The 144,179-nt window shown below is 37.5% G+C and overlaps 2 protein-coding genes across 3 annotated transcripts; both read right to left on the reverse strand.

Annotated features, from left to right (window-relative positions):
- Nucleotides 1–7,023: 7,023 nt before the first annotated feature.
- Nucleotides 7,024–116,446, reverse strand: NTN4 (netrin 4). Of its 2 annotated transcripts, none has more exons than XM_068561158.1 (10): nucleotides 116,041–116,446; nucleotides 112,675–113,204; nucleotides 77,501–77,779; nucleotides 49,977–50,103; nucleotides 47,804–47,992; nucleotides 24,100–24,313; nucleotides 23,623–23,735; nucleotides 16,715–16,783; nucleotides 13,740–13,910; nucleotides 7,024–8,437 (listed from the first exon to the last, which is right to left on the reverse strand). In XM_068561158.1, the coding sequence occupies exons 1-10, from the start codon at nucleotides 116,093–116,095 to the stop codon at nucleotides 8,301–8,303; spliced, it is 1,884 nt and encodes a 627-aa protein (XP_068417259.1). In that variant the 5' UTR covers nucleotides 116,096–116,446; the 3' UTR covers nucleotides 7,024–8,300. The 2 variants fall into 2 exon arrangements, with proteins under 2 accessions (XP_068417259.1, XP_068417257.1); XM_068561156.1 differs by having other exon boundaries at nucleotides 23,623–23,738.
- Nucleotides 74,039–77,165, reverse strand: LOC137775147 (small ribosomal subunit protein RACK1-like). The gene is made up of 3 exons (XM_068560808.1): nucleotides 77,162–77,165; nucleotides 76,864–76,951; nucleotides 74,039–74,915 (listed from the first exon to the last, which is right to left on the reverse strand). Exons 1-3 carry the CDS (start codon nucleotides 77,163–77,165, stop codon nucleotides 74,039–74,041), a joined length of 969 nt encoding a protein of 322 aa, XP_068416909.1.
- Nucleotides 116,447–144,179: the final 27,733 nt, after the last annotated feature.

Consider the following 144,179-nt stretch of genomic DNA (forward strand, 5'->3'; position numbering starts at 1 on the left):
CTCCATAATGGGTGGTGGGAGGAAGAATTCTGCTGCTTCCCCCCAGGCATTTAGTGTAACTCAGAAACGCCTGCTTTGTGTTCATTAGCCAATTTTAACAGGTTTCCACTCTGAAGAATTTAGTCATTTACTGCTTTCAGTTCATCTGGGGGAAAACAGTGTTCAGTGCAATCAAGAGGATAGGGTCCATTGCATTGAATTTTCCCTTTAGGGATGAAAAAAGAATATTTCTCTTAAATCATTTAGGGCATTGAGTGCTCCATAAATAATTCCTACAGTGTGGATATAGAGCAGGGATTATTATATCTATCTTCTGAATGGCCTCCCCTACTAAAATATAAGCTCTATGAGAGTAGGAATTTTATTTTGTTCACCACTTATCCCCAAGACCCAGAACAATGCCCACTGCATAGGAGGGTCATAAGAAATATCTGTCTTCAAAATGTTGTTCTGAGGACTAAATGAGATGAGGATCGTGATGGTGTTTGGCACTCTGAAAATGCTGGTTCTACCCCTACCTTCCATAAATCATGTTGTTTTGGTAAGAATTTACATAATGGACGACCTACTCAATGGGAGAGTAAGCTAGGCTAGCGTCTATTTACTGCCGTAAAAATAGATTTTAAAGAACTCTTCAGGTTGCAGGGTACTTATTGTTCTGTTTTTATACAGGTGTTATTTTTATTTTCTACTTAAAAAATGAAAACACATTTCATAAAGATATTGAGTCAGAGTCCTGAAAAAGCAGCCGTGGCCTATATGAGACTTTAAAACATCACTTCTCAAATATCTTTTACCTAATCCAAGTAGGATAACATTTGGGGGCAAGTGAAAACTTAGAGGAATCTTTCTTAAAGTTAGCCTTCTTTCCTGAGACATTTGGTGAGACTTGTAAAATTCTGGAGGATGCAAATTAAGTATACTTGTAAATACTGCATTAAAAACAATGTATTCACTGTGTTTTTGCTTCGAACTGCTTAGTGCAACATTTATCAAAGGCAGAGAACACGCTGATAAAAATATCCAGTTGTGTATTCTCAATTGTTATAAAAAGCTCTCAAGGCTGCTGAAGGTCACTGCTGGGCAAGTGTCCCTGTGTAAGAGGTTGGAGCGTGTATTTGTGTATAATGAGTATTACTGAGGTTAAGGAATTCTATTCGCTGTGATGCAAGTTGTGTACATTTCCTTGGTTTTTCTCCCCGTACGTATCAAGGAAAATGTTATCCTAGATTTTACTTCTCATTTACAGGAATGGGAAAGCAAAATGTGAAGTCTGTGTGGATTAGTATTTTATTTGTGGCTTGAATCCTTATTTCTGAGAGAGGGTAAGTTAGATGGTCCCCAGTGCTTTCCTTTCCCAATGTCGCTGCTTTTTACATTTCTCCTTACTTCTTAAGCTTCTGAGTGGGGTACAATTGAGTGTGTGAGTAGGACTGGCATTGCCTAAAGGGTAATTAGGAAGCTGCCTAAGCGTCCTGATTTATGAGGCATTGAAAGGCACAGCTGACCAAAAATATCTCCTCCACTGGCCTGCCATCAGTGCCTGAAATTCCCATGATAAGAATCACCCATTAAAAGTTTTCTGCAGACACGCATGGTTTATTTGAGTTAATAAAACATTGTGTTTGGGAAAAAGGAAAGTGGGAAAATAGGAAAGTATCTCATTAGAATGACTTATTTTATCTTATCAATCTACCAATCTCTTGGTCAAGAGTAGCATCTTGACAAGTAAGTATACTGTTTAAGGCTGGAGGGAATGTTGGGAGTTCAGAGTTTTGTGTAGCATCTTCGTGTAGACTCTGAGCAGTATGAAGCCAATAGGCACTTGGGAGGGGATTGCCCAAAATGGACCAAGGAGCTAAGATATCAAAGACAAATTTAGGCATTTCGTAATTCCGTTTCAGGCCAGGTTAAGAAGTAGGGTATATAATAGTTGGAGGAATCTCCTTTCAATTCCCTTTTTCCACCATTTTAGTTCTTGGGTAACCATAACAGGACTAATGATTCGGTTATTCATAAAATAATATGTGTGATGAAGGCCAAGTAGATTTATGACCAGAGGGAGATACATTTGTAGAAGCAGAACTAATGATAATTCTGACTTTGTTGAGACTATTCTGTAAAAGTGCCTAGAGCAGTGTTTCTCAAGTCTTTTTTATAGACCACCTGTATCTGAGTCACCACTGGTGCTTATTAAATTGTCCCTCCCGGGTCCCCACCCAGACCTTCTGAAACAGATGTTGTGAGATAGGGGCCTGGGACTCTGCACTTTAACAAACATGTCTGTTGATTTTTATGGACATTATTTGAGAATCATTGGTTTGGAGGCTTCAGTAGATCATAGGGGTTAAAAGTATGGGCTCTAAAGCTAGGTAAATCAGGGTTCAGATCTCAGCTTCGCTGCTTACTTGTTGGTGACCTTGGACAAGTAACCCTCTGGCCCTCAGTTTCTGTCTAATAACAGTACCAACTTCACAAGATTGTTAAGTGAGGTCTGAGGAGAAAAGTTGTATAAAATTTAGCACAGCATCTGGCACTTAATAAGGGCAAAAGTGATAATCATTATTAAGATGAGTCTTAGGCAATGCTTACTGGTATTAAATATTTTGATGACTATGTACCTTGTAAAAGGTAAATTTAAAATTCTATTTCAATATATGGTAAAACCAATTGGTTTCCTAATTTCCTAATTACTATCACCTGAGGTTTCTCTGTTGCTTTATCTTTTTTAGCTTTTCTGACTCCTCAAACATAGCTGATAGCAAAAGAGTTGGATGGAAAAATTTTGTAATAAATATTTGCAATGATCTCATATAAATCATGATATCTATGTGAAGTATCTATGAACATACTTCAGTCAACCAGTGGAAGAATTGGTTGACTGAGTATGTTCTACTTTAAAATATTTTGCATATTCTTACTAGAACAGATCACCTGGCTCCTGTTCCAGCTGTTGCTTTCCTTTATTCTCTTATACCTTTACCCCTTCTTTCTTGCCTCTTGCTCTCTCTCCTTGGTTGACAAGTGCCTACATTCTCTATTTTTTTCCGTTTCCTTGTGTCTTTCTGGTGTAATTCCTTCTCATTTATCTTGCAAGCAGAATTGCTCTACACAGCAAAATTTAGAGCTGAGAGAACTGATTGAAATGCTGTTGAATTGTATAGTAGCTTATTCAAGGACATTACTGATAAATGCAAAAGTGGACCTTATGCCTAAATAGATCTCAGAAAATCAGATCAAGAGGAAAAGAGCAAAGATAAAAATGGACTCTTATTATTTCATCTTAGTATAAATTATGGTAAACAGTTTTACTCTAATGGCAATGTAATAATGAGAAAGATAGTAGAAAATTATGTAATCGCAAGGTGGAACAATGGGATACATTATAATCTGGAGTATAGAGAAGGAAAACTGGGAGAAATGCTGACCTTCAGTGTTCTTCCCTCAACTATGATCTAAAAGAAACAGCCATGTGGAGTCTAAAATATGACACAAATGAACTTATCTATGAAACAGAAACAGACTCACAGACACAGAGAACAGACTTGTGGTTGCCAAGGAGGAGGGGGGGCGGGGGAGGGACGGATTGGGAGTATGGGACTAGCAGATGCAAACTATTATACATGGAATGGATAAACAACAAGGTCTTATTGTATAGCACAGGGAACTATATTCAATATCCTCTAATAAACCGTAGGGGAAAAGAATATGAAAAAGAATGTATATATATGTATAACTGAGTCACTTCGCTGTACATCAGAAACTAACACAACATTGTAAATCAACTATACTTCAATAAATAAATAAATAATAAATAAATAAATGAAATGGCCAATGGAGAAAATGGTGCAGTTGGCATCATCTCACATGAATTCCTTTCTGAATGCTAGGATCCCCTTTTAGTGGTTGAAATATGGACTCTGGGAATTAGAATGCTTGGGTTCAAACCCAGGTGTCACAATTATTAGCTGAGTGTCCTTGGACAATTTAGTCTCTCTGTGCCTCAGTTTCCTTATCTGGGAAATGGAGGTAATAATAGCATGTCCTTTACGTGTGCTTAGGGGATCAAATAAGAGTAACACATGTAAAACATTTAGAAAAGTGCCTTCTTAATTATTGATTGCTACTGATATATTATCTTTCTTATTTTTTATTCACCAAGTTGGAAATCCTTGATGGTACCCTGGCTGAGGAGGGGGTGTCCAGGGAGTCTCTGGGTGGACCATGTTGTTCACACTGTGAAAATTTGCTGACAGTGGTTATTTTTCTTTCTGGGAAGCAAGTTTCCCTGCCTGGCTGCCCATTCCCCTCTATTCAGATAAGTGCACTATGATTTGATCATCCCCAGTAAATCTTGGAGAGCTTTGGATTTCTAAGTTGACTCATTATTAATGATCACACTTTGGAACACAGCCACCCACCTGTGACTACATAGTAAGAAACTAGAGATGTGTTCAGCATTTACTAAAACTCTCTCTTAACAGAACATGCTTCTCAATTCTGGAACTATCTATTTGGCCCAGTGCATATTTCTTTCTCTCTCACTAGTATTCTGCTTTTTTGGGTCATTCACCCTGTGTGAGTTGACTAATAATAAAGCTGAGAATTTGTCATTTAAAATATTGCAGGTCTCAAACACAGTCAGTAATGCTCAAAAAGTAGAGAAATGTTTAAATACCTTTGGCGCAAGTGTAGGAAAGCAGGAACAAGGGCATCATTTTTCAAAAAGTATTCTCAGACAAATCATTCTCTGAGAGACTTTTTAAAAAAATCCATCATGCAAGGCACACACCCTTTTGCTTCTATTCCATTTTTATCATACCAATCTCCCTTGCAAACTTGAGGTTGTTCATAAATATTTTCCTTCCAAACTGTGGGAAATAAATCGTGAGTAATTTGGCTCTTTGATAAAGTTAGGTTAGGGGACTGCTTCTCATTGAAACAATGAACACAAAGGCAATTCAGTCCTGGGGCCTCTGACAAAACTCTCAACAGCCAAGGCGGTGTTCGCGCTCCTTGTTCTCAGGCATTCCAGAGGAGTGGCAAAGGGACAGCCAGCACAAGGAATTTTCAAGGGTTTTTTTCCCACCCTTCAGAGTTGATAAGTCTCTAATCATTTAGAAAGGGACTTGTTCTGCAAGAACCCAAAGTATCCCAAAGAACTATGTTTACCCGTTACAGGCCTTGCTCTCTGTTTGATACAGCCAGATGCACACTGCTTTTTGGACTCGCCATCATATCCCTACAGATTTGACCTCACTATTAAAAGATTATCCTGTGATTGAGAATTTCCATTGCATCAAATACCAAATATTGGTAACATTCCTCTATGGGGAAAGTGATGTAATAAGAAGGCATAGACTGGGTTGACCTCAGACAAATTATACACATAGGTATGTGGAGATTATGCAACTAATCTGCTGGCTAATAAAGCCCAACAATACAGAGAATAAAGCTCTGGGGGCAGAGACTTTCCCACTAGCTCGTGAAGGAAGTATTCATGTTCATCTGAAGCCATAGATGGAAGTTTTATGTGATTCTGTTGCCTTGGTACTGTGATGGTTATTTTGAAAGATGCCAAGGGTGAGAAGGTATACAGAAGTGTGGCAGAATGATGGAATGATGGAATGGGAGTGGGGTCACGGGGCGGCTTGCTCACATTTCATTTTGTTGTTTACTTTTACAAAGAGGAACATGAGGTTTCTTCTATTTTTCTTTTTCTTTCCTTTTTTTTTTCACTTTGGAAGCCAATAATGCTCATAGGAAATTAAAACTGCAGTGAAAGGGCTGCAAATGATTTGAGAATCAAAACATTAAAAAATGATTATAACAGTGACCTGTGTTTTGGAATGTTGCCAAAAAAGGTGTTGAAAGAGCACCTAGTGAAGATTCTAATCAAAAAGACTGGAAAACCATACAGGGCCCCAGCAATTTGGTAAACTAGCTAAATTAAACTTTCAGTTATGATTTTGCTTGACCATACTTTAAAAACAGTTGATTAAATTTTAAGTGTTTAAAAAATAAATTACAAAAGCAGTACGTGACCAATGAAAGAAAGTCAAGCAATGCAGACATATGCAAAATAAAAGGTGAGAATTCTCTTTCCCCTGCAGGGGTAAATACTACTATAATCTATCTCTCAGAACTTTTGAGATGCTATATATATTATAAATGTGTTTTGGGGGTGGGAGCTAATACTATAAGTATTGTTCTGTCATTTTCTTTCACTGAATAATATATTGTGGGCATCTTTCTACTCTTTTAAAAAATAGATATTATTTATATTCTTCTTTTTAATGTGTAATAGCTATTTTATATAAAGTGAAATGGAAAAGAAGGCAACCTGGCAATTTTGAAACTTAAGGAAATCCTATATCTGACATATTCAAAATATTTTTCTTGGTATGATGTACTTACCACCATGTTTTATAAGTTGCTTGTAAATGATGTCTAGTAGATAGCATTCCATCTATCAGGATAAGATAGGAATAGGTAAGAAACTAAGAGATATGCTACAGGTTATAAAAGCAGACTTCATAAGAGTATGTATAGTATAATTCCAATTCTATAAGAGGTATGTATATGCATAGAAAGTAGTCTAGCAGCATCTACACTAAACTGCTAACAGCTATTATCACGATTGTTGGAATATAGGCATTTTTTTTTTCTCATTATGGTCTTCTGTATTTTCAACAGTGAACTTTTATTACTTTTTAAATTAGTTAAAAAGTAAATGTAATATAAAAAAATGCAATGCATCTGATGAAAAAGTTCACGTCCAACAGCTACAGAAAGTAAACCCATCTGAATTAGCTTCCACTCCATCCCCAAACCCCAGAATATAAGAGTAGAAATACCAGGTCCTTATTTGATTTTCTTAATTTAAGGAATTATATTTGAGTTCCCTCATTAAGAGAAGGTAATCTTTAGCATCAGTGAAAGAGTTGATCAGGAAATGAGGCAAAAATCAGGAGATCATATTCCTTTATTACATATATGAAATACAAAAAATTAACAGAGCAATATATATATATTTTTTGCAAGTCCACAGGACCTCAGGAAAAATATGTTCTGTATGTGAAGTTAATCTTATGGCACTGTGGTTCACGTTTTATATATTCAAGTACAGAAGAAACGATATGTATAGTGGTTATGCATGAGTACAGAAGAGAAATAATAATGAAAAACTGTAATTTGGTGAACTATCACATACATTGAGTCAAAAAATGAGTGAATAGAATGACCATATACTGTTAATAAAGACAAGGAGGAAACTGTTTCCATATTCAGGTTTAAATACTAAACACAAAAATAAAACAAATTGTGTCTACAATAATTTGTGAAGTGTATACAAGTGCATTGCAAATAAATGGGCTTTTTAAAATTTAAAGTCCATTTCCTCTTTATCGAAGCATTTTCTACACTTATGACTCCTTTCTCTTATTTTAGAGTCTCTTCTTGTTCAGTTTTTTTAAAAGTTTCAAAAAAAAAAAAAAAAAAAAAAAAGTTTCATCATGGCCGGTATCTGTGGAATCTAACCTCTATCCCAAAGCTGAGACTTCATGCAAACATATTCTCCTTTCAGGTTGCATCTTCACATAGTTACTCTCAAGTGTTCAAGTTTAAAGAGTACAACTTCCATTATGTGGTCACTTTTTTTCCACGCGTAGTGATAGTGCTTCTGTTTCAGCAGGTTTTCTTACATGCCCTTTTCTTTTTTTTTTTTTTTTTCTGTCAATGGCAGTCTCCAAACTTTCACAACACAAGTGGTAGGTAGTAAAGTGCTTTATACAATGAAATACTATATACATGTGGAGAGGTTCCATTTAACACCCCACAGACCAAAGTTCACACACATCACGCAAGAGAAGGCTCTTTTAAAGAAACACCTTTTCTGATACTAGGGTTGGGGATTCCTTAAAATCTCATTAATTACTTCAAGTAGCACAAATGTAAGTAACATATCTGAAGATGGGAGGAGTCCTTGTTAGGTGCATTGCCCTTAATGGATTACTGCTAAATATCTTACTGCTATTAAAATATTCTTAATAGTTATGAATTTCAGAATCAGTCCCATAGAAAATAGGTATCGGTATTGGATTTTTCATTCCACTTTATGAAACAAACTGTATTTAAACATGGGCCCAAAAGAGATGGGGTAGACAAGGGCCATGCATTGGAACATTTCTATGTATTTTGGCACTAAAAAAAAATTCCCGTTTCATCTTTGAGGTCTCCTTTCCATTATGTTTGTGTTTTGTACATAGAGAATTGCCATTATGTGCTATACACCTTTTCTGCTACTTGCACTCTCTTTTCAAAATATCCATGACTTTTCTTCCAAGAGACGGTTTCCAGTGCTGGACAAAACTTTTCATATTCACGACTAGTTTGCCTGTTCTTACATCCTCATGTCCTGCTACAAGGTACTCCAAACCTGAAAGAGAACAAAATTAGGGACTATGTAGTATCATAGTTTATTGAAGGGAGAGATGTGACTTTAGCAGTTTCATATATACATGGTTCACGGTTTTATAAATTCATAGTTGAAATAGGGAGTCATAGGCAATAATAGCTGACACTTAGTAAATATTTATTATGCGCTAAGTGCTTTAAATGTATTATCTCATTTAATCTTGAAAATAACCCTATGAAGTAGGTATTACCTTTCTTCTTTCCTTGTTTTACAAATGAGGAAACGAGGCTTGGCAAGATTGAGAAACAGTGTTTCCCAGTAAGCAGTGCACCCTGACTCAAGCTCAGGCCTGTCTGATTGTTGAACTTTTACTCTTTCCCTCTATGGTGAAGAAGTGAGGATTCTGTGGGTACTTAACATGCTGCTACAGTTCAATATTTCTTGGAGACTCACTATGTATGGTAGTGTATATTAAGGAGGATTTTATAAAAGTGAAACAATCATTTGGGAAAACGTATTGGAAGAGAGCTATGGATTATACAAAATAACACATGTCTCCTATATAAAGTCGATGTGTTTTTGGAATATAGAATGTTTGTTTGTCATACTTAAAAAAAAGATGCGACTTGACTAGTGCTGACTTTATAATTCAAAATTCTTTTCAGGCTTCAAGTAAAAATTTTGGCTAACAAACATAAAAATCCAAAAGGACAATCTCATTATCTATACATTAATAAAAAGAAATGTGATAATCTCCCTCAGTACATGTCTGTAGTAATATCAATATTAGTATTTTGAAACAATTTTCTTTAAAATTATAGGGTAGAGCAAATAAGTAATTACATTTATAAAATAAAACTTTCCCATATAAGATAAAGAGACATATACTTTAAAACTCAAGTTAAGGGAAAACATGAGATGTTAAAATTCAATTGAAAATATCAATTTAAACTCATGGTTTAATATATACAGTCTTGTTCATGCACTAAAATGGCTTTAAAAATGTCATTCCAGTGGTAATGAACACCTGTAACAAACATAATGTCTCTAATAACAGGTCTCACTAAAGACAAAACAAAACTAAACAAGGCTTCTTGAAGAAATGCTTTTTTTAGGTCCAGGGCAGGAAGATACAAGGTAAGCATGGGATTTCTTATTGTGCTAAAAAAAGCAAGGAAGCTTTCAAAGGTTAATGGGAATCATTTAAAAAGGATACAGGAACCAGCAAGGGAGGGTTATAACTCGCCAAAGTTGTGATAATTTGAGCACCAAGAATGTAATAATTGTGTGTGTGTTAACATACTGAATCAACAAAAATCCATAATTCCAAAGTGATACTCAAAAAAGAGAAATCCAGAGAAAAATTAACTTGTCATCTTGAGACAGTTGTTAAAACCATTCCTTACTTTGGAAATTGGAAATTAAAGGAAAGAATTTAGCATTTATCCTGCTTTTATAATAGGAACTATATTTCATGGTAACCTAATAGCCCAGCTTGGGAGAGAAAGTCCTCTTACAGAATAATGTTAATTGATAAATGAAGGGAATTAGGTGAAATTAGAAAAACATCATTTCTCAAATTCTAATGAAATTATTCATTGAGGAAGGGATTGCCAATTGGTGATAAAATCATTAAATTGAATAGTTAATGGGGAACTGGATGTTTGCTTAGTGACTAAGTAACTCATACTCATTGTTTTCTAGTCTCAAAAGGGAACCCAATGGAGAGATCAGACTGTAATCACTCCAACCCCAGAGTCAAGTTTAGCAACCCTGACGGTGGGTCATCCAGGTACTATATATCTTGTGATGTGATTTAACATGAAGCACACAACAATATCTATGATGAATTCTAGACAAAATGTTTATCTTGAGTCTATCAAGCTTTTCTTTATGATTACAAGAAATATAGGAAGTAGAGAGACAAGCTAAATGACACCACAAAGAACCAACCAGACAAATATAGAAGGCAGGATAATCTACAGGACACCTGGCCTGGTTTCTTCAACAATAATAATTTCTTCAGTACTAAAAAGAAACTCTGCATGAGTAAAAGATACTTGAGGGACTTAAAAACTAGATGCAATGTGTGATTCTGGATTGAATACTGGCAAGGACAAACCACGTCTAAAGAACATTTCGGGATCAATTGGGAAATTGGAATATGATCTGAGTATTAGAGTATATGAAAATTAAAACTGAAGGTAAAGATAATAACTGAATAAAGTAGGTTGCAGAATGAAGCATATACTTATGATTTCATTTTTGTTAAAATATATACATATATATATGTAAGATGGATTATAAGGTATTTAAATTCTTTAAAGGGTAACCTTAGCTTCTTCATGAAAAAGAATCCCAATATTTAATTAACAGACTAGTTAAAACATAATCGTCTTGATATTGTTTGTATCATCTCTAAAATAATAAAATCCTCATTTAAAAATACGATAAACAATTTTTAGGAAACTTTCAGTGTTAAGTCTAGTATTTTATTTTATTTTTAAAATTATTATTATTATTATTTTTTATAAGGAAGTTTTTAAAATTATTATTTATTTATTTATTTATGGCTGTGTTGGGTCTTCGTTTCTGTGCGAGGGCTCTCTCCAGTCGCGGCAAGCGGGGGCCACTCTTCGTCGCGGTGCGCGGGCCTCTCACTGTCGCGGCCTCTCTTGTTGCGGGGCACAGGCTCCAGACGCGCAGGCTCAGTAGTCGTGGCTCACGGGCCCAGCTGCTCCGCGGCACGTGGGACCTTCCCAGACCAGGGCTCGAACCCGTGTCCCCTGCATTGGCAGGCAGATTCCCAACCACTGTGCCAGCAGGGAAGCCCTAAGTCTAGTATTTTAAATGAATTTACTTTGAAACTATAAATAGAACAAATATTATAGGAGTTTGCCATTACTTTGAAGTATAAATATCAATTAAACTAATAAAAATGATGCTGAATAAATCCATAAATTATGGAGCAGCATCATGCCAAAAGTTAGCATGGAAAACAATGTTACCTGTTGTATTACTTATTAGCATTTACATTTTATTTTCCTATCTCTATGCTTTTGACATTTACCTTGCCATAAGTTTTTATTTATTTATTTATTTTTATTGTTTGGCTGCGTTGGGTCATTGTTGCTGCACGTGGGCTTTCTCTAGTTGCGGTGAGCGGGGGCTACTCTTCATCGCGGTGCGCGGGCTCCTCATGTGGTGGCTTCTCTTTGTTGCGGAGCACAGGCTCTAGGCACACGGGCTGCAGTAGTTGTGCCACGCAGGCTCAGTAGTTGTGGCTCACGGGCTCTAGAGCACAGGCTCAGTAGTTGTGGCACATGGGCTTAGTTGCTCTGCGGTATGTGGGATCTTCCTGGCCTAGGGCTCAGACCTGTGTCCCCTGCATTGGCAGGCGGATTCTTAACCACTGCGCCACCAGGGAAGTCCCAACCTTGCTATAAGTTTGAGGGCGCCAAGTTTACTTTGTAACCATAGAGAAAGAAAATATAATACTTTACTGCTAGTCTTGGTATTCTAAAATATATGATTGATGAATGAGTAAATGTATGTATGTATGAATGGAGGAATGAATGAATTTGCAGGGATGCCAATTAGATTACTCCTTTTCAAAAGTAGCAAAGGAAATGTTGGCGTGTAAAGTTTCACAGTTTTCTTATCAGTTTTCTTTGGCCTTAGCTATTGAACTTGTAAAATGGAAAAACAAAGTGAAATGAAAGAGTGTCTGGTTTTGCTTTGGCAGGTTCTAGTCTTTTCATCAAAGTGAATAAACATGTTTTCAAGAATTCTTTGAATAATTGTGCTTATGTTTTCAATTGTGATGAACTCAGTTGATTCTTTTACTCTATTTGGCAGAAATCTGATTAGGAAGTATAGTTCACTTCCTGGAGGGTGGCTCAGATTGTCAAAGCTTTTGTTTATAATGTCTTACTAAAAAACTGAGTGGATTTCTTTCTTTCTTTCTTTTTTTTTTTTTTTTTTTTTTTTGCCAAGATAGTAGAAAGTGCTTATAGAAAGAGCCCCGGGAAACAGAACTTAAATTGATGACTCCTAGTCTCCGGTATTCAAAATCCAAGATTCTGATTAATTCATTTGTTCTTTGTAAACATATTTATTTTAAAATGTCTTTAAATTTTTCCTTACTAAAATTTAGATTAATTTAAATGAAATATGAAGAGGTATAAAAGGGTGTGAGAGATTAGTCAATAGTCAAAAGTCGAGAGTTTTATATCACTGTGTAGATCGTTTAGGTTGCGGGGAGTATTTTATTGATAGTTTTTCCTCTCTCTTTCTCTTTCTCTCACTCAGTTATCTATTTCTCTCAAATTTATTAACCAAAGACCATAAATGACTTCTTAACATAACTGTGGTTTCCTGGACTTAAATTTGAAAAGAATTAGATCCAGAACACAAATTACACACGTGTTTCAGCAGTGCCATTAAGACACAGCTGGCAACTTCGTAAACAGGGAAATACAGAAGATTAAAAAATATATTATTTGTTTTACTAGAACTTACTCTGTGGGTACTTTGTTACTATTATTTGGGTACTAATGGTAGGCCCTGGAGATAGTATGGTCAAAAATCTAAATCCCATCCTCAAATTTAATGAGGGAGACAGAAATAAGCAGCTTATGACACAGTATGAGGAGTGTACTTGTAGAGTGAACAGGTATGAATCCCATGCTTACTTGCTTGCCTCTATGTCTGCCACAATGTTTTAACGTGCAAATTTCCCTCCACTGCAAGTTCCTCTAAGATTCTGTAGTTTTGTTGTTGTTTGTTTATTTTTGCTGTTTCTAATTGGAAACCAAAATGATCATTTAATGAAAAAGAAGATGATGAGAACTTGAGAGTTGTTTTCTATCCAGGAGAAACAGATGCTTCTCATGCAACAGTAAAAATGAATTCGATATTATTTGCACAGATGGAATTTTGCATTTGAACTCCCTTTTGGGAGCAAGCTCTAACCAGGGCATCATAATAGGACCTAGCTTTCCAATACAGTATTATTGGCAGATAAATTCATGAAAGTGCTTTCCTTGCTACTGACACCTGGAACCAATCTGAGACTTCTCTTTCAGGACAGAAAATATTATATTGCTGGATTTTAAAATATTTTACTTTTATAGAGCATGTGAAAGAGAAAAAATTTTTGATGTCAGTTCAAAGAATTCCATTTGGATTTTCCCTAGATCAGACGGTGAAAAGGAGAGATACTCTTGCTGAGTTTATTTAGGTTGTGGTTCAGAGAATGTAGGACAAGCAGCAAATCAGCAGAAACACGGTAGGTAACAAGCTGGAAGAGACTAATGCTCACCAGGGTTGAGGATTGGACAAGTGCAGCCTCTGTTAGTCCATGATTCTGGATATAATGTTCGTTTTCCTCGTAAAATTTTCAATTTGGTGGATTTTAAGACTTTTTTAATCTTCACATTGACCTCAGCATGAGATCCTTTATCATGAGCTGATAAAATCTTTATTTTTAGCACTGTAACAACACAATTCCAAAAGTCAAAATGCATAGAATTTCATACTATCCTTTGAACTTTGAACAACTTAAATATGCATTTCAGAGTATAATGGAAAAGTGAACCAATGATGATAATGTGGAAATTTGCTTTAAAAATCATTAGGGATTAAGAGGTACAAACTACTATGTATAAAATAGCTAAGCTACAAGAATATATTGTATTGTACAACACAGGGAGTATAGCCAATATTTTATAATAACTGTAAATGGAATATAACCTTTAAAAATTGTGAATCGTTAGTTGTACACCTGAAACATATACTATTGTACATTAACTGTATACACCTCAATAAAAAGAAAGAAAATCATTGGGCTCATTGATTTTGCACTGACTTCATCTCATTTATCTATATTAACTATCCTCTTCTTTCTTAACATTTTTCAACTGCTACTTCTGTCCATATCACTATGCTAAGAGAATATCAGCCATTTGCCTACTGCAAATAAATCTTAAACACATTCAGCTATCAAATCTAAATAGAAAAAAGATGCACAGGAAGTAGAATTGTTATCCTGGTTTTTATTTAGATTCTGACTATATTATACTCTTATAGCTAGCTTTGTGTAATGTTATGACAAAAAGCAAAATGTTACTGCCAGGACATATTTTATGTATTCTAAAGAGATTAAATAATATTATTGATTACTTAATTTTCTTCCCTGGTGTAAAATGCAAGCTGACTGGGATTAGGAAGCTGTCCTACGTGATGGCAGAGCTCCAGTTTTCGATATGACTCCTGATTCTATTATGTTCTTCCATCTATGAAATGGATGTGGATAGGGATCAAGTAATGGGATAAATTGGGGTGGGGAAAAACATAGACCTAAGGAACACTGAATGCAATGTTCTGTATTTTTAGGAGAGTTCTTACTGGCTCATCTATATCTTGGAAGATGATGGAAGATTGTGTGTAATAAAAGAACCCTATCTTGGCTGGTACCATATCCTGAGAATATGGCTGTCAGACGGCCATGTTTTCTTTATAGATTCACCAAATTCACCAAATTATAGATTCACCAAATTTTAGACGTCTAAGGGCTCTTAAGAGCTCATCTAGTCTTGTTTTATGTATGAGGAAGCAAGTTTTAAGTAATTAAGTAAACTGCTCAAATGTGTATGACTGATTGATTAGAGGTAGACTTTGGACTAGAACCCTGGTAAGATAAATGCATGAAGGGTACATATTGTAGTAGCCCCTCGCACATGGCCAATGCTCAATAAATGTTCACTATTATTTTTCTACTAGACTGGAAGCTCAAAGAGAGCAGGAACCTTATCGACTCACTGTTATAACTCAATAAATATTTGCTAAAAGAATAAACAAAATGAATCGAGTATTTTTTCTATTAAGTCAGAGAATGGGGAGGGGGAGACCATTTTTCCCCAAGTCTTTAGTTATATTGCACTTAATAAGACCAAGATACTTTATGACATCATTAAAAGCATTCAAGTTCTCTTAAGCAGAAAATAATACAGTTGTATTAAAAGATACCAATGTGGTTATTTGTAAATTCAGTCATAGAGCTACTGAATCTATGTGACAATGAAAACCAGTTGATATTTCTATTGAACTGAATGACTTTGGACTAAATTGTCATGTTTTTTTGCTTTTAATAGTAAATACCTTTCCCTCTAAACTGACTTTTCTTTACTGGGCACTATGCATTTCAAAAGTTTGCTTCTATTATTTAACTAAGTTGGCAGGTGAAAGGAGGGAAATATGCACATAATTTTAGATAAGATCTTTGAGGTTTTTAACATTTATGTTTTTATCTTTTATGAGATTAAATACAATGTTATCAAGAACCTAAACGTTTTGTTTCAGAAATCATGACTTAAAACTTTCTCTTCATTGTAATGCATAAATAATAAATAATGCTGTATACATTATGGAATAATAAAAAGATTCAGACACTAGTCAATGATATGTTGGCAAGATAAGGCATCTTTAATACACTTAATAATAAACATAAAGCCATTTAGAATTTGAAGATAGTAACAGTTTTTACTTAGGGCAATGGCATTTTCCTTTGTCCATACACTGTATTTTCCTGGCATTTGAAAGGTAGAGGAGTCTAGAGTATACAGAGAGGGCAGGGAAGAGACTCAGGCAGAGAGCTCGTCTCAAGGCCTCCCCACTATATTTCCCCTTCCTCCTCCCTAACACTGACTGGGCATCTAGTATGTGCAAGGTAATGTGCTGTGTGCTTTTCAAAAATCTCATTTCATGGGGAAGGTGGCGTCATCCCTATTTTACAGATGAGGAAGTCTGGAGACGTTAAGTTACCCACCCAATAAACCACAAATAAAACCCATGTAGGTCTGAGCCCAAAGCCTGAGCTTTTAATCACTGTGAAATATACTGCTTTAAACTGATTTCTGCCTAGTAGTACTACAGGATAAACTGGCTGAGAAATCATTTAAGTGGCTAGAGGCTTCCCTTTTAGATTACTAATACAAGAAGCATTTATAAGAAAGGATTACGTGTCATGATTTTTTTCTTTTTCTCGTTTGCCTCTTTTCCACATAGCAGGATAACCCTCCTTTTGCTCTAAAAGCCTCCTGCACTCACCATTACATTCAACACCATCTCTATTAGGAAAATCTAGGTCAAGGCCAGACTACTATGTTTACTATTATTATATAAGACTAGTGCTTTGATTTACTGTGAATGTCATAAACCAGGCCGCCCATTTCCTTAAAAACTCTTCGTACTTAGTTTGAATAGATCCTTAGAAGCATTCAAGCACTTCAAACTCACCGTATGAATATTTCATTCCACAGAATGCCTTGGAGTTTCTTAACACCTGTTCCTTACACTCACATTTACCTACAGAAAGTAAATGAAAATGGTGTTAGTTATTTAGAAAAAAAGTAAAAAAAAACAAAACAAAAAACAATCGCAAGTAAATCCAAGTGGCATAACTCTTTAAGGCTTGAGTGATTCATACAATATAATCCATAAGAAACCATGAAAAGTCACTCAAAAGAAATAGAGTCATTTTTTGAATTAGTTATCATCCAATAAAGTATTGACCTAAGAGAAATATAGAAATGTAGAAACAATGATATATTTTAATACTTGTAATTGATGTTATGCTAAATATAGTCTGGATTAATATTCCATGCTAATGGAACGGAACAACTGAATGGTTAACCTATAGGAAAGACAACTGTTTTCTTACAATTAATGTTCACCACAGTAAAAATGAAATCAAATCAAATCATTGAGAAATCCTTTGAAGGTAATGCTATCCACTTTTTAAAATATTTATTAAGCACCTATCATGTGCAGGACATGATGCTACATACTTCAGAGTATATAGAGATGAGCAAGATACAATTCTTGCCTTAAGGCTTATAATTCAGTAAGGTGAATAAAGTAAGTGTGTAAACAGTAATAAGTGTTCTAGGTCAGGTACAGTATGCTTGGATGGGAAGGCCACATGTTTGGGAAGATGGAAAAAGGCTTCGTGGCTGAAGAACGATTTAAAGTGGACTTTGAAGAATAACTAGGTTATTTTCTCCCAACAGTTAAAATTGTGTATTACAATTATTATGTATGAAAGATTTGCCAGAAGAAATCTTCGGAAGACTTTCAAAATGCCTTTGTACATAGTCTATAATAGCATTCTTATACTTATTTATGTACCTGTTCCCTCTCTAGACTGTGATCCTTGAGGACGATGGTTATGTCTTATTATTCATCTTTATATTCTTAAAGCCCAGAATGGATAGGATTTTCATTCTTTTTTTTTTTTTTTGGCCATGCCGCTCAGCTTGTGGGATTTTAGTTCCCCGGCCAGGGATCAAACGCGGGCCCTCGGCAGTGAGAGCAGAGTCCTAACCACTGGACCACCAGGAAATTCCCCAGGATTTTCATTCTTACTGATTTAACAATTAGATATAATTCTACCTCTTCCCTAACCCCTCCCCTCCTACCCTCACACATTGCATTTTATAGGCACTGAGTGGCATAACAGCAGGTAACATTTGCTGGGGAGCACTTACTACATGCCAGACACTATTTTAAGTCTTTTACATTTATTTACTCATCTAAGATTCTAACAAATAGAAATTTGACAGGAATACAGAGATAAAAGGATGAGCAAAGAAATGTAAGAGAGAAAGGGGAGAGAGTGTTCATGGAAGAACCAGTTGTTCTGTTTATCCTGGGTACAGATTGAGTTGAGAATAATAGAAGGTATCATGGAGGACCTTGATTGATATGCAGTTAGGGCCTGAATTTAATTTGTTAGATAAAGGGGAATTTTCAAAGCTATCAGCTTAAAGAAGTTACATGAATTTAAAAATATCTATATGAAAAGTAATCTGGCATTACCGTATCAAAACTATTGGAATGGAGAAAAAATGAAGACAGGGACCAGTTAGAAACTAGTGAAATTGGTAACACACAACAGTAACTAAATTGAGTACCAACTATAAGCCATAAAGTTTATAAGGAATTTTATCCATATGATCTTATTTAATATTTACAATAAGGTTATGAGAGAGGTACTATTAACAAATGAAAAAAGAAAGGCTCAGAGAGGTTAATTAGCTTGTTCAAGGCAGCGTATAGCTAACAAGTAGAAAAGCCAGATTTTAAGCCTGGGTTGGGGAGAATCTGAAGCCCCCGATCTTTCCATTGTACTGTCTTTCTAAGGCAGATGGGATGTGGGTCTGAGAGGTGGCCATGGGTGTAGATAGGAAGAAATATCAAGGGATGCTGCAGAGTTAGGATCTACAGGTGTACAAATCCTGTCACTGGATTGGATGAGGACAAGCATCCAATTTTATGAGGAAACATAAAAACGTACTTGAAATTTTCAGCCAAGGTGACAGAGAGGATTGTAGTTTCACTAACATAAATAGGGAAGTTAGGAGAAGGAGAGCATTTTAGGAGTGTATTAAGTTTTTTTTTTTTTTTTTTGTAGTAATCAATAGTCTAATTTAATTATTGAAAGTTTATTGAGTAGCTCATAGAAAGGAGAAAAAGCCGAAGAACCAGAACTCTGAAAGGACAAGAAACAAGAGAGCTCCAGAGATCTATTGGGCAGTCTCTTTGATGACTTTGCCATTGGAATCATGAACTCTAATCATTTTCAGAATTTGTCACTTTCAGCTCAAGATTTAAATTCTAGGGACAGAACATCTGATTGGCCTCTCTAAAACTGTATTAAATGGCGGAAGAGTGGTTCCCCAAAGAAAAACTGGGTTGAGCTACCACAGAAATAGCAAGAAAGAAGGGGAAATGGATCTGGTCAGGCAAAAAACAACAGAGGTCTAGTACGAGGAGAATATAATGAATTAGAGATGCTGACAGACATACAAGTGGAAATGAGAGTGTGATTCTGGTGAGATTGGGTAGGTAGATATGGAAAATGGAAAATATTGACATATTGGCTCTAGCTAAAGTTTCTTGAGAAACCAGAACGAGATCTGCATGTAGAAAATCACAGTGGAATTAAATAGTGGGAAAGATAAAGATGCTTAAAATGAGCTGTTGTGATTTGTTAAATAATATTGCTTATCATCTAAACAAAGCAGAGGATTGCTCATTCAGAAATTGTAGCAACCTGAGTGGACAGCCCACGGCCTTTGATGATTCCACCAAAGCAAGAGAGTATGGTAACTACCATGCATATCTTACTCCTCAACATAATGCTCTTCTCTTTAGTCCTTGAGCCTATAAGAACATGAGTAGGGAGGGACAATATTGGGGTGGGGGAGTGGGAGGTACAAACTATTGGGTATAAAATAGGCTCAAGGATGTATTGTACAACATGGGGGATATAGTGAATATTTATAGTGAATATACTAATAACTGTAAATGGAAAGTAGCCTTTAAAAATTGTATAAGAAAAGAAAAAAGAAAAAAAAATTTAATAAAAAGAACATGAATAAGTCTGTTACTTGAAGACCTTTCCTTGGCTGCTTTCCAGTACTCCCTTTTCATATGTTAAGAAATCAGACATTAAAATTTGCTTTTGAATAAATCTTTTTTTGATTAGGCTTCAGCCCAGATGTGTTTTCTTAAAAGAAATTTGGAAGAAGAGGAAAACCTATTTAGTTATACTGGGTTGTTAGAACGTTTCAAAAACAAAGTATTGTTTACAGTTCTCTGGTACTAGTTAAAGCCAGTTTTGTTGGACAGGAAGTGAAATTTTACATCTGATGCTCTCTACCCCACAAGAAGTGGTAGAAATGAAGAGTATCTTGGTATAGTGCATTATATTCCTAGTTATGGCAGGTAAATAGGTAGGTAGGCAAATAGATTTGAAAATGAACCGCAGTGCTTAGAAAACTGATTATCACTTTTCTGTTGAAAAAGGTGCCCAGGGGCACTATTTTATACCCATTGGGAATATTGCTGTAGCAGGAGACTGAACAGTCTCTTCCTCAATCCGGAGCTCATCCAGATGAATTTCAGACACTCTCTGGGGACATCAGAGACCTAACAGCTGTTGTGGACGTGAGAGTCTGGAGTTAGTCTGATGCCAGCACCGTTATGTGCTTCATTAGTGTGCTGCCAGCTCCCTCCCTAGTAACATGATGATTGGCTTAATGTCTTATGGCACTAGAACCTTGATTTTTACAGATTTGGCTTGGCAGACAAAGTTGGAGAATTCTGAAAACCACTGTGTTAGAAAAAGAGAAGAAATCTTTCAAAAGTGGTTATTAAAGTTAACATCATAGAATTCAGACTACGTAGCATTAAGGCACAAAATTAATGGGAAAGATTTTTCCTTTTCAAATGCTAAAAAAGATAAATATGACAACTTCATATTACCTTATCTTTCCCACCTTCTTTCCTGTTGTGAATTAAAATGAAACCAATTAGGAAAATGATCATAAGATTATGTTAAGTGAAAAAAAACCCATGATATGGAATTGCAGATACCAAGTGTTTCTATAATTTGAGTTCTTGATTCTTGAAAGGTCCATAAATTGTCTATGAGAATGTATTAAAACTGTGGTTTCTTACTCTGCTTCAGCCACACTGGCCTCCTTGCTGTTTCCTAAATAAGCCAGGCCTAGTCTCACCTCAGGGTTTCTGCACTTGCTGTATCTTCTGCCTAAACTCTCTTTCCTCTGTTATCTGTATAGCTCACTCCCTTACCTTCTTCAGGTTTTTTCCTCAAAAGTCCTTTCATAGGACTTTTCTGATCACCCCATTTAAAAGTATGTCCCTCTCAAGTATTTCTTATTCCACATCCCTGCTTTATTTCTCTATTATATTAAACATCATCAAATATTTTACTTGTTTATTAGCTGTCTTCCTCTGCATGAATGTGAACTCCTTGGACACTGAGATTTTTGTCTGTTCAATTACTAGATTTACAGCACTGGCACGTAGTATGAGTATTCAATAAATATTTGTTAAATGAATGAGTCTATAAAGAACTCCTACAAATTAGTAAGAAAACTACAAATAGGAAATTCACAGGAAAAGAAACGTGAAAGTCCAAGAAACCATGAAAAATTACTAATCAGGAAAATGCAATTAAAATGGCAAGATCCCATTTCACACCCATCAGATTGGCAAAAATTTAGAGGTTTGATAACATCAGTTTTAGAAGTCCAAGAAATATTGAATGAGTTAAACTGTGCCTGAGTTAACGAGTTAGAATACTGCTTGTCCCCTTGTATGTGCTATATAGACATTTGTTAAATAAGTACAAAGTACTTATTTGTGAGGATGTGGAACAACAGGGTGTCATACTTTGCTGGTGGAATGCAAATTTATGCAACCACTTGAGAGAGCTATTTGGCAATAAATGGTAAATTTGACAGTAAGCACACTGTGACCCAACAGTATCTAGATTGTACCCCAGGACAAGGGTCAGCAAACATTTTCTATAATGGAACAGATAATAAATATTTTAGGCTTTGTGGCCATGGGGAAAAATTAAAGATTTTATGTAGGTACTTATATAACCATCTAAAATAACCATTAAAACCTTAGAGCAGGCAGCTTAGCCTGTAGAAAAGTAGATGGCAGGCCACATTTGGCCTGAGGGCTGTAGTTTGCCAGCCCCTGATCTAGTGAAACTCCTTCTCAAGTACACAATATAACACATATAAGAGAACATTCATGGTAGCATTATATATAATAGTGGAAAATTGGAAATTGGAAATAACCTAAATGGCAAACAACAGGAGAATACAGAGTGTTGTATTCATGTAATAGAATGGATAAATCTAAAAAAAGTACACATTTAACTAAAAAAAAAAAAATTTAAAGTTATCATGTACCTGAGATTTTTAAAACATTACATAAATATATAAATATATTAATTATATACTATTTAATATATATATATATTAAAATAGTAAAAATGTGAAAGTGGATGATGAACACCAAAATTCAGGTTAGTGGTTATTCTGTGGAGTAAGGAAGGCTAGTCTGTTTGTAGATTGGTACATCAGGGGCTTCAAATGCATCTGTATAATTTAAATGAAAATATGAGGCAATTATGGCAAAATTAAGATTTGATAACACTAGAATGTGTTCATATGGGTGTTCATACCACATTTTTGGTGTTTGTCATGTTTAATAATAACAAATATTTTAATATGTTATTTTAAGTTTTATTTGGATGATTTGGTGAGCACTTTACAGCCAAATGCTGACAACAAGATTTCTTGTCCACATTTGTATTTGTGATATGATTTAAGTTGATGCTAAACAGAACCACTTGAGTTTCTATGAGAAAAGAATAGAGACAGGATGAACACAGAAATTATGTGTTCCCGCCAGTATCACAGCATGCTCCTCAAATGACAGAACAGGTAAACATCACAGGAAAATTAAATCAGAATAAAGAGTAGTATAGACTTGATAAACTCAAGGAATCATATTTATGTAGTAAACAGCGTTTTGGCTTCAGTAAAAATCATTTTTCATATTCAATTAATGTTAATTTGAATTTTATTCGTTTTATTTGGCTTATATTTAGTTTGTAAAATTATTTTTGTTTTATAGTTGGATAAAACTTTAAACATAAGGAGTTCACAGCTAGCTTTTGCTTTGTACATACTGAGTTACACTAGGTCTGTAAGAATGTTTTTCCTTTAAATGAATCTGTACATTTCCATTGAGTTAGCTCTCAACTGTGTAAAACAGTATGTTTTAGAGAGAGGAAGGGACTTCCCTGGCCGTCCAGTGGTTAAGATTTCGGCTTCCAATGCAGGGGGCGCAGGTTTGATCCCTCGTCAGGGAGCTAAGATCCCACATGCATTGCAGCCAAAAAACCAAAACATAAAACCGAAGCAATATTGTAACAAATTCAATAAAGACTTTAAAAATGGTCCACAGCAAAAAAAAAAAAAAAAAAAAAAAAAATCTTAGAGAGAGGGAAACACACCCATTAACAGTGGGATAGTGAGATTTGGGGGTTTTTTTTACTGTGCTATTCTGCATTTTCCAAATTTTCTGTACTAATTACATGTTATTCTAACAATCAGAAAATAAACAAAAGCTTGTTAAATACCATTTAGCTATGTTTAAGAGTTTTATACTTATGAGGGTCACTACTTTGTTAACCTTAGAACTAGAGTTCCCCTTATTAGATCCAAAATCTGTTCTCTGGTTTGTCATGAATCACTGTTACTCAAGACCAGACCCGGAAATATGACTAGACCCAGTAATATCTATTGTCTCACCTGAATGTCGAAGTGCAGAAAATCCTTGCTCATCTTCCCACTCCCAGGTTGGTTCACTCTTATTGTGCATGGAATGGAAGTTAGGAATTTCATGATGCCAGTCTATGTCTGTGCTGCTAATAAAATAAAAAATGATGAAGAACTTATTAAGGAATTTCTTAGAACTTGAATGAAATGAATATATTTCTAGAGATTTAAACCTTATTAGCTACCTTCCCATCCTTTCACTTTTCAGAAATAGTGTTGTAAAGGGCTTATTGTTAAAAAGAATAATTTATTTTGCAAAATGAACAAGGCCATCTCTAGAATCTTGCAAGAACAAATTACTTGACTCTGCAATTTGACAAAAATTTTTTAAAGAGATGTGCAAATACATCTTTTCTCCACTAGCGGAATGCAACGTTTTCCACTTCACTACCAGATCTTCAAAAGAATCTGAAAGACACAGAGGTGAGAGCAAGAGCCATGCACATTCACCTGCTGATGCAGTCTCCTGTGAGAGGGTCGCAGCTCCCTGCGCAGTCACAAGGCCTGCAGCCATAGTCTCCGAAGCCCCAGTATCCCACCATACACCTGTCGCAATGTGGCCCTGCCACCCCAGGCTTGCAAGGGCAGTCACCGTTGCTGGGGTCACAGAAGGTCACTGAGCTGAAAGGAAGGACAGCTGATCCAACTGGATGACAGGAACACACTACAACAGAGAGGACACATGAGGACCAATGAGTGACCAGATTATCTGTGGAGATTAGGCCCAGCCATCCCAAACTGGCTTCCCTTCACCACACAGCGTATCTCTGAGGCTCCTCCTGTACCCACTTGGTGTATGCTCAATGAATGAAAGCTAATTAATGACAGATAAGAAGATGTCATCAGAAAAGCACATCTGCTGCTATACCACCTAATTTATCCTAAAATTAAAGGCATTAAATATGAATGGCTTTTTCTTGGGGTGATGAGAATGAATCAGCAAAGAAAACAAAGAAGGAGCAGTTAGTGAGAAAGGAAAAAAATCATGAGCGCATGGTGTCCTGGAAGCCAAACAAAGTTTCAAGGAGGTGGACGACATCAACTGTGTTAAATGCTGACGGGTCCAAGAAGATGCGGACCAGGAATGGATCATTGTACTTGACAGCATGAAGACCACCGGTGTCCTTGACAGGAACAGTTTCAGTGTAACAGTGAGTGGCGAACCTCACTGAAGAAAACTCAGGAGAGAATGGGAATAGAGTAATCTGAGCATGAGAGCAGACAACTGTGTTGTGAGCTTTTCTATAAGGGCACAGAAATGTGGTGGTAGCTAATACCGAATGGACATATGAACTGAAGTAAAGGTTTGAGTTTTTGTCTGTTTTGATTGTTTTAAGATGGGGGAAATTACAGCATGTTTGATGTTGATGGAAATGATCCAGTAGAAAGGGAAAAATTGACGAGTAGAAGAGAGATGGGAGAATTTTTAAAGGAATACTTGAGAGAGGAAAAAAAGGATGGGATTTGGTGTAGAAGAGGAGGTGTTGGACTTGGGTAGGAGCATGATTAGTTCATAGCAATAGGATAGAAGGCAGAGCATACGGATACAAATGCAGGGAAGTGAATAAATGCAGTGGTGGGAGCTGGTGGGAGTTTTCTTCTGATTGCTTGTATTTTCTTTTCTTTTTTGGCTGCGCTGGGTCTTCGTTGCTGTGCCTGGGCTTTCTCTAGTTGCAGCAAGCAGGGGCTACTCTTCGTTGCGGTGTGTGGGCTTCTCATTGCGGTGGCTTCTTGTTGCGGAGCACGGGCTCCAGTGGTTGCGGCACGTGGGCTCAGTAGTTGCAGCGTGAGGGCTCTAGAGCATGCGGGCTTCAGTAGTTGTGGTGCGTGGGCTCAATAGTTGCGGTGCGCGGGCTCAGTAGTTGTGGCGCATGGGCTTAGTTGCCCCGCAGCAATGTGGGATCTTCCCGGACCAGGGATTGAACACGTGTCCCCTGCATTGGCAGGCAGATTCTTAACCACTGGACCACCAGGGAAGTCCCCTGATTGCTTGTATTTTCTGGATGAAATAGAAAGCAAGGTCATCAGGTGAGAGAGATGATGAAGAATGGGAGTGGGAGAGTGAATGAGACACTTAGGAAGTGAAGTATAATTGCCAGCAGCATAAAGGCCACCTTTTGAGGTTAGTAGTCATCAACTTATAGTGACCCCAGATAAAATGATAGGTTGTTTCTCCACCGCTATACAACTGGGAGAGTTCAGGTTTGGTATAGGAAGAAAGCTTAATTTGATTTGTTGAACATTTGTGTCCCCCCCTTCAAATTTTTATGTTGAAGCCTAATCCCCAATGTGATGGTATTTAGAGGTGGGGGGCCTTTAGGAGGTTTGGATACAATTTGGGGGAGATGAGATTGGTGCCCTTATAAGGGGATGAAGAATGCAGAGCTCTCTTCTTTGTGAAGGATGTGAGGCAACAACAGAGGTTGGCAGTCTGCAACCCAGAAGAGAGCTCTCACCAGAACTGGACCATGCTGGCACCATATTGCAGACTTCAACCTCCAGTTATTTCTCCAACTGTGGGAAATGAACGTTTATCTTTTAAACCACCTAGTCTATGGTATTTTGTTATAGCAGCCTGTATGGGCTAAGACAGCTCCTCAGACTAGAATCTATAATCAGCCACTTCTGCAAGTCCTTTCTATTAATCAAAAGTCCTTCCTGTCAGCCCTCTCCCAACTCCTGCGATTGCCTACTGCTCAGTTTGACAATCCCCAACACCTTCTTTGTTCATGGGCTAGCAAAAGTAGCTGAACAAAGTAAAAAAAAAATGTGCTTGTTGGGTTTATCACAAATTTGTGTACCCTAACCTCAGTAGGGCCCCCTAACTGATGCTCATTAGCCCTATTTATTCAATTGTCCCTGCCTATTTTTTTTAAATAAAATTCCTCACAGTGGGTGTCCCAAAATTTCTCCAGGCTTTTTAATTCACCCTAACCACTTGGTCTGAAGATTCTGATCCACTGATAAGGTCCTCAGGTAATCTTTTCTCCACCTCAAAATCTCTTTATCTTCAACTTTCCACACTTTTCTCTAAGAATCAAATGAGAAAGCTGGAAGAGATCTTGCTTTATGGCCTTGTCTCTCACAAGCTCTGTGATTTTGGGCAAAAAATTTTAACTTTTGTGAATGTCGGTTTCTTCATTTGGGTATCTACATTACATGGAGATTTGATGAGGATGAAACTATTTTAAATGAAATTACTTCAGCAAGGTGCATAGCACAGAGTCAGACACCTGCCGGGCCAGCTCTTCCTTCTGAATCTTCTCAATTAACTTTCTAGGTCCCACTCCCTCCTTTATCCCCTTGGAAACTTACTCTATTGATTACTTTCTTTGTCATTAAAAGCTCTGTTTGGCTTCAATCTGGCTTCACATCAACTACTAACTGTGTGACTTTTGGCAAGATACCTAGCCTCTCGTTTTCTCTTCTATAAAATGGAAAAGAGAACAATATCTACCCTCATAAACAGTTGTAAGGGTGAAAGGAGATCATGTATATAAAGCACTTAGTATAGTATGTAGCATATGGTTAATTAATAGTGAATTAAATAACTAATGAATTCATTAGATAATTCTTGTAGAAGTGTAGAGTCTATGCCTGTATAAGTTATGGTGACTCACGAATGTGAGTCAAGGAACTCATATCCGTGTGGGGGAAACAGAGGAATAAACAAAACATTTCCATAATCTGTGATTAGCACTCTAATAGAGCTCTATAAGAGCACAGAGGAAGAGTGCACAGGCTGAGGGTCTCACATAGGATCCACAAAGGAGGGGTCATTTAGACATCTGAGTTGATCCCAAAAGATGAGTAGGAGTTTGCAAGGTGAAAAGGAGGGGAAGATAGGCAGTTGCTTATTTCAGCCTGTCTTTAGATTCTCTCCCCATTGCGTTTCTTTTAAATAATTTTAAAATTTTTTAAATTGTGGTAAAAAACACATACCATAAAATTTACCATCTTAACCATTTTTAAGTGTATGGTTCATCCTCAATGCATTTTATGTTTCTGCATTATATGTGGAAGCTCTTCCTGCTTCCTGAAAACGTGAAACTCTTTCATGCCTCAGTGCCCCTGGCTGTGCCTGCATTGCCTTTACCTTTACCCTTCCTTGTCCCACGCCTTCCAGACAATTAACCACCCTCTCTTCTATGCTGCCTCTGTTCTTTGTATATATTTCTATTTTGTGTGTATCACAGTGCATTATTATTTATGTGCCTGTCTCCCTTATTACTGGACTCGGAACTCATTGACAGAAGGATCTTTATCTTCTTATTTTTGCTTTCTATGCCCCAGAACAGAGTCTGGTACATAGTAGATGCCCAAATAAGAATTTACGGAATTGACCTGAAGGACCTTCCAGGCTGTAGGAGTCATATGTGAAAGGGCCTATTTGGGGACTGTGAGAAGGTTAGTGTGTCTAGAGTGTACATTGAGTGGAAAGCAGTTAGAGCTGATGAGGCTGAAGAAAAAGCTATAGAGTTATGTTTGGAGTCAGATTGAGAAGTTGAATTTTGTCTTATGGGTATAAAGAATCATAGGAAGTAAAATGTTAAAAAAGCAGAATTATGACATGGTTATAATTTAATTTTGACAGTTACTTTGGCGTCATTGTGTGAAATAGACTGCAGTAGGGAGAGACTGATGGCAGAGAAACCAAAGAAATGAGAGAGAACAAGGAACTCGACTAAGACAGCAGATGAAGGAACGGGAGAAAAGGTTGGATGTGACAAATCATTTTTTTCTTAATAGTGAATTGATAGGGTTCAGAGGCCATCTGGATGAGGAGGAAGAATGCACTGTTGAGGGACAAACAGAAACTGAGGAAGATTTTAAGGTTTCTAGTTTATGAAAGTGAATGACTAGAGCAGGTTGGGATAGGTGAATCCATGTCGGGGTGGAGATAGGGAAGGGAGGGAGAAGATGGTGAGTTCAGGGTTAGACATGTTAAGTTTGAGATGTCTGAAGGATGCACTAATAAGTTATAATATGCAACTGGAAATAATAATCTGAAGTGTAGAAGAAGGATGGGGTCACAAATACAGTGTTGAGAGTTGTCAGCAGATGGGAATTGAAACTAGGAGGGATGGATGAGATTTCCCAGGGATAGTATATAGAGTGAGAAGGCAACCAAGGGTGGAACACTGGTCCAGGCAGTTAGAAGAGCAGTAACTTGTAAAGCAGATAAGGACCAGATAGAGAGTGAAAAGAATCAAGTAGGTGTTGCTATGGAAACCAAAGGATGAGAAAGTTTCAAGTGATTAACAATGTAAGACAACACAGAATGAGTAAGTCACATAAGATTTATAGTAGGACAGTAATGCTGTCAAACAGGAGGGTGTTGGTGACTTGTGAGAACAGAAGCTGAAGAAATGCAGGTATTGATGGTGTAGTACTCTTGTTTAGATCTCTTTAATTTTGTTAAGCCTATAATCATTAGAGCAGTGGTTCTCAAACCAGCAGAAATGTGAGAAGTCTGCAAAAGTTCTTTACATCTTACATATGTGAAACACACCCTTCCTCTCCTCCCTTATGCTCTCCTTGGTTGAGAACCACTACAGTAAGGGCATGGAATATTGCCTTTTTTTTTTTTTTTTTTTTTAAGCAAAAGGTATAAATTATCTTCTTGGGAATATTCATTTATTTGCTTACTCAACCAACATGTGCTAGTTAATAATTCTAATGTTTACGAAGCATTTGTAGTTTACAAAACACAACTGCCCCTTAATCAAACATTTAAGATCCTTCATACTATGGCCCTAGCCCACTTTTCCAGTCTTACTTTTCATTACTCTCTTGCCTATAGCCCTTATTCTAATCGAATGGGATGAATTCTTGCAGATAGCCTTTATTCTAATTAAATGAAACCCCAATCTTTCCTGTTCTGTACCTTTATTAATTTCAATAGGGAAATCTTTTCTCCTATATCTATCTTTCAAAATTCTACACGTCCTTTAAGATCTATTCAAGTGTCACCCCTAAAGTTGTCGCTGGAAGGGTGTGGTCAAAGCGAGTCAACCATTTGGAGTAGTGGAAGTGCTCAAGGTAGCAGCTCTGTTTGCACCTTTCTTGTAAAGACAGAGCTTCAAAACTGATATTCAGTGATATTCAGAAAAAAGATGCAGCACCCTTCCCTCTGCTACCCTCTCCCACCTCACCAGGTATGAAGCCCAAAGCAGCCATTCCAGTTACCCATCTAATGGGCAAGTTTACCTTCTTTTAGAAGTCATTCCTTATTTCAGCACAGTTGAATATGATTTCATCCTTTCTTTGAAACCCTCTAGTGTTTTAAAAATAACATTTCTTCTTATAGCTCTGGTCACTTCTACTTTGCATTTCAGACAGACAGATGTTTACTTTTCTCTGTCAAACCGGTATGTAAATTCCTTGAAGGTGAGCATGGGTCTCACCTATCCCCTGAAGGGTTTAGTGGAGGTAGACTTGGGTTCAACTCCTAGCTAAATTTTTACCTTTATGAGCCCCGCATTTCTATTTTACCAGGTGGTACTGAGAGTTAAATGAGACATAATGTATGTCCCTAGCACTTAACAGGCAATTAGCAAATAGCAAATTATGGCTGCTCAAAAAAAGACTGTTTTTGTTTGTTTTTATTCTTATTCCTCTTCTGTGAAGTCTGTCTTCTTGATCTTTCCCTATTTTCTATTGGATTACTGTTCTAAAACAGACTGTTTAATTGAATTAAAAGGCAGTGATAAAAAAAAAAAGTACTTACAAAGGGCAGAGGAGGAAAACACCATAATAGATTTTGTTTGAAAGGATAACAATGTGTGTGTTTGTTTAAGGCAGCATTTATTTATCTATTCGCTTACTCAACAGACATTTAATGAGCATCTACTATGTGCTAAATACTGAACAAACTCCTAGGGATAAGACAGTCTTGGTCCTTAAAGAGATTCATAATTTAGAAGAATAATTATTACAAGATTAAAAAAAAACTTACCTAACGCAAGACAGAAGTAAACATTTTGCTTCTAAAACACTGAATTTCTCAGGAGACCAGTTTTATTTTAATTCATACAGTTACAGTGATCGCTATTTCCACATTAAATCCTCTGATTTTTTTCTTTTGGTTGGGCCTCATTATGAAAACATTAGGCATTTTCTCTTAAGATAGCAAAGCACTTTTGATTTTTCATTTGTTTTTAATTAAATAATTTGGAGGTATTATATAATATGTAACATGAATGTATCAAAATACTATGACTTTAAATCCCATAATCCAGTATAAACATTTCATCATTTTGATGGTGACTAAACCAATAGTTACTGTATCCCTCAGTTAAGTCAACTTGGTTCTTGACAGCAGACAGGGAGCCAGAAGAAAGACAATGTAGGACTCTCATCTATTATTATATGGTATTCCACCACCACCACCATTATCTTTTACTCTAATAGAAGATCCAGTCCTTTCTAGGATTTGACCTCTCTGTACTGCCATGTATTTTATTTTATTTATTTATTTTATTTTTGGCTGCATTGGGTCTTCATTGCTGCGAGCAGGCTTTCTCTAGCTGCGGTGAGCAGGGGCCACTCTTCGTTGCGGTGTGCAGGCTTCTCATTGAAGTGGCTTCTCTTGTTGCGGAGCATGGGCTCTAGGTGCACAGGCTTCAGTAGTTGTATCTCACGGGTTCTAGAGCGCAGGCTCAGTAGTTGTGGCGCACGGGCTTAGTTGCTCCGCGGCATGTGGGATCTTCCTGGACCAGGGCTCGAACCCGTTTCCCCTGTGTTGGCAGGTGGATTCTCAACCACTGCATCACAAGGGAAGCCCTGCCATATATTTTAAAACCTACACACATTTCAGGAATTGCCAGAGAAGAATGTGATTCTATCACATGTGCTAGTTGATTTCTGTCAATGTGACTTTTCACATAATTACAAGATAAAAATACCAGTTGGAAACTATGCAGAACTAGCTTCAGGCAGAAGGCCCTGACACCTTTCATGGCATACTTTTTCGGACTGCACACGGAGGCTTGCCTTGCATACCTATCTCTTGAAGTTTGTATGGCAGGCAATATCTGACACACATAACCTACATTTCTTATTTTCTTCCAAAATGGAAATATATTTTCTTCTTGCTTGGGGGGAAAAAAAAGGTTCTTCTTCGATTCTGGTTCAGGTTCTGATCCTCCAACATATACTTCTTACCAGTTGTTGATTCTAAAATGCAACCCAAGCACTTACTTTTTATGCATTCATTATGATGAACGTCAAATTAGAACCCAACTGCAGTAACATAAATCCTTGACTTCAGCTCTGTCTTTTCCTTGTTAGACATAAAACCCAGTAGTTAAGATCGAACTAACATCATATACTATTATTCTAAACTTAATTATTTGTTTCATTACCACTTTTGGTGTATTCAGCTGTGGTAAATTGTTCTTGACAGCCAAAAATTGCCTGGTAACCAGATATGTTTAGAAACTATGTGGCTTACCTAGGTAGCAAATCATTACTGGAGTAATTATTACCACTACCCCTCAAAAGAAAATTTTCCCTAGGCTGCTCTCACATAATCATATTGGCAAAGCAAAATTATTAAAAATGTCATTTTAATTCCTCACTATTGTCACAAGATTTCTTTAATAATGAAAACACCTTATTTTAAACAGTATGTTCTGTACTGGTATGTCCTGTTATAAGAAAACATGACATAGTAATACAAAACTTCCAGAACAGATGAGATAGAGGAAATGGGTACTTAAACAAAAGACTTCACAACAATTTTCCTTCAAATAATGAATTTAGATAATTGCTAAATGTTGTACAAATTTTACAGATATATATTACAGATATATATTTGTAATTACATCTATTTTGTGAAGTATTGTACCTCCATAGAGCATGCACAGAAAAGAGGACATGAGCTGCTTTTCTCCTAGGAAACATAACTATTAATGAAACAATGGATGAACACATTTTTAAATAACCTTGTGTATCTGTAAGGCTCTAAACTAATAATTGTTTCAATCGCAGAGGCTGACAACAAATACAGCTGTCTGGAAAGTACCTGTAATATCTCAGGAAGACAAAATAAAACAAAGGCAATGTAATAGTGTTGGTAAGGGCACAAACTTAGGAGTCAGACTAGAAGAGTTCAATTCTGGTTATGAGGCTTACTCCTTATATGACTGTGAAATTAACCCCCTCAAGTCTCAGTTTTCTCATTCATGAAGGAAGAGTAAAAATACCTAGGCTATAGAGTTGCTTGTGTGAGGACTAAATGAGATAGTGTATATGTGTAGCAATGTTTCGGCATTTAGTGGTACCATATGCTTAGATAATAACTATTATTGTTATCTGGATGAAACATATTGGTTTTAAAATGTCCATCATTCATTCATTCATTCATTCATTATACCTTTACCAAAGAGTTCTTGAGCTTTAGTGTTAACATGAATTATGCTAGGGGCTGAAGATACAAAGACAAACACAGTCATATCTCTTCAGAGAGGGAAGAGAGATATGCAAATAAATAATTACAGGGCAGTAAATGTTAAAACAGAGGTAGACCAGGGTGCATGGAAACACAGAGGAAAGAATAATAACTGCCTCATTATAGATATGGGTTGTTTTTTAAGGAAATTAATGATCTAACTGGCTTTCAAAATAGGCTGAAATTCCTTGCTTTGCACCTGTGAGGAATTGGTGGCAAACAGCTCTCTTGACTAATCTAAATCCTATAGAATTAGGTTACTCTCTTGTTACATGTTCCTTTCTCTGCTTAAAAAAAAAAATTAATCGGCTATTACTCTCATTTTTTGGATCACAGTATGTTGAGAAAAAGTAGGGTATTATCTATGATCTTGCTGCTTATAGGGATATACCCTGCCATGGAATGTAGGACAAAAGTCACAGCTGTCAATCTACATGAACATAATAAGCATGTAAACATGGGTACAAAATGGCCAGGAACATAATGGAAGAGTTATGGCTTCCTTTATTTTGATGGGGTTGCTAAAGCCTTTGGTGGTAGAGTCGCAGGAGACCACTGCTGCCTTTTCATCTTTATTCCCACCTTCACTTGAGCTCTATGAGTCTGCACATCTTTCACTTAGAGAGTGATCCACAGTGCCAAGTGTGCAGCAGAAACAGCCTGCTGAGTTTAGCGTCTCACCTTTTTTAAATTGCCAGAACTCATTAGTATTACCTGATGGCTCTAGCTTTTGCCATTTTATTAGTAAAAGCTATACTTGGAGCAAAATACCCTGAAAGTATTTGCTCCTGATTTATCTTTTCTAAAAACAGAACTCAAAGTTCAAGGCCCTCAGCTGGGAAAGAAGCTGCTCGTCAAGCCCTTTCACCACTGCTCAGCGGCCACTCCTTCAGCTGCGCCTCCCAGCCTCCCAACATTGTTTTCTCCTGCAAAGGCCAAGGCCCTACAGAATTTCTGATGGAGAATTTTTAATATCAAAGCCATTTTGAAAGCTGTCCAGCTTCCTGCCGAGGTTCTTAGAAGGAACAGAAGATGACTTTGAGATGTAGCTCCAAACAGAAGGAGACAGTATGAACTGTCATTACTATATTAAGTGTGAAGTTAAATGTTAGATAAAATGAAGTCTTCTACCTTTTTTTGGCATTATTTTCTCCTTCTACTATCAACTGTTTTGTTTTGTTTTTTTTGCTAGTGGATGGATAGCTACAAATAATAAAGAAAAAACTGTAAATGAACTTTACTCAAAGACAATATGGTTTACCCCTTTACTCTCCTAAGGAGCATCTTTCTATTCATCCTTTAAATGTTATATACATTGTATTCAAAGATAGCTAGTTCCACAATATTCAAGGTATATGTTAATTTCAAAAAAAAAAAAAAAAATAAATAAATAAATAAATAAATAAATACACTAGAATAAATTTAATAAGAAAATAATCTAAATTAGGATTTGCCTATCAGTTACTGAAATGCTATACTGAACTGAACTGTACATCCCACACAAAAGAAAGAGATCCATTTATGCATGAGATCTATTCATTCTTGCCTCTATTGAATGCTTTTTAAAAATAAATATGAGGTATATAACTGTATTTCCTATCTGTCTTCTATAAGCTTTTAAATGGGTAATGCAAATAAATACAAAAGTCATGCCCTTTAAAAAATTTTTTTAAATTCAATTGTTTGGATGTATTCCCACTGAATTTTTATTTTATTTATTTACTTATTTTTGGCCACACCACGCAGCATGCAGAATCTTAGTTCCCCTACCAGGGATCAAACCGTGCCCTCTGCAGTGGAAGCACACAGTCTTAAGCACTGGACCACCAGGGACGTCCCAATGCCCTTTATTTTTAATGCTTTACTATGTGACCACTGCTCAGACCCTCAATTTGATTTCTGTATTATTCCTTTCCTGTTTACTAGTTGTAACTGAGCCAGTTATTTCTGAGTATATCTAAGAGATCTTAGCAAGCTAAATAGCCGATTTTATATTCCTGGGTTGCTACTTTAGTTAAAATTGAAGAAAGTACTTTTGAGTGTACAGACAAATTTTACTATGGGAAAACTTTTTAGTATAATTTTGGACAATGTATTTTGCTTTGGAGAATTTGGTTTGATCATACACCATTATCTTTTTGTTGAAGACAGCCTTCTATATTCCCAGGCCACTCAGGTACCACTCAGGTGCCTAGTTCCTAGCTAGGCATCTAGTGAGAAACTGGGGTCATCTCTAACTCCTTTTTCCTTTGGAGAAAGAATTCCTATTGACTCCATTTATCTGCATGGAACTGATGGGTTAGCCGCTGCTAGATTCTGTCATGGTACCCTTTTCTTCTTAATACTTAATGCAGTTTTTAATTTACATATTTACTTGGGTAAATTTATTTATAGTTTGTTCCCATGGGGTTAGGGACTGTTTTGTTGTATATACCGTGAATAGGATAGGGCTGCCACATGATAGGCACTGAGTAAATCTGTGTTGAGTTTTTTAAAAATGGATTAATTATAGCCAGTTAATAGATATTTCTTAATGACTGATGGTCTTCTGGCCTCCAATGTAACTTTGTTATGATTTTTCGCCTCATTGCTGTCTCTATAGTACATTGTGAAGGCCTAGAAGGTAGGGGCCATGTCTTTTCATCTCTGTATCCCCAAAACCTAGGACCATGACTGACCCATTTTCAGAACTTAATCTCTGTTGAATGAATGTGCCTCTCAATGAGCAACAACCAGGAAATGATTTTATGTTTTGATGAACCTCCTAAAAGGCTCATACTATTTCTTTTACAGGTTTTTAGTATCTTAGCATCATAGCGTTGCAACACTAAGATATTAGAAACAGAAGAAACACAGCAAATTCATAAAAAACTGAAATGGTCAAACAGAACAGAATATTCTGAATCTTCCCAGTGCAAGACTGTTCCCTGCATGAGTGCAAGACTGTTTCCTACATTTAATGCTACACTCAGTCAAGTATTATTATTTATTATTTGTAAGAAAAGTTCTTTATTCTAACTCTGTGGGAGACATTCCCTACCCATAAATGCCTCTCACTGGCAGCAAAACATTTTTTTTCACATTAATCAATCTGAAATTCCTTTCCTCACTTTCATCCAATTATATCTAATTATGACTCTTTGTTCTAGGAAAGTTAAATTATTCTTTGCCCCTCCCTATGTCCCCTTATACCTTTCAAGTATATGTAAAAAGTTGTTGTATTCTCCCTGAGCAGTTTACTAGTTGATCTGAGAATATTTATCTTCTTTCATATTTATTCATTAGCATCTCTCTTTTCCTGATTGTTTTGTTGGTCTATTTGAAGCACTCTCCATTTACCTCCACCTTTCTTATACTAAGATTCCTTAAGATAAATACAGTTCTTAAGATCCAAGAATACAAGTGTGTGTGTGTGTGTGTGTGTGTGTGTATATTTATGTATATATATATGTATTTATGTATATATATATATATATATAAAATTTCCAATTATTTCTGCCTTTGTTTACTCATTTTGTTTTCATCAGTTAGGTCACAGTATGGAATCAAGTTCTTCGGATCTTTACAGGTCTTTGGATCAAAGTCTTGGGGGTCTTTGGATGCAGTTTTTAATTTACATATTTACTTGGGTAAATTTATTTATAGTTTGTTCCCATGGGGTTAGGGACTGTTTTGTTGTATATATACCGTGAATAGGATAGGGCTGCCACATGATAGGCACTGAGTAAATCTGTGTTGAGTTTTTTAAAAATGGATTAATTATAGCCAGTTAATAGATATTTCTTAATGACTGATGGTCTTCTGGCCTCAGTCAAATCTGGGTTCAAATCTCTGCCTCTGACCAGCTGTGCGAACTTGGACAAATTATGTAGTCAATTTAAGCCTTGGTGTCCTCATTTATAAAATACAAAAGACACCACCTAACTCGTAAAGATTGCAAAATGAGATAACTTATGTAAATTGCCCAGCACAGTGTCTGACCTATAACAGCCACTCAACAAATGCTAGTTCTCTTCTGTATACCCCATCTAGTTTTGTCTAGGGTTTCTGAGAGTTTAGATATTTTATAATTATTTGCTTGATTATTTAGTGCTTCTTCTCATCAAATGCAGAACAGCATATTATTGATTTATTCAGTGAACTGTTCTGGAGACATTTTAGAGAATTCCATGACCTCTCCCACTTCTCTTCCCAAATTTGACTGACTTTTATTATTCATCAGTTCATAAAATGTCTCCTTTTTGCGGTGAATTTTAATGTTACTTAATCTTTTTAAAGGATAGTCCTAGTATGATTATTACATTATGATAATGTGTATTTTACCTAGCTCTTTCACTTCTTAACCTTCTGGTTTTACATCCTAGATTCTTTTAAAACCGAGATTAAAGTTTCCCAACTCTTATTGCCAAGTCACTGTTCTATTTAAAGTTTGCTTTTCAAAAACATTTACTTCATGTTGGTTCTATGCTGGAATCATTCACAGTTGCTTCCAAAATAAAACAAAGATGTCTATGTTGTTTATATGACATAAGATGAATTCATGTGGATTTGCTAAAACTACAATTTGAAAGAAAAAGCCCACTGAGCTACTACTGGAAGAAATCTCAGTGACCCTGGGGGAACAATTCTTTTCTGAGATGGACTGGAATACAGGCACAAGAATGAAAAATGGAAGGTGATATTGTGATAAGGTATTCTGGATTTGATTAATTTAACAATTTTACTTCAAAGACAATTTGAAGGTAAAGAATAACCATGCTAAAGGTAGAATGAAATAATTGTTAAATAGAGGTACAAGCAGAGAGAGACAGTGATTCTTCTTGGGACCATGTTGAGAAGGTGATATCTGAGTAGACTGTGAGGGATGGAAAGATGGTCTGCGGCAAGATAGTCACCCATTCAAGGCACTTGTATTTCCATCAGTTGAACAGTTTTCATCTAAGCCAGAAAGAAGAAAGAAGAAATAAAAAGCAAGAAGGAACACAAGAGAGATTTGAATGGACGACAGAACTCTTTCTTTACAGAGATAGCTTGCTACTTAGGGTAATGGTAACCAAGTAACCAGACAGTATGTTGGTAAACATTTGGTTTAGGTTTTAGGGCAGAGGGAATAAGTTTATTTTTATTCACTCTCTGCTAAAAGGCAGTTGACTACATTTATTTTGTCCCACCAGGGAAGAAGGAAGGGCATGTCAGTTCTTCAAGAGGTTGTTTACTCTGACAGAGAATGAATGATACTTTCTTTTCCATTTGCTGATTTTTCTTTAGATGTAGAAAGAGACTATGCAATAGTTAAAAATATGTCTTGACATAAAAGTCAATTCATTTGTTGTAAAGTAACTAACTGGCTATTTCCCAAAAAGAGAACTAATTCTGTTCTACAAAGCATTTCTTCAAACATCTGTTTCAATCCACGTGTCCCACTAAAGGAAGGGACATTTTCTACAGAAAAATGTCATGGATTAGCTGTCAATATTCCATACCCAATCAATTTCCCACCCGTTGAACATTTAACATATCCTTTGGTGTTAAAAGAATAGTGAAGCGGGGGAGGATGGGACTTCATGAAGTACTGGATTCAATATTTATTTAAATACCAACATAACATACATATACTAGTTTAATGCTATGTTCTGGAATATAAACATGGAAGTAAAAGTAAATTGTCAATGTAGTGATAAGCTAATTTTATTATAAATTCCAATCTCATTATAATAATTCACTTTAAAGTATGAGGTATTTATGGTAAATAAATCTGTATACTATGAATAAGGGAGTCCTCTGAATGGAATTGCTTGGTATTTATTTTGAAACTGTTACATGAAAAACAGACATCCTAGAATTCTTCCAGAAATTTTCTTGGAGAAAAGCAGTGGTTCTGAGTTAGACAGTCTTACGTGGGAGAAGATAATTGAATGAATGCTTACCAGCATTTATATCTATCACTGAGTCAGGAAAAACATGTCTAGCCAGAGTTTTAGTAATCCTTTAGGATTTTCCACCAGAGATATGGCTAATTCAGGGAGTGGATTAAGTTATAGATGATAATTAGCTCAAAATCTTTGATCCAAGGATGAAAGTGAACAGAGTTCACACTAGAAACAGGAATAGTATGTGTAGTGGTTCTCACATGCTAGTCTGGAGACCAAAAGGCTGAGTCAGAATCACCAATGATGCTTTTTAAAATAAAATACATATTTCTGTCTCCATCCCTGTTGGAGATTCTGATTCAGCAGATCTAGGGCAGGGCTCTGAGATTTCATATTTCAGCAAGTTTTTCCAAGCGATTCTGATCCACATACAGGTTTGGGAACCAGTGACTAGATAGCGACAGTGCTTGAGATCAGATGAGGGGGCTGTGAAAGTGGAAGCCAGACTTTGTTCAAAGGAGAGAAACCATCCCACTTTTGGTTTAGAGTCTGAGTTCCTGATATTAAAAATATATATATGGTAGCTTGAAATAGGCCACGGTGGGAATATTTATTTATTTATAATATTTATTATTTATTTATTTATTTGGCTGCGCCGGGTCTTAGTTGCGGCACGTGGGATCTTCATTGCCGCGTGTGGGGTCTTTGTTGCGGCATTCAGGATCTTTTAGTTGTGGCATGTGGGATCTTTAGTTGCAGCATGCTAACTCTTAGTTGTGGCATGCATGTAGGACCTAGTTCCCTGACCAGGGATCGAACCTGGGTCCCCTGCATTGGGAGTGCGGAGTCTTAACCCTGGACCACCAGGGAAGTCCCCATGGTAGGAATATTTAAACCATAGAAATTGACCAGTGCTACAAATCAGGGCTTTCTCCCCCCGAGAAAGCCAGCGTGCCACGTCCAGTAGGATTATTCTATTTTTAATATGCTTGCCATAGGAAAATCTACTTAGGTTATAGGCTACTAAAGGCACATAAGTGACTTTGAAGATTTCAAGTGAGCTGCTCTAGAAGAAGCTTCTCTTATTTATTTATTTAATTTATTTTTTTATACAGCAGGTTCTTATTAGTTATCCATTTTATACATATTAGTGTATATATGTCAATCCCAATCTCCCAGTTCATCCCCCCCCACCCCCACCCCACACACACCCGCCACTTTCCCCCCTTGGTGTCCATACGTTTGTTCTCTACATCTGTGTAGAAGAGACTTCTCTTTTAGAACAAAGAGACAGTATTCCTCCAAGTGTCTCAGTACACAGTGATAGTTATATTTCTCATGTACCTTAACAACCAGTTTGCACCTCCATTCTGCTCTCAGCCCTAGATTCAGCTGGAGAGATTCACGTTGTCTCTTGTGTTTATAGACGTTAAATGCACTGTCCTTAAAAAAAATTTTTTTTTCTGAGTTGTAGAAATAAATTCAGTTTCAATGATCTTCACTAGTCTTAAAAAAAAACAAACAACATCTCTAAAAATCCTCAGAAGTAATTTCTTGACTATGAAAATGTGTAGTTGATTGTTTGGGACCACAGTTGACTCTAGTTAAGGTTAAAATAAAGAGAAAGTGAGAACAGAGATGATTTAATTTCTCACAGGAATAAATCTATTGGCTAGTAGATTTGGTTCAGGGCCCTGTTTATTCAGCTTTGGTGAACTTATGGCCATTAACTAAAAGTGTACACATAAGGACCATAGTATTTAGCATGATGTTTGTCAGGAGGAAAAAAATAGCCTAGAACATCCATGGGGCCAATAAGTCCTTGGCTTATTTGGCAGGGAACTAGCTACCTAACTGTGAATAGAGTCCCAAGAATAATGTCACCAATATTTGTTGAATGAATTAATGTGCCCAGGTAAGTATTCTATTAAACGTATAGTATATAGATTCTGTGAGGAAGAATAAACATCAATTCATTCCCTTTTCTAGATTATCTCATTAAAGGCAACAAAGGCAATCATCGATTAGAAAGTAGGACAAACTTTGTATTTCAGCTCTTTAAAAGGAAAAAATTAAAACAGCCACCAAGGAAGTATCGAGGGCATCTTTTTAAGGAAGCCTCCCCTTAATTGCCCTCACACCACCCCCAAACTCTCCTTGAGGCACTTCGTGTATCACTTTCATTGCATTTTCCTCATATAATGGGGGACATTAATACTTTTGTGCTTTTGTGAAAGTTAAGTGAGTTACTAAATATACAGCCCTTTGAACAGTGAACAGAAAAGAGTAGGCACTCAATAAATGTCAGCTATTACTATTATATCATTACCATCACCACATTGAAATGATTGAAATGATCTGTTACTATAAATTTCTCCCCATCTAGAATGTAAGATCCTTTAGGGAAGACCTTTTCATCTTTACAGATCTAGTGCTTACTGCAGTGCCTGCCATAGAGGAGATGTTTTTCCAATAAGTGTTTCTTTGGCTAAATTGAGCTATGATTTATAAACTTCTAGTAAACTTTGACCTGCTGTTTCAGGTTTTCAATAGTTCCAACTCCTGAGAAGACATAAACTAGGAAATAAGGGTGAGAAGGGTTTTGATACATCGTCGCTGATAATCCAATAGACAGTAATTGTCCAGGCCTATTTAATATTATGTTTGTGATTATTTCACTGATAGAAATATAAAGTTTATTATTTCCTTGATATACAGTTGTAGGCTCTAGCACTTGGAAATGAGGAACAAACATACAGAAGGAATCTTCTAGGATATATCTTTGTGACTCTTCACATAGATATGGCCACAAGACAATAGCAATATTTCCCGTGCATTCTGTAGAATGCTGGTCCTAAAATATACTCTGTTAAGAAAAGCATTCTCTGATTAAATTTTGGAGACAGACTTCAGAGCTCTATAGGAGGTTTATCATGAACACTAGCATATTAAAAGCTCTGAGAAATCCCGAAGAATAGAAACCTTTGACTAATTCACCACTTCCTGAATTTGAAGGCTGTAGAAAAATTTCCCCATATCTAGTTCCTATTAACATCTTACGGAGTTAGTGTTCCATGAATCAAACTTTGGAAAATGCTATATCATAGAAACACATTTATCTAGATTTCCATTTTTTCCCTCAATAAATCTCTATGTAATTCATTAAAAAAATCTAAGTCTATGTGCATACAAGCAGATGCAAACTCTGGTTAATTTGGATGCTAAGGGAATAGTGGGATATTCTGTCTGGCTAACTAATTTTTAAAAATTAACTGTAGAGTAAATGCTAACTGCATTTAACCCTTGATGAAAAGTACTCTGCAGCATTCTCAAACTTTAATATAACACAACCACCTGAGAATTTTGGTAAAGCACATGTTTGATTCAGTAGGTCTGGGGTGGGATCAGAGGTTCTGCAACTTCTAATCAGCAACTGGATGATGCCAGTGCAGCTGGTCTTTGGACCACACACTGAGTATCAGGTTACTTTTCTGCCTTGGTAAGCAGAGTAGTGTAAATATAATAAAATTGTTACTTTGAATAACATTGTACATGTTGTTGATGGAGCCACACACTGAGATAGTTTAAATTTTGAGAGATATCCACTTGTTTTCTTGATACTACCTTTCTCATAAAAGTAAAGTGGGACCCAATGGGCAGAAAAGTTTTAGCTCTAGCGATATTTCTATCAGCACTTAGCATGAAATGTGGTGTACTGTAGGTACTTAATAACTGTTAAGTACATTAACCTATTTGTCATAAACTTTATTATCAGCCTTGGTAATTCTAAAGGTGATATAGAGACACATCTGCTAAGGAGGGAGTTAATGATAAGAAAATATTACTAAATAAAGATGAAAATGTTGCCAAACATTGCCAATCAAACAGTATAGTATGGAAAATACTAGAAAGAGAAAAAAATTGAATGCGCTAATAAGTGGTGGAATTTACCCCTGGCTCAGAAAAGGGAAGGGAAGAACCAGAATAATGTTCTGGAAGAAGGTGCCAGTAAGAAAACCCATGCTAGGGAAGTGGACACAGGCATCTCTGCCCCAAACATATGCTGGAATAGTCATAAAGTGAATGGAGCTACGCCTTCCTCAGTCAGCCTACCCAGGATCAAGGGTATGTCTAGAAAAGGAAAAAAGGAAATACAGATCTTCCATACTAATCCATCCACCTCCTACAAATTATGCTAAAAGGACTAAATTGGTACCAGTTATTTTCATAATCCCCCTACTTGGTGCAAGTATTGTGTAAATGTTTTTAACTAGGAGTGATTAGCAATATGAATTATTGGTAGTAGTTTCTAGCTTGAAGTCTTTCAGTACCCCAGATGCAGGGGAATTCTATGATAATTTAAGGGGTTGAGAAACTAATCCAGACAAGTATGTTACAATTGTGTTATAATGTTTTCTTCCTTCCTTCCTCCCTCCCTCCCGCCTTTCTTTCTTTCTTTCTTTCTTTCTTTCTTTCTTTCTTTCTTTCTTTCTTTCTTTCTTTCTTTCTTTCTTTCTTTCTTTCTTTCCTTCTTTCTTTCTTTCTTTCCTTCTTTCTTTTAAATATATTAATGTGCTCTTCATGGAGTTTTCATTAAAATAGCTTTGATACCTTTGGTCTTCTGACATTTGGATATTGCCTATAAATATCAATTGGTAGGGTCCAGGTAATTATACTAAAGGTACCTATTGACTGATTATCATCTACTTGTGGATAGTTCAATCCACGCCATCTCACTGACTGAGGCGTCCAAGATGAGGGCACCTCCATCCAACCACCCATCTTCTCTATTTCTCTCATCCTCATACTCCTTTATTGTCCTCCCCCTCTTTTTTTGCCTCTATAACCATTCTGAAATTTTTTCAGTTCTTTGAACATGCTATAGTCTTTCTTCCTTCTGTTCCTTTTTAGCACTGGTTGTTCTCTCTGCTGGGAATATTCCTACCCATGTTATGTTGATTCCTATTAAACTTCAGGTCTCCTTAAGTCAAAAAATTAACTCTTGTTCATTGCCCCTCCTATGAGCTGCCCTGTACACTCTCTAAACAATACTGGTCATACTTGTGTGATCTAACACACACACGTATATACCACTAGTTGCCTATATACACACACACACACACACATATATATATACATACATATATACATTTATATGCACACACACACACACACACACACAAGCTCTTTAAAAAGATTGTGTCTCTCTTGCTCACTGTTATAATTCCCAAGAATTAGCACACAGTAGTGTTCAATAAGAATTTGTTGTACGAAAGAATAAGTTTAAAATGTCCTAATTTTGCTCAAGTCTCTTGACTTTGGAAATCAAACACTATAATATGGAAAATATTGTCTCTATTGACATTTTCACAGGCTAAAAAATAATAAGAAGTTATGTGTTTTGTTAGTTTTAGCTACCTTCTCAAATTTTGCTTATGTTTTTATAGAACTGTAGTTTGGGGACCAAAAACCTATAAAGCCTTTTCGGCACAAGTCCCTAGAAGAGCTATATAAGTAGTGGGGTAACTTTTAAAATAATCTCCTCTTTCATGCTCTTTTTACTCTGAAGCCATGAGCCCTCTAGGATTTAAATAGTTAGAGCTGGCAACCTTTTTATGTTTTGTAAGAGTATGAGCAGTAGCTTGAACATAGAACAGTAACAAAACAAAGCAAAACAAAACAAAACACAAGGTATTTATCTTGGCTCCAAGTCTGCCAATAAACCTTTCCATTTCTCTTTTTATTGGTAAGACACAGACATTTTTTTTAAAAAGTCACTGTTTTAATCTTTTGTACATTTACTCATCTTACAATTTTGTAAAGCTGCAGAATTTAAAATTTGATTAGTAAAGTAAAATGCAGTGAATAATATGCAGTGCTTTCAAATTAATCTGAACATTATATCAGTAAAATATATTGGAAATATATGAAACTTTCCTAATTAAATCACTACAATGGCTCCCAGTACCCTAGGGAATAAATACTAAAATTTTTAGGATAGCATACAAGACTCTCTAAAATCTAGCCCTAATCAGTGTTTCAAAGTTTTCTTTCACTATTCTTGTAGCTCTTCTACTTGTTACTCTAATGAAAGTGACCAGCCATTTGCTATAGCAGAACAGAGGAGATACTTGAATGTTAGTTAGATATTAGAAACTGGGTTTGTTTTAACCAATGTAAGTAAAATTGGGGGGGGCCTTCAACTAGACCAGTGTTTCTCAAACTTTAGCTTGCATCAGAAACACCTGGAGGGCTGGGAAAACTCAGATTTCTGGGCTCCACCCAAAGAATTTTTGATTCAGTTGGTCTGGGCTGGAGTCTGAGAATTTGCATTTCTAACACATTTCCCACGTGACGCTGTTGCTGATGGCTCCGCAACCACACTTTGAGAATCACTGGTTTGCTTGTTAACTTCAACTAAAGTTAAAAAAACCAGAAAACCCCACAAACTTCCAGTTACAAGATAAATAAGATTTGGCGTTGTAACGTACAACCTGATAACTATAGTTAATACCATACTGTATATGTGAAAATTGCTAAGAGAGTAGATCATAAAAGTTCTCATCACAAGGAAAAAAACTGTAACTATGTGAGGTGATAGATGTTAACTAAACTTACTGTGGTGATCATTTCACCATTATACATATACTAAATGATTATGTTGTACACCTTAAACTTATACAGTGCTATATGCCAATTATTTCTCAATAAAACTGGGGGAAAATAAAAAAAAAATACTGCATCTTGTCACTCCTCATTCCAAATCTCTGGCACCTTGGATCCTTCTTAACTTGTTTTGGTGGTAAAAGCACTTATCACCTTCTAACATACTATATATTTCACTTATTACTTATATTTATTGTGTGTCTTCTCTTCTAGAATATAAACTCCTTGAGTGCAGGGGTCTTTGTTTTGTTCCTGAACACATCCTAAGCCCTTGGCACATAGTAGGCACTCAATGTATATCCATTGAATGAACGAATGAATGAATGAAGGAATGACTACGTTAGGTACATTGTACAACATACTGTTTCAAGTCAGTGCTATATAACAGTATCTTTTTGAAAATGTTGCCTGTTGCTATACAAGACAGTTACAAGTATCTAAGTTACTCAATGACAAATTAATTTCCTTTCCTGATTTATCTGCTTGTTAGTCCATACATTCTTATTTTTAGACATTTCTACTAGTGGTCTGAGGATGTGGAATACACACATACACATATCTATTTAAATATATCCTGTACAATCGGTGTTAGGGCTGAATATATTCTAGACTGAAACAATTTCAGAAGCCGACCCTTCAGTCAGCACATGGAGTTAAGGAAACTACATTTTAGTCCCTAAGGTACTATGGATTTTAAAGAAGTAATTATCTTTGACATAAGGTATTTTTAGTCAATAAAGAGTAGAAACTCTATAGTATTATTTCCCACTGTCTACCTTATAGGACAACAGTTATTATAATACTAGTTTTCATTTCTTGGGGGCTAACTATATGACAGGCAATGCGCTAAACACTCCACATACTTTAGCTTATGTAGTTCTCATTACAACCCTGTTGGGAGAAGGAAATCGAAGTCCAAAGAGCTTCAACAGCTGGCATAGGATTACACAGCCATAAGGGGCAGGGAAAGCTTCTACTCTAGATCTGTTTGAAACCTATTAAGATGAAAGTCTGAGTACAGCAAGGAGCAGGAGTAAAACAGAATTGGAGAAATATTATGACATAAATCCAAATGTGGGGCTCAAGGTTGAAAGGGAGCTGTTCCACATTCTATCTTCCACAGTCTAAGAGAGAAAGCTTGTAACAAGTAAGACCACTCATATTTCATGTAGATATCTCCTGCCTGAGGTTAAAACTGTATTTTCAAGAGCAATAAAATTTTTCCTTTAAATTAAAAACAAACCCAAGATTTTAAATGATTGTTTCCCATTGTATTGCTCCTTTCCTGTTACTGTTTTTCATCTAGAACATGGAGTCCTTGGCGGGGAAAGGAAGGGCATGATCATTCATCTCCATTAACAGTCTTGAGTGGTTTCTGTTATCTAATAATTTCTGAGTTGACAGACGTGGAAATGCTCATGTAGTTAAATGACTATTCACCCACACTGGACTTTCACTTAAGCTCTGCATACATCTTTCACAGTCATGTTTCAGGTCATGTCTCATTAATTGAGCAGATCTTTGAAAATTCTACTCTTTTTTCAAATAAACCTCTTCTTGGAGTTATGCCAACAAAAAAGCAGAACCATTCTGTAACAGTTTAGTATTTGGGGGGAGAGTAGGGAATTATTGTTATGTTCTAAATTCATTTATGATACATTGCTACATTAGAGCAGAGTCAACCAAATTGCATTCACAATGAAACCAAAACCTGTCATTTTTCAGGTGTTCAAATTCACTGCAGAGATGAACACTAGAATGACCCAAGTGCAGATAACCACTTTTTTTTCGTCTATTTGAGTCCATTATTGTCTGTGTCTTACTCATATGTTTGGTCTTAAGATGATCTTAAATATATCTCCCTCTTCATCATTCTTTTTTCTCTTTTATTAGTCATCTTGTTTTCCAAAATGTGGTGCTGTAGGAAACAATGTTACTTCATGGAGAGTGAGAAAGGACATTGTTTTTATGAATACTGTACTGTTTCTACCTAACAGATTGAAAATTCTTACCCCTTATCGATGAAGTTAACTGATGTGTGTGAGTGGATTGTCTGAGAGTTTCATGACCTCTCTCCCGTGCGTGAGCAAATGAAGGATGGAGAGTCATCTCTCTTGTACAGATCAACCTTTTTTTTTCCCCCAGTGACCATTAATTCACTTACATTTGCAAGCATCTGGGGCAGAGAAAGGTCTTCGGAGGTCCCGGTAGAAGCCTGGCTTACATCGTTGGCAATGCTGACCTTCTGTGTTGTGCTGACAGTCATTGCAGACGCCACCACTACGATTCCCTGATGCCTCCCACACATTAATGTCAAAGTGACAGGCATCAGCATGTCCATTGCACTTGCAGGCTGGGAAAAAGAAGCATGGGAGGAAAACAAAGAATTAAAAATAAAATGACAGGTTCTCTAATATTCAGGCAGTTAAAAGTAGGGTAAGCTGATTCCTAATTTTTAAAAATTTAGTTTTTTCACACTCAGAGACATAGAGAACAGACTTGTGGTTGCCAAGGGGGAGGGGAGATGGGGGAGGGATGGAGTGGCAGTTCGGGGTTAGCAGATGCAAACAATTATATATAGAATGGATAAGCAACAAGGTCTTACTGTACAGCACAGGGAACTATATTCAATATCCTGTGATAAACCATAATGGAAAATAATATTTTTAAAAGAATGTATATATATGTACATACATCTATATGTATGTATAACTGAATCACTTTGCTGTACAGCAGAAATTAACACAACATTGTAAATCAACTATACTTCCATTAAAAAAAATTTAGTTTTTTGAATAGTATACATTTTCACAGTACAAGATTCAAAACAGTATAAAAACGTTTATACATTAAGAACTCTTTCACCCTGTTTCCTCTGGCCTTCAGTAGCTGCTTTCCTTTCTTCCTTCCTTCCTTCTCTTTCTCCCTTCCTTCCCTCCCTCCTTCCTCCGAGCCTAGAAGGAACCTTCTGGAGGGCAGAGGTTAGTAACTTGGCAGATAGATTGATTTACCTTTCATGAAGTACTATTCCTCAGCTATTGCTGTACTGGTGAGTACGAGGTAGTCTCCTATAGAAGCCTTAATTTTCTTATAGAAGAGGCTTGCAGAGTTTCTTATATAACAATTTCTCAAAGACATTTCTAAGATTATCAGTCAATAGCGCCAAGTGACAAGTCTCTGTGTTCTATATGTATTTAGATATGCAGCTGGTTTCGGTGGAAAGGGCCAGAATGGCACTCTAGGAATTTAGGAGAAATTCTTTAGATTCTCTTGATGAGTGATTTGAATAAGGATCCAGACTTTTTTCTGGAGGTCAACTGCATTTGAAAATGTTTGTGCTATTGTTTTTCATTGTTTCCTTGATGTGTTATGATATTTTGACCAGACTCATAGTCTTTAAAAAGCATATTGTAAGATAATTTAAGATTTATGCTTAGAGGAAATCCTTTACATTTCCTAGAAACTAAAATAAATCAGTTATGATTCCAAATTATGTAAGGGAAGAGGCTTCTCACAATTTTACCCACTGTACTTGCCTTTAAATCCTAGTAAAACTGAAGTCTGTGAGTGTAAAGGTTGTTACGGGCATGTGTATTTCTCTGTGCATGTGTATTTCTATTTCATGTATATTTCATTTTGAATTGCAAAGAAAAAAAATGATTCATGTTCCCATATTTTTTACCCTTCTATCTAATTTCCAACCTCAAACCCAAAGTTAGCCATGGCAATGTTAGTCTCATTCTTGATGAACTGGCTTAGTTTTAAATCTAATTTGTCACTACAAGTATCATAAGTGAAAAGAAAGGCATTATGGTATTACAGAAAAAAGACATTTAATTTGGAGTCTGAAGACTAGGGATCAAGTCCTGACTCTATCATTTACTAACTTTGGCAAGTTACTTAATCTTATTGAGCCTCGGTTTCCTGATCTCTAAAATGGGATTAACACCACCTACTTTATAGGGTTGTTTTGGGAACTGAATTCAAGATAGCTATTTTCATGATTATAATTCAATATCTCAGCTATGATGGTAACTGCACATTCTAATCCTCAGTTGCTCTTGCGTCTAGCCATGTTTTATTATGTCAAAGTCTCAGGGAGGGTGCTTAGGTCCCACATAGTGTCCCAGCAAATGGGCAACACATTCTTGGCAAAATAGTATATCGGTGATTTTGCAAGCAGTAATTGTTTTCAAATGGCGGAAGTTACAGTGGGCAGTGATATGGTCTATGTTTGATATGGGCTACTACTTTATATTGTGTTTCTAGAGACAACAAGGAGTCCATAGATGTTTACTTTACAAAGAAGGCTTTGAGTCTGTGTGTTTGGTACTTACTTCTGCACTCTTTTGGAGACCCTGTTTTGCCATCAGCTGCCTCCCAGGGGCGGTCATTGTATAAAGGTGCACAATGTTGGCAGTGGGTGCCTGCTGTGTTGTGCTTACACATACACTTTCCATGGACCTGCAAACAAAAATAAGTAAGCGCTATGAGCACAAACAATGCTAGGAAAGAACACTCTTCCCACAACCTCATCTCATTGGTTGGCTTTAGCCATATGACATTCATTCATTTTTGTGAAGAAGTTGGTCATCAAGATGAAAGATCCTTTCTTTAGTTTGTCTTGTTGTTAATTCATATCCTTGGCTGTAGGATATGTGAACCTAATGAGCAATTCTGAGATTACTGGCTAGGCATTTACTTAAATTTTTTTTGTTTTGTTTTTGTTTTTTTAATTATTTATTTATTTTTGGCTGCGTTGGGTCTCCGTTGCGGTGCGCAGGCTTCTCATTGCAGTGGCTTCTCTTGTTGCGGAGCACGGGCTAGGCGCACGGGCTTCAGTAGTTGTGGCACGCGGGCTCAGTAGTTGTGGCTCGCAGGCTCTAGAGCGCAGGCTCAGTAGTTGTGGTGCATGGGCTTAGTTGCTCCGTGGCATGTGGGATCTTCCCGGTCCAGGGCTCAAACCCGTGTCCCCTGCATTGGCAGGCGGATTCTTAACCACTGCACCACCAGGGAAGCCCTACTTAAATTTTTAATACCTTGAAATTATTTTATTCTTTACACAAAAGTAATACATCTTCAATATAGAAAACTTAGAAATCTGTAATCCCATCACAAAGTGACATCATTATCAATATTTGAAGCATATATTTGAGGTACTTTAAAAATAAAATTATATTTAATAAGGTTTTTAAAAACACAATTATATTTAAAACTTCCTTTTTGGATTGAGATCATCATTTCATGTCATTAAATATTCTTGTACAACACACATTTTAATGGCTCCCTTGTATGATGTAAAATTTATTTGACCAATCCCCTATTTTTGGTCATTTAGGCTTTAAAATATTTTTACATACTATATTTTGATTCTATAATGAATATCCTTGTAGCTAACAATTTGTGTACATCTTTATTAGGACTGTGTCTTCTAGAGGTAAAATTGAACAGTCAACATTTGTATATTTTTAAGGCTTTGAACACATTTTGTCATAATGACTGGGCATTTTCTTTTAATCCCAGAATTCAGAGTAGTTGAGGGTTTTTAAAATAGTATTTTTCACAGGGAGGAATACTTTAGTGGAATTATCTGGGATCTGAGAGTTTTATGAGAATTTTAATATGTTTTATATTATCTCACCAATAATTTCTTTTTTAAAAATTTTATTTATTTATTTATTTGGCTGCATTGGGTCTTCATTGCTGCACACGGGCTTTCTCTAGTTGCGGTGAGTGGGGGCTACTCTTCATTGTGGTGCTCAGGCTTCTCATTGCAGTGGCCTCTCTTGTTGCGGAGCACGGGCTCTAGGTGCGTGGGCTTCAGTAGTTGTGGCTCACGGGCTCAGTAGTTGTGGTGCATGGGCTTAGTTGCTCTGCGGCATGTGGGATCCTCCCAGACCAGGGATAGAACCCGTGTCCCCTGCATTGGCAGGCGGATTCTTAACCACTGCGCCACCAGGGAAGTCCCCACACATTCAGATTTCCCCTAGCCTCCTACCACCACAGCTTGGTTAATTTTGTTTCCTCTTCCTGGAAACTCTCTTCCCTTCTGCCTGTCAGAAATACTGCCCAACTTCAAGAACCATCTCAAAACCCAATCCCTCTCATAAAGTCCTAAATAATTTCTAAAAATTAATATTTGGGATCATCTGGAATACTTCCTAATAACTAAGTATTGCCCTGAATTCCAGTAGCAAAATGCATTTATTGACACATGATGTCATGACTGTACAAATGAACGTTTTGTAAAGCAGCTCAGAATGGGATTCCCAAATTTGGATCTATGAGGTATTGTTGTTGTTTTCTTGAGAAACAGTATAAGAGGTAAATCAGCATAAAGGTAATAAATTATATCAACCAGTCAACAATTATTTAATGAATATCTACAAGAGAGAGTTGCTATGTTAGGCAATGTTTGGTACACAAAGCATTACAAAACATGATTTCTGTCTTTAAGCAAAGTATAATGTAGCTGGAGAAAAAAAAATTTACATAGAAAAAAATTACAGATAAACAAGACAATAAATAAATACCTAAGAAACAAAATGAGGTTGGAATTCAAAAGATGCAGAAATCACCGTAGATTAGCAGTTGTTTATGAGAGGGACTGGGTTTTGAGATGGTTCTTGAAGTTGGGCAGTATTTCTGACAGGAAGACGGGAAGAGACTTTCCAGGAAGAAGAAACAAAATTAACCAAGCTGTGGTGCCAGGAGGCTAGGGAAAATCTGTGAACAAAGTTTATTTTAATACATCCAAAATATTCTGACTGTGATGATAAAGGAACTACTAAAAACAACATGTACTTAGAGCGGCCAGAAACAAAATGAATCTTAGAGTTCAACAAATGTGGAAATAACCAAAACCAGTACATTGAGGTACTACTGCTGGACCTAATTTAACACTTGAGTAAGTTGTGTTATCTTATCCAGGATCCCCTTTCTCTTTTCATTTCCTTGGTATATATGTCTTTGGTTCTACCGGTAGAGGCACTCTGAAAATAGCATATGCATTATCCAAGTGTGTTACATGACTACTGTAGACCTTTATGCACACATAAAGTTCAAGTGCAGGATTTATTCAGGGCTTGGAGGAGCACAGGCTACTTGTAAATGAATCACATGAGGACTAAGAGTTATAATCTGGGAAATTTCATAAATAATAATTTTGGTGGCCATCTTGCTAAATTTAATTTCTATGTATTGTAAAGTAAGGTTTTTGTGCTTAATGAAAATTAATTATAGCTGTCCTTTTCGTTCTTAGGGATTAGCCAGGATATAGATTTTTTAAATGGTAGAATTAACTCAGAGTACAATGTTGTTGCAAAAACTTTTGTTGATTTTCTTTATAGAAACCCAGCTAATATTATAGATTCAACTTATTGGTTTTGCTCTTGGAATGCCCAAGTGTAAGGTGAGTTATAGTTACCTATTTTCTTGGGCTTCTCTTTGTGACTATGCCTGTTAGGAGCTGTTTATACATAAAGTCCCATGGAGTTGTAATAGTTTACTATACATCACTATTCACATGTCCAGGCAAGAGCTAAAGACAAATTTGCACTTAAATTTGGAGATCTGCAGGAATTCAATTTCTACTGCTCTGTAAGAATGAAGTCTTTTCATCCTAGCTCCTGGATATCTAATTTTTCATATATTCTGGTAGAAATGCTCCAGTCCAACTGCTTTTTATTAAATATTTTAAATTCAACATTCCTTATCATAATGAAAAAAATAGAAATTCTATCAAATAACTTCTGCATGGTAAGATTCTTTTTTAATTGAAATATAGTTGATTTACAATGTTGTGTTAATTTCTACTGTACAGCAAAGTGATTCAGTTATGTGCATATATATATATTCTTTTTCATATTTTCCATTATGGTTTATCACAGGATATTGAATATAGTTCACTGTGCTATACAGTAAGACCTTGTTTATCCATTCTATATCTAATAGTTTGCATCTGCTAACCCCAAACTCCAACTTCTTCCCTCTTCAACCCCCCTCCCCCTTGCTAATCACAAGTCTGTTCTCTATGTCTGTGAGTCTGTTTCTGTTTCGCAGATAAGTTCATTTGTGTCATATTCTAGATTTGCATGGTAAGATTCTTTAAAGGCTCTCAGTAAAAGATGGATGATTCTTTGTTTACTTGTACTAGATCCTGATTTCAAACAAAATGGAGTCTTTTGAAAAAATGAATAAGAAAAATCTTCCGAAGTTGAGGAATTTAGTGAAGTGAAGGCATACCTATGTAGCTGGCACAAGTTAGTAGCATAATGAAGATCAGCAGAAAAAGCAGTTTCGTAACTGTCTAAATTCTATAATAACCTGTGAAAAAATAAAAAACAAACCACTACATACAAAACACCCAGGATACAAATATTTGATAGAATTAAAGTCAAAATTCCTAGAATAAACCATCCCTAATTCATCATTGCTGTTAAGGAGATTATATGGAATACTATCTGAGGAGGGCATTTGAAACAATGTTAAGAAGTCCAAAGTAAATATAGTAGAGACCAAGGTCAATAATTGCTATCTGTATAAAACTCTAAGTGCGGTCCCTGAGGTTGTGTCTTGAAGAGTACATAGGATTTTCCTTAGGGAGCAAAGACAAGAAGATAACCCCAAAGGAATATTCTGAATAGTCAGTAAGTAAACCAGAGGACATGTGTTGAATAAGTAGGTTCTATCTAGACCACGGAATACATTAAATAGCTTAAGAATGATGAATTTATCCTGTAATACTGAAGATCCATTGAAGATTTTTGAGTAAGGAAGTGATTGAAAGTTATATTAAATATACTTTATTTTCTTCTCTTTTAAAAGATTTCCTTTTATCTCCTATCTTGTCTGTTATGTTGTTTCTTCCCCCTCCTTTATTATTTCTTTTCCAAAATTTTTTACCCCAGCTTATACCTTCTAACAGCCAATGGCAGTCAAATGTATTTTCTGATAATGTTTAGAATTTTAAAAGGTTGTTAATTTTTATTTTATTGCTTTTTTGTATCCTTCCTACTTTTAAAACAACCATTTATTCAATACTATATAAACATAGATGCTGCAAATTATTGCTACTTTTCTTTAGAGGAATTAAACTATCATTATAAGTCAGTTTATCTGGTCTGGTCTTGGAATGCCCAAGGCCTATATGTAATTTCACCTAACTCATAGGTTAGTCCTGGCCCACAAATTCCAGGCCTCAGGAGGCCACAGACATTTAGGGAAACCTCATCAAACATTCACATGTATCACAAGATAATGTGGACAGGTCAGTTCCCTCTGGAGTAAGGATTTCAGAGCATTCCCTCATTCCTGCATGCCAAGGATTGGGATGAACCTCCCAGGGTCTGAAAGATGCCAGCCCAGCAAATATTTCTGCACACAGAAAAATTCAAGGAGCTGTCATTTTGAGAATTACCAAAAATAGCTGTAAATCATTACCTAGACCATGTGAATCAAGAAATCCTTCCTCAGCAATACAACTGTTACAGTTCAAGCTTGAAAGATCACCCACTATTTGATGCCCGTGAAAAATGTGCAAGTAAAACTAGGTCTTCATTGAAAAAAAAAAAACAAAACAGAAGAAGGAAAATTTAGTAACAAGTTAAACATAGCTCTTATTTGGTACACAAACATAAGCTAGATAAAGAGCAGGAAAATGGGATTATGTATTTAAGGCTTAGTTGAAGAAGAGTGGTGTCTGGCTTTATAATTGGAAAATGAGAAATCTATTTCAACAAAAAAATCTACAACTCCTAATTATCTAAGAGGTATACCTTGGCATTTTGGATATTCTATGAATTTCATAAACTCCTCTGCTATACTGAGAGTATGTTTCTCTGTTGATGTCAAAAGTTTTCCTACCTATATCTGAAACCAAGCAAGACCCTGTGGGACTCCTGGGCATGAAAGCCTTTCTGTGTCCCCCGTTTTTTGTTTGCAGGGAATAGCCTTCAGCCTCCATGACCTTCCCTGAGTTCCAAAGGGCAGGTCCCAACAGTTGCTAATCAAGGAATGGAGGGTATGCAAAGATAAGGGAGGAGCAGCCAAGAAACAGTAGTGCAGCCTTGGGGCAGGGTCCTGCTTCTGCCCCAAGGGACACACATAACAATACCTTTAAGCTCTTTACAGAACTAAAATTCCCAACAAATGGAAGATGTTAGCATTCTTCATTCCAGAGAAGCTTATCAAGAGACTACCTGGGCCAGATTAAAGGAACCAGAGAAGCTCATTAGGAGACCACCTGTGGTCAGATTAAAGGAGTGCAGGCCCTGCACACACCCTGACCCTTATCAACAATTCCGCCCTTGAACCATTGCTATAAAACTCCTCACCAAATCCTCCCAGGTTGGGACACACACTTTTGAGAGGCACGAGCCCGCTGTGTCCCTCTTTGCCTGGCAAAGCAATAAAGCTGTTCTTTTCTACTTCACCCAAAACTCTGTCTCCAAGATTTGATTCAGCACCAGTGCACAGAGGCCAAGTTTTCAGCCTCATGTCTAATAGTATTTATTTGTTACTAATATTAACCTACTTGCAAGTCATTTTTAGCATATTTATCTTACAGGGAGGGAATCATACAAACTTTGAACCAGTAATTTAAGGAATTACTGGAACAGCTTGCTCATTAACACCTGTGCACTTTGACAAATATTATATATTAGAGGCAAATAGACATAGAAGAGAAAATACCACTCCTTCATATGTAAGGCTATATAAGTAAGAATCTAGGTGGGGGCAAAATGAGGAAACGATTTTTTCAAATCCGTCATTGGAAGATACACATCTTGCTTAGAAAAGCTGCTTTTTTAAAATTATTTTTTAAAATTTATTTATTTTTGTGTCTGTTGGGTCTTCGTTGCTGCGTGCGAGCTTTCTCTAGTTGTGGCGAGCAGGGGCTACTCTTTGTTGAGGTGTGAAGACCTCTCATTGCGGTGGCTTCTCTTGTTGCGGAGCACGGGCTCTAGGCATGCGGGCTTCAGTAGTTGTGACTCGTGGGTTCTAGAGTGCAGGCTCAGTAGTTGTGGCACACAGGCTTAGTTGTTCTGCGGTATGTGGGATCTTCCCAGACCAGGGCTCGAACCCGTGTCCCCTGCATTGGCAGGCAGATTCTTAACCACTGTGCCACCAGGGAAGCCCAAAAAGCTGCTTTTTAATTGTTCTCTTTGGGGCAGAAGGCCTTCTAGAAGTCAACAAACATAGAGTTGAGGAAATTGGCCATGGCAGGAGTTTGTGAGAATCTGGTTGTTTGCCATGTCAAGCATATGGGTAGGACAATCACTTATCAAGATGTTGTAGAATATTTAAACATTAGATGGAAGATTGGCTTTGATGACTTGTAAGGTCCTTCTAGTCTTAAGGTTCTATGATTCTAAGCCCTGCTACTCTGTATTGTGAATACTGCCTGGTTGTAGGCAACTACCCATAATCCTTTCTGAGCTACCAGATAAGACTTAAATGTCATATGGCTGGGTCCTGTTGGCATCTCTCCAGTGCAGCATGTTTCCAAATGATGTGAAAGTCAAACAAGGGAGAGCTAGGAGAATATCTCTTCTTTTTTGCAGGCACTACCTGATGTGGCACAAATGAAAAATAAATGTTAATAGTCTCTGAAGATTGATTTGCATTTGTCAATAATGACTATACCTAAACTAAATTGTATTCTTTCTGATTTTTCTTCTACTGTTTTCCTCCTTCTGAACTGCATTTTCCCCATTGCTTGTGACTAAAGTAATTGTAGGCTGTCATTCTAGCACCTGCCTTCCAAATAAAGGTATATTTCATCATCTAGTGATGCTCACCAGACATTCACCATAATGGAATTACCAAAGCGAATAATCAATCTGGTTAAAGCTTTGAAGGACTCAAATTAACTGAATTGCTTTGTGAATGTCTGATAAAATTTACTTCCCAACTGCTTTCCAAGAAAGAAAGGACCAACTATTGTTCATGTCCTACTAAACTTTATAATGAAAGTTAGTGGAAAAAAAGATTTTACAGCTAAATATTCAGAAATTCCTGAATTTCATCAATTGACTAATTTCCTTGAGCTCTTGTGTCATTATTGTTTACATATACATGATTTTATTTTCATTCTTTGAATTCCAATGGGAAATGAATATTCTTTCATACCATCATTGGAACTTTAAAAAATGTTTGTGAAAAAAGGATACAAACAGTGCCTATTCTATGAACCTAAGAAAAATGCCCACTTAAAGGCAGCTGTGGCAATTCACGGACCTCCATTTAGCTATGACAAATGATTTAGAAAGTGGAACAATGCTTTGTAGCACCTTAAGACAAAATGTAAAGGCAAAAAACTGATTTAATTTCTAAAGAGATAGTATGTCCCTTTTAGAGAAAAGGATTAACTTCTAAAAGAATGAACTTCTTATGCATGAAAAGAGATGAATTCTAATAATGGGCTAGCCTGTTAGAACCTGCTCCTCTTAAGCAGGGAAAAACAGGCACAACAATGCTACAGCATAAACCTTTGAATAGAAAGCATTGTGAGGAAAACATGTCTTTTCATTAACAAATAAAATATTCCTCTACCCCTATTAAAGGTTTGCATGTTTTAATTTCACAGAAGAAGTGGGAGTTCTATGGTGAATATGAAACATAATAATTGAGTTTGGTAAAAGGGGGCTTGAAACATACTGTCAGAATGGGATAAAATAGGCTGAAGCCCGAGTATTCCAAACCCTTGCCCAATAATATGTATAGCAAGAATGTAAGAAGTTGAAAAGCTCTACAATCTATTCCTTGGTCTATACTTTTAACACTAGAGAAAACGGGTCTTGTAAGAAAGCATGGGCAAAAAAATAAAAAGGTATAGAGCAGAAACAATTATGAGTAAAGAATGAAAATCAGCCACGAGAGGCTTCCCCGGCAGCCTGTTGCCTGAAATTCTTCCTATTGGGACTCATTCCTTTAGCTTCTGAATGGTGCTTTAGGTTCAAGAGCTCCCTACAAAAATGTACTTAAGCTCAGGAGGTGTAAATCCTTAAATTATTAGCAACAAACATATCAGCAGGGATTATAACCATCTGTTTTCAATCCTAAAACTGTACTCAGAGTTGCTTAAAGGAGGAAGTAGTTTCCTGGTGGAAGGAAAGGGAATGTCTAAAGGGGAGAGGGAAGGAGCCAAAGACAAACTGTGCCTACTTCACTATTTTGCCAAGAACCTTGCTCTGGCTGACAAACCTGGAAAAAAAACAAAAAAAAAAACCATGCATGGAGCCAATACAAATTTCATAGGAAAACTGCATGTAAGTACACTGTATGGTAATCGTGTTTATATACCTCTCTCCACTAGATTGTAAATTCTTGCAGGGAAGAAACTGTGGCTTAAATTTCTTTGAATCCCCAGTACCTGGCATATAATAGGTTTTCAACCAATATGTGTTAATTTTTTTTTTTTTTAATTCAGCCAATGTATATTCAAAGGAGCATTGAGAACCTTAGTTATTGAGTTTAGTTCCACGTTAAAAACTTCCCAAGAAAGCAGGGTGCTAATTAATCATTTGAAGTGGGAATAGGATACTTTTGTTTGTCACAGAGCAGGATTTTGGGCAGAGTAGGATTGAAAGACATTCAGCTTTGTCCAGAGTGCTTCTGGTCAAGGAATATTGGTAAATATGATGTTACATAGGGTGGTCGTCTATAGTTGCTATGGGAGAACTACTGTAGGCCCAAGGAACATGGATTAGTCAGGGAGGGAAATGGGAACAATAAAGATGAAGAAGAAGAAGATGATGATGATGATGATAAATAATAACAATAATAGTAGTAGTTAATATTGATTAGCACTTATTATGTACCAGGCAGTGTTCTAGGCATTGTATAAATATTAATTCATTGGATTTACACAAGAGTAAGGTAGGTATAATTATTGCTTGCATTTCATAAATGAGGAAACTGAAGCCCAAAGAGTTTAAGTAATTTGCCCAAGGTCACAAAGCCAGTAAGTGGTGGAGCTATTTGAATTCTAGCAGTCTGACTCCAGAGCCACCAACTTAACCCTTAAACTATACTATTCTAAAGACCCTGGGGAGTAGGATTTTTGAGGGATCTACTTTGGCCAGATCTCTTCAGTGTGTTACTTAAATAATATCGGTATGTTTCAGACCAGTTTGTCCTTGAAGAGCTCCTTGGGACAAAGGCTGGTTTGGACTCAAAGTGAGCCATTTCAAGGGTATTAAGTTCTTGAATGGATTATTTGTCCTATTCCTCTGGGAGAAACCTAGCAGTTTTCAAGATGGGTGAATACAGGAAGATTGGCCCCCATTTCCCATACCTGGCATGAATAAGTTCAGGGCATGTACTGGTAGAGAATACTTTTAGATTCTCATTGGTTTAGTGTAAAATCTGTCTGTACACTGAAAATTCTGATGCCTCCTAGGGGTATTTCTGGGCCACTGCAAGTGTTAACAACTCTTAACTTATCAGAAACTCCCCTGAATAAATTTGCAAATGGAGATAACAGGAATGTAAATGAATTCTAATTAAAGATTTGCTCTTTGTGAATAGCCTTCCTTTTGTTATGGGCTCTCCCTATTAGATATGATTTGGTAGGGACAGATAGTAATATTATGTAGTGCGATGGCTTTTAAACAGTTAGTTTTAATTTATAAAGAATGGTAAGTGAGAACACTGTGCATAGCCTAATGATTCAGGTCAATTTTTAGATTCAGGTTGCTGGCTTATTTCCATTTTTTCACGTACAAAACTTTGTATGCCCCGAAGTTTTTATTTATATATCTAAATGGCAGTTTTTCTGTGCCACTGTGCATGCTATTTATCATGTGAAATCAGGAGTTGAAGTAGTATTCAGAAGCATGAATCCACACACACAAAATTTCCAAATGCTACTAAATCTGTGTACTCCAAATTGTGGACATTAATTTTAAGATTTCGTAAAGATGTGTTTCAGCAGACCTCTGTTTTGTAGTATTACAGCTAGAACTAAGAACTAAAACCAAGTTTTGTGGTTTATCTTTCAACATACATCATGGCACTTTCTGTGAAATTAGATGATTGGTCAAAACCAAAAACAAAACAAAGCAAAAACAAACTTTCCAAACCAACTTCCCTGCAGAAAGGCAGGCAGAAACTGCTCCAGGACAGAGAAAAACATTTTGGGCTTTCCAAATAAATTTCAAAACACTTTTGAGTTAAAAAATATTTTTAATAACGTAACCTTATTTAAAAGCCACATGAAAGAAGGTTTTAAAATATTCCCATTGTTTTAAAATATACTATTAGCTCAACAATGGTTTTAAAGTGAGCACTTTAGTTTAAATTTTGGGTTCTTCAGTAAATTTTAGGTAGGATTCTCTCTTACCCTTCAGAGTGATGATTTCCTAGAATAAAGAAAATCTCTCTCTCTTTGTGAGTCCAGGTATAGGGACTACTTTTATTTATAACAATGGGCTTAAAAGTTTCAAATGTAGCAAGTTTTGGGAAACCACATTATCAACATTATCAGAATACTTTTCTTTGCATATTTCCCTAATTAACAAATAATGTTCTTTTTGTTTGGTAAAATTCAGATAAACTTTGAAATGCTGCCCACCCCCCAACCCCACGCCAAAAAAAAAGAAAGACTAAGTGTTCTGGCTAGCATACTTTTGTGGGTTATCTCTGCCTTTTTTTTTGTTTGTTTGTTTGTAACCGAAGCATAGTTGATTTACAATGTTGTGTTAGTTTCAGGTGTACAGCAAAGTGATTCAGTTTTTTGTTTGTTTGTTTAACATCTTTATTGGAGTATAATTGCCTTACAATGGTGTGTTAGTTTCTGCTTTATAACAAAGTGAATCAGCTATACATATACATATATACATATACATATGTATACATATATATACATATGTATACATATGTATACATATGTATATATATGTATACATATATAGGGATACATATATCCCCATATCCCCTCCCTCTTGCGCCTCCCTCCCACCCTCCCTATCCCACCCCTCTAGGTGGTCACAAAGCATGGAGCTGATCTCCCTGTGCTATGCGGCTGCTTCCCACTAGCTATCTGTTTTACATTTGGTAGTGTATATATGTCCATGCCACTCTCTCACTTTGTCCCAGCTTACCCTTCCCCCTCCCCGTGTCCTCAAGTCCATTCTCTACGTCTGCGTCTTTATTCCTGTCCTGTCCCTAGGTTCTTCAGAACCATTTTTTTTTTTTTAGATTCCATATATATGTGTTAGCATACGGTATTTGTTTTTCTCTTTCTGACTTACTGCACTCTGTATGACAGACTCTAGGTCCATCCACCTCACTACAAATAACTCAATTTTGTTTCTTTTTATGGCTGAGTAATATTCCATTGTATATATGTGCCACATCTTCTTCATCCATTCATCTGTCAAAGGACACTTAGGTTGCTTCCATGTCCTGGCTATTGTAAATAGAGCTGCAATGAACATTGTGGTACATGACTCTTTTTGAATTATGGTTTTCTCAGGGTATATGCCCAGTAGTGGGATCGCTGGGTCGTATGGTAGTTCTATTTTTAGTTTTTTAAGGAACCTCCATACTGTTCTCATAGTGGCTGTATCAATTTACATTCCCAGCAACAGTGCAAGAGGGTTCCCTTTTCTCCACACCCTCTTCAGCATTTATTATTTGTAGACGTTTTAATGATGGCCATTCTGACTGGTGTGAGGTGATACTTCCTTGTAGTTTTGATTTGCATTTCTCTAATAATTAGTGATGCTGAGCATCTTTTCACATGCCTGTTGGCCACCTGTATGTCTTCTTTGGAGAATGTCTACTTAGGTCTTCTGCCCATCTCTGCATTTTATTATCACTGAACCATTTTACAACTCTGTAAGTTGTAGAAAATTAATAATAATTCAAATAACTCTTGTCCATAGAAATGCAAATCAGTTGTGTCTGACAATGCAATTGATCATTGCCCTTCACATTGACCTATTTTGCACCTCTTTGTATATTTCTTCATTTGCCAGTGTATGTGTGGTTCTTCGAATTTTCCTTTGAAGCAGTTATAAGGTCTTACTGGTCCCTCATTAATTACTGAGTTAAGTAAAACGGTTGACACATGTTTATTTTATACCTGTGTGACAGTCATGGCTTTACTCTTTAAAAATGTATCCTTGGGACTTCCCTGGTGGCACAGTGGTTAAGAATCCGCCTGCCAATGCAGGGGATACGGGTTCGAGCCCTGGCCTGGGAAGATCCCACATGCCACGGAGCAACTAAGCCCGTGTGCCACAACTACTGAGCCCGTGCTCTAGAGCCCGTGAGCCACAACTACTGAGCCCATGGGCCACAACTGCTTAGCCCATGTGCCACAACTACTGAAGCCCTCGTGCCTAGAGCCTGTGCTCCGCAACAAGAGAAGCCACCGCAATGAGAGGCCCGCGCACCACAACGAAGAGTAGCCCCTGCTCGCTGCAACTAGAGAAAGCCTGCATGCAGCAATTAAGACCCAACACAGCCAAAAATAAATAAATAAATTTAAATAAATAAGTTAAAAAAATATATATATCCTTTAGCACTGCCATTTCTTATCCTCCACATGTTACCTAAAGTTCTTCTGTCTAGACTACTTGAGGGTATACTTCTAAAAGTGGAATTTCAACACGCTTTATATAGCTAAATGGGTTTTGAATGTCTCGTATTTTTACAAGATTAATTCTACTAGCTTCTTTTTTTCAGTTTCCTCAGGCACTTTATCTTTCCTGTGGGGACTGTAATAAATATTTCTGCCATAAAAGTGAAAATAGCATTAAACTAAAAATTGTGATGCTCAGGAAGCTTATGAAGATTACATTTAGATAAGATCATACTATTACCAATTTATGTGATTTTTTTCTATCATTACTTCCTTACATAGAACTATTTCTTATTTGCTTTTTGTTTCCAATGGGTTTTAAGAATTATTTCTGACTACTGGGCTTTTAAAAATGATGTCTGTCCAACAGGTATATTTATTTGGATAAATCCTACAAATGAATAGTTAGGTTACATGCATAATTTGGTTTCAGATTTGCATGTGTACAAAGGCAATAAAGTAAGGTACTCTGATTTTAAGACATTTATTTCAGTGTATCTAAGGAATTGCCTCATAATATCAAATTAGCTCCTTTTCTCCTCTGTGACAGCTACAATTTCTTCAAGATATAGAACAAGAGAAGGTTGACAAATATCATTAGAGTCTTGCTGCGGTTCTTTTTTATAGGCAGACTTTGACTTTCCTAGAATACTATATAAGAAACTATCTTAGTATACAGCTAAGGCATCCGAAATTTCTTTCAAGCCCGATTACTACCTGCGTTACTGTGTTGAGTCACTGGGACAGTTGCTATAATACATAGCCATGTGACCCACTCCATCTCTGCTCTTCGTTTGATCTCAGTTAAGTCTTGTTTTCATAAGTTCACTTTGCAGTTGTCTTTTTATATTTAAACTTTTCCAAGGTCACAACACAAATCAGTGGCAAAACAGGGAACAGAACTCCCGAGAGAGCCCTAAAACATTAGAGGCTTCCATCTTAGAACAGTGATGTCATCAGGAAGATTTTTTTTTTTTTTCCTTCCCACAAACACCTAAAATAACTTCTTATGATAAAATCTCTGGAGGGAAAAAGGGATCATATCAATTTCAATTTTTTAGTATCTATTTAATTTGAATAATTTTAGAAAGAAATAGCAAAAGTAGAATTAACAATATATAACTTCTATGCTGTTAAAACTATCAGACAAGAACCTGAGAAACTAAGTGAAGGGAAAAACTAGAACTCATTTTGTAAGCAACTTATCTGTCAAGCAGCATTTGATGCAAGAAAGAAGGAAGGTCTTGTGGGGTTTTGTTCAACGTCTTTGAGGATTTAGATGGGTTTTTATAATTAGTTGGGACCAGGTAAATTCTATTAGAAATGCTGTGGGGGATTATTAAGTACTTTTCACCCCATTGACATTCACTTGCTCAATGTATTCACATAGCTTTTGGTTATTTTAAAGGAAAATTCCTTGTCACCGACTATTTTGCGTTCTTATACAAAGTTTTTTCTTTCTTTCTTTCTTTTTTTTAAAATTCATTCTAGTCCACATTTCCCACTGTTTTCCTTTTTTCTTGACAGTTCTGTTTAACTGTCACTCAGTATTCTATACAGTGCAGAGGGTGTTACAAAAGTTGACTTAAGATAAATGAGCCCCTGATTATAGTACAAGAAGCCAGTTGCTAGGGCATGTTTTCTTCCATAGTCTTTTGTTGTTGAATTAATTCATTCAGGTGCTTCTTTTCATATTGGAAAATTGCTTGTTTCCAGGTGAATCTTGTAAAACATAGTCTTCATTATTGAGTATGCTCATATGAAAGATTAAGGTGGAAGTACTGATATTAAAAACTTATGCTTGTTTGGCAACTCTATCAGAAAGCAGTCATTACCACATCTGTGATCATTTGAATATGTCCAGAAACAACAACCACAGCTACTGAAAGAATTGGTTTTCTTCAATACCCATCCATCCAAAGCTACTGCTTTTAAAAACAGTCGGCTTAATGACTGGGACTTGAAAAGAAATAGATTCATTTTGTAAAGTTCCTTTGTAACCAGCCATGGGTTGGTTGGTTTGTTTTTTAGCTTTTGATTTTTTCTTATTGAGATTATATTCACATAGCATAAAATTCATCATTTTAACAATTTTAAAGCACGCAATTCAGTGGGTTTTAGAATATCCAAAAAATTGTGCAGTCATTGCCATCATCTAATTCCAGAGAATTTCCATCACCCCAAAAAGAAAACTTGTGCCCGTTAAGCAGTCACTCCCCATTCCTCCCTGAGCTCCAGCTCCTGGCAACCACTAACCTACTTTGTCTTTATGGATTTGCTTTTTCTGGACATTTCATAGAAAAGGAATAATACAATATGTGGCCTTTTGTGTCTGGCTTCTCTCACTTAGCATACTGTTTTCAAGGTTCATTTACGTTGTAGCATGTATCAGTACTGCATTCCTTTTTATGGTTGGATAATACTCCATTGTATGGATATACCGCATTTTGTTTATTCATTCATCAGTTGATAGACACTGGGTTGTTTCCACTTTTTGGCTCCTATGAATAATGCTGCTATGAACATTCATGTAAAAGGTTTTGTGTAGACATATGTTTTCAATTCACTTGGGCAGATACTGAGGAGTAGAATCGCTGGATCATATAATAACTCTATGTTAAACTTTTTGAGGACCTACCAGACAGCAGCAGCACCATTTTACATTCCTGCCAGCAATGTATGAGGGTTCCAATTTCTCTACATCCTCATTAACACTTGTTATTATCTGTCTTTTTGGTTATAGTCATTCTAGTGGATGTGAAGCAGTATCTCATTGTGGTTTTGATTTGCATTTCCCTAATGCCTAAGAATGTCAAGCATCTTTTCATGGGCTTATTGGACATTTGCATGTCTTCTTTGGAAAAATACCTATTTAAACCTTTGCCCATTTTTAAATTGGGTTCTTTTCTTAGCATTATGGGGATAAATGTGACATAAAGAGAATAAATTTTGGAATTAGATACATGGGGTTTCCAATCCCTGCTCTCAGTAATCTTGGGTAAATTCCTTAATAACGAGACATAGTTTCCTACCTATAAAATAAGGATAATAGTACTGGCTCCATGTAATTGAGGATTAAAAGAGAAAATGTATGTAGATGTGTGACACAATCAAGAACAGTCATTATTATTGATATTTTTAACATTATTATCTGAAATGGATCTCTTATTTTTTCAATGCCATTGATTAATTCATTCATATATTGACTGGGGATTTTTTGAGCCCACTATATGTTAGACATTGTGACTATCCCAGTATCTGCCATTAAAAAATCAGATAGTTTAGCAGGTAGGGAAAGCTGGATATGTAAGCAAATAATACAGTGAAGTAAATATTTTAATCATGATAAGTACAGCGGACTCTTGGAGGTCTGAGGAATGATTGGGGCTTTGTGTCAAGGCCACTAATAACCTACTTGTTTGACAAAATAGGCTGTAATTCTTTGCTTCGCATGTTAGTGAAGTTAGGTGCCAAAGTGTAATTCCCTTTTTATTACCTATGAGAATTGAATTAAATTACAAATGAGAATTAGAAGATAAATATACTACAATTATGATCTTTAGCCTCTATTCAGAATATGGAAATACTACAATTCCATGTTTCCTTTAATTTTAACGCCTACTAGGGGCTTATCTGGGAAACAATGAAACCATTGCCCTTCAGGAATTCTGAGAGCTGACTGAGCCAGCTAAGTTACATGCCTGGTACTGGTGCCCTTAGAGATGCCAAAATTGAAGGACAAAGACACTTGATCAGTGTTTACTTTTACAAATTTCCTAATTGTTTGTATATATAGCATATTTAATAGTAGGAAAAAGTAATCATTTTTCCATTTCCATATACAATATATTGTAGTTTTTGAAACCATAATTTTCTCTGCTTTTTCTATCTAAAGAGCTCGAGAGAGTTAAAAAAGTATCAGAATTTCATATGATTAAAAAAATCTTATTAAGAATTAACAAATACCATACTACTTCTGTATCCCCACACATGTACTATTTTATTCCATTAAATATTTACATTGCTAAGATGACTCTAGCTCCAATTATAGTATTAAGGTTTTGAATGCCAAGATTAAGAGACCTTGTCTTCCTCACTATTTGAAATGGCTGTGAGGTTTCTCCATCTTGTGGAATAATTATTATATATATCTATATACTTGTCTGTATGTGTGTGTGTCTGTGTGTGTGTGTATTTTAAACTTATGTGTCTGGTAACTAAAATTCCCCTCATAAGAGGGGACAGGACTTAAATTACAACTTATCTTCTACTGAATGTAATTGTTTAAAGACAAATTGAAGTACATTTCCAGCTCTTACAAAATTGGCAAGACACAAATGAAATACCACAGAGATATGAGACCTGGGGTTGTGAACCAGAAGTCAGATATCTGTAACCTCAGCTTTTCTCTTTCCATGTAGCTTCACCTTCCACTCACTCCATTATCTTAGCAATTAAACAGGGAGACTAGGCTTTCCAGATCCAGAGATCTGACTCTAGGCTCCCAGCTATCCACAGGATGGACCCCCAAATGCTACTGGTCTGAAAAGGAAATATTCATAAGAAAATCTGCAAAGTGAGATATGCCTTGAATATCTGAGGAGTATTTTACAGTAGGAAAAATGTCAAATTTAAGTTGCTGTTTCCCAATTTATAGAACTAGCAGCTTAAACCTGTTAAAGAAACTCATTTTTGTATCCTTACAGTGCCCAAATTTTGGCCTAAAAATACACGTGATTCACTTTCTGTAAAGCATGTTCATGAAAAGTTGAATGTACAAATATTATACTATTTGGAGAATCAACCTTACTTTCCTATTGGCTTATATTTTACTTTCAGAGGTGTCAGCTCTCACACTAACATTTTAGCTTTCTGGTATTTTTATCCTTCAACCTCTCTGTGAAGTAGTCAAAAGCCTATAAACAAATACTTAAATGTTCTGGGGGAACCCTTGAAAGGAACCCCACAGGGAATTCCTTTCCTGAGTGCAAAAATTATTTTGTAACGCCTCTAGGTTTAAAGTCTTCTGGTTTCCTAATCATCAAATAAAAAGAGTAATCTCAGGCAACTTTTGCCATTAAAAGAGAGTGTGTCTTACTGTTTAGAGGGAAAATAAGGCTAGATTCATTTGCAGTCTTATAGTCAAAACACTAACAATTTGCAGCCATGAACATGTTTTACTGACTTGCCCTGCTACTAGGAAACACAAGGTAGTAAATGAAATATAAAGAACACTCTGTACACCTTCTGTGTAGTTATTCACTGCCAAGGGACTACTGGCAAAGTTATACTATACTAACATAGGAATACTGAAAGAAGAACTCTAAGACCTTGAAATGAATTGAGAATAGTCTCACACTAACTGTATCAAGCTGACAGTTTCTATTTTGTTAATATTAGGGATACAACATTGCATGCCCCTTGGTGATAGGATTACCCATTCCTCCTGGTCTAATGTGACAAGTGAACTGCTTGGGATTGCTGCTGCCTTTCATTCAGTGAAAATGATTTATGGCTAGAGATGGAAGTAAAGAATGGTAGATCCAGAAATCCCTCTTCCTAATAAAACCAAAGATACTGATCAAAGATGATTCATAACCCCAAAAGATAGTCCCTTCTGAATGATTTTCTTTGTAGATTTTCCAAACTTATTGCTTTTACTCTTTCTTTCTTCCCTTTGGGCCATTTCAGTAATGAATAGAAGAGAAGAGAGAATCAATGATAATTTCTGGTTCAACAGAAATTAGATGACTTGGATAGATTACCTATTCCTATAAAAATAGTCTTTTTAATGAGAGTTTTTTTCTTGGTACCATATTGGTGGTGGAGGTAGGGTATGGCAGTAAGAACTGAATGTGAGAACTTGCTCTCTATCACTGTGACTACAAGCAGGTAAATTAATCTCTCTGTACCTCAGTTCCCCTTATCTGCAGAATAGAAACAAAAATGCTTATCTTCTAGGACTGTAGTAAGGATCAAGTAAAATAATGCATGGGAAAGGGCTTTATAAAATATAAAACAAGGAAACTTTGGTTGTGGGAATAGTGTTTGCTCTCTCGTGTCCTCACTTCCCTCTTTGCTCAGTTTATTTTTTATTTATTTATTTATTTTTTGGCTGGGTCGCACAGACCCATGCCCTCGGCAGTGAAAGCTAACCACTGGACCACCAGGGAATTCCCTTTGCTCAGTTTAGATTCCATGATCCATGATGATAATCAATCGCTTGAGCCCACCCCTACCTCACTTGCCCTCCTGTGCTTTCTCCCCTCTTTTTTACTCTGTTCTTGGCATAATATCAAGTATAGATTAAGTACAGATTAAGTTTTTAACAACACAACAACAACAACAAAAAGAGAATGGGTGGTGAATTTAACCTGAGCTCTACTTTTTATTAACTTTTGGGAAATCAGTTAGCATTCCCAAGCCTCAGGCCTCAGTTCCTCATCTATGAAAGAAAGTGATGATGATACTTCATGCAGTTGTTGTGAAGATTAAATTCAATAACATTTGTAACATGACAGCACAAGACCTGGCACACCATAAGCATTTAGTAAGTTGTAACTATTAGCAGCAGTATTTATAATCCATGATAATTATTTTTTCTCTGCTGAGAAGACCTGACACTAATTTATAGATGTTCATTTCCAAATATACACGCATGTTTGCTATATGAAAATATTTTAAAGTTCTGATTTAATATTCTCATTTAATAACTTTATTGATTGTTTTTAAACACTCTGCTCTTTTCCTTAATACCTTGAAGAGCCAAGAGCTTTCTAATTATTATTATATATTTGGCTTATTCACAGTACAATAAAGAATTTTTAAAAAGAAAACTATGGTCTTAAATCTGTCCTGAATTTATAAAACCTGACATATAACATGTGCAAATATAAATACATGAATAAATGTATTCAGATTCAGATTAGAAAAATTTTTGTAATGAAACTATATGAATGATTCTGAAACTTGCCTTACACAGCTAGGTAGCTAAGTAATATTTTCCTCAAACCCCACATTATGGTTCCATAGGTTTCGATGTTTTCTTTTAGATTTAGAACACATTAGTCAAAATGTTGACACTCTTTTATAATGCATTTCTGGTTATAAAAGAAAAATCCACCTTAACCTTAGTGTAACTCAAGGCATTTAAACAATTCTCCACGGCATTCTATGGCCTCTTGTTATCCAATGAATGATATTTTAGTAAAACAATGAAACGTTCCATGTTCCTTCTTATTACCATCCATCATCCAACAGCTGTAAAATCACCAGCTGCTGGGAAAAAGAGAACTACATCAGTTCTCCCCAGCTGCAAGGAGAAAAAGCTTAAGATCTCCTCTTCACATAATTTCTGGGATCCCAGCAGGCTGGAATCAAAGTATAGTTTTCCTTGACACAAAACCTCTAGCCTTGTAAACATGTCAAAAAGCACATACACTATGATTTATTCCTGTCGCTACTGGGGAGAAAGTGTCTGTGAGAAATGTGGTAGAAAAGGCTGAGATAATACAAGATAACAACAGCAATGTAGATAGAGGCTACCATATGCCAGGTACTGGCTATCATATTTTTAAGCCTCACAATAACTATATAAGGTAGACATTGTTCTCATTTTCTTAGGGAACTGAGGTTCAGTGAGACATTAATTTAGTAAATGCTGTGGTGAGTCAAATCCAGATCTATTTGACTCCAATGCTAGGGTCTTAAACACTGTGCTGTTCTGCCTTCCAGTGACATGAACAGATAAGGAAAAATTGAACTGGTGAAGGCTAAATGGAATGGATTGGGAAGAAGGGGAAACATGGAAAAGGTGGTACTACTTTAAAAGACACAGGAGGAGTGTTTAAAGGTAAATGAGGCTGCGAACTGGTACCCCACTTCATGCCTTTTCCTACCCCCCTCTTCCAAAGAAGGAAAATGGCCCTAAAATCTTATATAGCTTAAGAAACAGACTAAGTATCATTTCCATTAACTTCCCTAGTTCTCCATCATCAGCCCTCAAAAATTCTAGCCCATAAAACCAGATTTCATTAACTAATTACTCATCCTCACAACATTGGCTGCAGGGGATTTGGCATAGTCTATAAAGCAACAGCTCTCAAACTTTAGCAAGCACTGGAATCACCTGAGGGCTTGTAAACACAGATTCCTGAGCCCCATTTTTAGAAGTTCTGATTCAGTAGGACTGGATACATATTTGCAATTATAACAAGTTCTCAGGTAATCCTGATGCTGCTGGTGCAGAGACCACACTTTGAGAATGACTGATATAAAGAAAAACTGTGCTAAAGAAAGTCAGATTTATACACACATACCTATGACAAGCTGACTAGTAAAAGAATACTCTCTTAAGAGGCTACCTTCTGTTCTGCAGGCACAATTTATGAATCTGGTTATTTACAGCTGCATATGTATAATGAATGGTGTTCACAGATACACAAATGTGGGAGGACAATTGACCTTATGACCATGCTCTTAATAAAGCAAAAGACTATGCTTTTAATGTGCAATTTGCTCAGCTAAGCAATCATAGGGATAAGAATATCACATTCAAAACAGGCAACTATGTCCAAATTTAATACCAACTCTTTATAATCCAGAAAAAAATATACATGAAAATAAAATGCACCTAAGCTTAGGGATGGGAAAAATCTGAAACCAGAACCATTCACATTTCCAGTCATAAGCCTCTGCTGGTCCAATTGCCTATGGCTTTTTTTTTTTTTAAAGAGAGTAGAGACAGCAGGAATTCTTCTGGAACCAGATCCCTGCAAGCCATCATGGCCTTGGCCACTTACCTGTTTCTCACCCCTTACCTGGCCCTAGCTCCACGTGTGACTTGGTCTTGTCTGGTTTTGGTACATGCTATAGTTACAGCACTGGGGGCTACCACCATTGCTGCAGAAGCTGAAATCAGTACGAAAGCTGGGGAGTAGGATGTCACAGGATGAGTATTATTTTAAGAAGAAGTGGCTTCCAATTTCAAAGGAGCCTGAGATGACTAAGGAAATGAGGTTTCCACCCCATAGGGTCTTCTAGGATGGAGACTTCTCATTCTAACATCCTTTTGAAATGGAAAAACACTTACTATACAATCCCCTTTACTTGGTTATCCAGATCCTCTTTTTAGGTTGATAGTTATCTATTTGGGTGGCGGGGGGCAGGGACTACAGTAACTTTAGTGTAACAGAGAAACCAAGCTGCAATAAGTCTACATGATTAGAGCAGATGAAGGTTACCTTTCCAAAGGGTAAAGCCTAAGCCTAGCTGGCAGCACACAAAGATGAACACCAAAGCCCAGGAAATTCTCTTTTCTGGTACAACACTGCATTGGCCTACTCATAATATGAAATGAGTGACTGCACAACCACGCTGAATGAAAGTATGAGGTCCGACTGGCCAGAGGCAACATCCCGACAGGAGATAATCACTGAAGAGGTTGCTGAAGTAAAGTGCAGTTACCTACTCTCCACTACTCCTGCTGAGAGAGGTGAGGGTATGGGATGAGCAGGAAATGATGTTCTTCATTCTTCAAGTAAGTAAATCCTGATAGGATGGGGTGGATGGTCATTCAAGTAGTAGAACAGGATGAAAATCTAGGCTAGTTCTAGATCTTTCTAAGGAAAAGAACAGCAGTGATAAGGGAAAAGAGAGGAACATTAAAAATGCCTGCAAGGGGCTTCCCTGGTGGTGCAGTGGTTGAGACTCTGCCTGCCAATGCAGGGGACACGGGTTCGAGCCCTGGTCTGGGAAGATCCCACATGCTGCGGAGCAACTGGGCCCGTGAGCCACAACTACTGAGCCTGCGTGTCTGGAGCCTGTGCTCCGCAACAAGAGAGGCCGCGACAGTGAGAGGCCCGCGCACCGCGATGAAGAGTGGCCCCCGCTTGCCGCAACTAGAGAAAGCCCTCGCGCAGAAACGAGGACCCAACACAGCCAAAAATAAATAAATAAATAAATAAATAATTTTAAAAAAAAAGCCTGCAAGTATTAAAAAGGAGAGCCTTCTTTCTTTTCACTTATATAAGACAGGAGACGGCATCTTTTCTTTTTCTTGTTGCAGTGGCAGCGGACTTGCTGGTTTTCACAGAACACGATTTCTGTGATATGGTCTGTTGACAAGGCTCCTCAACCACTGGAGAACAAACAGGCTGACCGTTAATGTCAGAGCTAGGTCTTCTCACGAAGCCTCGGACAGGGGCTATTTCACATGCTGGATCCACAGAGGAACTCCCGACACTGCAGGACGCTTCAGTTAAAGCTTCTGAAATGTTACAGTGGAGTGATTGGCAGGTTTTGGGGGGCTCTGACTTCCTTGCACATGTAAATTCTTACAGAAAAGCTGGAAATATAAGGATGGGGAAGATTTAGTTTAGAGCCACAAAGTTCCAGACACCAGCCACGGATGTTTCTGCCCCATTTCACTATATGTTCTTTTCTGAGAAACACATTGCTGAGTGTTAAGCACTGTGGTTGAAAAAAATGATTCACCCTCCCTCATCCTCCGTGTGAATCTCACAACTGCAGAGGCTGAAGACAGGAAGGTTGTCTCTGTTCCCTCTCATCAGGGAACTCACTTGGTGACCTGGTGGATGTCGTGAGCAAGGTAGCCCAGTTGTCTGTGTCCCCTGCCACAGAGATGTGGCTGACCTTTGTCATGTAGATGGAGAATTCCTTGGTCAGCCACTCCACCTGTTCAGGCATTAGCCCTGTGAAATAAAACATGGCAATTTGGTCAGCGATGTGCTGCCCATTGTGGGAGAAGCCCTCTTTTTTGAGGCTGGAGACAAGCTGAATCCGAATCTAATGACACAGTCGGCCATGCCTTTCACTTCTTGCAACCGTTGTTTTTGCAAATACAGGCTGGTCACGATGGTTAAGGCAGTCAGGGCTCCATTGAGAATACAAGGGATGGATCAAGATCTTCAAATGTGACTCCACCCTTTTGGCTTTATCAGCATCTTTGTAGGACCACAGTGAAGGCTCCCACATGCTCACCATGTAAGCCCATGTTCTTGGCATAGGATCAGCAGAGACAAACATTAATGCCCTCTTGAATGAAGTGGTGCACAGCCCAGACATCCGTGTTACCATCACCACTGTCCAAGCCTTGGTAGGCTGGCAGAAGATTGTAGAGAACAGTTGTATTTTAAGACTTTTGCCATCAGCAGACCAGGTCAGAGAGGTGTACTGGGGTGGCTCTGCTTTGCTGCTGGTACTGATAACTTCTTGCTTCAGTTCATTTACGATGACCTTGCCCTCCAAGTCCCAGAGCTGGGTGTTGGGGCCCATGGTGGCACAGAGCCAGCAGTGGTTGAGGCTGAAGCACAGGGAATTGATGATGTCCCCACCATCTGGCATATAAAGGTGCTTGCTTTTATTGAGGTGCCACAGCATGGCCTGGCCATCTTTGCCTTCAGAAGCACAGAGGGATCCATCTGGAGAGACAGTCACAGTGTTCAGGTGGCCCGGGGGGCTGATATGGTTGGACTTCAGTTTGCAGTATTCCAGGTTCCATACCTTGACCAGTTTGTCCCGGGCACAGGAGACGATGATGGGATTGCTGCTATTGGGTGAGAAGCAGATGCAAGATACCCACTCACAGTGGCTCTCACCCTGGACAGTGTATTTGCATACACCCAGAGTATATAATAAAAACTTCCAGAATTTTCTCTTCAGCCTAAGAAAGTGTTGCTAACTCTTTGAAAGTTTACATTCAGAGGATTTACTTTAAAAAAAAAAAAAAAAAGAAACCACTGCTTTTTTTTTTTTTTTAATTGAGAAGATGGTGAGTTCCATATTTTAAATTTATTTATTTATTTATTTATTTATTTATTTATTTATTTATTTATTTATTCTTGGCTATGTTGGTTCTTCGTTTCTGTGAGGGCTTTCTCTAGTTGCGGCAAGTGGGGGCCACTCCTCATTGCGGTGTGCGGGCCTCTCACTATCGTGGCCTCTCCCGTTGCGGAGCACAGGCTCCAGATGCGCAGGCTCAGCAGTTGTGGCTCACGGGCTCAGTTGCTCCGCAGCATGCAGGATCCTCCCAGACCAGGGCTCGAACCCGTGTCCCCTGCATTGGCAGGCCGATTCTCAACCACTGCGCCACCAGGGAAGCCCTGCTTTTTTTTTTGTTGGCCATGTGGCATGCACGATCTTATTTCCCCGACCAGGGATCGAAACCATGCCCCCTGCAGTGGAAGCGTGGAGTCTTAACCACTGGACCACCAGGGAAGTCTCAAAACTATTGCTTTTAAATGCATACTCATGAATGCTTTATAAGGCTCTTGAGAACTCTGGTAATTTAGTTTGGTTGACCAGAGCCATTCAGGTTGTCTCATAGGTCATGAGACAAATCAAATATGGCTTATTCTGGGCCATGTTTCGGGGGCCTCTAAGCTTGTATCTGTCCTTTTGCTCAGGACTCTACCCTGAAATAATCCTATAAGGCTTGGATTACAAAGGTAGTTGAGGAAACAAAAGGCCAGTGTCGTGGTCCGTTTGGGCTGCTAGAACAAAGTACCATAGACTGGGTGGGTGATAAATAACAGAAATTTATTGCTCACAGTTTTGGAGGCTAGAAGTCTGAGATCAGGGTGTCAGCATGGTCAGGTACTGGTAAAAGCGTTCTTCCAGGTTGTAGACTGCAGATTTCTCACTGTGTCCTCACATGGCAGGAACAGAGTTAGCTAGCTGTCTGGCCTCTTCTTTTAAGAGCACTAATCCCATTCATGAGGGCTCCACTCTCATGACCTAATTACTTCCCAAAGGCTCCACCTCCATATACCATCACATTGGGATTAGGGTCTCAACATACAAATTTGGGGGTGGGGACACAAACATTCAGTACATTGCAGCCTGCAGGCTCTCCTTCGCTAATGCACTTAAATATAATGGCAGAAATTTATTAGCATCTTACCTCATGCAAATTTTCTTGTTTTCAGTCTAGTTGGTTGACATGTATCTAGAATATCTAGGTTATTTTCTATTTGAATAATACCTGAACCCAATTAACTTAGGTATAACAAATTATTCCATCCTTTATTTGAAACAATATTGGTTCAAATATCCATTAATGAGTAGAAACTAGTCGATGTTTGTTGAATGAGTATTGCACTTCCTTCAACTTGGAAGCCCCAGCTTCACTTCTAGAAGTAATAGCATTGTTTCTATTTTTGTAACTTCCTGGCTACTGTCCTAGGCATTTCAATTACCCCAATGCTATTCTGCACCCCAGCAACTCAGCCCAGCTAACACAGACTATCCTGCTGGCTAACTGGTTCATGGTCCCTCACGGCCCTATCCATATCAGGACTGGGAGAAAGAAGACAAATGTGTAAGTCTACTCTTTAGGTAATGAAGTAAGGATATTCTGAGGCCTTTTAAGTTTTATTTACTTATTTTTGGTTTGGTTTGATTAGAAGTATCAGAGCAAAATATAAAATGAAAGAATTAGAGTGCTCTCCTACTTGCCTAATCCTCATTCATAGCTCTGGATGCATCCCAACAAGGTACTTGCTGTGTGAGCCACTTTGTATCCTTTTTGGAAGAAGATGAGGTGAGGACAATGACAGTAATTGTCATCATCTCCCTATTCCTATGTTGCTATCATTCAACCAAACACCTACTGAACACCTTCTTCTGGCTCAGGTAATACACTCGGTCCCGAGGATATGAAGATCACCCAGTCCCTGTCCTCAGGAAGTTCGTGATCTCCTGGGAGATGCAAACAAGTAAAAGTTCAGAGGAAGGCGCAATGAGAAGTGTGAGCCTAGAGGAAAGAGCATTTAAGTCTGCCTTAGGGTGAGAGGCTACTCTTTACAGAGGAAAATTATTGTTCATTCTACTGGCTGGCCAGCAAAAGATACTGGGCATTAAATTGAAGTTCTTATTTTTTCCACTCTAAAATCTACTTAACAATGGTACCCATTTACTGTCAAAGCTGGTTTCTATGTGATAATGCCACAAATATGATTATGCCAACCTCTCCTACTGCTCACCTTACACTTTATATCTGGAAGTCATGGTACTAAAAACTGGCATGGATGTTTTCCAAGGAATCTGGTTATCATACTTGACTATTTATAATTCTAAAATGGAAGATTAAAAAACAAGTTAATAGGCACTTTATAGGATGGGCGTGGAGTCGGAGGAGTGAATCAGCAGAGGAATAAAGAAGAAGAACCATGTAAGCACAGACTCACTCTAAGGGAACTTAGACTACCAAATGATTTTTTTTCGTAAGTGAGGACTTGTTTTACATACCACGTGGAATGCTCCAGGGGCCTTGACAGGTCTGAAGCCATCAACAGGTATACACTGATCAGCGTGGCCATTACAGAAGCAGCTGCCCTTGACAATGAAATCATAGATTGCATAGTGCGTAAAATGTTGAGGCTTTGCATTCAGGTTGTTTCTCTGACAGGGACAAGACTGTCGTTTTAGCAGCTGCACACGGAGGTTGGTGATCTTTAGCTGCTCCTGCAGTTTGGCACTGTAAGGGTTCTCCACATCATACGGTGGTGACAAAGCTCTGAAAATAACCTGTAAAGAAAAAGAAAATGCTGTGCATATATAGGACTGTGTGCAAACCCTGAACTATTTGCCCCGTGTAGTCCTGGTTTGATTTATACCTTTTATCATCTGCAAGTGATAAGATAACAAGAGGTTTTCAGACCTTGATCACACCTGGGGAAGAGCTGCCCTTTATTCCAAGGAACAGATATGCTGCCTGTTTGGATGCAGAAGAAGTATAAATTGAGTAATCAGCAGAAATCTGACTCTTGGGATGAAGGCAGCCATACAAAGATCTTGGGGGAAGAGCATTCTGGGCAGAAGGAACAGCCAGTTTAAAGGCCTTGAAGTGGAATCAAGCTTGGCTTATCCAAGGAAGAAAAAGACCAGTGTGACTAGAGTTCAGGGGACAAGGGGACAGTGGAGAGGAGGACAGAGGCCACGTATGACAGATCATGAATAGAAAGCCCTTTAAAGGCCATGGTAGAGTTATCCTAACTGTAGTGGGAAGCCACTGGAAGGTAACAGGCAGAGAAGTGATGTGATCTGATTTGCATTTTTAAAAAAGGTAACTCTCTCTTGCTTCTGCGAGGAGAATGGATTATAAAGGGCAAAGAATAGAAGCAGGAAGACCAGTTAGGAATTGACTGCAAAATAAAGATCCAGGCACTTATATTTCTAAATGCGGTATGACCCTTTCAAAGACTCATCAGTTACTAATTGGGACCACTTTTGCTATGAGTATTTTTGGTTCTCCTTTTCTGGATCTGCCTTGCAACTTGTGGCATATATTTGGAATATTTTTACTGGAAATAAATATACAACCCTTTGAGGGTGGATGTGATTTCTAAAATTAGTCAGAAGTCACTCGAATCCAATGCAGTGAGTAATGTACCTGATCAAGTCAGTTAACAGCACTTTTGGTTAAATGCAAGGTGTAACTAAGTAATGGGACTTTTTATTGTGCAGGTTATAGACAGACTCTATAGGCAACTTAAGGCTTTAGTTGTGAGGAGGAAACCAGAGGGAGGAAGGCTCAGAAGGGACAGACTTTGGACATGTCTGTGAGTCTATACATTATACAGGGGCAATAAAATGGGCCTTGGGGTGGGGTGGTGCAAATTCTGTAGTGGACCTGTTACTTTGGAGGAGTAGAGGTTAGTGGAAAGGGAAATCACTGCCCATGGAAACCAATGAATATAAATATAATGTAACATGAAGCATTATTATAAGGAGGGCAATACTAAGTTACACCTCATTATGCAGTTAAAAAAAAAAAACCTCAATCAGTCTTGTTGATTTATATAGTAAGAAACACAAAGGTCCTCTGAAAAATTCGTAAGCATCTCTTGGCTTTTTAAAAATATGTCAAAAAAACCCTATTTACAAAAAAACAGAAATATTTTGATAACCACATACAGTCGTCCCTTGGTATCCGTGGGGGATCGGTTCCAGGCCCCCCTGGATACCAAATTTTGCGAATGCTCAAGTCCCTTAGTTGGCCCTCCATATCTGCAGATGTGGGGCCTGTGGATACAGAGGGCTGACTGTAGTATGAAAGTAAAGTAATTATTAAAAAGTAAGCTTTGGATAAACTCCCATTTAGAGAGAGTGTATCTAAAAGTAATTTTCCAGAAAAAAAATTTTTTTCCTTAAGGAATACTTTGGATAGAAAAATTTCATTTTACAAATTGCTTTTGCACGGAAAGTATGAAAAGGCAAGAACCTACTCTGTAGGATCACATCTCCAGGTCTATTGGTACAGAACTGTCCTCAGTGAAATATAACTTAAGGGAAGGTGATAATCAGCACTAGGCCTCCTATAGCCAATTCTCCATCCAGCAGCCAGAGTGATTCTCTATTAACAGAAATTGGACCATGTCCTCGCTTAGATCTACACGCACCTAAAGACCTCCCATTTCTCTCAGAAAAAAATACAAAGTCCTTATAATGGCCCTGCTTGATTTTTTTTCTTAGTGCTATTACCACCTGCACATTTTAGTTGTAGTTGCTTAATGGTTTACTGTCTTCCCCATCTAGAATGTAAACTTGATTTTTTTTCTTTTGGCCACGTGGCATGCGGAATCTTAGTTCCCAGACCAGGGATAGAACCCGTGCCCCCTGCAGTGGAAGCACAGTTTTAACCACTGCACCACCAGGGAAGTCCCTAGAACGTAAACTTCTTGAGCGGAGTCACTGGTATATCCCAGGACAGTGCCTGGCACAGAATAGGTATTCAATAAATTTTTGGTAAATGAATTGATTAATTATAACATTGTTCTTGGCATTCAAATAATAGGTGAGAATTTCAAGTAACTTCCTTTTACAGGGTCCTAAACAGATTCACATACTGAATTCATGTCATAGCACCAGAAGGGGACAGGTAAGAAGTTGCAATAGTTACAAATAATGAATTATTAACCAGTATCTGCATATGTAGCTAATTTTGAACTTGTAAAACTTAAAAAAGTTGTATCTTAAACAATATTCTGCACCATTTATTCACATGGAAAGTGGTAGAAAGCAACATATTATGGAATAAAATTTTCCAACAAACAATATGTCACCTATTTGAAAGTCAATATAGAATTAATGTCTTTTTTTTTTTAACAACAGCCTAAAGCAGAACATGATTTCATATTTTGAATCATTAAAAAATTTTTTTTAAAAAGCATTGAATCCATTGTGAGCTTTACATGGGGTTTATTTTCCATATGACTCTCAAACACTGGCATTATGTGAGACATTTGTGAAGAACTCTTGCTCTGAATAAGATCAGTGATGTGGCTACCTTCCAATTTATCAACCACAGTGGTGCAAGGACATGGAAAAAGGTAACCAGTGCTAACTAAATAAGTATTCCACTGAAAAGTCTATTGCATACTACACTGTCACCCACCCATCCTTTTCTTGACCATTGGTGGCAACTGTTTGCTCTCTCTGCTCCTGGCACATATTTACCCTTGACATTTACCCTGGTTCCCTCTCTCTCCCTCCCCGTGAGAATTGTTCAGCACATGCAAGACTACAGGAAGATCTGTCAAGGTTTGTAGGAACTTAGAAGCTCTTTTGCTTCCTGGACCCAGACTGTGGAAGCTGAATGGCGGCTCTGTGCTTGGTGTGCATGACACCACAGTTGGCATGCTGATATCAGCAGGGAACAGACATCATGACCCCTGAGGCTGTGTGCTGGAAAGGAGACAGCGGAGTGCCACAGACACAAAAGTGGATGGGAATTTAAACCATGAAATCTTTTTTCCAGAAAGGAGACGCCTTAATCTGATACCCTGGGAAATGGATCTACCCTGTGTCAGGAAACAAAGAGTGTGCCAATCCAGATGCTTCAAACTTCTGGCAGGTCGCCTTTTGGGTCCCACCCAGTTTTTCTTCAAATATCCCCAGAAGAAGCCTGTATGGCACTACTTAAATGAAGGAAGAAAAAGTGTAGAAGCCCTCCATATAATATCAGCCTCTTCTGTTTTTGTCCCCATCAGGAACTGGATGTACCTATGGGCCCATCACTGTTCCTCTGCCTGTGATTGCTTCTGAAGATGCACTCCTAACAAGACATAGTTAAAAAGCCAGAGGGGGATTAGGATCAAGCCCACTTTGATGTTTCCAGCTTTTTAGTGCCATTGGCCAGGATTTCATGATCTTATTTTTTTAACTAAGAAATTTGATTATGTTTTAGTGATTAATACTATGCTCATTACAGAAAAATCTGTCACTCAAAATGTAGAAGACATTAGACAACTACAATTCAATCCATCCTAAAGGCAACCAGGGATACCAGCTTGATAATATTTTTCCATCTAAACTTCTATATGTATACATATAGAATATAATGTAAACAACTTTGTTTCAACTTAGCAATACCTTGTAAATATTCTTCCAAATCATTAAAAATAACTCTACATCAGTAGTTCTCAAAGTGTGGCCCCCAGACTAATATCATCAGTATCAACCTGGGAACTTGTTAGAAATGTAAATTCTTGGGCCCTACACCAGACTGACAAATCAAAAATTCTGGAGATGGGGCCCAGAAATCTGTGCTTCAACAAGCCTTCCAAGTGATTCTGATGCACAATAAATTTTGAGAAACACTGCTACATAATTTAAAACCTGGTTAGAATTCCATTGTGTGGATATGACATAATTTATTCAGCCAGACTGCTACTGTTAATCATCTAAGTTGTTTCCAACGTTTCAGTATAACATTACAATGTACAATCTTGTAGCTAGAATATGGAAGTTTATAATAATATCCTGACACATTTCCAAATGAGAAAATCAAGAGTTAAAGGAATGCATAGTTTTAAAAGCTATCTGAGGGACATCCCTGGCGGTCCAGTGGTTAAGACTTCACCTTCCAATTCAGGGGGTGCGGGTTCGATCCCTGGTGGGGGAGCTAAGATCCCACATGCCTCATGGCCAAAAAACCAAAACATAAAACAGAAGCAATATTGTAACAAATTCAATAAAGACTTTAAAAAAAAAAAAGCTATCTGAGTTTCTTGAATGAATCATGGACCCTTTCCTACATACTCTTTGGAATCTTCACATTTCTCTGGTCTTGCCTCACTTCTCTAATCCTGGAATCCCTCAAACTTTGCCTAAGGATCTGGATTCTTGGCTCAGGTTCTGCCATTTCTTATGCCCCACTAAAACAAAGAGATCTTTAAGAAGTTCTGAACAGGTTAGAATCACCTATATGTTCTTTCTTTTCTAGAATACTTACAAAAAATTCTCAATAATACTGAGAATTAGTAAAAATTGTATTCTATATGTGTTATTTATACTCTGAGATAGAAATTTCAACAGAGTATTAACACAGTGTGAACAGAATAAGAAGTAGAGTATTTGGTACGTAATAATCAAGGAATTCTTTCAGTATTGAACTCATACCTGACATATTGCTTTGTACCTAAAATTTTATTGCCTGTGTTGAATCATAATAATTTGAGAAACTTAGTTATCACATTAAAAAAAAACTTTTCAGCTGCTAGCTTGAGGAATATTTCAGGTCCAAGTTGATTACCCATCCCATGGACTCCCCTGGCACTTGCTCTTTCCATGACAGCATTTTTACACTAGTACATTGTTATTGCCTATTTACTTGTCTGTATCTCACATTAGACTCTGCTCAGTGGGCAGGCATCTTGTTTGTCTGGTTAACAGCTGTGTCCCCCAGCATGTCCCACAGTCTTTGGCATATTGTAGCATTTCATAATTATGTTGAATGAATAAATGAATGAATGATTTCTCCAAATAGCACTTTTTAAAAGGAGAAGCCAAATAGGGAATAGGGTTTAGAAAAATTAAAGAAAGCAAGATGGTCTTACCACCAGTTCTGCATTCTTGATGAGGAGTATGTGAACACACAGATTTGTATAAATACCTATGTAAAAATAGGTAATACATTTCAAATGGCTTTATGGATTCTTTCTCTTCAGTAGCACACAAGATCTTTCATGTTCTTCAGAAAACAAATCAGGCAGGCATGAGCAAGCACCCAAACACATACAAATACTAGATATTTCCCATGGTTTCTGGTCTAGTTTTCTTAGTTACCAAAAATAGAAGCTTCAGGATCATAACTGCAACTGTTATTTAATGGTTTTTGAAACCCTAGACATCTTCATATTCTCAAAACAGCAGCTTTTGGTTTCAGTGATTTTCTCTATTTTTCTATTTCATTTTTGCTTTTATCTTTATTACTTTCTTCTGCTTCCTTTGGGTTTAATTTTCTTTTCTTTTACTAGTTTCTTAAAATGGAACTGTAGATCATTGATTTGAGACCTTCTTTTCCCCTAAGTGCTTCTTTAGCTGCAGCTCATAAATTTTTCTATGTTGTGTTTTCATTTTTAATTCACTTCAAATGCTTTCTAATTTTCCTTTTGATGTCTTCTTTGACCCATGGGTTATTCAAAAATATGTTATTTAATTTCCAAATACTTGGGGATTTCCCAGATACCTTCCTATTATTGATTTCTAAGTAATTCCTTTGTGGTCAGGGAATATACTTTGTATGATTTGAATCCTTTTACATTTATTGGTACTTGTTTTATGGCCCAGAATATGGTCTATCTTCATAAATGCTCCCATGCCCTTGAAAAGATTGTATATACTACTGTTGCTGGTGAAGTGTTATATAAATGTTAATTAGATCAAGTTGGTTGACAGTGTTATTCAAATCATCTATATCCTCACTGATTTTCTCTACTTGTTCCATCAATTTCAGAGAGAAAGTTGTTGAAATCTCCAACTATAGTTATCAATTTATCTATTCCTTCTTGCAGTTCTTGCTTCATGCACTTTGAAGCCTTGTTATTAGGTGCATAAACGTGTAAGGTTGTTATATTCTCTTGATTAATTGACTCTTGATCAGTATGAAACGTCCCTCTTTATCCCTGGTAATATTCTCTTATCTAAAATCTACTTTGTCTGATAATAATATAGCCACTATCAAAAGCTTTTGATTAGTGTTAGCATGGTATATCTTTTTCCATTCTTCTCCTTTTAACTTACTTATGTCTTAATATTTAAAGTGGATTTCTTATAAGCAGCATAATTGTGTCTTCTAAAAATTTTTATTCAATTTGATAATCTCTGCCTTTAATTGGAGTGTTTAGACCTTTTAAATTTAATGTGATTGCTGATATGGTTGTGTTTAATCTACCATCTTGCTTTTTGCTTTATATTCTGTCCCCTTCTTTTTCTCTCTTCTGTTGGATTCAACATTTTAGGGTCCTTTTTACTTCTGTTTTTGTTTATTAGTTATAACTCTTTTATAAAAAATAGTGATTGCTTTAGGATTTATAGTATACATCTTTAACTTAGCACAGTCTATCTTTAAATAATGTTTACCACTTCACATATACTTTAAGACACGTACAGCAGTGTACTCCCATTTCCTCCCCTCAATCTGTGTTGTTTTCATGCATTTGACTTCTATATATAAAGTCCATAACACATTGTTAATATTTTTTCTCTAAAAAGTCAATTATCTTTTAAAGAGATTTTAAAAATAAGAAGACAATTATTTTACATGTAGCCACCTATTTTCCCTTTTTGATGATCTTCATGCCTTTGCACAGATCTAGATATCCATCTGGTATCATTTTTCTTCTGCCTGAAGGACTTTTTTTTAACATTTCCTGTAGTGCAGCTCTGCTGGTATTTTGTTTGTTTGTTTGTTTTATGCCTGAAAAATTATTTATTTCTTCGTTTTAAAAAATATTTATATATTTATTTATTTTTGGCTTCATTGGGTCTTCGTTGCTGCTGCGCACAGGCTCTCTCTAGTCGCGGTGAGCGGGGGGGCTACCCCCTGTTGCGGTGCGCGGGCTTCTCATTGCAGTAGCTTCTCTTGTTGCGGAGCACAGGCTCTAGGCGCACGGGCTTCAGTAGTGGCGGTGTGTGGGCTCAGTAGTTGTGGCGCACGGCCTTAGTTGCTCCACGGCATGTGGGATCTTCCCAGACCAGGACTCGAACCCGTGTCCCCTGCATTGGCAAGCAGATTCTCAACCACTGTGCCACCAGGGAAGTCCCTTCTTCTTCATTTTTGAAAGCTATTTTTGCCAGGTATAGAAGTCTAGGTTAACAATTTTCTTTGCTTTCAGGATTCTGCCCCACTGTCTTTTGGCTTGCATTGTTTTTGTACAAAAGCTGCCATTCTTGTATTTGTTCTTTTGTACATAATGTGTTATTTTTTCCCCCCTCTTGCTGCTTCAAGGTTTTCTCTTTATTATTGGTTGTTAAACTATTTGATTATGATGTGCCTTGGGGTATTTTTCTTCCTGTTTCATGTGTTGAAGGTTTGTTGTACTTCTTGGATCTGTGGATTTATAGTTACAGTCAAATTTAGAAAAATTTCAGCCATTATTTCTTAAATTTTCTGTTCCCCTCCTCTCTCTTCTCTCCTTCATGGACTCCAACTACACATATATTAGATTGCTTGAAGTTGTTCCACAGTTCACTGATTTATTTATTTAAATTGCTGATTTATTTATTTATTTTTCTGCATTTTTTTCTCCCTGTGTTTCATATTGGATCATATTTCTATTGCTATATATTGAACTTCACAAATCTTCGCTTCTGTAGTGTCTAACCTACTAATCCCATTCCATGTTTTTTTTTTTTTTTTTTTTTTGGCTGTGTCACGCAGCTTGTGGGATCTTAGTTCCCTGACCAGGGATCAAACCCGGGCCACCACCAGGGAAGCCTGTGAATTTTACCTTGTTGATTGCTGGGATATTTTTGTACTCTTGAGCTCTTTTCTGGGGTGCAGTTACTTGGAAATAGCTCGCTCCTTTTGAGGCTTGCTTTTAAGTTTTGTTAGGTGGGGCCGATGCATTCATTAGTATTGGGCTGGCTCTGCACTTTTACTCAGGCAATACCCTTCTAATTACTCTACTGATGCATTACAAGGTTGAATTATAAGGTTTTCCACTCTGGCTGACTAGTCCTGGTCCTATATGACCTCTGAGGATTTTCCCCCTCTGTCCTTTAGGGTGGTTCTTTTTCTGGCGTCAGGTAGTTTTCTTAAACACGTGTTGATCAGTACTCAGTTGCAGACTTGAGGGGGACCATCTGTAGATCTCTGGAAGCCTCTTCCAGTGCAGCTGTTTCTTCTCTGGTACTCTGCCCTGCAAACTCTAGCCACCTTGGCTTTCCCAGACTCTCAGCTCTTTAATTCAGGAAATCCATTAGGCTCCTCCTAGGTTCCTCCTCCCTGTACTCCAGCCTGGGAACTCCAGGCAATAAGCTGGGGCAATCATAGGGTTCACCTCACTTGCTTTTTCTCTCTCAGGGATCACTGTCCTCTGCTGCGTGACGTGCAACACCTGAAAACATGTTTCATATATTTTGTCCATTTTTTTTTTAAGTTGTTTCAGGCAGTAGGATTAGTCTGGTTCTCGTTATTGCATCTTGGCTGTGAGCTGAAGTCTAAAGAACCAAGAGAGCTTAATTGTATAAAATACAACTTATGAAACTGTAATTGGACTAAGCCCTTATTTTTGTATAAAAATATCATAGAAATGACATATTGAAATTTTCATAATAAAGCTAGAAGTGTGGTTCCATTCAGCAGATAAAAAGGCATGAAGAACAAATGAGTTTTCTTATGGGGCTTATCAAACTAAGAAATAGGAAAAATAATTGAAAACATAAGCATTTAAACTTTATAAGTTTATTCGATAATTCAATTTTGGTAATTTGTATATTTTAATAGACAGGTAAACCTTCACTATAACTTTCTTTATAATTTACGATATTATAATCTTCTACTTTATATTTTTATGTTTATGCTATGCTGCGATGCATCTTTGTATTCCCATGTACTACTGTCTGATAGATTCTCAACAATACATATTGAAAGACTGAGTCAATATAGAATCATGTTAAGACAGATTTATTTTTATTTTCTGATACAAGAATAATAATATGGGAATTCCCTTGCAGTCCAGTGGTTAGGAATCTGCGCTTCCACTGCAGAGGGCACGGGTTTGATCCCTGGTCAGGGAACTAAAATCCCACATGCTGCATGGCATGGCCGCCCCCAAAATAATAATAATATAAATATAATAAAATTTTAATTATATAATGTGAATTTTATTCATAAGAGAATATACTAGGCATATAGTACTTCACAAGAAACTTTATCATCTCAAAAGTATCTTAGTTGTTTGCTAATCTTATACCACTTAAAAGTTTTACTTAAAAATTTTACTTTATTGAAAAAAATGGATTTACTGTTAGTCAATATTAAAATACTTTTTGAGTGCCAAATTTGAATAATGTATTTTCAGTAATAAATTTACACCAGCTGCCAGGATGACAACCCATTTAGAGAGGAATCCCTGGTACTTTTGCCTAATATAATCTACAGTAATAACTAACTCTATATTAGAAAAATAACCACACTTCTTCCCTACTCTACTTAAGCCTGGTTAGAATAACATCTGTATTAAGAAATATTTCCTTTACAGATGCCTTTTTTCTTCTTGATTTCATTTTTAAAAAATATGTAAAACATTTTTGCTTCCATAGGCAAAACTATAATATAGAGTCTATCTAGAGAAGTATCATATTATTGACGTCCTCTCCCTCCTCTGAAGGCAGTGCATTTTATTTGTTCTTAGTTTTCCTTCCAGTGTTTCTTTTGCAAATATATATATATGTTTTATTCCCTTTTAAAAATTATGTTAAATATAAAAATATATTTACCTCTTTTTCAGTGGAAAAAGAAAAAAAAAGAAATATTTCCAATTACATTATAAAGCCATCATTTGTTTTATGTGGTTGTTTACTAGTTGTTTACAAATAGCATCTGATAAATTCATTTGAATCTCATAACTACTACACATTGACAACTGTTCTGTTTATTGTTAGGTTGATGACACACCTAAGACCTAAACATAGAAACTGATACATTTGTCTTCATTTCTACTGTTTATCAAGCTATCTCAAAACTGCAAATTCCCATACTTAAAAAGTTCCTAAAATTTAGTGGGATTCACACACTCTAGTTTTATATTGTCACCACACAAACAAGGATGGCTTTATGTCACTTGACTTCTGAAGTTAGTTGCTGGCACCATTTAAGTTGAAGTTTTAGGAATTTGAGATGAAAAGCTCAAAGAGCACAGATTCTTTGAGTACATGTACCCTAATATGTTTTTGAAACCAGCTTTCTGCTTTCCTGGGTAGGTAACCTTTGGGAAAGTACGTGAAGTTTCAGGCTTTTTAAGGGTTGCCGTGAGTGGAGAGTTCCGGTTTCATGGAGAGAGAAGGCTGCACGAGGAAAAGATAGCATAATTAACAGGTGGGCGTCTGTGGCGGAGCAGCTGGTTGGTTTAATTTTAGAACATTTGTCCTTGTCTGTGCCACTTTAAGTGGAGCACCTACTTGTCTTAGAGAAGTGTGTCTGTCTTTGGGCAGTGCCAAAATCCTTTTGCTTACACCCTAGAGCATTAAGCACCCTTTTTCATCAGATAGCCCACCTTTTAAAGTGGGAGAGTCTTATCTACTCAACTAGTTCTTCTAAGATAGGACAATATAAGCTAATAAAGCTCTCAATGGAGCAAGCTGAGGAATGCAGTGCACTCAAGTGACTTACTTGTACTATAATAACCTCGATTTGTAAGTACACAAAAGCCTCTTTGCATGTTTCAAGGGCATATTTACAGTTTTAAAATGATGAAAAGGCAGCTTCTTAAGTATCTTCAGGGGGAAGGGAAATGACAGAACTGCAAGGAGGAACGAGAAACAAGACAGAAGACCAAAATAAAAATAAAGATTGGGGCTAAAAATAAATTTTAAAACATTCTTCAATACATTTGGAATCCTAGCTTTTCTTTTGCCCTCAGTACTTGGAGTCATAGGATTTGAGTGTCAAAAGAGTCCCTAGCAACTGATGATCTAGTCCGACTAGTGGAAACTGAGGCGCAGAGTGCTTAAAGTGATTTGCCAAAGGTCAATCCATAGGCTTGTGACAGAGGTAAGAATAGCACCCAGTTTCCTGACCTCCAATCTAATGATTTTTCCATTATATCCCACTTTATACTTGTTTGGCAGCTAGCCATTCCTGAATTAAAGTTAAATTTAAAGTGGAGGATTAAGGAAAATATTATATATGATCTATCCCACTTCCACTTGTCATCTTAATAATGGATGGGACTAACTGTGCCTGCCACCTTTATTTTATTAATGGATGTGAATAACTGTACCCTTCATAAAAGTAACGATACCTACTCTTGTTTGGCTCACAGGGATACAGTGAAGATTTTTAAAAAGATATCAGATATAGAAACACCTTGAAAAATTACTGCTCTTTATAAATAAAATTGATTGGTGAGTAGCTTTTTATTAGGGACCTGCCTTGTTTTTGCCAGTCTCTCTTCTTTGGGACTGAGCCCTATCAGTAAATGCAGCCCAGTGGCTAGGATTCATTGACGGGCCCTTCAGATGTGGATTGTATGTCAACCTGAGTAACTTCTCAGCATTTACCTTCTGTTTCCTAGAACCATGTTCGGCCTACAGTCTGGAATACCCTCTGCTTCATCTTGGATCATTGATACCTTCTGTTTGCCTCACCGATGCTGGAAATTGCATGCATGATCTCTCTGCTTTCACTGCCTGTCCTTTCCAATTCTTGCTCCCTCTCTTTGTACTCAACTTTATATACTCCAGTCATACTGAACTCCTTTCTGTTCCTTGAAAGCTCCATGGTCTCTCTCCCTTCCCTTCCCAGCCTTTGCCCATAAAATTCTACTGCCTGGAATACTTTTCACACCTCTTTGCCACTGTCACCCACTGCTTGACCCCCTTGGCCAACTCATTACCTATCTTTTGGGTGTCATCTTAAATTATTATTATTATTATTGTTATTTTTTTTAGAATGAGCTCGTGGATTATTACATAGGCATATGGGAGTCCACGGATTTTTTTTAAAATTTTATTTATTTAGTTATTTATTTATGGCTGTGTTGGGTCTTCGTTTCTGTGCGAGGGCTTTCTCCAGTTGCGGCAAGTGGGGGCCACTCTTCATCGCGGTGCGCGGGCCTCTCACTATCGCGGCCTCTCTTGTTGCGGAGCACAGGCTCCAGACGCGCAGGCTCAGTAATTGTGGCTCACAGGCCTAGTTGCTCCACGGCATGTGGGATCTTCCCAGACCAGGGCTCAAACCCGTGTCCCCTGCATTGGCAGGCAGATTCTCAACCACTGCGCCACCAGGGAAGCCCCTAGGTGTCATCTTAGATGTCACTTTCTTCACCATTCCTCTCCACTGCAAGCCTAGACAAAATGTTCTTCCAATGTGCTACTTCAAGCACCTGTTATTTCTTTCAGACTTAAAACTTAACCATGTCTATTTTAATTGCTTATATTCCTCTCTAGACCGTGAGCCCCATGAGTGCAGAGGGCCTTGTTTGCTTGCCTACTAGTGTATAGAGAATGCTTGGCACATAGAAGAGTTAACACATATTTGTGGAAAGATGATACTCATGCTTGATAAGGATTTACATGTCACAAACTGCGTTCACCTTTATTTATCTCATTTCATCCTTGCAGTAAACCTATGGTGTAGTTATTATTCATTTCCATTTTTCAGCTATAGAAACCCTGAGAAGGTGTCAGTTGACATGTCCAAACTCACCTACCTAGTAAGTGACAGAGCCAGTACTTGAACCCAGGTTGTTGGAGTCCAAGTTCAGTGTTATTACCATTACATCACAACTAATTTTGTTTGGTTATAGAATAATTAAAAGTCTAAAGCAGGTGATCAGGGGATAGAAATAATTGGAGCTTCTCTTCATGAGAATAAATCTGGCAAAGAGAAGAGCTTGAACCATGGTGGAGGCAGTGGGGGGAAGGGTGGGGCAGAACACCCATAGGTGAGAGGCAAAAAAATGAATATTAGAACAAAAACTAAGAACTAAAGGCTAAGTTTTAGGGGCCACTCATAGTTAGAGGTCAGAAGAAAAGAGATGAGTCAGAAATAATACAAAAGAAGGAGCAAGGTAGGAAAATAATGAAAATTCATTTTCCTAAAAGCCAAAGGAAGTGAGAATGCAAAGAAAGAAAATGTAGTTATTAATGGCAAATTCAATTCAGGAGGCAAGAAAGAAGATTGAGGAGAAAAATGGGGGAGGGGTTGGCTGGCTCACAGAAGACTTTTGAGAGCCTAGATGGAATAAGGAACGGTTTGTAAAGGTTTCAAGAAAGAATAAGGGACAAAGTAAAGGAAGCAAAAAAGAAGCGATTGAAGAATTTTGGCAGTTTGTTTATTCATTCATCCATTGATAGACACTTGGGTTGTTTACAGATTTTGGCTATTATGAATAAAAGTGCTAAGGACATTCACGGAGAAGTCATGGGGAGAACCTAAGTTATTTTTCATGGGTACTTAGAGGAATTTCTAGGTGGTTTGATAAGAGCATGTTTAACTTTATTGGGAATTGCAAGTCTGTTTTCTAAGGTAATTGTACTATTTTGCATTTCTCCTAGCAATGTATGATGAAAGTTTTAGTTGCTACACATTCTCACCAGCACTTGGTATTGTCAGTCTTCTTAATTTTAGCCTTGATAGTGAATGTGAACAGTCTCTCATTGTGGTTTTAATGTGCATTTCCCTGTTGACTAATGGTGTTGAGCATCTTTTCATGTGTTTATTTGACATACATCTTCTTTGGTAAAGTATCTGTTCAAATCTTTTGCCGTTTTTATTCTTGTTGTTTTTCTTCTTGTTGAGTTATGAGTTCTTTATAAGTCCTGATATGTAAATATATATTCAGATATATGATTGGCAAATACTTTCTTCCAGTCTGTGGTCTTTTTCATTTTCTTAATAGTGTCTTAAAAGCAAAAGTTTTTAATTTTTATGAAATTCAATTATAAATATTTTCCTTTTATGATTTGTGCTTTTTGTGTCCCAGCTAAGAAATTTTTGCCTAACTCAAGGTCATAAATATTTTCTCCTATGTTTTCTTCTAGAAGTTTTATAGTTTTAGCTCTTACATTTAGATATACAGTCCATTTCAAGTTAATTTTTCTGTATGGTGTGAAGTGCTGAGAACTAAGTTCTTTCTTTTCTTTTTGTTTCTTTCTTCTTCTTCTTCTTCTTTTTTTTTTTTGCATGTGGATATCCAATTATTCCAGCACTGTTTGTTGAAAAGGCTACCTTTTCTTCACTGAATCACCTTGACAGCTTTGTTTGGTATAGTTTTCTTCATGTTTCTTTTGCTTGAAGTTTATTGATCTTATTAGATCTGTGGATTTATAGTTTCCATCAAGTTTAGAAAAGATTTGCCTGTTATTCCTTAAAAAAATTTTTTTTTGTCCTCTGCTTCTCCTTTTAGATTCCAACTACATGAATGTGAGATCACTTAATATTGTCCCACAGTTCACTAATACTCTTTTCATTTAATTCTCTTTTCTCTATGTGCTTCATTAATTTATAGTTTCCATTGCTATGTTGTCGGGTTCACCAGTCTTTTCTTCTGCACTATCTAATCTGCTGTTAATCCCTTGCAGTATATTTTCATTTCAGATATTGCATTTTTCATCTTTAGAAGCTCCATTTGGATCTTTTTTTTTTTTTTTTTGATCTTTTTTTTATATATTTACTATTTCTATCTTCAGAGTGTTTGTGTTTTCTTTAACATATGGAGTATATTTATAATAGCTGCTTTAATTGCCTTTGTTTGCTCATTCTATCAGCTGTGTCATTTCTGGGTATGTTTCTATTAATTGACTTTTCTTCTGGTCAGGAGTCATATTCTCATGGTTGTTAATTTTTTTTTTGATCTTTTATGTTATTTTATTTTAAATTTTTATTGGAGTATAGTTGATTTACAGTGTTGTGTTAGTTTCTGCTGTACAGAAAAGTGAATCAGTTATACACATACATATATCCAATCTTTTTTAGATTCTTTTCCCATTTGGTCATTACAGAGTACTGAGAAGAGTTCCCTGTGCTATACAGTAGGTCCTTATTAGTTACCTATTTTGTATATAGTAGTGTGTCATGGTTGTTAATTTTGATTAAACATTAGACATTTGTAAATATTATGTTGTTGGTTGCTGGATTTTGATGCATCTCTCTAAGTAGGGTTAGACTTTGTTCTGCAGTTAATTTACTTGGGGTCAAATCGTTTTGAGCATTGTTTTTAATTTTCGTTAGGGCGAATCCAGTCTAGTCTTTATTCTAGAGCTAATTTAACCCCACTAGTAAGGCCATCTGAGGACCCTTCTGAGAACCCTTCCCAGTGCCTGTGAATTATGAGGTCTTTCCACTTTGGGTGGTAGGAACATGAACTATTCTCAGCCTTCTGGGAATACTAGGAATTGTTCAGCTAGCCTCTGCATTCTATCATTTCTTTTCCCACTCTCATAGAGTTTTAGTTCACACATAAGCAGCTCAGTATTCAGCCAAAGATTTGAGGGGACCTTTGGACAGATCTTTGGACTTCTCTCTTCCTGCAGCTTTCTCTTTTCCAGTATTCTTCCCCACAAATTCTAGCTGCCTTGGCCTCCTTGAGCACTGATCTCCTCAAGTCAGTGAGATCACTGGACTCTGGGTTCCCCTTCCTATGCCATGCCTTAGAAATGCCCCATCAATAAGCTGGACAGTCACAGGGCTTGTCATATTTGTTTCCCCTCTCAGAGATCAGTCTTGTGCTGCCTGTTGGCCAGTCTGAAATAATTGTATCACATATTTTTTTCCTAGTTTGCTAGTTTTTTAATGTGGAAAGGTAATTCACTTTGAATACTGAAATGTAATTATTCTTTCTTATTCCCTCCCTATCCACCTCCCCTTCCTCCCTAAAGGGTAGAGGATTCTACCTGAGATCTTTCCCTTGAGCAAATGAAACTTGCAAATGAAATTGCTTTCTATATATTTGTTGTATTTGGAGGTGTACTCAGTATTTAAGGAGCAGAAACCATAGTGTTGCAGATATCCCTTTTTTTTTTTTTCAAAGTAGATGATATTACAATAGCTCTGGGTAGCTATTTCACTTACTGAATTAAAAGTTCCTAGGGTTTCACTTTGGCCCTGCTGTCATTCAACATGATCAAAACAAAGCTCTTTACCCTTTTCTATGCCTCAGTTGCTTAACTGTAATATCAAGGTACTTTAATGCAGAATGTAAAATTGTGCACATGGAAAAGTGAATTTTCCTGCAGCACAGCAACTGAGATATCCCTTTAAATGAAGTGCACTAAAAGAGTCATCCTTGGATCTCCAGTTTACTTACAAAACCTATCCACATTGAAAAAAGATAAACCATGAACACTTAGTTGTTAACACCCAGAAGAATTCTCTAAGTCTACTATATCTACATTTCTATAAATACATAGTTCTTTTCTTTTATCCTCCTCTTTAAGAGTAAGACAACTCTCAAACACTAACAAGACTGAATGCCAGTAAAATTGTCCATTGTGGCAAAAATTTTCAGCCATTTTTTCATGTTAAAGGCTTTAAAATTTTTATTCCCCTCTGTTTATCCCCTCAATTAATCTTCCTTATAAAAATGCATATATACATATAAGTTAAAAACAAACACTTTCCCTAACTATGTACCATAGAAAACCACAGGTGGCAATGAGTTTGACTTTATTTTATTATTTTTTAATATAAATTTATTTATTTACTTATTTATCTGTCTGCGTTGGGTCTTTGTTGCTGCACGCGGGCTTTCCTCTAGTTGAGGCATGCGGGGGCTACTCTTCGTTGCAGTGCACGGGCTTCTCATTGCGGTGGCTTCTCTTGCTGCAGAGCACAGGCTCTAGGCGCGCAGTCTTCAGTAGTTGTGGCACGTGGGCTCAGCAGTTGTGGCTCACATGCTCTAGAGTGCAGGTTCAGTAGTTGTGGCGCATGGGCTTAGTTGCTCCACAGCATGTGGGATCTTCCTGGACCAGGGCTCGAACCCGTGTACCCTGCATTGGCAGGCGGATTCTTAACCACTGTGCCTCCAGGGAAGTCCCAATTAGTTTGACTTTAAAACTAACTTTCTTATTGAACATTTGTGTGCCTATTGGAGGATTTCCATAATGCAAACCTCCGCTAGAATGTGCTTTCAACTTTTCATTCAAGAGACTTAATCAGGAGCAACCAAAATGTACTGCTTAAGGTTTAAAAAATATATCAAACTTTAAACACTGTTACTCTGGAGGGGAGATCCTGGCTACCAAACAAATAGACTTCAAAGGGACCTCTTGACTTTCTCTAAACCATAGACAAATATTTGCTAATACTATGGTAATAGGTAGCATAGGGCCACTTTGTCCTTCACTTGTAGGAGACCTTGAAGATAGGTGTTGATCGCCACCATGAAAAGTTTTCCCAGTAGAGATAAATCTCATATACCTTTTCCCATTAAGTTCTAGTCTGACATACGAGGATTAATTGCAAGAGATTAATTAAAGAAGAGAGCTGAAAGCTAATTAGAAGGAGAAACTTGCAGAAATAAAAGCCAATAAACTGGCTTAAAAGATAAAAAGTAGACATTATTTTCTCTACTTTGACCCACATGTAATGAAGTACAATCAGTTCAACTGAAAGACTGGTATCCCTAATTTATATGTTTGTAGAGATAGAAAACAAGGGACTTCCCTGGTGGTGCAGTGGTTAAGAATCCGCCTGCCGATGCAGGGGACACGGGTTCGAGCCCTGGTCCAGGAAGATCCCACATGTCGCAGAGCAACTAAGCCCGTGTGCCACAACTACTGAGCCTGTGCTCTAGAGCCCACGAGCCACAACTACGGAGCCCGCACGCCTAGAGCCCATGCTCCACAACAAGAAGAGAAGCCTGCACACCGCAAGGAAGAGTAGCCCCCACTCGCCACAACTAGAGACAGTCCGCACACAACAATGAAGACCCAACGTAGCCAAAAATAAATAAATAAAAAATTTTTAAAAAGATAGAAAACAATAAATACTATAAAATTAGTCTGTTTCCTTCCGCTCCAGAGTAGAGATTTATAGAGAAGAACTGGAAGTACAGAAATTTCAGGATGTTTAAGCCATTGAGCTTACAGAGCATGAAGCCAATAATAGAAATCCTGACCTCCAAAGAGAAACAAATTAAATCTCATTTCAGTTTCTAAAAATGTTTTTTTCTCATACTTTAGGTAAGAAAAAGACATTTTCAACCTGGATAGATTGCAAGCTTGGCTAATATAAATCCTAATTGTGTCTCTTATCAGCAGTGTCATTTCTGAGTGATGACAGAGCCGTGATTAAAGATAAAATTCCAGGTTGATATGACATTAAGCCTTTTAATAAAAGAAGCATTTATTTATTCATTCAACCATTATTTATTGAGGAGATACTTTGTATCAGGCACTGTGCTAGGTACTCTGGATACAAAACTGAATAAGAAAAATCAGTCATGCGTAGGATTTCAGTTGTTCCCTAATTCTTGAAAATTGAGTGAGCTCTGTTAAAAGCGGTGTAAAAAAACAGCTCAAAATATTATTTTTTTAAACCAGAAGAGTACATAAGGCCATTTAACCAAATTTCTCAATGCTGGAAGTTCCTCTAGAATGGCTGATACCCATCTGTTCTCTATTAGATCCCACACCCTCATCAGGCAGCATATTTCATTTTTTGACGATTCTAATTATCAAAAAGTTCCTCTGTGTTAAGCTAGATCTGTCCTCTGCAACTTCTAATACTGATCTTGAAGCTACACAAAATAAGTCTATTTTACCTTCAACAAGCAAGTCCTTCAAATATTTAAGGGCAGCCACCAACTTCACTTTCATTTTCCAGGTAAAATATCTACAGTATCTCATATCATGTCGTTTTTAGACCATTTACCACTCTGGCTAGGTAGCAAATGACCTCTGTTTTATTTATATATGTAAGCTACCGATGACACTATTTTCCTCACATTTCCCCCTCTAAGCTGTCAAACAAATTCTAAACTCTACCGCTGAACACTTTTTTCCAATTCTTTTTCAATCCAAATGCATTTCAAAGGTTTTTCTGTAACCTAAGGAATATTCAGATTTTAAAACACCTATAGTATTTCAATACAGCTAATTGGGAAGAAATGGAGTTGATGAGTAGGGACAGTGGTATGAAAGTAAAAAAAAAAAAATGAATTCACCATGAGAATATTATATTATGTAGCCTCCTGAGCACTCACCTACAATCACGGTAAAACAGGGAGGCAAGATTGCCGTTCCAGTGTCATTATTTTGGGAGGTGGGGAAGGGAAGGAAGGAGTCACTTCTATATCTGAATAGAATGTCGTAATATTATCTGCATATTTCCATAGTATCTGTCATTGTATTATTTAGTTCATGAGAAAATAATATTTCTGGTTACACACCAACTAAACTGATAGGCAAACTGGCAGGTAAGGCTGACGTAACAAAGGGGGGTTGAGGGTGGCCACAGCAGTCTAAATATTCAGTAGGTACATATGAACAGAATTGGTTCCCCCTGTCCCCATAAGCAGCTGAAGGGATGAAGGTGACTGGTTGAAACTGACCAGGAGATTAAAATGGCCTCTGAGGATGAAAGTACCAGGGGCCAGCTCCACAAGTAACATATCCTTCTGGTTACACTTACGGCACCTGCTAGAACATCCAGAAGTAGCTAAATGCTTTCTCAAGTGGGCTTTTTAAAAAGGAGAACTAAAAAGGAACAGCAATAATACATCACTGAACTCTTGGCCCATGAATTTCCACGTGCGCCTGGTGCATATTTTATAAAGTTCTTGGAAAACAGGTGTTTCCCACCTGTTCTGGTTACCGTATTTCAAATTGATAATCTTTTAAACATGTTATAACTCCCTGACTAACTTGAACAGGCCTTCAAGAGAGACTTTTTCAAGCATATTGTTTTAAAAGACCATTAATTTTAACAACAAACCTACCATACAAAGTCATGAAGAGTATCTATTCTTAACAAAAGAATAAAGACAAGTCCAAATAGGGAATCCAGACCAGGGTCAGGAACTGAACTTTGCTCACTCACTCTGAGTTCCCTACAGAGCAACCTCTTACTAGAATCACTTGGAAATTCCTCCTTGAGTCTGAAATACCAGCAAGGTGTAGGTGGATACATTTTTTTTCAGTTTTGATAAGAAGTTTTACTTTAAGCTCATACTTATCTCTTAACATAACTTTGCCATCTAAAAATATCTTTTAAAACTTAGTTCTTTATCTTGTGCTTGACATTCATAATATAGTTTTAAAAGAATTTGTAGAGTCACAATAGATATGTAGAACTAGATATGGAATGAAGAGACATGAATTGTTCTTTGTACATCTGATTTGTTCATTTTTCTCTAAATCTAACTCCTTCTAGTCTATTTTTGCCTGTTTGTGAAGATGACTGGGCTACTGCTTTAGTAAAAAGTATATAATTCTTTATATTCACTCTATCTACTATGAAATGACAAAGACTGATGTGTTCTTTAAATATCTGTCCAAAAGCACTAAGCAAAAATGTAGACCCTTGATGCCCTTGAAAAACATTGACAGTTAACCAATGTTACTACAGGATGTCCCTAACTTACAAGTGGTTTGTGTTCTAAAAATTTATTTGTAAGTCAGTTGCCTGGGCTTTAGAATGCATTTTATGTCTATTTTTGTTTACTACTGTATCCCCAGAGCCTGAGATAGTGCTAGACACATAGTGGGCATCCACATATTTGCTGATTGACTGGATGAAGTGACCTAAAAGTGCACTTCACTAATAATGTAATTGAACTATATTATTATTAATAATAATTAGCATTTATAGAGTACTTAGCCATTTATAAAACACATTTATATGTGCCTTATTTTGTCCTTTCTCACATTGATTCAATTTACAAATGAAGAGTCTAAGACCCCTAAATTAAAGAGAGAGCCATTTAAGCTACTTGAGAGGATTGGGTGTGAGATGAGGAACTTGAATTAAAGTGGTAACAGTGGAGGTGAGAACGAATTAGAGATAGAACCACCAGAAACCTGGTGATGGACCTGATATGGGCCTCCAACTCCTCCACTTATGCTACCACATTGCATCTAGAAATACAAGCTATAGATAAAATATCATCTATTCATACAAAATAGAGACTCAGAGAGAGTAGGAACTCATTTCTTTAGCAGTTAAGTGACTTCCTTATGTTCAGTGGTTAAGAAGAAGGACTCATTCACCTTGAAAGAAATGAGATCTCCCCAAAAAGATTACACCAAAATTGAGGGCTCCTGCCTAGCTAGCAGGAAGACTGATGTGACTAACTAAGCAGTATCCAGCCCAAGACCCCTGCTATTGGAGTAGTTTGGATATAAAGAATTTTCTTAAGTCATTTACTCATTCTATGGCATAATCCATGTATTCAGAGGTGGATGAGACATTAAGGGGTCCTGAGACAAATCTTCAAATCTGTACACAAATCCTCTCTGTAACATCTCTCATAGAGGCTCACTCAGCCTTTGCTGAAATATTTCATGGGATGAGAAACTCAATGGATCTCACTTTGTCTTTTGGATACATCTGGTTTTTTTTTGTTTTTTTTTTTTTTAAAGAAATTCACGTTCCTTTATTTATTTATTTATTTATTTATTTATGACTGTGTTGAGTCTTCGTTTCTGTGCGAGGGCTTTCTCTAGTTGCGGCAAGTGGGGACCACTCTTCATCGCGGTGCGCGGGCCTCTCACCGTCGCGGCCTCTCTTGTTGCGGAGCACAGGCTCCAGACGCGCAGGCTCAGTAATTGTGGCTCACGGGCCCAGTTGCTCCGTGGCATGTGGGATCTTCCCAGACCAGGGCTTGAACCCGTGTCCCCTGCATTGGCAGGCAGATTCTCAACCACTGCGCCACCAGGGAAGCCCACATCTGTTTTTTTAAAAAGTCTTTCTTTGGTCAAACTCTTGCTTTCTGAAAGCATCAGAGTCCATTTAATCCCCCTTCAAACATCTGAAGAATGCTAGCAATTCCTGAACATCCATAAATCCTCTCTCATAGGCGAAATGTCCCAAGTTAATTGTTCATGATATAATGAGGTTTCTAATTGATCTCACCAGTTCTGCTCAGCTTTCTCTAAATAGGAATATCTTGACCTGAACATAATATTCTAGCTATGCTTTGACTAGAGAACACAACAAAAGGACTATTCTCTTTTGTTTGGAGCATTATTTTTCTATTAATGCAGCCTAAGACTGCATTAGCTTTTTTGGCAGTCATGATGTATTGTTGACTCACATTGAGATTACAGTCAAACGAAACCCTCAGGTCTTTTTCACATGAATGGCTGATAAGTCACACCTCTTTGGTGGTATTACAGCTGATTTTTGAAAAGAGGAATTTATCACTATTAAGTTTAATCTCATAAGTTTTGCTCAAGAATCTTTCACACCGTTCCCTGAGTTGTCTTTCTTAAACAGTTCTGATTATGTTGTCCTTACCCAGAAGAGCTACTGATTGATCTCCACTACCCACAGGATCAAGTCCAAAATACTTTGCACACTAGACCCTGTATAATCTGAACTGAGCCTTCAGGGTTAGCCTCATCTTCCCTCATCCCTCTCTCTTCTCCATTCCCCACCACTCCATACTCTCCAACCATTCTGAGCATTGACCTTCTTCACACATGTGCACTTTTCCATGGAATTTCCTTCTGCACCTTTCAATTATTTTTTTATACTTTAAGAGACAGCAATTTAAAAGTCCCAATCAGACTGTGAACTCCCTGAAGGCAGGAATATACTACAGTGAAGTTCAGATAATAAGAAAGAGACATAACTTACAAGTTTTATATTTTTAAGTTTTTTTGGTTTGATTTTTCAAAGAAAAGAATATTTAAACCTCTTTCTTCAAAGCTAGTTTCTCCTCCCAACTCTAGAAATGCAGGTGAGTGGGGTTTGGCTTACTTGAAATAATATTTCTTAGGGATAGGGAGTAACAACTTTGGCAGTTTATCTGAGTGAACCAGATAGCTGCACAGGTTTGTCCAGAGGCCATGTCATAAGGTGACTGTCTTCCAGAATCACAAAAAAACCCCACCTTTGCACCCAACACAGCATTGTGAAAAGAAGCCCAGCTGGAAGCACTGCAGGAGCAGAAGCATGAGGCCCTCTATTCAATCATTTCCAATGATATCAATGAAAAACTGAACAAAATCCCCCAGTTAACCTTTACATGCACCTTCTGCTGTTTTCCAACAGGTGTTGCTAGATTTGTACCTTTCCGTCTAAACTGCAACCCTTTGTACCAGGCCTTTGCAGATTAGAAATAGAGCCTGTGGTTTGGGTTTGCAAAGGGATGGAGGCTACGACATTGTTCTTGTTGAGAAATTGTACTAATTAACTATCTGCCTTAGGATCTGTCATCCTAAATGGCTAACTTAACAGACATTTAGCAAGTCATCTCTCAAACATACTGTTTAGTGTGCCTGCAGACCAGGTACTCTGCCATAAAGATGCTTTAAACAACAAAAGGTAACAAATAGTTATTATAGATAATATTAACAATAATAATGCCTCAGAGTTCATATATTTGATAAACAGCTATTTAGCAGGCAACATGTTAGACGCAAGGGTAGTGTTTCTCGAAGTGTGGTCTGGACTACCTTAAGGAGCTCACAGAACAATGTGATAAATGCCATGACAGAGGTGAGCGTGTGGTAAGGGTGCACAGGTGTAAGGCACATACATAGTGCACCTAACCCAGAAGTTTGGAAAGAGGTGAAGTTTAAGGAAAGTCCTCAAGGATGAATAGGAATTATCTATCCTTTCATCCATCCATCCAAAAATATTTGAGTGACAACTTAGCTAAGTGGATGAGAGGTAGGACTTGGGGAGAGGAGCAGAAGAGAGGAGCATCTCAGGAAAAGAAAGCATGTGTGCAAGGGTCAGAGGATGAGAAGGAGCATGGCGCCTTGGGGTAATACAAGTAGTTCAATAGATAGAGCTGGAGGCTGGGGTGTAAGAGGCAGTGATGAGGATGAGGCAGCGGGTATTCAGAAAGGGCCTAGCATGCCCCATTAAACAACGTGGACTACGTTATGAGGAAGCTGGAGAGTCAGTGAAGGGTTTTAAGCAGAGAAGTGGCATTTTAGATTTCATTAAGATCCTTCAGAGTGTGGTATAGAGAACAGATTGGGAAGCAAGCAAGACAGAAGAGAGAGAACCTTCAGGAGAACATTGCAATAATACATAGAAATGATTTGCACCACCATTTGTAGCTGTGGGGATGGAGAGAAGCATACGTACTCAAGAGACACTGAAGTAGCAGAATGGGACAGGCCCTGGTGAATGACTGAGGCTGGGTGAAGGAGAGAAAAGAATCGAGAATGAATCTCAGTTTTCGCCTTGATGGGTCTTTCTGGGTTAGACAGTAATGCTATTTGTTTAGGTTTTTATTTTCTCAGTGAGGTAAGAGACAAACTCTTTGGCTGGGAGCAAGCAATGGGTGTGAGAAGGGGTCTTAGGGAGAGGAGAAGACACTTTGAAGGAGTCATTGCAGGAGTGAAAGGGAGCTGAGGGAAAAAGGATTTCCAGGGAAGTTTGAGGGCCAAATTCAGGCTGGAAAACATAAATTTGTAGAGGTATCTCTCAGCACAATTGTGTTATTATTTTTCCCATTAGAGTTCAGCTATTTAGCTAAAGGAGCAAGAAGGCGAACAGTAGAATTGATCTAGAATGGGGATGTGATGGACAGACAAGGGGGCAATGGAGTTGAGAGAACTGACAGAAGATTCCAGAGAGAAAATCATGGGAGCAGGCTAGGTATCATGTCCATTTTTGCAGACAAATAGATATTTGGGGGCCAGAGAAGAGATAAAAGAAGTGGTCTAATGTGACATAACTAAATTTATTAAAGAGAAGAAATAAAAATTAGAAAGAAAAATGGCCAAAAGTAACAAACAGGATTGATAGAGCATGTGGGCAGGAAGGTAGTCAGGGGTTTGGGGAGCAGGAGTTGACAATTACCTTTCTGTTGTTGCAAACTATACCTCTTCACTATGTCCCCTGCCCCAGAAAGGATTCCCCAGTGGGCCTATGTTCTTCTGAACTTTGGTAATCATCAGAGAGACAGCTATTGTTACAACAGGGTGAGTGTAGTGTCCTACCCCTTTGGGTGTGTTGGGATGGTGAACATGGGTTGTTGGAGACTGAGGTGCCTAGTTCTTCTGACAGAGAAGTGGTTGATGTGGCCTCCATTTACTTTTGCTTTTTATTTGGAGGTGGGAGTGGAGTCAGAGAACCTTATTCACTGGGACACAGGATATGAGAAAAATGTAGGCATCAATTACAAAAGGAACTGATGGAAAGCCTCAAAGACCTCAGCAAGGTCAGTTTGGCTGAAATAAAAAGAAACACAAATTCTTAATGGAGATTAAACAGTATAAGGGAGTGATTAAATTTTCTCTCTTTGATTTAATTTTAAAACACTGAAACCTGTTTCAGTAGCTGCTGAAAGATAGAGTGTTAGCACAAATGATGTCACGCAGAAAGCATCTGAATGTTTTTCATACTTTTTTTGTTTTGTTTTAGGAACTGTGATTATGAAGTGTAAAGTAACATCGGCAAACATAGCTGATGCCTTGAAAGACTTCTGCTCCTGTCAGTTACAGGAAAGTTAGGAAGACAAGTGAAATATGACATAGAAGGAGGGTTGGTGTTTTGTTTTTGTTTGTTTGTTAACAAGACAAACTATCCAGAAAAAGAGCTTGTTTCTTAGAGATGATAAAGTGAGATGTATACAAAATGCCCAACATAATAGAAACTGGCACATTATACTGGGATCTCTAAATGATGCTTTTCTCTTCTCCTCCTTAATAGAACAACTAAACATTAATACATAAGCATTAATAAAAACATTAATATTTTTCAAGATTGTGAAAATGTAAATACTTCTACATAAATGGGATTAATTGCACAGCACCCTTGCCTTAGGTAGATGTTCTCCATCACATTTTGCAAATTAAATTTCACAGCCCACTAAGCAGAAAAAATGTGTACAATGCTATATTTTAATTTCATTTCCAATACTGTAATAGCTTAGGGGCATTTAAAAAATGCCTTTTTAAAAAAATCATTCCAAAAACTTGCTCCTATAGCTGGAATTTTGGGTCAAAAAAAGATTAAAAGTTGGATGAGTCAAGATAAAATGGAATGTGAGGCCCTTATAAAATCTGAAAGCACCTAAAATCAACATTTCTCTTTCAGCATGATATTTTCAAGGGTTATCATTCTCCTTCAATACTGTTCCCTCTCCCTTTTCTATCATCATTCATTACCTGATCAGTGCTTTCCCTTCTCCCTATTTGTTTCGGTTCATCTTTTGAAAACCTAAAGTTGCAGTTCTCATGCCTTGCCTCTGACTTTTCATTTTAGAATTTGTACCCTCTGTTTCGACTGTAGCAAGTCAATGTTATTCGAATTCATGTTGTTGCTTAATTAAACAACCATTGAACCCGCAGATTGGTAAGACTGGTTCTTGTATAAGCCTGGGCAGTTCCAAGCGTTTTTGGTAATGGCAGCGTCAGTGGACTAACTTTGATCCTCTCCTGGGCTCAATTCTTGGACTTTCCTCTTTTCTATCCACACCCACTCCCTTGATGATCTCATCCAGTTTCATGGCTTTAAATATCATCTCTGCACTGATGACTCCCAAGTTTATATATTTAGTCCAGACCTCTCCTCTGAACTTTAAACTCACAGATCCAACTGCCTACTCGGTATTTCCACTTGGATGTCTCACAGGCAACTCATACCTAACGTGTCCACATATAAGCTCCTGGCATTCCTCCCCAAATCTGTTCCCTCTAGAGTCTTCTTCATCTCAGTAATTGGCTATCCCATTCTTCCAGGTGCTCAGGCTAAAAACATACTTACTTCTCTCTTTCTCTCATACCCTGCATCCAACCTGTCAGCAAATGCTGTTGGCTTTTATCCATAAAACTGATCCAGAACTCAACAGCTTTTTACCATTTCCACTGCTACCTTCTGTCCATTGCACCATCAGATCTAGCCTGAATTATTGCAACAGCATTCTAGCTGGTCTCCCTGCTTCCCCCTTTGGTCTTTCCTTAACACATAAACCAGAGAAATCCTATTAAAAATAAATTGATCATATTGCCCCTCTGCTCAAGAGTCCAGTGGCTTCCAATATCATTCAGAATAAAACTCAATGACTGTATAATAACTTATTGTCCAAACTGGGATCTCTTGGAGAGTGAAAGGGGATGCTACAAATAATTAACAGGATTTAAGTGATCTAGGTGTAAATTCGGGCCATCCTGGGCACCTACTTATGAGGCCCACATAATCTCCCACACCTCCCCATTATCCCTCTGACCTCTGACCTCACCTGTTATACTACACCTCAACCCCTCTGCTTCAGCACCAGCCTCTTCACTGTCCTATCAGTAGGAGGCAGACTTCCTCAGGGCCTTTGCTCTTCCCCTTGACATGCCCATGACTCATTTCTGCTTCCCTTCAGGTCCTTATTTAAAAGTCACAGTGAGGCTTTCCCTGGGAGCTCTGTCTAAACATTTAAAACCCCCTTCCTACTTCCTAGCCCCCTTCCCTGCTTTTTTTTTTCTTTCTTACTTTACACTTATTATTGATACTATCTAACATTCCATATATTTTACTTACTTAACTTGTTTAGCACCTTACATTTAGAATGTAAACTCAGGGGCAGCAGTTTTTGACTTTTTGCTGTGTGTCCCCAACTCCTAAAATAGTTGGCACATAGGAGACACTATATAAATATTTGTAAGAAGAATGAACGAATCATGACTAGTTTGAAAGGATACTTAGGAGTTGTGTAACATCCAACACAATTAGTAAACAGTATTATCATTTTACTGTTATTTTCATATAATTCAATTCAGCACCAGCCTCCTCACTGTCCTGAAGTATTCTCCAAATGTACTCTGGACATTTATGCCTTGTGGGGATCTGTGCTAGGTGCAGAGGTTGGGGGTCTGGGAGCCACAGAGTGAATACAGTGAGAGAGGAGACAAAGTTCCTCAAGAAGTGAACACTGTAGGAATAGAAGAGATGGGGGACATGATATTATAGTTACATGTGAGTGACCAGAGTGCATGGGAGTGCAGACGAGAGAGAGATTACATTCAGTGACTTTTCAGACAATTCTGATTACTGATCAGAAGCAGCAACTTCCATATTCTCTGGCATGATTCATTTTCCTCATCTTCCAGAGCCCCCAGCCTCTAATACTCCCAGTCTGGTTTGTGTTCTCCACTCCTTGGTAGGAAGTTACCTTGTATGCCCAGATATACCTGACCTCCAGGTGTCTGTTCCTCACTGTCTGGCCTTAATTTTTCAATATGAATCATCAGTTACTAACTCAGCATTTTGCAATCTGATCTCTCAAAGTTTCCAGAAAATTACAACCAAATACTGGCAAAGTTAAACCATCAATAGAACAAATAGGAAGCAAGCAGATGCTAAACAGATTTTTTTAATAGCCAGAAAGAAGGTATTTGGTGGGGGGGGGGGTATTCACCCATTGAAATCAATAAATCAAAGTTTATTGATTTAATCTCTTGGTTTGTTCAAATTTTTAATGTAGCTCCTTTGAATAATTTTACTTGATAACCATCCTGTGGGTTTTCCTTAAACTAAAGCCATTTTTTGTAATGTGCTGTTATAAGTCTCTAGCCCCACCCCTACAGGAAGGGAGTAGCCCCAGGGTGTGGATAATTGAAACACTCTAAACAAATATATACAACATTTTATTTTCAAAAAAGTTCAACAAAATTAGAGCTGAGAATATGCTTCAAAGCATAACATTAATAACTTAGAAGAATTACTTAAAGCGGTTACCAACTAGATAAAAAGTATTTCCCTTCCACCCAACAAACAAATCAATCAAATAAAAAGTATGCTAAATGGTACTGAAGGACTGTAATACTCATTCCCATATAGTTTATTTTAAATGATCTTGGGTAACATTAAGTGCAAAGAATCTTTACTTGTTATTTTTCTATCTAATGTAAAAAAAATTGACTTTATTATGCAAAGTTCACATACCCATATTACAAATTATCAATTAAACTGTAAGTTTTACAGTTTAATAATTACCAGAGCAATTTAGTTTTAGTTTTGTTTTGTTTTTAATTTTGGAGTTATAATAAAACCTAATCATATAAATAATTTTAAGGCAAGCTAATCATCCCAGCTCTGGCACAAGTTAGCTCATTACTTACTTACTCTGACCAAGTTACTCTGACTCACTAAGTCTCAGGTACTTTGTCTGTAAAATGGGGTCAATACTGGTACCCAACTAACAGGGTTCTTGTGAAAATAAGGGATGGATGCAGAGGACTCTACAGAATGCCTGGCAGATGGGAAAGCTTCAGTAGATAAGAGCTGCCACTGTGACTCATGACTGATGCTGCTGAAAAAGTAGGCATGAGCACATTTCAATGATTGAAGAAAACAAGTAGCTAACCAAAGAATAGTGTTTAGAAAGCATTTCTACTCATGTATTACTTTGTTTTATCTTTTCAGTTTAAAAATCCTAAATATTGTTTAGGACATTATACATATAAATACCTGTAAAAACCTGATTAATTTATCATTTTCTGCACATTTGTTCCATACTGACTTTATCACAAGGTACTAAAATATAATCCTTTTCAATGGCCTAAAGAGACAAACAGATACTCAGATCTTGCAAAGCATATTATTTTCACAACATATGGGGAATTAATCATGCACTACCTCATATTATTTAATCAATCAGTCCATAAATTATCACATTTAATCTCTTACCCACTGGACTGTAAGGATTACGAAGGAAAGGAATGTATATAGTTTTTGTATCTTTCACACTACACAGCTTGGTACAAAGGAATTTCAAACTAGTATAGTGGAAACAGCACTGGGCTAGGAGTCAGGAAACACGAATTTCAGCTGAGTAATTGTAGACAAGTCACTTAACTCTCTTCAGGCTTCAGATTACTCATCAGTCATGTGCTTTTCCATCAATGACATTCAGGTTCCTTTTCAAATGCTCTCATTTTAAGAAACACTAGCAAGAGGGATTTTTACCAGTGTTTGTCATTTTAATACACAACTTCATTTTTCCATATCAACAGGTTGAAAGAAATGGGACCCTTAAGTATAGATTTTGTTCACTCAAGAAAACTTGCCAGGAACTCAGAGTTCTTGTCACTGTCTGTTCCATCAAACACAAATCCTTCAACCTGTTTTAAAAACAGCAAGCCCTCCCCTGCCAGCATTCCCCATTCCCTACCCTGTTTTATTTTCTCCTTACTACTTATCACACTCTGGCATACTGTATATTTTACTTAGTTATTTGTTCTCTATCTCTCCCTTCCCCACCCCCATTCCCAGTACCATGCCAAGCACCACGTCTGCCTGTGCCTTTTTAAAAAAAAAATGGAGGTATATTTGAAAATTAAGAATTGTATATATTTAAGGTATACAATTTGATGATTTGATATACATAAATATTGTGAAATAATCACCACATTCAGGCTAACATTTCCATCACCTCAGATAGTTACCACTTTTCGGTATGTGTGGTGAGAACACTCAAGATCCACCCTCCTAGCAAATTTCAAGTACACAATATTGTTAATTATAGTCATACTGTTGTACATTAGATCTCCAGAACTTGTTCATCTTGCATAACTGAAACTTCCCCTTGAACAACATCTCCCCCCATCTGTGCCTTTTACCAGGATTTTGGGAGCACTTAATACCTCCACCCCAGCATTTCCCAAGTTGTGCTCTGAGGATCTCTAGAGTTCTGAAAGATAGTAATCGGAGTTCTGCAAAAAGAGGGTTGCATGGGCAAATAAGTTTGGGAATGTCCCATCCTATACTTCCCACTTGGAGACAGAGGACACATAATGAGAATATTTATAAATGTCTTATAAATGTATAAATTTATAAGTCTTATAAATGTCTTATAAAATACTTATAAATGTCTAATTTTGTTAAACCCAGTCAGTGTTTCCCAATCTGGTTTGGCCATGGAAACTTTTATTCCCAGAACACCACTGACATCTCAGAGGACATTCCTGCTCAGGAGAAAGCCATCTGGCAAATTCTTTCTTACCTTCATGTCACATACAAATGAATAGCAAATGTGAGAGAGTGAGCGAGGAGAAAGGCAGATAGCTCTTTGCTAGCAATTCTTAGAGGGAATGGAGAGAGAACATGGTTTTATGAAACAAATACTATACTTAAAGTCAGAAGACTTTTAGTCCTAGCGCGTCACATAACTAACTAACTGTATGTCGTTGGGCAAATCGCCCTACCTCTGAGCGTCAATCTCCTCTCTTGTAAAGGAGACACATTTTAGGATAACCATATCCTATTCTTTGAAACTGCTGACCAGTTTAGAAAGTTTCTGTGTAGTAGATTTGACTTGGATTTAAAAAGTATTTAAATTTAAAAATTATTCTTGGATTTAAAAAGTATTCTTCTGGGTGGATTTTTCAGGCCTATATTTTTAAAGTCCTCTTTCAGATGACTGGTGCCTTCCACTCTGAAGATGGGCGTATCTGATTTCTTAGACATGAAACTACAGGACTCTCTAGGGCCCTAAAAGCCCAAAGAAATATTTTAGAATGAACAATGGAAACAAATTAAGTCTGGGATATATTTATATTAGTCTGAGTAGTAGGATAATACCTAGAGAAAGCCTGAGAAGTCTTATATAGAATGGAGGAAGGGCTTCCCTGGTGGCGCAGTGGTTAAGAATCCGCCTGCCAATGCAGGGGACATGGGTTCGAGCCCTGGCCCGGGCAGATCCCACATGCCGCGGAGCAACTAAGCCCGTGTGCCACAACTACTGAAGCCTGCGCGCCGTGCTCCGCAATAAGAGAAGCCACTGCAATGAGAAGCCCGCGCACCGCAACGAAGACCCAACGCGGCCAAAAATAAAAATAAATAAAATAAATTTAAAAAAAAGAAGAATGGAGGAAGATACAGGTCTATAGTATTATAAATAAGGAGTAAATGAAATTTGAGACTACTTATTTGATGCTAGATTAATTGGCTTATTTTTCTGATCACTCAATTTTCAAAGAGAGTGATTGAGGATACAGGGTTGTACTGAAAAATTAATTTGTAGCTCAGCACTAATTTATATTCCAAAGCAACATACGAGAGGTAGATAATAATCATTCCCTAGGGGGCTTCCTCTGGTCCTTACCTTTGAGGAAGACTCTCTTCTACTCTCTAACTCAGGAGGGAAAGATTCGTTCCCAAACCTGTCTCTGAAGGGAAGAAATTCTATGATGGTTTAATGTACACTTGCAAATAATGCTCTAGAGAGAACTAGGTGGCACTTGATGTTTTTCTTGCCATTGAAATATGTTTGCTGAGGTAACAACTACAGTAAAAAAATTTTTTTAACTGGATATAAAAGGTGACTGCACATTGAAAGATCTATCTAACGTAAATTTTTGTCTCTGCTTGAAATTTGATGTAAGCATTGATGACAATAAGTAGTTTGGCTTTAAAGAAGACAAGATTTTGCTCTGCTATAGGTTAAATAAATGTTACTTTAGTCATCTCTAAGTAATTGCTGGGCCATTGTAATACATTCAATATGATATTTGCTAAGCAAGCATGCCTGCCATCTGGTTACTGAAACTCTATTTTTGCTACTTCATAGGTACACATGGCCCAGTAGCACTGAGATGTAGGGAACTGATAGGAACCTGTGGATCAATTCCAAAGCAATCTGAGAGCTCAAGCCATTCATTTGTTTGCAACACAAAGTGTTCTCCACAGAAGAAAACAATGAGTCTAACTTATCTGTCTCTTTCCTGTCCTGGTATCTTTAAAAATGTCCATCATGACAGGGTGCATGCAGCTTTACAATATTAAGCCAACTTTAGAGAAGAATGGAAAGAAGACTAAGAATGGAAAATAGTCTGTGTGCTGCTTGTACCACATCCTGCTTGGCTCTGGTGCCAGCAGCTCTGTTCCTGGTCTGAGGAGTGTACACAGAAGAAGAAGTAGCTGGGTAACAACGGCAAAAGTCCATATGGGTCTATGGTAGGAGGGAGAAGAAGTTTCCACACCAGTCCTTCCATCAAGTCCCTGGCAAGCACCCCTGTCCCCCAAACCAAAGACAGAATTAGCAGCACTGAGTACAATGCCTGACACACATAGTAGGGGCTCAGTGAATGTTTACTAAACATAATCATCTGGGAAGTCTGTGAATAGTAATATAAATGACTGCTAGAAGAATGATTATCTTAGTCTCTGTAGCCATTGTAATACACACATTGGATATATGCTTAACACCTGGTCCAGGCTTTCTCAACTTTGACACTATTGACATTTTGAGCTAATAATTCTTTGTTGGGAACAGTAGTGGGAGGGATGCTATCTTGCTCACTGTAGGAGGCTTAGTGGCATCTCTGGCCTCCATCCACTAGATGCCAACAGTGTCCCTCTCCCCAGCAAAAATGTCCCCCTCGTGATGGGGGGTAACAAAATCACTCCTTGTTGAGGACCACTTATCTACTCTGTGTGTTTGTGTCATGTACTAGAATTAGAAATACTATACTCTCTCTTCTCTTTTTTTCTGCATTGATATTTCTTGATCTACACGTTGGAGGTATTTTATTCTTTTAATCTGCTTTCTCTCAATTGCCTCTAAATTCCATGTTTTCACATATCTCAGTGGGGGAGGGCTTTCTAGGTACATCTGTGCAAGTTAAAAAAGACATGTTTCCCCCTTAGGAGAGGGGAAATATGAAACAAAGAGTAAACATTCCATACAGAAATTGGACTAGTAGCTAAGGAGACTGTTTTGCAGAACGATATTGAGATGGTCTTGCGCCCGGGATAGACCCAAGACCCTAAGCTGCAACTGATGTGTATGTGTGTCCAAAAAGAATTTCTGCATCTTAAAAGAAACTACCTTCATTTGTTTGCTATGCACTCTTGCAATCTTAACAGTAAAACTCCTCTGTTATATAAAAGTATCCTTCTGACAAACATATTTTTTTCTCCCTTGGCTTTGATTTTATTTACTTCCTATTTACGGTAAAAGTTTCAGGAAGATACCAGCATGGGCTCCAGGAATAGGCTGTCTCAGTAACTCTTGCCTCTTCAGAAGCACAGTAAGCAGTCCTGCTAACTGAAGAAATCAGTAGCCTTTTAAACCTCTAAGGTAAAATGATAATGTTGCATATTTACTCTTTCTTAAAATGAAAAAAATTAAAATCTTAGAAATCTGACTTAAACCTAGCCAGTGGGCAACCTGCTTGAAAATGACTACACATCCATGTCTAAGGGTGAGAAATAATTTATGACAAATAAAGCTCATGAAAAATTCTAATTTCATTCATGTTGCTACAAGTATACCTTCATGCTTTAAAAAAAATGTGGGCTGGTAACATTTTTCTACCTTACTTACAGTGTAGAGTTAAACATGTGCCCTTACCTCTCCTCCAGTGCACGGGAAAGGATTGGAGTATCTAGAAGTGCAAATAGCTCCCTTCTTGACAATATCATCTTCCAGGCCAAATGTAGCCGAGCAGTTAGTTGCAAAGTACTTGTAAGGCTTCCATGTCTTCCCAAAGTCCTGGGACCGGTCCAGCACCATGGCTGCCGGCCTGGGGGACTTGAACACCATAATCAGATGAGTGAAGTAGAATTCAGCTTCCAGGTCTAACTGGATCTTTTCTCTGTGCACATCCTCAGCAGACTGCCACCACGTGCGAGGAAACCTGAAGGATGAGTCTGCCATGGCAGCTGGCAGGTGAGCCAGGTGAGGCTGGGCAGCATTGCATTTGTCACATTTGGGCTGCTGACAAGTCAGATCAGTGTTCTCGCTATAGAAGCAGTACAGTTCAGTGGCGTTCTGACCACAGGTGGTGTCTGCCCAGAGTTTTCTTCCTAAAGCCAAATTTCCCATGCGAGGGTTACAGGCTTTTTCACAGCGGGAACTCACTCCAGCCACTCCACTCAGTCCTAGAGATGGGACAGCATATGTTATTCAAGACAAACCCATCTGGAAACCTCTTTTGGCCACCTAGTCATCTTCAACAGTCGAGTTATCCCCATATTGCCCCAAGGCTTTCAGTAAAGAGGAAATGCTACCAAATTTGAGCATGAATACTGTTCTGCATTTATACTATTTGCATATGCAAGTGTGTGAATGTGCATGTGTGTGTGTTAGTGTGTGCCTGCGTGCCCGTTTCATGTAAAATTCACATAGAAGAAAATAAAATCACTTTGGGTAAAGGGCGAGAGGAAGGAAAGTGGAAACATTGGGTAAAGATAATGGGCCTAAAGATAATGGGACTGCTTTCTAACAGTCTCTATTTTTGAAATACACTCATTTGCTTTTGAAGTCATGACATAAATAATACCAAAAACCAACAATGTTTTTAAGATCACTCAATTTCGTCTTTCAAATATAATTTGAGTCTTTAGCATTATCTAACATGTTTATGAGAATGCATTAAGGAGGAAATGTAGAATTCTACTATATTTTTAAGACGAAAACATGAAAGGACCAATTCCCTAAGAAAATCAATATGAGATATTGGTATACAATGGGATCTCATTTAGGGAGACAAAGCTAGAGACCATTGGAGCCAAGATGTGCAATATCTATTTTTAATATTAAGTAAATGTAACTAAGAAAAAACCCTCTAAACTGCCAAATGACAGAAAAGCTTATTTGACATGCTCTCTGCCTCTTGAGTGCTTCTACCTATGACAAGTTCTATAGTAGTTACCTGTTTGCTTAACAGGAGAATGTTTACAGTCTGGCAGCCACTAACAGGACCTTTAAACATAATCTGTGAACTAAAACACCCTCCTAAAGAAACATGCGCTTCCACCCAAACAAAGGTCCAACAGACTTTAATGTTTCAAAATTACTTAAAATGATAAACATTATACACCTACTAACATCCTGACTACATAATATAATCCTTAATTTGGGCTTGTCATTTTAATTATGAATACCTGAAGTAAAATTATCTATTTTAAAAGTTAAAACAGAGAGGGAAAAAAAGGAAAAAGAAGTTAAACCCCAAATTCCGGCTAATTGCACGTTTCTGCTTCTTAAGAGGGAGCATCTCTGAATTGTTATCGCTATACTGTTGGAGAAGCCAAATGACAGCTTAGACTAAAAGAGAGACATTTCACACACTCACTGACTATCACGAGCCTCACGAGCCTTACGGTTCTTTGCAACCATAAGAAAGGGCTTCCTTAGGCATATTTTTTAAATGTCAAATTCAAGTGTGTGTTATGCCTGGACTCTGTTTGCCACTTTTCTGATTAGCTGGGGCAACAGTTGCTTGTGGCCAGGATCACCCAAACACACAGTGTGCTATGACTCACCTGTAAAGCATTTCAGGGAAAATCATATACTGCCCGTACAAGTATTTTTGACTTGAAACACTTGCCTTGTGATATTTATTTACAACCTCTTGATTGCTTGCATGTTTTTGCCATAACACGGTTTGAAAAGGGAAAGGTTTATTAAAGTTCACTTTGTGGTTGGGGGAGCATGCACAAGTGCATGCAGGGGTGCATAAGTAGCAAGAATTAAAGTAAAAGCTTAGACCTTTAACGGCTCCTCGGGAAAAGTACTGAATAATTTTAGATGCCCCCCCTTCAAACTAGGAAGAAATCCAGAAAAGACTGGAGCCAGATAAGTAATCGGTGGACACAATACTTAGAGATCCCTAAAGAAGTGACCATCCAAGTGTAGCAAGGATGCTCCTAGGAGTCCGACGCGTTCGGGATGCAGACTCTAAAGCCTGGCTTTTACTTCATGCTAGCGTCTCTGGGGGCTGAGTGGATGAAACCGAAGGGAAGGGAGAAGTGTGCCAATGCTCTCTCTCCACCAGTCCGTCCCTCCAGCCCACACTTCCCTTTCTGGAGCAAGCGAGATGCGTTTGAGAGACCAAGTGGCCAAAGAGTCCCTCACTTTCTTTCCCCCTTACACCCTGAACCGCACTTACACCTAACTGGAAACCAGGTGACCTGCAAGAGGAGGGAGAGGAGCAAAAGGGGTTCCCGAATTTAGAAACGGCAAGCTAGGAACGGGTGGCCAAGGGCAGCCCAAGGCAGCCGGGATGGGAGTGGGAGGGAGAGCGCATCTGACGACGCCTCTACCGGTCGTCCAGTTACCGAGACAGGAAGCAGACCCGCCTCCGACCTCCCGCGGAGCCTCGGCCAGGGTACCAATTCCCCAAGGGCGGCAAGCCGGCTCCGTGCAACCCGGGGCGATCACTACCTATCGTCCCAGCCCGGGGTCTCACTGAGTTCTAGCCACTGCCCGGGGAGAGGCCACTCACCCCGCCCCAGGTGTCCCTACCTGGCTCCCTAGTACGCAGCATGAGGTCGGGGACGACGGCGATCGCTCTCAACAAGAGGGCGGCCCCGGCCCACGCGCGCCCAGGGTCGCTGGGCCACCCCTCCCCATCATTCCTCAGGCCATGAAGTGCCGGGGGATGGCGAGCTTGGTCCTTTGTTCCCTCACAAAATGGAAAGGCAGTTTTTTACAAGTCCAAACCGAGAAAAAAACCAAGGTCGCGCTATCTCCGGCAGGGCGCACCCAGGATATCGGGTTATCCAAAGGCATGTGTATCGCAGTTGCAAAAAAAAATCAGTATTTTAAACTGCTGAGACCCGGGGAAAGGAGGCGGAACATGGCCACTCATTTCATCCTTGGGAGCTGAGCTCGGCGCTCTCAGCCTGCACTCGCCTGCACCCCCGAGTCCCGAGGTGGGGAACACAAGGGGCGAAGGAAGGGGGTTGGGGGCCCGGCAGCGTCACCACCCACCTGCGGCCACCGCGGAGCAGCCCCAGAGCAGCAGCAGCCGCGCGCAGCTCCCCATGGCCGGGAGGAGCCGGGAGGACCCGGGCCGGGCGGGTGCGGGAGGGAGTCGAGCCCTCGCGGCTGCGGGATGAAGCGCCAGCAGTCCTCGGGAGGAACCGGGGCTCTTTATTTCTTCCTCCTCCTGGGGCGCCAGGCTCGGTCAGTGGGCGCCGGCGGCGGGGAGCTGCGGGTTGGGGCCGCGCCGGGTGGTGGCGTGACCCTCGCGCACCGGCCTGGAGGGGCGCGGGCACCTCGGGGGCGGCGGAAGCCCCGGCACCATAGCCCGCCTGGCCGCGCTGCCCCGCGGAGCGGTCCTGCGGGCTCCTCCGCCGCTAGCCCGGGGCTCGGCGCCCGCAGCAACCACTGAACTTTGCGAGACCTTTCACTTCCCGGCCGCCTCCGCCGCCGCCGCCGCCACCGCCTCCTGGGCGTCCTCCTCCGCTTTTACCACGTCCTCTTGCTGCTGCGTCTCGGTCCCGTCCTTCTCCATGGGCAGTTCCATGGGATGCATTTTTATTGCACCGACACCGCGGCGCTCCGGTGCCAGCCCTCCTCCCCTCGCACCTCCACCCCTTCCTCCCGCCCGCCCCCCGCGCTCGCTTGACAGCCTGGGCGCAGTAGCCCGCGCGGTCGTGTCGCCGCCGCCGCCGCCCGGGGAGGGATCCTCTCGCCCGACCAGCCGCCCCCGCTGCCTCGCTGCCAGCTCCACCCGCCCGCCTCAGCCCCCGCGCGCGTCCGTCACCTCGCACCCCAGCTTCCCTCGTGCCCCTCCCGTCTCTTGCCCTGCATCTCCCTGGGTGACCCCCCCGGTGCCCTCCAGCACCCACAGGCCTCGTCTGGAAGCAGTCTCCCACCTTCTCCCGGAACATTCCAGAGAGCAGTTGACTCCCTCTTGATCAGGTCAGGGCATGCCAAGGGGCTTAAAAAACCGCGAAACAGGCTAGCTCTTACTTCCCACATCCCCCAACAAAAACAAGCCCTCCTCTTCTCCCGCCACCCCTTCTCCCAGAGTCTAACGACCCAGGGATGGAACCCCTCATCCAGTCCGGGGTCAAGGGCAAGGGAGAGCTCATTAACTGCGAAGTGGCATTCGCCGCTTCTCTGCTGACTTTCGGGGGGTGGGGGAGGGCATCTTGGCTAAACAATCAATGCTTACTTTATCCGAGGTGTATCCGTTTTGATGTAAAACGTGTTCCCTAATTCAAACTCAAGGTGCTAAAAGAAAAGGGTCACAGGATTAGCTAGTGCCCAGTTTAAGAACATCCTTGTCTAGGGGCAGGGGCACGACAAAGACAACCTCTTTGGTCCTTCCAAGCACTCTCACTCCAGTTGTGCTGCGAAACAATAATGTTGTGTAATAATGTATGGGGAACAATTTAGTAGCGACGGCAAGCAGCTAATTGTGGATAGGATTGCTCAGGGCTGCTGCTTATGGAAGACGATTACACAGCCCTTGAGTCTGGGACTTTTGCAAGTTCTATGAAGATATAATTCGACGTATACATCCAGGAAAATTGGTTGAAGTTAAGTAGAAAGCAGTTTTTTATTGCAGTGTTCATTTTGTGCCTTTAAATATTTTCCAGAAAATTATCTACTTTACAGATACCATTCAGTTGTGTGTATTACTGATGATGACAATTCAGAGCTTTGGGACATATGTAGATATTATTTATGACTCAGCTGGGGACATGTAAGACGTTTATATCTCCCAGGAGGGACTGGGGCAAGGTCAGCGTCATCCATTGGGGAGACATTAAAATTATTCTGGCCAACACTGGGAAGTGGCAAAAGGTGTGGAACAGCCATTTATGTAACACTTTAGAAAATAAACCCTCTGAATTTTTCAAATATTGGCAATGTTAGGGCTTTCTTCATATCTTATAGACATGCTCCCAATGAAGTCAGTGAAACACATCTCCAAATTATTCTTCTTACCAAATAAATGATAGGAAATTATAACAACCAAAGGCTCTTAGCACCAGTATTAACCTAATTAACAAAGCAAATCTTAAAAAAAAGAAAGAAAATGCACTTTTATTACTAACTTCTGATTCTACTATATTGAGGCAGAACTCCATTTCTCATTACAAGTGTTAGGGGCATAATATCTGCACCAATCCTGCCTGATAATATACTTCCTTGATTGCTCTGTAACTGGTTCCTGTTTCCTTTAACAAGAGAGTAAGTGCCTTAATGGTCAAGCAGTCTTTATACTTAGTCTATATAAAACATTATTATGTTTTTCTTTTATTCTTAACTGAGAACACCTGCTAGGTATATAATAAATTTTCATTAAATGTTTTTGACTGAGTAATGTTAAAACTATTACTATATACTAAGAGCAGGGATTAAGAAGAAAACCAGTGAAATCAGAATGATTCTCCATATTCTAAAGAAATCTGTACGTTTATACCAAGATGAAGCAGCTCAGGAGAGAAAAGTAATTAGCATTCTAATAAATTTCATTTGGTTGTATAGTCTAATTTAGTTATAAATTCTACTTTCATTAAAAAAATTTTTTTTCTTTTTTCTTTTTTTCTATTTTCATTTTGAAGAAACTATACAGGAAAAGTTTACCTACCTAAGGAAAATCTTGCTCAGTGATAAGCATATATTGCCTATGATTAAGTGTTTTTGAAAATTTTAGTAATGAGTTTAGAATTTTTAAAAAAAATTATGAATTAGTAGGAAGCTTAGCATGGAATTTGATAACCAGTTTTCAGAAGCCACATAATTGACAAATCTAGACTACTCCTGAGAACTTGAAAGAAAGATAAAAGGGCCTTTAAGAACTAAAATAGGTGGCAAAAAGTCCATGCACCAAATACATTATTCACAGGAGAGCTCTTTAGGTCTTCACTTAAATTATTCATGCAATGTTAATAAGTTTGGTTATGCTGTTATCCTAGACCATAGCATATTAGAAGTAACAAAGTAGAATGAAGCAGAATCCTGTTAAAACAAGGAATGAGTTGCAAAGTGGTAAGAAAAAAGTAGCCATAAGGACCAAAAACCCCACAGCCATCTGAAGAATTTTAGTTTAGAGGCAAAGCACCAAAAGGCTGCAAAGGTATCACTCTAGTATAACTTAGTACAGTAAATGAGGTTTCTAATGGATCATGGGATTATTTAGCATCAAAAGGAACCTTAGGGGTCTTTGAGGCCAACTTCTTACCCCATCATGAATCCTCTCCACAAAATCTCTGTCCAATGGTCATCCAGTTTCTGTTCTAGAAACCTCAGTAAACAAAAGCCTCAAAAGCAGCCCTTTTCATTTTTGGTACTATTTTGTTTAACTGTGACATCTTTCTTCTTAAAATTCTACCTATGTTTACAGTTTAGTTGTCTGCAACAATACAGAATAGGTCCAATCTCTTTTCTAATAGGTATTTGAAGATTTGAAGTCAAGTTTTATTGCTCCTCCTAACTATTCTCTTCAAGTGTTTAATTGCCCATGTAGCATGATTTCCAAACCTTTAACCATCTTATTCACCCCTTTTCAGATATACTACAGTTTGTCAATGTTGCTTTTATACTGTGCACCTAGAACTCAACTCCAGGTTTGTCTGAATCGGTGTAGAATAAAACTGAACTAATAGTTCCTTTAACTTAGGTCTAGGGCTTATATTTCATTAGCCTAAAAATGTATTAGAAGCTTTATGATGTCAGCTGATATTATGCTTGAAGCAAACTAAAATCCCCTTTTTATATATTGATGCCTTAAAGAGTCATTAATAAAACATAAAACATGTTTTGTTTAACAGAAGGAAAGAGTTCCACTAAAATACATTGCAGATAGCAAGCATTCAATAAATATTAAGGAAAAAAAGCAACAAATTCAAAATGCTAAATTTGAAAAATGGTTAAATTTTTAAAAGGAAACTGTTACTCCTGAATGGGATAAGTATCTATTTTCTGAAAAAATCATCACTTCTATGGAAAATTTGATTCAATAACACAGTATACATTGGTATTACTATACATTTCCAAGGAAAGGAGGGACTTTGAAATAGTGATATTTTTAGTATACTTGTTATCTTTCCTCCATGGAACTATAAACATTATCTCATTTATCCTGGAAGCATCAATGTGTGGGAAGGAACAGGTATAATTTTGCACATTTTCAGAGAGAGAAAATGATGTGAAAGATATAAATGCCAAATTAAGATCATCCAATAAATATACACCAGAGATAGGACATGGGTTTCCAGATTTGTTTGTTTGTTTGTTTTAATCATTGCTTATCCATCAGTTTTCCATGAGTACAATCTTCTCTTTTTGAACTAGAAGACTTTTAGGAGAAAATGAAATGGAGAATTGTTTCCATCGAAATAATCCTATATTTTGTTTTCTACCTGGTCTATGCCCTTCAAATGCCCTTTAAAAACACCGTCCTGGGAATTTCCTTAAGCTTTAATCTAAGCCTCCTGCCACTGGCACTGTGTTTCTTATTTCATCTGCTTCCTGGCTACAGCTGCTCATTCCTAGGAAGGGAGTAAGAGCCTTTGAAAATACATGTGCTCTTCCAGGAAGGTAAGCAGTACTTTCCTTAAAAAAAAAAAAAAATGCACACATGCTCTCTCATGTTCAAATTAATTACATGGAGTCTAGAAAGTTCAAACAAACAAGAACAGTTCTGTTGTTGTTACAGAGATAGCTACTCTGGACAACACTGTATTGACACAAATTTTAAACATTTTCTCTTCAAAATAGCTCTTAGCTAAAACTTTCTCTACATATTGCTATTTCTGACATTAATGAAAAGATGCTCAGAGACAAATAACTACTTTTTTAAACGTAGGGAAATAGATAAAGAAACAGTCTACCAAAGGCCTCATGAGGATGAAAGAACAGTAAGCAATATGGGTAATTTCTCTTATTTATATCTTTTATATAGCAGTATAGTAATTAGGAGCATGGACTATGGGGTCTGACTCCCCATATTTCAAGCCTGGCTCTGCCACCTGCTAGCTGTGTGAGTGTGGGCAAGTTATTTAACCTCTTGGTGCAACCATTTCCTTATTTGCTGTATGGAAATAATAACAGAATCTAATTAATAAGGTTATTATGAATATTAAATGAGTTTATACTTATGAAATGGTAGAAAAGAGCAAGACACATTGGAAGCACTTTAAGTTTTGTTAAATACATAATACAGTAAAGTACACATCCATCAAGTACATACAACCTCTTTTGACCTGCCCTAGAATTCCATCTTCAAGTTATATATGGATATTTAATAGGCAGAAATGAAATCGTTGCCCTGGCTTAATTTTAAATGCTGTTTTAGCTGTATAAAAGGCACTGCACAGGAGATGAAAGTATGAAGCAACAAATCTTTTTTAACTAGAGGGAAAGAGGGATTGGCACTGATGGAGCAGCTGCAATTTACCAGGCACAATGTTGAATACTTCATAATTCTCACAGCAACTTTATATGGTTAGGTTGTCAACCACTTGATGAGAAAACTGAAGCTCATAGAAGTTAAATATCTGAGCCAAGGTCAAACAGCTAAGTAAACCGACAATGCAGGATTTGAACCCCCAGTGTGTCTGACTGTAAGCACAGTATTCTTTCCGTTTCCTCTTTCAAGACAGGTGGCATAGCAAGGCAGTTAAAGAAAGGGTGTGAGACTACATTGCCAATTTCCTCATTGGTAAAAACACTCATAGAATATTTTCTACCTTAACAATTACAGTTGAACCCATTAAGCCATGGATTTAACTACCACCTACCTTGTTTACTCTCTAACGTCACTCGTGGGCCTCAGGGCTGTCAATGGACAGCTCCACTTAGACATCTCAAATTCAAACTCACTATCTTTCTCCCCTAGCAGGTTACTCCTCCTGTGTTTCCTATCTTAGCAGAAGGTCACAACTATCCATCTACTGGATCAACACAAATGAGTAGTATTTTCCAAGCTTCTGCAGAATACTCATGCTCGGTGAGATATACTAAGTGTTCTGAGGAAAAACAGTTCTATTGTCAAATGATATCAATATTAGGTTAAACAAAATTAAATAGGACTTCTCAGCATCTTTCATATGCTAAGTTCATTGCAAATCTTTAAGAAATGGACATAACATTATATTACATAGGATCGCATTCAGTTGCGTGGACTCAACTCACTAGCTTAACCAAATTGAGATTGATTTTCTTCCCATGACAGGAAGTCAGGAGGTAGACAGTCCAGAACAAGTGCAGCTGCTCAAGGAAGTCATCAGGACTTGCGTGGTTTTCTTCCTCATGGTCGCAAGATGGCTGTTCTACCTCCAGGACTTGTATCCCCCTTCTAGGCAAGAGAAATGGAAAAGAGAAAAGGAAAAAAGATGTATGCCATCTGAGTCTTAAAAAGCTTCCCCAGCAGCCCCAGCCACCTGCTTATATCTAATTTCCTGAACTGGGTTATGTGGCCTTTCCAGACCCTGAGGAAGTCTGAAGAGGTGACTATTTTAACTGGGCACATTGCCACCCTTAAAAAATCAGGCTTCTTCTATTCAAAGGAAGAGGAGATTGAATGTCAAGTAGACATATTGTGTATGTCATCAAATGTTAGTAATTTCACTAGTGTATCTGGCCCAAACACCTATTCACATATTTCATGGCTCCACATCGTTGACAGATGGAATTCATGCTGCTTGGCACCCAAACCTGCTATGATGTACCAGTTCCTGCCACAGGGTCTCTGGCTCCACCCAGAGTGAACTTCCTGCAGTCTCTGAGTGGGTAACGGGCTTCATGCCTCTTGTTTCTGCATACTCTCTCCCTTCCTTTGCCTCCTCTTCTCTTCTCCTTCTGGCTAATTCTGGCAGGTCCTCGGAAATTCAGTTCAGACAATAACTACTATGACACATTTCTCTCTTGCTCTCTCCTCTTCCAACAGGGTTAGTTGCCCCCTCTATCATCCCATGGATCACTTCATTATCCTCAATTATAGTTTTTTTCTTATATATTAAGTGGGGGAAAACAGGAAGCAAAATTATATTTATGCTTTAGTTAGAACTATGGGAAACATCCATATGAAAAAGGCACGGAATGTATCAAAAATACTAGAGATGAATGTTTCTCTAGCTTCGAAACTTTCAGCAATACCATATAATTGTTATGATCACATTTTTATTTTAAAATTGCAACAAATTTTTTTTAAAGATTTTTTTTGATGTGGACCATTTTTAAAGTCTTTATTGAATTTGTTACAGTCTGTTTTATGTTTTTGGTTTTTTGGCTGCCAGGCATGTGAAATCTTAGCTTCCTGACCAGGGATCGAACCCGCACCCCTGCATTGGAAGGTGAAGTCTTAACTATTGGACTGCCAGGGAAGTCCCTAAAGTTGTAACAACTTAAGGCAGAATATGATAAAGTGATACCTGATTAGTGACATATAAATAGGTGATTAGCAGCAGGTGGAACGCTGTGGGCCCAGGAGGTTAGAAATGCTACATGGAGGATATGGACATAGTTGAGCTCTTAACAATTGGACTGGTTTGGACGGATGTGGTGGCCAGTGTGGGTGAGCCTTGCTTGTAATGGTCAGGTGTGAATACACAAAGTGCCTTCTGGGAGAGTGGGTGGAGTCTAATAGGAGAGGGGATTTATAGGGTCAGTAGGAGATGAGGAGAAAAAATAGACTAGGGCCAAACAGTTAATGCTTTGGTGAGTCCAGCTGATCTGTGTTGGAAAGTTTCATGATTACAGCTGTTATTATCTAGATGTGGCATATAATATAATAGATTAGAAAAAGGAAGACCTAGAAGGAGTGTTGAGAGCTACTTTATGAGGAGGCTTGGATATAAACCAAGATGATGATAGGGAAAATGGAAAGAGAGAGAGGGGTTGAAGAAAAAACAAAAAAACTAAGGAATTGACAGGATTTTGTAATTGATCATGGGATTGATGGAAGAAGAAGTTAAAATGACTTGGTGACTCTGAATCTGGTTAGTTGAAAAGAATAATAGTTTATTTAGCAAGAATAGGAGAATCAGGAAATTTAGTTGGTTTAGGAGGTGGGGCAATAGGAGATGGCCTTGAACAGGTTGAACTAGAGAGAATGGCAGAGCAGTCAAGTGTCCAGATACAGGTTTAGGAATGATTTACATAAAGATACAGTTGAGGGACTTCCCTGGCGGTCCAGTGGTTAGGACTCGCTGCTTTCACTGCCAAGGCCCTGGGTTCAACCCCTGGTCGGGGAACTAAGATTCCCCAAGCCACACCACGTGGCCAGAAAAAAAAGGTACAGTTGAAACAATAAGCAATAAACCATAAATTGAAATCCCCAAGAAAAGTGGATAATTTAAGAACATTTTCCATCAGTATTGTAACTACCTAATTCGTAATTATCATGATAAAACATTGGCATAGGAAAAGACTTTGGATGTTATTAGGCCAACCTCCTTTTTTTGACATGAGAAAGCTGAGGTCTGCTGAAATTATACATTTAAAATCTATTATTCCATGGGCCCCAGTCCACTCAAGGTTACACAGCTAGTTAGGACCAGTGACTAAGCTGGGGTTGAGCCTTCTCTGTGCCTAGTACTCCTAAATCAGCAATCTAGAGCACAAAGTTCCTACTCAATTTTTCTAGCTATTTAGCTTAAAATCAAATAAACTAGTGTCCAAAAATTAGAAAGTTGATTTTAAAGAGCCCATAGTCTCCTAAAGCAGCAATTTTTTAAAAATTTATTTTATTCAAGTATAGCTGATTTACAATGTTGTGTTAATTTCTGCTGTACAGCAAAGTGATTGAGTTATACATATATATATATACATTCTTTTTCATATTCCTTTCCATTATGATTTATCACAGGATATTGAATAGAGTTCCCTGTGCTATACAGTAGGACCTTGTTATTTATATATACCTCCATTGTATATATAATAGTTTGCATCCTGAAGCAGCAATTAAAAAAAAAAAAAACTTTGTCTGCAAGTGTGATTCAAGATAAATAATATAGGACAATGTATTCAAGCTGCTAATTAAGCTAGGTATGCTTCTAATTAAGTTTTACCTATAGATCTTAATTTCACTGGATTTTTTTAATACTAAACTTGGGCTGCGATTTCAAACACAAGCACTTTTCTGTATGTTTTTATTTCAAATCTCACGAGATTACAATGCAATTTACAGGACAAAATGGTGACATAATTTGCTTTAACCCTAAATTCAGTATAATGGACCTCATTGTAGAAGAGAGATTCAGTTACCAGGAACATCAGAGAACCTCACTAAATAATGTCGAACCATAACACCATCCTCAGAGCTCAAGGTAACAGCTTCAGGGTATTAATACATTTCGAAAGCCTATAAACTGAGCAGTAAAAGAAATTGGAAGGCCATAGCCACTCAAGGTTACAGTAAAAATAATTTCATTTATGTTCCTGCAAAATTCAAAATAGCACCTCCAATGTTCTACTTTAAACCTTCTCTACTTATAAATGCTATTTACTCACAGAAATAGTGCCTATTAAACTTGAGGAATAAAGGCCTTAAAGCCAAAGTTAATACAAAATTAATATGAAAATAGTCATTGCTCTGGTGAAGTCTAAGCACTTTTTCATGTATGCAGTTAGTCTCTCTAACATAACTGTAGAAGATTCCTTCATCATAAAGGAATAGTACATCATTTTCCCACCTTCTTCCTTCCTTCAAGAATGTTTGAATGGAGTTCCCTGGTGGCGCAGTGGTTAAGAATCTGTCTGCCAATGTAGGGGACATGGGTTTGAGCCCTGGTCCGGGAAGATCCCACATGCTGCAGAACAACTAAGCCCGTGTGCCACAACTACTGAGGCTGCGCTCTAGAGCCCGTAAGCCACAACTACTGAGCCCGCGTGCCTCAACTACTGAAGCCCGCGCGCCTACAGCCTGTGCTCCGCAACAACAGAAGCCACTGCAAGGAGAAACCTGCACACTGCAACAAAGAGTAGCCCCTGATTGCCACAATGAAAAAAAAGCTTGTGCCAGCAATGAAGACCCAACGCAGCCAAAAATAAATAAATTAAACAAATTATAAAAAAAAAAGAAGAATGTTTGAATGAAGGCAGGTTTTATTACAAACAGAAAAGAAGGAATCCTCTTTTAAAATGATTGATTATTGTTAGAATACATGATATCCCTATTACGGACAGAACTCTGCTTTTGGTAATGAAAGCATATAGAATTATATTAACACTTTTCAAGCAGTATTAGAATTTATATTAAAAACAATCCTGAAGCAGTAGGAGATTTCTCAGTCTACTAATGACCCTATAGGAAGTTTGCTCTGTTAAATTATCATATTCTCGGGCTTCCTACCGACCCAACAGGGGAAAAGAAAGAGGTACAGATTACTATTTCTTACTCTGGAAAAAAAGAAAAATCAAAACCTGCAGACTTGAAGTAATATGTAGCTAAACAGTAGCTTTGAATTCTTTTCTCAGTCTCACTGGTGTGGTCCTGGGTATAGTACTTTATTTTTTCCCATGACGCTTTGATGCTTCTTTTGTTTATTTATTTATTTTTAATTTATTTTTTTTAACATCTTTATTGGAGAATAATTGCTTTACAATGTTGTGTTAGTTTCTGCTGTATAACAAAGTGAATCAGCTATAGGCATACTTTTAAATACACGAAGAGAGTCAAATACATTTGTGGTTTTCTAGTATGTACTTCTTTTTTGTATACAAAAGGATATTTAATTGCCCCTCTATGGACTCAAAATATCCTGCAATCAGTAAACAAATATCTTGAATATGCATGTAATCCAAAGGGATCAGTAAATAGAAAGAAAAATTCCTATGCAAATTTGGATGAACCTGTCCTAATGTGCTTACTCTGGATGAGACATTGTTTTTTAAACTATTATAACCAGTAACAATAGCTAGTGTTTACTGGGGACTTAAAGCACGGCAGGCCCTGTGCTAAACACGTGACACACATTATCACCTTCAGTCCTCACAGTCACACTAGGGAGAGACCTTCAATCATCATCCTCACTTTACAAATGAGAACTGAGACTCGCACAGCAGAGCTGAGACCGTAATCCAAACCACTGTTCTCCAAAGCCACTATGTCCATCATGGGTCTTTGGAAAATATGGAAGAGCGGCAAAAAGAGCAAACCCATCATACCAAGAAACCAGTTTTCATTTTGGTATATTTCTTTCTGATTGTATTTCTATCCATACAATTTTTGTTCCATACTCTTTCACTTATTATTATTAACTTATTAGAAATTATTTCAAAATATCAATTTTCATGGCCATTAACTATTCCAGTGATTGGATATTCCTTGTTCAACTTAATGCCACACTATTTGGATACTTGGGCTATTTTCAGATTTTTGCTATAAATAATACTTTTATAGCTATTTATGTGAATTAAATATTTTCTTAATCTGGGATTATTTGTTTATAATCATTAAAATGGAAACACCAGGTCAAATACATACATTTAAAGGCCACGTTAAATACATTTAAGGTCACGTTGCCAAATTTATTTTCCAAAAAGATTACATCAATCTGTACAACTACCACTAATATGGTGCCTATTTCACCTCACCCATGCCAGCATTGGGTATTATACTTTAGAAATATAAATTTCCTAGTTCAGTATGTGAAAAGTGATTTTTTTTTTAAACATCTTATTGGAGTATAATTGCTTTACAATGGTGTGTTAGTTTCTGCTGTATAACAAAGTGAATCAGTTACACATATGCATATGTTCCCATATCTCTTCCCTCTTGCGTCTCCCTCCCTCCCACCTGAAAAGTGATTTTTTATTTGCTTTTCTTTTACTGGATTATATGCAAAATTGAACATTTTTTTCTATGCTTGCTATTCAGTTTTACTTTACCCTTTTCACTGGATTCCTAGGGTGGAAGCTTAGATTATTGTTTTTAGTTCTTTTTTTCTGATATATGCTTTTAATGCTATAAATTTTCCTCTAAGCAAGTTGATTTTGCTGTGTCCCACAAATTTTGATAAGTTGTACTTTTATTTTTCTTTAATTCAAAATATCTTAAAATTTCTCTTGAGATTTCTTCTTTGGCTCATGAGTTACTTAGAGATATGTTGTTTAATTTCCAGATATTTGGGGATTTTCCAGTTATCTTTCTGTTATTTGTTTCTACTTTAATTCATTGTGGTCTGAGAACATACCATGTTTGATTTCTATTCTTTCAAGTTTCTTAACGTGTGTCTTACGACCCAGAATATGGTCTATCTTGGTGTATACTTCTTGTGAGTCTGCTGTTGTTGGATGGAGTATTCTGTAAATGTCAACTCGATCAAATTGACTGATCTGTTCCGGTCATCTATACCCTTACTGTTTTCACCTTTTTAAAATTATACTCACTTTAAAAATAATAATAAATTTATTTATTTATTTATATATTTTTTATTTTTGGCTGCGTTGGGTCTTCATTGCTGTGTACGGGCTTTCTCTAATTGCAGTAAGCGGGGGCTACTCTTCGTTGCAGTGCGCAGGCTTCTCATTGTTGTGGCTTCTCTTGTTTCGGAACACGGACTCTAGGCACATGGGCTTCAGTAGTTGTGGCATGAGGGTTCTAGAGCGCAGGCTCAGTAGTTGTGGCACACGGGCTTAGTTGCCCCGCAGCATGTGGGATCCTCGCGGACCAGGGCTCAAATCCATGTCCCCTGCATTGGCAGGCGGATTCTTAACCACTGCGCCACCAGGGAAGTCCTATACTCACTTTTTTTTTTTAAATTTATTTATTTATTTTTATTTATTTATTTTTGGCTGCGTTGGGTCTTTGTTGCTGTGCGCGGGCTTTCTCTAGTTGCGGCGAGCAGGGACTACTCTTCATTGCGGCGCGTGGGCTTCTCACTACGGTGGCTTCTCTTTTGCAGAGCACAGACTCTAGGTGCGTGGGCTTCAGTAGTTGTGGCACGTGGGCTCTAGAGCGCAGGCTCAGTAGTTGTGACGCACGGGCTGAGTTGCTCCACAGCATGTGGGATCTTCCCGGACCAGGGCTCAAACCCGTGTCCCCTGCACTGGCAGGCGGATTCTTAACCACTGCGCCACCAGGGAAGCCCCTATACTCACTTTTTACAACTAGTGAACAAAACAACAGAAGAGAAAAGTAAATTAAAAAACTTAATTACACTTAAAGTTTATAATGGAGGAAACAGATTTCCATGCATGCTTTTCATGAAGTTTTTCATTTTTGCCTATTACCTCTTTCTAACAATGAAGAGGATGTATGAGAGGAAAAGCTGGGTGAGAGGGTAAGCCAGAAACACAGAAGAAAATGTTGAAAGGAAACACCAATCACGTCACTAGTCTGAGATTTCTCCATATTCTAAATGATGGTTTCACGCCTATTGAAAAAAAAAAAGCTTATTTTATCTTTGTCTTCTTGAGAATTCATAATTTTTAATTAAAAAGTAGTAACTCTTAAAAACAACATCTATAATCTTATATTTTGAACTGACCCTGTTTTCACTGTAAAATACCAGAAAATCACAGTTATAGAGTTGTAAAGGTAACTGTAGTACAGAAAGTTTGACTGATTACATAGTATTATAGTTTTAAGAGCTCCTTCAGAATCAATCAGACTATTTGGAAAACCTCTTTCAAAATATATGTGTTCTTCCTTTAAAATGTAAACACTGAGCCAATCTTAGAAGCAAACACTGACTGCATACTTATATCAAGTCAGTTGTTGCATTTTAGTTATAGCAATCCAAAAACGTGAACCATAGGTTTACTTTTTAACTCCAACCCTGTTCAAAGATCACTTATTGGCCTCTGAAGGAACAGGTGGCATGTCTGTTATAGTTTAACAAGTGGCCTTTGGGTGAGGTATAGTCATTCAGATACCTCTGGATGCTTTGGATGCTCTCATGTGTGGCAGGGTACACTTGCTAAAACATTCTCCTCTCTAGATCTGGAAACCTAGAGTCTGTATCTTAGGCACTGGGCTGGTATTCCAGACTTCCCTTCTGAGTCATAGATGAAAAATGCCATCTTGCAATTGAGATAGCAATTCCTTTGCCAAGAAATCACATTCCTAACTTCCTAATGTTGACATTACGATCCAGTTCTTGGTATATAGGACAGCTTTTCTCTTTGCAGTATACATATATCTGAGCATTCATCTTTCTGATAACAAACTTTACAGGGATTTTTTTTTTTCTATCAGAGGTACCGTTAATTATATTAGGCTCCCCAGAGAATTCCAGATTCATTTCAAATACCAGAATCTCAATTCTATTCCACTACTCACATCTGTTGAGTTGGGTTGAATTGGAATTGTATTACATTAAAAGTTAATTTTAGGAGTATTTACTTTTTTAGGAAATTGAATTTAAATTTTTATGGGTATGGTATAACTCTCCATGTATTTAAGTCCTCTTTAAGACATTTCAATAGTTTTATACTTTTCTTCATAAAAATCTTGTCAATCTTTAATCAGACATTCCTAGACACTATTTTTGGTTATTTTTATATATACCTTTTTAAAAATAATATTTTAAAAATCGTTGTTGTTGGTATATTGGTACATAACTGAATTTTTGTGTATTGATCTTATATCTAGCAACCTTACTAAATTCATAGTTCTGATATTTTTACTTTTTGGATTTTTCTGTATAAACAATCATATCATATGTGTATACACATGGTTTACTTCCAAACCTTAAAACTTTTGTTTTTCTTTGCTAATTACGCTGGCTAGAACACTTAGTACATTTTGAATAGTCACAGTACTGGAAGACCAGTGATTTCCCTTATTATTTTGTGAGGTAAGCAATGTGTTTAAAAGATTTTTTTTAACCCAGCACTAGGTGTTTTGTACTGAGAGAAATCAAGTTGTCTAATCTGCCCTATTGCTAGAGTCATGTCTTACCCTAATCATTTCCCATACCCTTACCTTCCTTTTCTACTAGGTGAATTGCTCTTTATACGCTTTCTAAGTCCATGTTTTAAAATCATTTTTCTCATTTCCAATGGTGTATTTTTTTTGAAATTGAATATTGATTGTGAAATCAATACCCTATTGAGAAATTATCTTTCTCTTTACATTCAAATTACTTCTTAATATTCATGGCTTCCAGGAAAAACTTAATTAAAAAATGAAAGTACTTTCAAAGACAATGAGATGACCGTGGGTCTACCTAGCACATTAATGAAGCGTTCTTTATATCTTCCTACAATATTTCCAGTACTTCCAAATGTGCAGCTTGCTTTGTTGCACAACATCAGAGGCACCATTCACATCACTGTCTCTGTGAATGGCATTTCCTGAAATTTGCAGTGTACAACCTGCAAGGCTGTTGTAGTGGCCTTGCCTGTGTGTTTCACTTTTCTGTAATTAGGACTGTGGGTTCTCTCTCAAGCAAGTAGTGATAATCTGCAAATGTCTGGCTCCAAAAATAACCATAAATGTGTTTCAAAAAGATTCTTTGGCTGCAAGCAGAAAAATACTATGTCTAGGAGATAGGTTACTATAATACAGCTTTAGTAAGGTAGCCTCTTCTTCCACCCCAAATCAGTATTGATTCAGTGTTCTTTAACTTTAGTATTATGTAATTAAGTAAATTGTCACTTCCGTTTATATAAACACACAATTCGGATGAGGTAAAAAAATGGAAAGTTGGGTGAATTGCTTGGGGGAAGAGTCAACATAAAACTAATAAATTACAAATCTCACTAGTAGTAATAATAATATTTGTGATTAGGTAATGGTAAGGTGGTAATGATAATAATGAATCGTAGTTGTTTGGTTTAGTTCCCTTTTTTTTATTGAAGTTATAGTTGATTTACAATGCTGTGCCAATCTCTGCTGTATAGCAAAGTGACTCAGTCATACGCATATAGATACTTTTTTTCATATTCTTATCCATTATGGTTGATCACAGGATATTGAATATAGTTCCCTGTGCTATACAGTAGGACCTTGTTGTTTATCCATCCTATATATAATAGTTTACATCTGCTAATCCCAAACTCCCAGTCTTTCCCTCCCCCCACCCCCCAGCCCCCTTGGCAACCACACATCTGTTCTCTATGTCTGTGGGTCTGTTCCTGTTTTGTAGATAGGTTCATTGTGCCATATTTTAGGTTCCACATATAAGTGATATCATATGGTATTTGTCTTTCTCTTTCTGACTTACTTCACTTAGTATGATAATCTCTAGTTGCATCCATGTTGCTGCAAATGGCATTATTTTGTTCTTTTTCATGACTGAGTAGTATTCCACTGTATATATATGTACCACATCTTCTTTATCCATTTATCTGTCAATGGACATTTAGGTTGTTTCCATGTTGTGGCTATTGTGAATAGTGCTGCTATGAACATAGGGATGCATGTATCTTTTTGAATTATAGTTTTTTCTGGTCTATGCCCAGGAGTGGGATTGCTAGATCATATGGTAATTCTATTTTTAGTTTTCTGAGGAACATCCACACTGTTTTCCATAGTGGCTGCACTGACTTACATTCCCACCAACAGTGTAGGAGGGTTCCCTTTTCTCCACACCCTCTCCAGCATTTGTTATTTGTAGACTTTGGCTTAGTTCCAAATTTAAACTGCATTGTGGCTTAGTTTCTGCCATAAAAAGTTCTTGAGAGAGAGAGAAAGAGAGAGGATTATATAGCATAGCTGCTACTTTCTCACTAAGAAATGTCAGTGTTAATGATGTATGCCAAACATACAATGACACCAGATTCTCAACTTTTTGAACTCTCATCTCGTGCCCAAGCAATGTCAAAGTTAATTTTATCTGACTGAACCCATAAAGTTCTCTTTAGAAAGGCAGGTCTTTAGTTATAGACTAAAAAGGGCAAAGATTGTAGCCAATTCATCTTTATAGCTGTACATCTGCAGTTTCAAGTTATATATATATTTCACTCACTCGTTCATTCAGTATTGGATAGCACAGTTTTAGACCTCACAGGGGGTAATACCACAAAGGGAATAATATGTGCTGGGTGCAAAGTAAGCGCATGCAACCAGCTTGCGCTATCAGAAAAAAAGCACTGGATGGAGCCAAAAGAGGAGTGTAGATCAGTCATGACCTTGATAGAAAAGGATAAAGTTTGGATGCTTGGACACATTTGCAAACAATGATGCTAGCATAGAAGCTAAGCAGAGGGCTAAAATAGAGACCACAGGTTATATGAAAAAGTTATGAATAGTCAAAAGTTGGAAAGCAACTTAAATGAAAAAAATAAAAACAGTCTGCCCTGGCAATGTATAAGGTATATTAGGCTTGTCACTAATATGAGGTGGCCAGGGACATCAACTGTATTACTTCATCCTTATATCACCAGTGCCAGGCACAGAATAAGTTCTCAATAAATACTTGTTGAAAACAGAAAAAGGATGATCAATTAGATACCTATGTGACCTAATTTAAAATATTCCAGGACTTCCCTGGTGGTGCAGTGGTTAAGAATCTGCCTGCCAATGCAGGGGACACAGGTTCAAGCCCTAGTCCGGGAAGATTCCACATGCCACGGAGCATGTGCCACAACTACTGAGACTGCACTCTAGAGCCCGCGAGCCGCAACTACTGAGCCTGCATGCCACAACTACTAAAGCCTGCACGCCTAGAGCCCGTGCTCCACAACAAGAGAAGCCACCGTAATGAGAAGCCGGGGCACCACAACGAAGAGTAGCCCCTGCTCGCCAAAACTAGAGAAAGCCCACGCCCAGCAACAAAGACCAACACAGCCAAAAATAAATAAATTAATAAATTAATAAAATAAAATAAAACATCCCAACTCACAAATGTCACATGTGGCTAAAGAAAATCTGTTTCTGAGTTGTTTTTGTGGGTGTGGTTCAGCCAGCATTGGTGACACATCAGGAAAGATGGCAAACAGACTGAGAACAAGCTGCAAAAAAGTGATCTCACTGTAAGTAGCATGGGTGGGCCTGGTAGGTCAGTTCTCATACAAGCACATTCATTCTAGAAAGTTCTCATATGACTAAGAGGACGCTAACAGAAATTGAACAGATTTCATCATTAAATAAATAGGAAACATCAAATAGGTAATGGAAAATGTTGAATGATGATAGGAGGAGACATTTCTAGATAATTTATAACCTCCTTCCTTTCATTCCCTTTCACATGTTGACTTCTCCTATTCCCCTTGCCCTCTTCCATCCCTACCCTACGAGGCAGGGATGTTTCCCTGTAATCCACTCAGGAGAACTATCTTTGGAAGTTAAGTAACTTGCCCAAGATCACCTAAGAAGAGACAGAGCCAGGATTTGAAAAATTGGACTCCAGAGCCTGTGGCTATTACCATTCTGCTAAACTAGATTATGCAGTAGTTACATGGCAGGTAGAAAGCAAAATGCCTTAAAGTTGTCATGGGTTTTTTCCCTATTCTGTCATTAAGCAGCATTATCCTTCAACTCAATCAATGATTCCAACCTTCCTCACCAGAAAAAGCCACCTAAACCTTTCTAATTACCTAACAATATAAAACAAGAAAACACCAGGTGGCGCAGTGGTTGAGAATCTGCCTGCCAATGCAGGGGACACGGGTTCGAGCCCTGGTCTGGGAAGATCCCACATGCCGTGGAGCGACTAGGCCCGTGAGCCACAATTGCTGAGCCTGCGCGTCTGGAGCCTGTGCTCCCCAACAAGAGAGGCCGCGATAGTGAGAGGCCTGCGCACCGCGATGAGGAGTGGACCCCACTTGCCACAACTAGAGGAAGTCCTCACACAGAAACGAAGACCCAACACAACCATAAATTAATTAATTAATTAATTATTTAAAAAAAAGAATAAAGAGAAAAAAAAAAAAAGAAAACACCAAAGATCCAGAAATCTCCAGGAATAAAGAATAGAGGTGGGAGGGGACAGTGAGCGTTTTACCACCCACTTAACCTCATTCATAAAATGGGACTAATAATAACATGTATTTTGTAGGTTTCCATAGGATTGAATAAGTTAATTAAAGCACTGAGAATAATGCTTGGCACATAGAAAGCATTTAATAAGAGTTAACTATTATTTATTTTCTTCCTAGCAGGGCGGTGGATTGTTTTTTCTAATTTTTTTTCTACAAAAAAATTACAATATCACTACATGTTTTCAGTTCCTGTAGCCCAAGAATGTGATTTCTAGCATGTACTCATATTTTTTAAAATTCTATAGAACTTATTTGGATATTCCATGCTGTAATACAACATACCTTAACTTACGATTTTAACCATGAATTCATATTGCTTTAACAAAAATGAATTAAAAGATTATTGATCATGTTGCAAAGGCAGAATAGTGAGATGCTTAGAGACCAGACTCTGGCATTCTAACTTTAGAAGAATCCCAGATCTTCCACTCACTAGCAGAGTGACTTTGGGCAAATTATCTACCCTCTGTTTACCTCAGTTTCCTCATCTGTAAATTAGGATGGTAATAGTATCTACGTCATAAACTTGTTATGAGGATTAAATGAGTCATTACAAGTAAAGTTCTAGGAATATGCCTTGCACATAGTCTGCACTTACGTGAGTTATTATTTCTTTTATACTTTTTCCATATAGTTGAAAAATGTATTTTGTCAATGGATTTTTAAAAATTTATCAGCAAAGTGTCCATAGGAAAACATTCAAATTCCCCTACTCTAAATGCCTAAAATATATTTAATATGTGGTTGAAATTCAAGCCTTTCTATCTGTCTAATTTTAGTATATTGTAATTATTGCTTTAATTCTATTTTAATCCTTAGATACTTAGTTCAGAGTAGTTGCCTTTTACTGTCTTAGCCTGTTACTTTTCCTAAAACCCATGCTTAGGTTTAAACTTGTTTATGTAATTTTTTTTAAACATCTTTATTGGAGTATAATTGCTTTACAATGGTGTGTTAGTTTCTGCTTTATAACAAAGTGAATCAGCTATACATATACACACATCCCCATATCTCCTCCTCTTGCGTCTCCCTCCCACCTGCCATATCCCACCCCTCTAGGTGGTCACAAAGCACTGAGCTGATCTCCCTGTGCTATGCGGCTGCTTCTCACTAGCTATCTATTTTACATTTGGTAGTATATATAAGTCCATGCCACTCTCTCACTTCGTCCCAGCTTACCCTTCCCCCTCCCCGTGTCCTCGAGTCCATTCTCTACGTCTGCATCTTTATTCCTGTCCTGCCCCTACGTACTTCAGAACCTTTTTGTTTTTTTAGATTCCATATATATGTGTTAGCATACGGTATTTGTTTTCCTCCTTCTGACTTACTTCACTCTGTATGACAGACTCTAGGTCTCTAGGTCCATCCACCTAGCCCTCCCAGAACAGGGCTCGAACCCGTGTCCCCTGCATTGGCAGGTGGATTCTTAACCACTGCGCCACCAGGGAAGCCCTGCATCCCATTTTAATGCTGCTGAATTTTTAGGCTTCCTGTGTGAATTAGCTAAGAGATACAGCAATTTAAATAATAATGACTAAAACCTTTTCTATTTCCTGCTTAATTTCTTTCTAAAGGAAAGTATTGTTTTTAAATATTTCTCAGGCATTCTCTATATAAAGAAAACCAGGAAATTAGAATTCTCTTAACAGGTGTATCTTCTAGAGCTAAGAATTTCGGATGAAGGAAAAAGTGAATAGAAAAAAAGTATTTTTATGAGTTTAGAAAGGATAGGTCTACGTAGATCTAGAGTTTAAAAAGTCAGTCAAATGTTGTCTTTGTCATGTTAATAGAATATTATTTTGTGAATTCTCCAGTCTTGTCCCAAAGTCTGGCATCATTCACATACCTGCATACCAGGTATAGGTGGCATGAAGGCAGCACACACTGATAACCTCCCCTTGGAAAAAAGATGAATAAAGTACATTTGCCATTTGGTTCACTTCCTGGAAAATATCAGAGGCATAATAGGAAAAAGAATTAAAACTACAAAAAAATTTTTAAAAAATTAACTTATAAAGAAGTCAGAGTGATCAGCTTTCTTATTTATAATTATGGAAAACAATTTACTCACATTACTAACGGTATAGATAAGACTACATAACTACAGCTATGTCCTTTCATAGAACTGAAGATTTTAAAATACAATGTAACAAAATTTAAAACCTCTACTTATCCAAAATCAATTGACCATTCAAAAGCTTGTGTCTTCCTCTGCTTCCATTTCATGATTAACAAGGAATTAGTTTCAGCACTCTTTTTAGAGCATAGGTTGAAAAGGCATTTTAATTTCCATCTTAGGGTAATTTTAAAACCACATCAATTATTTTTCATGTGCAGCTGTTTTTTATCCACAAATTATTGCTCTAGGCATTTTTACTTTACCACACATTTCAGAAGAGAAGGAATGAAGGGAAACCAGCTAATCTACAAATGTTTCACCAACAATAGATCAGACCACAAAAAAGTGAAGGAGGAGTTATGAGCCAACATTTCTTTAGGAATAAGAACTGCTTATTGGATATATATTATATATATATAATATATAATATAAACACTGGATATATAATCCACTTTAATTGCATTTAATTATCACTGAAGAATTGATTTCTGATTTGCTTTCCCCCTATCATTTATTCATTTAATACATTTTTATTTATGTGCTGGGAAACATAAGTGAAGCATAAGACTGTTCTCAATAGGCTTATGTCTGATTGAGAATACAATAATTGCACGTAAAACAAAGAGAGAATGATATAAAGCAATAAAACACACCAGAGACTGGTATGCCAAGAAGAGTAAGGAGAAGGGTGAAGGAAGAAGGGAGAAGGGAGAAGGGGAAGAGGTGGAAGAGGAAGAGGAAGGAGAAGGAGAAGGAGAAGAAGAAGAAAAGAAGAAGAGGAAGAAGGAGGAAGAGGAGAAGAAGAAGAAAGAAGAAGGAGAAGGAGAAGGAGAAGAAGAAGAAGAAGAGCAGCTAAGATTTGGATAAGCTAAAGAAGGGCAGGGAAGACATTCTCCAAAGGCAGGAGTGAAGGTTTAAAGTGAATAAGGAATGTTTGGGATACACTGGGTAGGCGTGTCATAGGAGCAGGGTACACAGAGGTGAGTAGAATAATAGAATTTAGCCTGGAAGGGAGCTTAGATGTCATCTTTCTGAACGTGCAAAAATCTCTTTTATAACATCTCTGGATGATAGCCATTTAATATCTACTGTTACATGTTTCTTGTTTGTTTAGCAAAACACTAATTATGCTCCAGGTACTGCTCTGAAGAGTTCACAGACATTAACTCAAGTGGTCTCATAACAGCCCTATGACCAAGGTATGTTCCTCATCCCTACTTTACAGATGAGGAAGTGAGGCAAGGAGAAGATAGGTGATTCGCCTCAGGTCACGTTGCTGGTGAGTGGCTGATCCAAGATCCTCATACAGATGGTCTGGCTGCAGAGTCCACACTCTAGCCAGGTGTTTACCCTTTTCCAGCGTAGATGGCCCTTCCACTGTTGGCCAGCTCAAATGATTAGACATGAGGTTGAGAAGCTTCTAAAATTTTTCTTATATTTCAGCATTATTTGTGATATAGATTCGCCTCATAAAAATTCAGATTTCAAGCAAAGAACACTGTGGAACTCTAAGGATTTGAGTGCAGGTCTTCCTTGACTTACGATGGGATTATAGTCTTATAAACCCATTGCAAATTGAAGATATCATAAGTTGAAAATGCATTTAACCTACCGAACATCATAGTTTAGCCCAGCCTACCTTAAAACGTGCTCAGAACACTTCCATTAGCCTACAGTTGGGCAAAATCATCTAACACAAAGCCTATTTTATAATAAAGTGTTGAATATTTCATGTACTTTACTGAATACTGTGCTGAAAGTGAAAAGCAGGATGGTTGTAAGTGTATCAGCTGTTTACCCGCATTGTTGTGTGGCTGACTGGGAGCTGCAGCTCACTGCCGCTGCCCAGCATCATGAGAAACTGTACCACATATCACTAGCCCAGGAAAAGATCAAAATTCAAAATTCAAAGTACAGTTTCTACTGTATGTGAATCGCTTTTACTCTGTTGTAAAGTCAAAAAATCGTAGGTCCAGCCGTCATACATCGGGGACCTTCCATATAAGTGAGTTAAAGTGGTCACAAATTATAGTTACCTAGTATTTGTTTGATACCAAAACCAATGGTATCTATGATTTTTAAAAAATTCTCTTAAAATATATAAAATGAATCTAAGTCGACAAAATCTAGTGATTCTTTATGCAAAAATAAATGTAGTTGATTTATTAACTTGTGAAAGTCTTTAAACAACCTAGTGACTCAGGATACCAGAAAATATATAAAGAGCATTTTATAAAGATCACTTCAGAGGCAGAACTTTCTCTGTGAATTTGAAGAATGTTTAAAATTAAGAATTCTTCTTGGTAATCTTTAAAAATCATGATGCTGCTTGGCGAGTGGAGACTGCGAGGACTGAGACAGGCTTCTTATCCCAAAGCCAGAGTCACACAATCCTAAACACTGGATTCGCTCACTCATTCATTCAGTCAATACTGACAGTTCTCTCGATGTGCCAGGCATTCTTTCAGGCACTGGGGATTCTGTGGGAGATAACACAGACCAGATTTCTGCTCTTGTGACGTTTAACATTCTTTGGGGGTGAGGAATACAGGTGGGATTTAATCAGGAGTGTAACATATTTTCTGTTTGGCCAAAATTATACTTCATTGGATTCCCATCTGCCCCCAATTACTTCTATTATGTTAATAAGAAGGAGAAAAGACTGTAAGACATTGAGATACGCTTACAACTCAAGGAAAAGGAGGCATAACTTGAAACAGAAAGAAAGTCTCTTTTTCCAAGGAGCAGCATGAGGAGGTGGAGCCAGCTTTTAGGAACGCCTGGGTCTGATGCTATCTCCCAACAGTCCTCACTGAACTCCCCAAACTGGGAAATTCTAAACCTTAAAACATGCTAATAATTTTTAAAGTGTCAATAATGATGGTAAAATAAACACTCAAATTTAGTATATGGTATTATCATATAAAAGCAAAATATAAAAGCAAAAAGCAAAATGATCAAATGTTATTACAAGATTTTGGCTATAGAACTAGAAATACGAGTCTATTGATTAAGCCATGACTCATATAAGATGATTTTCTCCAAGGAAAAGATTGGTCTTTCAATTAAGCACTTATGCTAATAGTTTTTATGAAGAAAAGTTCAAATGTTTCTAAATTCTAAGGCCAGAGAGAAATAGTTAAATCAATAACTGAAAATTTAGAGATTTTATTGGGTAAATGATTAAATATTTAGCTGTGAAAATATGTTTTTCTCCGTAGAGTTAAAAAGTTTATATTGATCATTTTCTTTAAGAAAACATCCTAGGGGCATTGTCAATTATAAAGAAGGATCAGAATTCAGGTCTTTGCTTTAAGGAAACAGAGCTCTGAATTTTTAATTGCCCAAATAAAACAGCTGCAATGCAGCCTTTTGTACCACTGATAAAGGCCATAAGTTCTTCTCTATCTATTAGGGTTGTGAAAGTTTTTGGTGGACAAATAATGAGAACCCAAGACAGATTCTGTTCTCTTATAGCAGGTTCCATTCTCTACATGTAATTTCACAATGGGTGCTATAACCGATAGTTCTATACAGAGTCATTGCACCAAATCGGGACTCTAAAATACTCTTAGTTTATTTTACCATGGCCTTGCACATGTAGTAGGGTTGCATAATAGGAGAAAAATAAAGTCTGGTGCAATTCTCATGGCATTAACATAATCTCTATTGAGTAAAACCACAATTGAAAAAAACTGGCCCAATATATCTATTGTTAACTATGGCCTAAGTTGTTTAAATAAAAAGAATTGGCATGTTAAAGAAGAATCCTGTTTGTCTTTCAACACCTGATATTGGTAGATTGAGAATGACTAACAGAACTGAGCGTTCCTAGAAAGAGGGGAGGCCTTTTGAATAAGGGAAGAATTTGAAACAGAGAAGATAAAGAGGTTTCAGACTTATTTGATTTTGAGTATCTTTACACTATGTAGTGAAATTTCATTAACTTGAATTCATAAAATCAACTACTATCACCTAGTTTGGTGCTAAAGATTACTTTTGAACTATTTATGATGCAAGAAAATCAATAATAAAAAATTAAAATAGTTCTTTCCATTTAGAATGCATAAAATGAAAAGAGTTGGACAAGGGGGCACAGGAAATATTTTTAATTTGTGGAGCAATTCCTGGGATTTAGTTTGCTCTGCAGGGAAGAGCAATCTTTCAATAAATATCTTAGCAAATAAATATATTATTACATTTTTTCTTTTCTTAAATATTTTGATAGGAAAAAACATATATATATGTAAATACTTTGATTCATATCTATAAGCTAAATATTTCCAAAGTAGATATTGCTCATGATTGGTTAATACCTGAATTTACGGGGTTTGTTTCTATACCTTTCATTCACACGATCAAATCGTTAGGCCCCCATCATGTGTGCAGGCCTCAGACGCACATTCTAGTTATTGCCAGAGTGAAAGCAGAGTTTAAGAGGCTTAGGAAAAGCACCTAGGCAAGTGCTTTTGCCTATCTCAAGCAGGGGATCTCAATCTGGGGCCCATGCATGAGCTTTAATGAGCCGAGGTCTGCAAATCTGCAGAAACTGCATGAAAAATTTTTATGTGTTGATATGAAAATTTTTAGAGAGTCCATGGTTTTCATTATTATCAAAGGTCATTATCCCCCTAAGAAGGTAACAATTATTGATTTAAGGAGTCTTTGTTCATGGAAGATCCAGCGCTCCAATAAAATGCAACACAAGATTGGGATTGACATATATACATTACTATGTATAAATAGATAACTAATGAGAACCTACTGTATAGCACAGGGAACTCTACTCAGTGCTCTGTGGCGACCTAAATGGGAAAGAAATCTAAAAAAGAGGGAATATATGTATACGTATAACTGATTCACTTTGCTGTACAGCAGAAACTAACACAACATTGTAAAGCCATTATACTCCAATAAAAATTAATTTAAAAAACCCCCAAAAACAACAACAAAACAAAACAAAACAAAACAAAAATGCAATACAACTTTGGATTAAAAGATGTGAAATGAGAATTCCCTGGTGGTCCAGTGGTTAGGGCTTGGCGCTTTCACTGCCAGGGCCCAGGTTCAATCCCTGGTCAGGGAACTATGATCCTGCAAGCCTCACGGCACGGCCAAAAAAAAAAAAAGATTTGAAATGATGTCCCATCCCCGTTGACCACAAACTTTCCCTGGAAAACCCTTCAAATACCTAACTGCCATTTGCAAGAAAAACTGTTCTAAATGTAATGTTATAGATTTTGGTAATATTAAACATTTCTTCTGTTAAAGTCTCTTATATCCTTTGTTCAGCTAACAATATTTTTGCAAATGTAGTATGTGCAGATGTTGAGGATAAAAACGATGAACCAAAACAGACATGTCCCTCACCTTCCAGGATGGATATAGAGGAGAAAACACTCTCAGTTTTCCTTGTTCTCTATATCAACTAGAGGAAAAAAATGTATAGGACATACTCAAGTTCATCTAATTTCAACTAAAAGCGCTCACATTAAACTAAATGAATGAAGTAAAGTGACATCTAGTGTTGGTTAAGTGGCAGTGAAATATGTATAAGGACACTGTAGCTTTTACTTATTCTTTGGAAATAATGTTAAACTTGGCTTGACCAACTCTTAAAAGCATAGTTTTGTTTTCATTCTTTTTTACAGTTTAGAGTAATTTTGAAATAATCTGAATTTAAATGTCGATAACATTGTTTTTACTTTCATAAAAAAATCTCAAAGCACAGAGAGAAGTATTGTATAGAGAATAAAATAACACTCATGGATCTATCACCCAATTTTGGCGTTTTGCTGTATTTGCTTCAGATACCTTAAAAGTAAAACATAATAGACACATTTGATGTCCTGTGAACACTCTCCTGATTCATTTTCATCTTTTTCTCCTCAGAAGTAACCACTATCTGGTTTACTATTTCTGTGACTGTTTTTACATTTTTTATTACATATTTATGTACCTGTAAAATTTATAATATTGCACTTTTTATGCTTGATATAAATAATACCATACTGTATAAATCCTTGCAGCTTGCTCTTTCTGTTTCAATATTATGCTTTTCAGATTTATTTGTGTGGATCATTAGCTCTAGTCATTTATTTTAACTGCTGTGTGGTAGTAATCCATTGACTAAATTACAGCACAATTTATGTTACAATTGATGGACATTTGGGTTGTTTCCAGTGTCTTGCTCTTTTAAACCATGCTACAGTGAACACTCATATTTGACCCCTTGTGCACACGTTTGAGAGTTTCTGTAAGTCTGAATGCCAAGAAAGTAGTGCTCAGGTATACACTTTTGTATTCAATTTGCATCTCCCTGATTAGTAGTAAAACTGAGCTTCTTAAAAAATATGTTTTTACCACCCAAGTTTCTACTGTGAATTGCCTATACCTCACATGTGTCTATTGGATTGCTAGCATTTTCCTTACCGAATTCTTGGGGTTCTTTACATACTCTTGATATAAGTACTTTGTAGTTTTAATGCACTGCAAATATTGTCCCCCAGTTTATGGCTCGGCTCTTCACTATGTTCATAGGATCCTTTCTTTTTAATGTAATCAACGTTATCTATCTTTCCCTTTTTACAGCTTAAGAAATCCTTTTGCAAGCTTTTCTCCTTTATTTTCTTCTAGAATGTTTAAAGTTTTGATTTACATATTTAGGCTTCTATGTTGCTAACTTTTGTGTATTGTGTGAGGTTGCGAATTTGTTTTCTTTTTTCCTATAGATAACAATTGTTCCGGCATTATTGATCGAAGAGACTATCTCTTCTTTATTGTTCACTGTAGAAATTAGTTGTGTCAAATTTCTCTTGTATGGCGCTACTTGAATAGGACCTTGAGTTTCCCTCAATTGAGTCAAGTGTATCTACTGACACATTCCACCTGTGGGCTTTTCCCTACTGACATGCTGAGCCTGATTTGCCATCTGCCTGAGAAATATTGGTCAATCTCAGCACCATTCTTCCTAATGTTCCCGGACTGTGTCTGTGTTCTCACCACTGTTTTTTTCTTGCAGTCCATACCCTTGCCATTTGCACACCTATTCTGGATTCTGAGTTAGGGTGACCAACCATGCCAGTTTTCCCAGGACTGAAGAGTTTTCCCAAAACAG

This window comes from Eschrichtius robustus, chromosome 13, assembly GCF_028021215.1.
Source record: "Eschrichtius robustus isolate mEscRob2 chromosome 13, mEscRob2.pri, whole genome shotgun sequence".
Classification (NCBI taxonomy): Eukaryota; Metazoa; Chordata; class Mammalia; order Artiodactyla; family Eschrichtiidae; genus Eschrichtius; species Eschrichtius robustus.

Bases quoted from the DNA above. Each gene is read 5' to 3' on its own strand.
- NTN4 (XM_068561156.1), bottom strand. From the start codon at position 116,095: ATGGGGAGCTGCGCGCGGCTGCTGCTGCTCTGGGGCTGCTCCGCGGTG. The intron at 47,993-49,976 runs GTAAGTACCAAA...TCTTTTTCCCAG, and splicing joins GTCTCCAAAAGAGTGCAGAA to CCTGCAAGTGCAATGGACAT. The intron at 8,438-13,739 runs GTGAGCATTAGT...GTTCTCTTTCAG, and splicing joins TTGTCCAATCCTCAACCCTG to GTTTGGAGTACCTTGTAGCA.
- LOC137775147 (XM_068560808.1), bottom strand. The intron at 74,916-76,863 runs GTAGGTGTTTGG...ACACTTTCTTAG, and splicing joins GAGCCAGAAGAAGGTGTTCA to GCTGAAGAGAAAATTCTGGA.